Below are 103,989 nucleotides of genomic sequence, written 5' to 3' on the forward strand. Positions count from 1 at the left end.
ATCTATAAAATGGGGACTATTGGGGTTGTCATAGGGGTTCATGAGTAAGTTAGAAATACCCTTGGGTGTTAACTAATGTGGAGTTACCACTTTTTGCATGAGCGTGTGCTGTGGGGCCCTTATTGAGAGGATTTCTAGTGTACATAGGCTTCCCTGACGGCTCAGCGGCTAAAGATGTGGGATGACACAGGAGACTTGGGTCAATCCCTGGGTCAGGAAGACCCCCTGGAGGAGGAAATGGCAACCCACTCCAGTATTGCCCAGAAAATCCCATGGACAGAGGAGCCTGGTGGTCACAAAGAGTTTGACATGACTGAACAGCTAAGCAGTAGCCAATGTACATGGATCAGCTGATATATACAAGGAGTAGTTTAGACACATCCCCCCTTGTTCTGTTATTTTTCCTTGACTATCAGAATGCTGAAAGCCAAAGCTACTTCTAGTTGGAGGTAAGAAGTACTAATTATTTTTCCATTATTCATATCTCAATCTTTTGATAATCAGTTCATTTGAAATGAGGTTTCTAGTACTTGATACGAGTGGAGGAAATTGTGAAACAGTTATTGGTGGAAAGAATTCTAGATCTTTGGTACAGAGAAAGGGGGATTCACTGCATCTGTATTTTAAGGCAGGGGGAAATTTACAAGCATCACGGAAATGAATTGGGGGATTTATGGCAGGAATCTACAGCTTGTAGAAGGAAAATAGAAGAAAAAGGTAGGATATACATTTAAAAATAGAAATACAGAGGAATGGGGGGGAAGTTTAAGAACATAGTTCTAAATTTAAAAAGTGCAGATTAAGCAGAACATACTTCCATCTTAAAGGGCTAAATTGTCAGCAGATACTGCTTCCCTGTGCAAAATTATTAGTGTTCTAATAGGATTAACAAACTACCAGTTCAGTCGCTTAGTCATGTCTGACTCCTTGCAACCCCAGGGACTGCAGCACACCTGGCATGCTGTCCATCACCAACTCCTGGAGCTTATTCAAACTCATGTCCATCGAGTCAGTGATGCCATCCAGCCACCTCATCCTCTGTCGTCCCCTTCTCCCGCCTGCAATCTTTCACAGCATCAGGGTCTTTTCCAATGAGTCAGTTCTTCACATCAGGTGGCCAAAGTATTGGAGTTTCAGCATCAGTCCTTCCAATGAATATTCAGGATTGATTTCCTTTAGGATTAACTGGTTGAATATGTTTGCAGTCCACAGGACTCTCAAGAATCTTCTCCAAAACCACAGGTCAAAGGCATCAATTCTTCGGCGCTGAACTTTCTTTATAGTCCAACTCTCACATCCATACAAGACTACTGGAAAACCATAGCTTTACCAGTCCTTATTTGTGGATTTTTATCTAAAAAGAAAAACTGGAGTGGCATGTTTCCTCCTAGAAAGTTACTAAAAACCAACATTTTCCCTGTTCAACTCCAGGTATCTGAAATAGAAATTGCCCAAACTAGAAATACTCCACCACCCACCCCAACCTGCTCCTCTCGGGCTTCCCCTGAGAAGTCAATGGCAGCTTCATCCTTCCAGGTGTTCACTCAGACCTTGACTTCTTTCTTTCACAATCTACATCCAACCCATCCTGGATCCTGTTGGCTCCATTTCAAAATACAGTTGAAGACTTCCCTGGTGGTCCAATGGCTAAAACACCATACTCCCAATGCAGCAGGCCTGGGTTCAACCCCTGGTCAAGAACTAGATCCCACATGCAACTAAGACCCGGTGCAGCCATCACATATAAATAATGTATAATTGAAATCTGATCATTTCTTAAACCGTAGTCAAGGCATCATCATCACCTCTCACCTCAGTTATTGTAGTAAGTCTCCCTGCCTCTACCTTTGTCTGCGAAATGTTCTTAGCACAACAGTCAGCATGATTGTTAGATCACACCTTTCCTTAAACCCTCATTGGGCCCTAAACTCAGGGTAAAAGCCTAAGTCCTTAGAATGCCTCCAAGGCCCCTATGTGCCTCTGACTTTTCCTTGATCTGGAATGTCCTTTCCCTGAACACCTCCATGGCTTTTCCTCTCATTCCCTTTAGGTTTACTCAAATGCCACCTCAGTAAGGCCTTTTTTAGCTGATTTATCTTTGTCACTTTCCTTCATTTTTTTCAACACCGGCACATCCTAGCATATTCATTTTGCTTTTGTATCTCTTATCTTTCTTCCCCATTAGAATGTAAGCTTCGTGAGAATAGTGGTTTGTCTCCTTTTCACTACTCTCTCCCAATGCCTAGAACTTGCCTTATGCATAGCAGGCCCTCAGATAAGTGTTGAAGTAATAAATCCGTGAATACCATTAGGCTGCCTCAAAGGCCCATGAGTGGAGTGACAAAAATGACCTGAAACCCAGCCAGGTCATTGAGGTTAGTGTGCAGGTTTAGGGATTCTAGCCTGGGATGACTGTTGACCTTGGGTTTGTGTGTGCTAAGTCACTTCAGTCATGTCTGACTCTGTGACCCTATAGACTAGCCTGCCAGGCTCCTCTGTTCATGGGATTCTCCAGGCAAGAATACTGGACTGGGTTGTCATTCCCTTCTCCAGGGGATCTTCCCAACCCAGGGATCGAACCCTCATCTCTTACATCTCCTGTACTGGCAGGCAGGTTCTTTACCACTAGAACCACCTGGGAAGACCTTGAGTTTAATGTGGATTTTTGAAAATGGGTGACAGATTCCCTGGCAGTCCAGTGGTTAAGACAGCATTTTCACTGCCATGGGTCCAGGTTCAGTCCCTCGTTGGGCAACTAAGATCCCACAAGCCTCACAGTGTGGCCAAAATAAGAAGGAAAGATGACATTATGAGGTTAGTAAGTTTGCAGGCTTCCCTGTGAGGTAGTATTTTTATTACACCCACATCTAAGACTAATTTGGGACTGTGGCAAATAGCATCTCTCCATAATGGTTGTACCGACTTGGGCCATAATTCCTCACCCTTTATCTTCCTAGAATAGAAAAGGCCTAAATCAGATGTAAAGAGAAGCAGCCTTTTATTTGGTGCAAGTTCTCTTTATGTTTCTATGGTCAACTGAAAAATTTTCTGCATCCCTTTTGAATTAAAATGTAACCAGAAGATACCAAGTCAATAAACACTGAATGTCATGTGCCAGACACTGAGTTGGAGCTGTGAACGCAGCATTGCATGAACTGAGCAAAAGTGCACATTCTGCAGAGCTTACGTTCTAACAGAGTCTTTGAAACCTGACCACGGACAAGAAAACACGGTAGTAGTACATCCTAAAATGAAAATTTAGGAGGTTGGCATGCTGCCGCTGCTGCTGCTAAATTGCTTCAGTCGTGTCCAACTCTGTGCGACCCCATAGACAGCAGCCCACCTGGGATTCTCCAGGCAAGAACACTGGAGTGGGTTGCCATTTCCTTTTCCAATGCATGAAAGTGAAAGTGAAGTCGCTCAGTCGTGTCCGACCCTTAGCGACCCCATGGACCACAGCCTACCAGGCTCTTCCGTCCATGGGATTTTATAAGGGACTAAAGGCTACTTCATGTAGAGTAAAGCCATCAGAGAGAAAAGTCTTCTGAGAAGCTAACATTTAAACTGAGACCTGGCTGACAAGGAGGCTCCTGCCCTGTGAGGCTTTTAAAATATTTACTTGGCTGCACCAGGTCTCACCTGCAGCTTATGGGGTCTAGTTCCCCAACCAGGGATCAAACGCAGTCCCTGTACTGGGATCGTGGAATCTTAAGCACTGAACCACCAGAGAAGTCCCCAGGTGAGAATCTTGGGTGTATCACATCAGGCTAGGCTAAAGGAACAAAGGCCAGAAATTCTAATAATTTATTACAAACCAAGTTTTAATCTTGCCTGTGCTATCTAGTCCAAACAGGTGTTCCTGGTTGATAGATTTCATCCAGGCAGTGCTCAGGGAATGAGGCTCTTCTCTTGTAAGTCTGACATCCCCTTGGCTTCATCCTCCTTGGTGGAAGAAGAACATGGAGGAGGAAGTGGATCACTTTATTTCTGTTCATATGCCCTGGGAGAGAACTTGATAATATAGTCATGCCTTCCCCAAGGAAGGCTGGGAAATACACTAGCACTGCCTGGCTACAGTGCTGTCACTGTGGAGCAAACAGTTCTGGAAGAACAGCCCGAGGCCTCTGCCACACTGGGGAAGAGCTTTCCCAGCAATGGCCCTGAGATGTGAACACACAAGCTTGTGTAAGAAGCAGAAGGTTGGCGGGGGCTGGCACACACCAGCGGACAGATTGGAGATGAGTCAGAAAGAGAGGCTGAATCAGATCAGCTCTGGCTTTGGAGGCCTGAGAAGAGAATGGATGTTATTGCAAATGCTCTGATGAGAAGCTGTTGGAGGCTCTGAAGCAGGGAGGTTGAATGATATCCCAGTTTTCACCAACCCATCTTACTGGTGGGTCAATAAGGAGGAAGGGACTGAAAGTTTAACTTTTTTTTTTCAGCTCGCACGACCTTAGTTCCCTGCCCCAGGGATTGAACCTGGGTCCACGGTAGTGAAAGTGCTAAGTCCTAACCACTGGACCGCCAGGGACTTCCCAGATGTTCAACATTTTAAAATAAAACCCCCTAGATTTAAAGTTGCCTTGTGTTAGTTTACCCAGGCCTAGAGTTGCAGATTGTCTGCACGCGCAGGTACCAGAATTAAGGTATGGGAACCTGGACCATCGCTGTTTTTTGCAATTATTCCCTTCTCTTTCCTTTGTAGATAGCAACTTCACAAGCCTAATGGCCAAGGAAATATTCACTCCCTCCTTTAGGAATATAAATATATTTGCCTTGAGTTGGGGGGGAGGGAGGAATTGGTCCCTTAAACCATCCTCCACTTTTTTTTTTTAACAGTCTTATCCAATTGTCTTTTAAGGTTACAGTTGCTGGAATTTTTTCTTTTTCCTCTCTCAGGCAGTACACACCTTTGGAAAGAAGAGCAGAGGAGACCTGGTAGTCCAGGTCTGTGGTAGTTCTGTGATCTTGCCTGTCTTCCCAACTTCTTCCTCATCTGACAGTGTTCGGCAGTAGACTTAGGTACAGACAATATTATTAAAACAAACAAAAAAAAGAACAAGATCATTTTTCCTGTGTCACTGGTTTGGAAACTAAGATTTTCCCAGGGCCCTAGAGTGACTCAGTTGAGGTTTTTGACTCTGGATGCCTCAGAGTCTCATGCCCTTTCCACATGATCAGCAGTCTTGTGTAATAAATGAATAAGTTTCAGTTTTGAACTTGAATGACTCCCAATAAGAGAATGGACAGGCACCCTCTGTTTTTTCTTTTCACAGGCAAAAATGGATTTCATATTTGAGCTCTGGTACAAGCATGCCTGCTCAGTTGTGTCCAACTCTTTCCCACCCCATGGACTGTAGACCACCAGGTTCCTCTGTCCGTGGGATTTTGCCGGCAAGAATACTGGTGCGTGCTAAATCGTTTCAGTCATGTCCAACTCTGCAACTCTATGGACTGTAGCCCACCAGGCTCCTCTGTCCATAGGATTCTCCAGGCAAGAATACTGGGGAGGGTTGCTATGCCCTCCTCCAGGAGAGTGGGATGCCATTTTCTCCTTCAGGGGATCTTCCTGACCCAGGGATGAACCTGCATCTCCTGCTTTGGCAGGCAGATTCTTTACCACTGAGCCACCTGGGCCTAGGCCAGTTATCTGCATGTGGACACACACACTGGACTCCCTCCCTTTCCCTGCAAGAAGTCTTGAGAGACTAAAATCTACCTCACTTCTCCCATCCATTCACATACCTATACAAACCTAAGGAATTTGCTAGGTAGTAAGGCTGTCAGTTTCTCCTGAATGTTGTAAAAAATGGAATCTGACCATTCCCCTATGCGTGAAGATAGAAACAACATGCCAGAAATGCCACCGCCTCCATCAGACCTGTTAATAACAAGTGATAATAACACCTTTTGAAGCTGCCATGTGCCCAAGCCATGAGTAAACTTCATAGGAAGGTGGCACCCAGCAGAAAATGCTGCCCGGATGGTGGCTTGTTATTATTAAAAGGAGGGAGGAATCTCAAGGCTAGCTCATTTCTTGCTGTGGGCTGAAGAGATTCTCAGAAGCTGGAGTTCCATCGGACAAGTTGGGGCCTGTAGGCACCCAGTCTGGGTGGAGCGGGAAGGCAGTGCAGCAAAGCTATTAGACCGACGGGTCTCCTACTTGCCACCAACACCTCTGGACACCAAGTTGTTTTCTCCAGATTCAAAGTAATGCTTCCTCTGCCTTCGGGCTTTTCTTCACCTGTCCAGTGACTGCAGCTTCAGTCACCTTCTGTCATTCTGCCCTCTTCTACGCTCCACAGAGGCTGTTATCTCCTGTTTTCCTGAACTCAGAAAATACCCTGGGTTTAGGGATTTTGCCTCTTTCTCTAACGAGTTATACCAAGTCCCTGTAGGGTTACCTCCTAGAATTGTTGTTCAGCAGCTCAGTTGTGTCTGACTCTGCAAACCCATGGACTGCAGCATGCCAGGCTTTCCTGTCCTTCACTATTTCCCAGAGCTTCCTCAAACTCATGTGCACTGAGTTGGTGATACCATCTATCGCATCCTCTGTCGCCCTCTTCTCCTCCTGCCTTCAATCTTTCCTAGCATCAGTGTCTTTTTCATGAGTCGGCTCTTCTCATCAGGTGGCCAAAGAATTGCAGCTTCAGCATCAGTCCTTCCAATGAATATTCAGGACTGATCTCCTTTAGGATTGACTGACTTCATCTCCTTGCTGTCCAAGGGACTCTCAAGAGTCTTCTCCAGCACCACAGTTCAAAATCATCAATTCTTCAGTGCTCAGCCTTCTTTATGGTCCAACTCTCACGTCCATACATGACTACTGGAAGAAATATAAAGAGATCTTTGGCTCAGAAAAGGGTACAAATGGTTTCTGGGCTCCACCATTTGCTTTATGATTTTAGGCAAATTACCCTTGTCCCGCAATTTCTTCACCTGTACCAGAAATGTTATTCAAGGATTTGTGAGACAAATGTATGGAAAGCACTCAGCTCAGCTCATGGCACACAGTCAGTACTCATCACTTATCATCATCATCATTGTTGGTATTAAGAACTCTTGTCCTTGATCCTGATCCTGCGGTGGTAATAAAACGCAGCAATCTGTTTCTCCCTCCTTTTCCTTGGCACATACTTTTTGCCCCTTTATCCAGTCTCATAAAAACCAAAAAATAACTACTACCATCTTGGATCTCTCCTGGGGAAACTGAGGCATGGAGAGGTATCATTTTTATGTGTATTGGGTGGGGTCCAGCTAGGATAGGCTGTACAATCAGTGTTTCTGATCAGTGCTGGAGTGACTGAGAGGCTGAGGGAGGGGCAGCCTGGAGAGAAGAGGGAAAATCAGAGACGTGTAGCTGAGAACTGGGGTATCTTGAGAGTAAAAAGGGTGCCAATCATCTCACAATATGTACTTACATCCAATCACATCATATACCCGAAACTAATATATGGCATATTTCTCAACTTTTAAAAGTGAAAAAAAAAAAGACTATATATTGACAAAAAAAAAAAAAGAATAGAAAGGAACTAATGAACGTATCAGGAATATACTTATTTGGGAACCAAATGAGTGAGTGAGCCAGGTAGGACTCTACGAACTCTGAAGTGTAAGTGGCTTGCTTCGAAATACGAATTTGGGGAGGCGGGCGTGTGGGGAGAAGGGGAATCGTTACGGTGGGCTTCGGGGCTGAGGCTGTTAGGTCCTCAGGACACGTGGACCAGCTGAAGTGGGGGCTTCGGGACTGAAGATGAAGTTGAAACGAAGAGAGTGTTTGGGGGTCGGGAGGCGCACCGAGCACCGGAGTGGCCTAAAAGTTGGGGACTGGGCGGTGAGGGTGGGGAACCCTGAGCTGGTGAGGGCCAGCCGGCAGGGGTCCGTGGGCAGGCCCGGGAGGGGGCCTCTACGCTGCCCAAAGCCAAGAGGCCCGGGTTTCTGGGCTGAGAGCGGGGGTCTGAGCTTTGAGGGGTCTCGGGGCTAAGGAAGCAAGGGTACGGGTGGCCTCTGGCGGGCGGGGGCGGGGTCTCCAGGTCCCGGGGGTCCGACCGGAGGGTCCTCCCCCGGGGGGACGGCCTGCAGGGTCTCTGAGGAGGGGCCGGGGAGCCTGGGTCTGGAGGCCCAGCGGGTCTCCCAGTCCCCGGTCTCCCCGGCGCGCCGCGGCGCGGGCGTCCCAGCCCGACGGCCGGCCTAGGCGCCGCCCCGCCTGACATCAGTTCCTGCCGCCGCGCCGCCGCGCACAGCCCGCGGCCTCCTTCCCCGCCGGCCGCGCTCCGGAGCCGCCGGGCCGCGGCGGAGCGAGGGGCCGGGCGAGGCGAGGGCCGGGCGGCGGGCGCCGGGCCCCGCGGCCGGCACGACGGAGCCCCCGCACGGCCGGCGGCAGCGGTTGGCGGCGGCCCCGGGGCCCCGGCGCGGGAAGCGGCGGCGGCGGGGCGGCGGCGGCGGCGGCGCCATGGAGCCGCGGGAGGTGAAGGACCGGATTCTGGAGAACATCTCTCTGTCGGTGAAGAAGGTGAGCGCGGCCTGCCCGCCCCGGCCCGGGCCCCGAGGCCAACCCGGCCCGCCCGGCTCGGGCCCTCGACCCCACCCAGCGCCCCGTCCTTTCCTCGGGTCGCTCGCCCGGGGTCCCTCCTGTCACCGGGGCTCCGGACACCGCCCTTCCCCTCCGCGACCCCGGGGACGGGAAGCCGCCGGGAGCCCCGGGACGATGGCGAAGAAGCCGGGGCGGCTCACGTGAGCGCCGCTGCCTCTGAGCTATTTTTACAGAACAAAGTTGAGGTCAGCGTCCTGGGAGCTTCCACATAGCCAGGCCCAGGGGGCCCTGCGTCACTTAGAGGGGCTGCCACTCGCCAGGACCCGCTACTCTGAGCGTAGTGGCATAAAAGCTCTGGGAGGGCCCCACCTGCCGCGCGTCCCTGGGCGGCATCGCTGCATCCTCCATCCGCCCTGTGCCTGCATCTCGGGGAGTCGGCGGTCAGGGTGACGGCCGGTGACAAGCATCTTCCAGTCTTCCCAGTTCAGGGTGACATTGCCTCTGGTCCTGGGAAGTTTCTTGAATAATCTTGCCCAAGGATGGCAGTTGTGAAGAGGCTCACTTCGGAGCTTTGATTGAGAACTGAAGTACCTTGCATTTTGGACAGAGACCTATAGAACTTGGTGACACCACGGTGTATGGTGCTCCCTGCAGGAGAGATCAATGTCCCAGTTCCAAGTAGAGAAAAAAATATGACCTATTAAAGGCATATATTAATAACTATCTGTTATGGGGGAGCCTGGTTGGGTGCCGTCTATGGGGTCACACAGAGTCGGACACGACTGAAGTGACTTAGCAGCAGCAGCAGCAGCATGAAGAAGTCAGCTCATCTGAGAAAGGGTCCCCATGCCAAAAGGTAGGATTCATACTTACTTAAAACCAAACCAGAATTAACAATCACTTGAGGAATATTGTTGCAGTGTTCTCCTAATTTGACTTCCTAGTTCACCCTATAGTCTCAGAAACTGGGGTAGGTCGTGGGGGATGATGTGAGGGGTAAGAGAAGGCTCATCAGATTAATTACTTCCAAAATGAAGAGAATTCATTAAATGAACCATTAAATTTAAATAATCATGTTCCCCTCTTTCCCCACTTAAATTCCTCAAAAGCAACACAGACTAGCAATTTTACTGTTCATAAAGATCGATGTGGCTTGAAAAGGAAATTCAAAATGTGCTCTTACTGTAATGTTCCTCTAAAAGTACAACTAAAAGCAGCATTGTAGACGTCTGACAAAAGTTTTAGTTTTCCTAAGCTTTGCTTATGCAATGGGGCATTGTTTTTGCTTACTCAAGGAGTGTAGGATGAGCAAATACATTGTCTAAAAGCAATCCGTCTTTGGCAATGAAGACAAAAGAAGACAATTGACCTTTCTAGTCTAATCTGGGCTGATTGTGGCTTCAGGTAGGCCACACATTTTGATTTTGAATCTCTAACTTACAAATAAATGGGGGAAATCCGGGTAGAAGGAGGTTGGACATGTGCGACAGCATGAATCTTTTGAGAGCAGGGATCTACTCTGTAAATCAGCCTGCCACTTATGAAAGAGTTGGGTGTGTTGGCCAAGATTCTTATCATCGTATGCGCTTGGACAAGCATGACAAGAAAGTGTGTCACACACTAGAAACTGGAAACTTGTCCCCAGGTACATCACAGCAGGAGGCACGGCGAGTGTCATGTTTAAGAACATGGATGCTGGAGTCTGGGCGGCCTGGGTTCAACCCCGCCCTGCCAGTGAATAACCATGTAACCTTAGGTACGTTCCTTACCCTCTCTGTGCCTTGGTTTCTCATCTATAAAGCAGGGATAAAATCAGGGCTCTTGGGAAGATTTGTTGAGAGTCTGTGTGTAGAGTGTTTAGCGTGGTGCTTAACCCAGTCTTCAAAAGTTGCCTTAGTCTGTTTGGGCTGCTAAAGCAAACCACCGTAGACTGGGTGGCTTATAAAACAACGTAAATTTATTTGTCATGATTCTGGAGGCTGAAAGCCTGAAAATACTGAGTCCCAGCATGGTGAGGTTCTGGATTTCCCTGGTGGCTCAGATGGTAAAAAATCTGCCTGCAATGCAGGAGACCTGGGTTCGATCCCCGGGGTTGGGAAGATCCCCCTGGAGAAGGGAATGGCTACCCACTCCAGTATTCTTGCCTGGAGAATCCCATGGACAGAGGAGCCTGGCAGGAGGAGCCTTTCAGTCCATGGGGGTCACAAGGAGTCTTACACAACAACAAAAAAGTGGTGAGGGCTGTCTTTATGGCTGAAGACTGCTAACTTCTCCCTGTGCCCTCACATGGTTTGAGGGGAGGGAGCTCTTCTGGGTCTCTTATAAGAGGTCTATTCCCATTCTTGGAGGCTCCACCTTCATGACCTAATCACTTCCCAAAGGCCCCACCTCCTAACACCATCGCATTGGTGGTTAGAATTTTAACATCTGAATTTGGGGAGGGGCATACATTTGGGCAGGAGGAGAAGGGGGCGCAACAGAGGATGAGATCATTGAATAGCATCACTGACTCAGTGGACATGAGTTTGAGCAAACTCTGGGAGATAGTGAAGGACAGGGAAGCCTGGTGTGCTGCAGCCCCTAGGGTCACAGAGAGTCAGACAGGACTAAAAAGCAAATGCATTCAGTGTGTAGCATAAGCGGTCTTTTTTTCTGTTTGTTTGTGGTCAGGCAGTTCTTCAGTTCTACAAGGTCTGAAGATGGCTGAAGGCCTTAGCACCTAAATATTGCTATATATCATTTAGACTGTTACACACTTCCTTTGTATGTCATGTTTCAGAAAACTGTTTTGATTCTCACATATGAAGGGCATTTGGTTTTCTGAATCAGAGTATCTGCTTCTAATAGGAATCACTTCAGCTACAGCAGTAGGCTTTGAGGGCTCACAATCTTGGGGTCAGATTTGACCTTGAACATCAGTCTCACCTACATTTTTATATGTCACCATGAGAGTTGCTTTGCCTTTTCTTCCATGCTACCTCTGGTAAGATGGTCTGACCCATCCTTTTTAAGGATGTTTCATGAATAAAATGAGGTATGGGTTTCTGCAAAAAAAAAAAAAAAAAATCCACGTGTGTAAGCTATGTTTACACAGGATATTTGAGAAGTTTTTATTGAAATAGAATATACCTGCACTTCTAAACATACAGTATATGTATGTTTACTGTATCCAGCACCTCCGGCAAGAAACAACTATAGCCATCACCCCAGAAATGATGCCCCCAAGTGCAACCACTCTCTAAGCAGTGTTGGTCAGTCGCTCAGTCATTTCCAACTCTTTGAGACACCATGGACAGCAGTACACCAAGCTTCCCTATCCTTCACTATCTTCCAGAGTTTTCTCAGACTCGTGGCCATTGAGTTGATGATGCCATCTAACCATCTCATCCTCTGTTGCCCTCTTCTCCTCCTGCCCTCAATCTTTCCCAATATCAGAGTCTTTTCCAGTGAGTCAGCTCTTTGTATGAGGTGGCCAAGTTATTGGAGCTTCAGCATCAATCCTTCCAATGAATATTCAGGGTTGATTTCCTTTAGGATTGACTGGTTTGATCTCCTTGCTGTCCAAGGGACTCTCAAAAGCCTTGTTGAGTTCAACTATTCTCACATCAAGATTTTGTGATGCTGAACATGCCCTGTAACACGAGAGATGCAGTAACTGATATGAAGGCAGCATTTGTGGGGGTTGGAGAGAACTAGAGAATTTAATAGTTGGCGTAGGTAAATGACAATGATAACAATGAAAGGCATGTTCCTTATGAAATGTCTCAGGTGCAGATGGTAAAGCTTGTGGTTGCCAATTTGTTAACAGCTAAAGAGAGATATCCAAGGCAAAGGCAGTGTTGGCATTTTGAACTGGCGTGTGGTCTAAGTAGCATCTTCTCCAGGGGAGGGGAGGCTGTGGTTTTCATGAGAGTTCTGTTTTGTTTCTGAGGAGCATGTCTGTTGCATATACTTGGAGTCTGAGCAAAGGCTCTGTGCTGTCGAAGGCAGCCTTTACCCTCCAACAGTTCATATATTGGTTGGAAGAAGAGTCTTAACCAGGTGAAGAATTGATCACCGGGACAAGGAGAAGCTTCAGAGAAGGCGAGCTTGTACAGTCTTGACAAATCAGTAGAATTCAGAGACAGAGAAGAAGTGGGTATTTAAGATAGAAAATAGTGGGCATTTAATGCCCCCAAGGATGAGATGGTTGGATGGCATCATCAACTCAATAAGCAAACTCCAGGAGATAGTGAAGGACAGGGAAGCCTGGAGTGCTGCCCTTCATGGGGTCTCAAAGAGTTGGACATGACTGAGCGACTGAACAGAAACAACAAAGTATTCCAAGGTAGCAGGGATGTTCGGGTGGTCTTCTGAGGACGATGAGGAGACATACCAGTCTCAAGAGTGCTGAGAGTTCCCTTCACTGTGGCTGGAAAGTGCTTTCCATGGAAGCTGTCCAGCATGGTGGCTCGAAGTGCAAGTTTCAGAGCATGCAGACCTCGCTTGGGGTTTGAATTAGATTTGTCACTGACTCTGTTGACCCTAGCAAATTACTGAACCTCATTTAGCCTCAGCAATCAGAACCTACTCACAGTTATAATGAGAATTAAATTACAGGAGATGATACACTCAGAGCAAAATATCTTAGAGCACAGTATCTTGCACATAACAAGGCCTGAATAAGATATTAGCTACCACTAGCACTGGCAAGTGTCTGTGTGAACCCTGCCGTTTTTTTCTCTAGGGTAGTTTTCAAAGTCTTACACTACACTTCTGTTTCTTCACGCTCATGGTTTGTCAGACTTTTTCCTCAAAGGCCAGATGGTGAATATTTTCAGCCCATGTGGTCTTTGTCGAAACTCTTTAGTTCAACTCAAAAGCAACCACAGACAATCCATACATGTATGGGTGTGGCTGTGTTCCCCTAAACCTTTTTTGCATATACAGGTTGCAGGCTGGATTTGGCACAGAGCTACTATTTGTGCACAAAAATAGCCTCTCTAGGGTAGGCTAGGGATCATGTTCAGATAAATTGATGTGATGGCTGGTTCCATATAGTTAATGAAATCTGTATTGTCACTGGATTTTTGTACCATGCCAGGTTTGTGGAACCAATGCAGTCACTCCCGTAAATACTACCATATGTCCATGTAATCCTGACTTTCAAAAACTTTTGCTGATCACCTTCTGTCCTGAGCGCCCTCGGCCCTAAAAGGGTAGAAACGAGCATGGCAGACAAGATCTGTGGATTGGATATCCCAGTAGGAAGGGAGAGGGATACATTAGCAGACAAAGCAATTCAAGGGTTTCCCTGGTGGCTCAGCTGGTAAAGAATCTGCCTGCCAATACAGGAAATACAAGAGATGTAGTTTTGTTCCCTGGGTTGGGAAGATGCCCTGGAGAAGGAAATGGCAACCCACTCCAGTATTTTTGCCTGGGAAAATCTCATGGACAGAGGTGCCTGGCAGGCTACAGTCCGTGGGGTTGCAAAGAGTCGGACCCGACATGGTGTGCATACACACAAACCAATACAAAGACCTTCTGGTTGTGACGTGCCTTGAAGGCCGGGCAGGATAAGGTGGTGAGCAGGAGGGATCTGCTGGAGGGAGTGGGGGTGGTGGTGGGGTGGTCAGGGAAGACTTGCCTCGAGAGGTAACATGGCTTGCAGGAGGGACACTGACTGGGGTGGTTGAGTGAGACCTTAGCCTAGGAAACGAGTAATTGTTTTTTAAAAAAACACACAAGTACCTCGGAAGTGTATAAAATAAAAAGTTAGTGGCCCAGTTCTCTACCTCCTCAGCCTCAATTTGGATCCCCTTAAACAGGGTGAATACATGGATTTGAATGAAGTAACCCCTCTTTGAGAGAGTGCTCCCGGGCTGGGACAGCCTTCTCCTGCAGAGGATGGGCCGAGTCCCCGCGCCCTCACTCTGGGTGGATCGCCCCTCTGGGGTGGGCTCTGAATGGCCTTCTGTTTCTGGCCAGACACACACCCTGTGCAGAGCGGGGGTCTCCCAGTTGGGGTCTGCAGATACTGGTCTTAGAGCTGCAGCTGTTCAACCTCGCTTGGCCATGCAGCTGGCCCCGGTGGTGAGGCTTGTGTCATTCCTGTTTTCCACTCCTCCAGAGAGGTTAGATCTGCTTATACATTAAAAATGAGCTCAAGCATCTCATTCCCAGAGTGGGCCTGGTAGTTAGATCTATGTGGGGATTACACTGACCATTCAGTTTCAATCAATAGTTTTGTTCTCTTGGCTTCATGGAAAAACCCTTAAGAGTTTGAAAATCTTAAGTATTCTGAAAACCCCTAATGACCTGAGTCACCCTGGCAAAGAGCTCAATAAAATAATAAATATCCACACACACATTTTATAAACAGAAATGCTAAGGGCTCCCCGTCCCCTGCCCGAGTCCTGAGGTCACCGGTAGCTGTCTCTCTGCTCCTGTCCTCTCTTCACAGCACAGAGGCTCCCTGAAGAGGGTGGGAGGGGCCCAAGGGCCCTCAAGCAGAAACCACTTAAGTGTACCCCTGACCCCCCAAGTGACCCCACCCAGGCCCAGCATGAGATGCCAATGGAGAATTGGTCACTGCTCTTTCTGAGCCCTGCCTGTTCAGTTCACCATGGTTCTCCTTTTATAAGATGTTGTGACTTAGCAGCAGCAGCAGCAGGGCTCTGTTTGAGGCCTGGTAACATTGTGGTCCTTGCTGCCCCGTCGCAGGCCACCCCGGGCTCTCTCTTTCTTCGTGTCTTGGCTCTAGCATTGGGCTCATCCAAATTGAAAGGCCCTGTGTGATGACTGGAGGCCACATGGAAACAGGTCTCCATCTGGCAACAGCAGCCCCCGTTAGTCAGGGCAGTCCCCAGCCATCTCTGTAGTCACAGTGGACACTCCAAGTGTTGGATGGAGCAGTGGCCATTCCTGTGGGTCCCCCTCAAACTCATCTAGCTGGAGCCCATTGTGAAAAGAAATTCCAGCAAAACTGGAAGGCTGCTGCTGGCTGACGGAAATATTAGGCCTAAAAACTAAGATTGAGTGAGGGTAGAGTGGGTAAGACGTTTCAATGTGGAAAGAAAGGAGCTGATATTCAGGGTTTGAGCATTGTGGGAAGAGCAAGTTGACATTTGTGGGTGCCCGGGGGCTCTTGGGTGGGTCATTCTTACCATTCAGGTCTTCACTGCTCATCTCCTGCATCATGATTTGCCACCGTGGCAAGGAGAGTGTGGTGCCCCTGAGGCTGGGCGTGCCCTTATGTCCTAGGGGAGCAAATGGGGCTTTTCCTCCATAGACAAAAAGCTCTTCTGGGCAACCTCAATGCTGATGGAGCCGGGACTCCCCAGTGAAAGGTTGGAGTGGGCGACCCTGGCCCAGAGCTCTCCTCCCTGGAGTCTGAACTAAGGTGACCGTCCCTTTCCAGCCCTGTCCGCCTCCTCACCATGGCTTGTTTGTGGTGTGAATGTCCTAGAACTTCAGTTTGAAGCAGGAGAATAAGGACAGTTTCTAGGAGCATTCATTTGGCCAGAGCTGAGAGGTCAGGTCCTTGTTACAACCACCCAGGGTCCCGAGAGCTTCTCTGTCTTTTCAGCAAAGCAGCTGGCCCTGCACCACACATTCTCCCATCTTAGGTATTTGTAGTTTATCTTCTTTTCCTTTTGCTTCTAAGTATTCACAAACATGGAAATATCGAAGGAAGAAAGCATTCTTTTCCTAAAGGCTACCCTCCTCCTTGGGTGTCTGTACTTGAGAGCTGGAAGTAGAATATTCTAAGAAACCCAGTAATATGTAAGAACAAGGGAAGAACTAATGTAGACTTGAAATCTGCACATGATTTTTGAAAGTAGTCAACCTCTGTTCACACTTCTACCCTTTGGTGTGTGTGTTTATCTTTTAATATAAAATTTTATTATATATTTATGCTTATACTCTAAAAAATCACTGTAAGTTCTTTGTTTTGGGGGGGTTGCAGACTGCTGAGGTATGAAGTGTCTAGACATGCTGACCTGAAGGGGAGTGAGCAGAGCAGAGGGATCGTTACACTTAATGCAGTCAGCCCCCTGGATGTCCTTTAATAACCATTATGGGTTTGTAATCCATGGAGTTCTCAACACACTTCCTAACCCTATAGTTACACTTTAAACCTCTGAAGTCTCTGACTGTTGGACTTGCCTGGTGGTCCAGTGATTAAAAATCCCCCTGCCAGTGTGGGGGACATGAGTTTGATCCCTGGTCTGGGAAGATTCCACATGTTTCAGGGCAACTAAGCCCTTGAGCCACAACCACTGAGCCCAAGTGCTGCAGCTGCTGAAGCCCCAGCGCCCTAGAGCCAGAGACGCCGCAACGATGAGAAGCCTGTGTACCACAGCTACGGAATAGCCCCTGCTGGCCACAACTAGAGAAAGCCTACACACAGCAATGAAGACCCGGCACGGCCATAAATAAAAAACTAAAATGATTTTTTTTAATAATAATAAATAAAGTCTCTGACTGTATCACACAGACCTTGGGAGGTGGCAGGAGTGTCCTCCAAACCTAAGTCGTGTTTTAGATGGTGACTTGATGGCCATTTTCCTCAGCAACAATCTGGCTGCCCAGGTGGGGGAAGTACTGCTGAGGTCACATTGCAGGTACAGCAGGGGAAAGGGGAAGTGAAAGATGAACCCAGAGCCAGCGAAGGCTCCCAGGCTTTGAAAACAAGGGTTTGAAAAACTCCCTTCCTCCCGCCACCGGTGCCACACACAACCCTGAATGTGAGCACTCAGAAAACAGCAGGGTCTCCACCAACTTCTGCCTCCAGCACAGCAGCACATGGATGGCGGAGAGTCCTGCGCCATGTGTCCTTTCAGGCCCCTGGTTGGCGTCTAGGTCTCTGGTGTTTGCCCAGGGACCTCTTGGGAGGGCCTCTTACATCTTCCTCTCTACTCTGAAGAGGGGCCTTGGCCCCTCCATCGGGGTCAACCCTGTGCTGAGTTCAGAGGCAGAACACGCAGGGTACCCAGGGACACTGGGACACTCCCTTGCCAGCACAGAGGAGCATTTAACTGCTTCTGGAAACATGTTCTGTCAAACTACCCAGGAGATCTGTGCCAAACTAGGCCAGTTCCCAACTGTTGTCACTGTTCCAACACCCCGGTTCAGTTCAGTCACTCTGTTGTGTCCAACTCTTTGCGACCCCATGGAGTGCAGCACGCCAGGCTTCCCTGTCCATCACCAACTCCTGGAGCTTGCTTAAACTTATGCCCATCGAGTCGGAGATGCCATCCAACCATCTCATCCTCTGTCATCCCCTTCTCCTCCTGCCTTCAGTCTTTCCCAGCATCAGGGTCTTTTCCGATGAGTCAGCTCTTCGAATCAGGTGGCCAAAGTATTGGAGCTTCAGCTTAAGCATCAGTCCTTCCAAAGCATATTTAGGATTGATTTCCTTGCAGTCCAAGGGACTCAAGAGTCTTCTGCAACACCACAGTTCAAAAGCATTAATTCTTTGGCATTCAGCTTTAACATCCCGAAAGTGAAAGTCGCTCAGTCAAGTCCGACTCTTTGCCACCCCATGGACTATACAGTCCAAGCAATTCTCCAGGCCAGAATACTGGAGTGGGTAGCCATTCCCTTCTCCAGGAGATCTTCCCAACCCAGGGATTGAACCCAGGTCTCCTGCATTGCAGGTGGATTCTTTACCATCTGAGCTACCAGGGAAGCCCTTTACACCCCAGAGAAAGTACAAAAAATGGAATCCATGGATAATTCAAATACCTGTTTTTTGTGGGGTTTTTTGGCCATGCTGTGTGGCTTGTGGGACCTGAGTTCCCCGACCAGAGATCAAACACAGGCCCCGTGCAGTGGGGCACAGAGTCCCAACCACTGGACCACCAGGGAATTCCCAAGTACCTGCTTTTTTTAAAAAAAATAATTTTATTCACTATTTCTTTTTGGCTGTATTGGGTCTTCATTGCTGCACAGGCTTTTCCCTCCTTGCAGTGCTTGGGCTTCTCATTGTGGTAGCTTCTCTTGTGGAGCACAGGCTCTCGGTGAGCGGGATATAGTAATTCTGTCGCACGGGCTTTGTTGCTCTGCAGCATGTGGGATCTTCCCAGATCAGGGATCAAACCTGTGTGGCAGGCAGATTCTTTACCACTGGACCACCAAGGAATCTCCCCAACTACCTGCTTTTTTCAGCTTTTCCCCTGCATGTCTTTGAACAGAGCTGCCAGTAAAGCAGAGAGCCTGCCAACTCCGGCAAAGGGGCTAATAAGCAGTGATTTGGGAGGTAGGAAACAAAGCTGTATAATTAGGTATATTTAGTGGTAAATGAATGGTTAAGAAGCATTGATTTCACCCAACTTGCTTCAGGAACAATGCAGGCCCGTGGTAAATAAACAGCACACCCTTTATGTAGCCCTACAAGTCGGAGGTGCCAGTCAGTCCCACGATGCCACCAGCCTGGGCACAAGCCTTTCCCAGGAAGGGCTGTTGGCTGCAGGACTGGGTTTTTCATGCCCACTGAGAAACCAGGCCAGCCATTTCTGAATCGCAGGCTTTCTGATTGGTTCTTGTGCAGGGGTGATGTCTGGGTTAATAGTCTACTGTAATTGATTGTCATTTGGAGATGAGCTATTTTCAGGCTAAGGTAGGATGGGATCCCGGGTGAGGGATTAAATGAGGACAATGGTTAGAATCATTGTGGTTGCCCAGGATTGGTGAGCAGTGGACACCAGCGAGCCTTGGCCTCTGTTGACATTATTCTCATGTCTAGGAAGGAAGCAGCTGGGACATTCCCAACATTGTCCCCCCAGCTCCCAGCTCCCATTCCACAGAGCCCTGGGAGTGGCTCAACACCTCCTGCTCTGCTCTCCTTAGTAAGACAGTGGGATGAGCACTTTCAGATGGTGGCAGCAGATGCCCCTGACCTTTGCTTTATCCCTAAGGGAATGGGAGTAGAAGGGGCTTCAGTAATAGCTCCCTCTGTGATGTCCGAGCACACCTGATCAGGACACTGCAGGAAAGCAGGAGGACCACTAAGCAAAGCAAGGAGGTCAGGGCGTGTCCTTACCTCTCTGGACCCCAGCCTCCCTGCCCAGAAGATGAGGGTTCTGGCTGAATGGTTATTTCTCTGATTTTCAGCTCATTCAGTAAAGTTCCGTCACTGAGACCCTCTTCCTTGCTCATTGTAACTCCCCCCACACCCCCATGAATGAGAGGCTCCAGGAAAGGAAGATGCCGTGAGGCCCCCGCTACCCCCAAGAGGTCCCTGGGCAAATACCAGAGACCTGGAAGTCAGCCAGGGGCCTGAAAGAACACACAGCACACACGATTCTGCTCCATCCTGGTGCCGCTGCCATGGGAGCTACCGCATCCCGCTACGATGGGAGCGGGAGCTGGCAGCAGCCAGGTGACTTCTAACGTCTCTCCCACCCTTCGATTCCAAACTTATTCCTCCTGGCCCACACCCAGGCTTGTCTTCAATTCCAGTGGAGCGTCTTTCCAGAAATGCTGTTGGCAGTAGCCTCTCATTGCTTGGATCATGTAAGGCAGGCATTATTGTTCTTAAGAAGCTTTGCTAAGACTTAGAAGACTCTAGCCTGCCTGCCTTATTTGTTTCTCTCTATTTATTTTTGAGAAGGTGGGTGATAAGCCCTGGCCGTCTCTTCAGATCCATGAGAGGAAGTATCTGAAGCCAGTGCAAACTGCTGGTGCAGAATCAGGGTGGGCAGCCACACCAACACTGCTGTTTTGGCGGCCACACCAACACTTCTCCTGCCATCTCTGCCAAGGATGCACCCTCAGGGTCCCTCTCCCTGGGGATGTTCAGGAATCAAAATATGGGGCCATTCTGACCCCAGAAGTAGTAGATGGTATCACACGGCCTGATGTCTGCTTGTCCTCGGAGTGTCTGATTTGGAAAGAAGAGCAAGTGTTCCCAAGGGCCACAGGCATGGTTTGACCCAGCAGGAGACCCTCGTTAGCTAGAATCCCAAAGGCAAGGCAGGTAGAGGCCTCTCACTCCCTGCAGGCCTCGTCCGTCGCCCTCATTGCACCTGGAACCCGTGAGAGGCAGCCCCAGAGATGAAGTGTCCCAGGAGGTCCTGTGGCTCATGGTGGCTCTGAGCCTGGGTTGAGCCTGTGTGACCAAGGCTGCCATCGGCTTAATAGGTAAAAGGTGCTCTGAGGTCAGGTGGCTGCCCACCCTCCCTTCAATTGGGTTCTCTTCTGCTTTTGGATTTCTACTTCCTAGACCTGGACTGAGGAGGCTGCTCTAAACACTGTCATCTAAATACATCTGGTCTCCATGGAGCCACTAGGGTGGCTGCTGTTACCTGGCAACCTCCTCCCTGGGCAGCAGGAGGGACTCCTGCGTTCGTCTGTGTGTGCTGAGTAAGGATGGAGCCCCAAAGTGGTTGGGCGGTTCACGTGAGCATGTCGTCAGCGCTGGGTCTCTCCAGCCTCGCAGACTCTCCTGGCTTTACTGGGGCAGGGGTTTTATTCTGCTCTGAAATACAGGAATGGGATTCCCCCGTGCCCCCCTACCCCCTCCACCCTGTACAGCCTGTGAGTAGCCAGCCGAGCGAAATTCCAGATTCCCTGTCTGTTTGCTGGGCAGCATCACAGCCTCTTTGGTCTTGACTGACCAGGGAGAAAGACAGGAGGACACCTGTAACTGGCTCATTTTCTTCTGGCTGTTTTTAACCTGTCAGAGCCACCCTTAAGTTAGCTATCAGGGACCAATTCTGGAAGGATTTCCTGATACCAACCATAAAACTAAAAATCATTTCATGGCTACACATCTATGAGAGAGGCAAGGCCGAGAGGGCCTGGCTGTTTCAGCTCGGAGCAGAGAGTGGGACTGACCCTAATTAAAATGCTCTGAGTCAGGCATTTCTTGGCTTGCAGGAGTGCACCACCCCCACGTCTCCTTGGCCATGTCTCGTGATTGCCCATCGTCCCAGAGTGCTCAGCAGGGAGCGCCGGCCTCCCAGCCGTGAGGCTCTGGGGTGGGCTAAGCCTGCCTCTTCCTGGCCTCGGTGCCTGAGCACACCAGGAGGACCCAGAGCAGCCTAGCCAGTCCGGGTGTGGTCTGGGAGCAGGAGTTGGAGATGAGGCCTAAGTTCAAGGACTCTCAACAAACCATGGCTTTAAAAACAAAACAGTTACTTTTAAATCTTACTGTTTCTCTCTTCATTCTCAGGGGACCTTGCTTATTTTTATAAATTTTCTTCTCATGAGAATTTTTTCCTCCTCCCACCATCAAGCCCACCTCACCCACCTGGGTTCCCATCTGTGGCCACCCCTCCCCTGGGCTGTGGATCCCACCCCTTCTTTCCTGTTCAAGGACTTGGCTCCTTTACTCCACCCCCATTTTCCGGCCATCCTATTGGCAAAGCTGGTCAACAGAGTTTTCTGTATTGCCATCTCCTCTTTTTGCTTCCTTCTTCTTCCTCTTCTTTTCTCTCTTCAGTTTTTCCTCCATGTCATCATACATCCTGTTTTCAAGGTCCAGTTGCCCCATGGATGTCAATTTACAAATACCTCATTTGCTTGAAACAGGATCCAAAAAAGCTCTGGCTCTCCCTGGTGGACCTCTCCCAGGCTTTTGTCCCTACCTCTTCACTCCTGTTGCTTTTCATCAAGGTTCGAGGCCCTCCCTTTTTGTGGGAACATGACCTGATGGACTGATCACTCCCTCCCTTTGCAAACTGTCTTCACTTGACTTCTGGAGTACACACTGTCCAGACTTCCCACCTGCCTCGTTGGCTGTGCCTTCGCAGTCTAAAGCAGTGATCCTCCACCCTGGCTGGCGTTAGGATTGTCTGGGGAGTATTAAAAACAATTGCTGGCTCCTGGGCCCCGCCCCCAGAGTTTCTGCTCTGGTTGATCTGGGTGGGGGGCGCCTTTGCCTTGTTCTTTTCCTCCATTTCCCCATGAGACCCTGTTGTGCAGACTCGGGAAGGGCCCCCGGTCCGACATTGGAGCGCCTTGGCTCCATGCTCAGATGCTCCTCTTTCTTCATTCCCAAGATGATCTCATCCAATTCCACAGCTTTAAATACCATCCAAAGACTGATGGCGATGACCTCTTTCTGAACTCCAGACCCACTTATACAACTGTCTCCTTGACATGTCCGCTTAGATACCTGATAGGTATCTTTTTATTTTATTAATTAATTAATTTTCATTTTTGGTTATGCTGGGTCTTCATTGCTGCATGAGAGGTTTCTCCAGTTGGGGCGAGCGAGGACTACTCTCGAGTTACAATGTGCAGGCTTTCTGTTGCAGTGGCTTCTGTTATTGCAGAGCACAGGCTCTGGGGTGTGCAAGCTTCAGTAGCTGCGGCTTGCAGGCTGCAGAATACAGACTCAGTAGTTGTGAGTAGTTGCACAGACTTAGTTACCCCTCAGCATGTGGGATCTTGCTGGAGCAGGGGTCAAACCTGTGTTCCCTGCATTGCAAGGCAGATTCTTAATACTGGACCACCAGAGAATACCGCCCACCCTGCCCAACACATGGATATTTGGAACTTACTGTGGCTAATGTGGAGCTCCACCCGATCTGGAAATGGCACTGCCATTTAGTTACTCAGACCAAAAACCTTAGAATCATCCTTGGCATCTTCTTTTCTCTCCTACCCTACATCTAATCTATCAGTAAGTCCCTGGGGCACCACCTGCAGAATAGATGTTAAATCCAACCCTTTATCACGTCCACCACTACAGCCAGCTCCCAGCTTATCCATCCACACTGGGATAGCCTCTCAGCCAGTCTGTCTGCCTCCACCGTGGCTTTCCACAGTTTATATAGACACCATATAGATGCTAGAGCAGCTTTGTATATTGAATTATATTGTTAACATTTCCCTATTTTCAATAACTTCCCATCAAACTAGGAATGAAATGTAAATTTTTTTACAATGGCCTGTATGGCTTCACGTGCTGTGGCCCTTGGCTGTTCTCTAATCTCATTATCACTCACATCCTTGCCATACCAGTTTCTTTACTGTTGCCCCTGCCTCAGGACCTTTGCACCTGCTGTTCTTCTAACTAGGGTACTCTTCCCCTAGTTACCTCTGTTGTCATTTCCTCAGTGAGATCCCATATTTATAGCAGACTCTTTGGCCACCTCATGCGATGAGTTGACTCACTGGAAAAGAGTCTGATGCTAGGAAGGATTGGGGGTGGGAGGAGACGGGGACGACAGAGAATGAGATGGCTGGATGGCATCACCGACTCGATGGACATGAGTTTGGGTGAACTCCGGGAGTTGGTGATGGATATGGAGGCCTGGCGTGCTGTGATTCATGGGGTCGCAAAGAGTCGGACACGACTGAGCGACTGAACTGAACTGAATCCCTGCTTTGTTTCTTATGGCATTGTTAATCCTTGGCACTATATTATATATTTGCATATGATTTACATTATACAAGGGCAAGGACTTCTGTATAAGAATAGCATTTGATGGAAATTACCTGGAGGTCCAGTGGTTAAGACTCCAAACTCACCACTGAGGGCCCAGGTGCAACCCCTGGTCGGGGAACTAAGATCCCACAAGCCACATGACACAGCCAAAAAAAGAACAGCATCTGGTATATACATGGCGGGTGCTCAATAAATCTTTATTGAAACATTTGAATCTTCAAGGCTCAAACCTCCCCTTCTGGCCACTGCTAAACTGAGCACTGGGCAAGAGACATCTCCTGGCCCAGTCTGTGACAGGTGTCATTCCTTGTCACCTCTGCTTGAGGCTCTAGACCAGAGGTCGGGAGACTTTTTCTGTAAAGGGCCAAATAGTAAATATTTTAGGTTCTGAGGGCCACACAGCCTCTGTCGCATCCACTTAGTTGGGCCCTCATAGTGCCAGAGCAGCTGTAGATGATGCAAAGCAAATGAGTGTGGCCATTTTAATAAAACTTTATTTGCAAAAGTAGGCAGACCCACTGGCCATCGCTTGTTGACCCCTGCTATAGACTCCTACTGATTCTGAAATGTTTGGCCTTTTCCCCAAATTTTCATGGGCATAAAAGAAGTACTTGACAATCTGATGGGCGGGATGAATTTTTTCCCAGAAGTGGGGAAAGCTCCTCCTGGAGCAGCTCTGGCTTGTTTAACCAGACCATCCACTTCCTCACTACTGGGAAGATGCCCGTGTGGAGCATGGCGAGAGTATGTGGACTTTCTTCTTAAAGGAGCCACAGCAGCCTTTTCTCCGCCATCCATCTTCCAAAAAGCAGAGCTGCAGAAGGTACTGCACTCATGGGCACTGTGGGCTTTTTACTGCTTGTGACTTAAAGAAAGGAGGGGACTGCATTTCGCTTTCTCGGGTTCTCCTACAACGTACTAGAACAGCATACAGTGTTTGATATGCACCATTCGCTTGGGGATCTTGAAGCTAGGCTGGATGAAAAGACTTGGATTTAAACTCTGCCTCTCCCACTGACTAGCTCTGTGACCTACTTTATAGGGTTGCTGTGATGGTAAAGTTAAGGAGTGTTTGTAAAGTATGTCATCATAGCTGCTAACATTTATTAAGTGCTTTCAAGGCATTGTGCACTTTGATAAATAAATTAAGGTATTATCTGATCCCTCACACAGCCTCTGTTTTTGTAGATCAGGAAACTGAGTTTAGGGAATTACCTGGCAATCCAGTGGTTAGGACCCTTTGCTCCCAATGCAGGGGGCATGGGTTTCATCCCTGGTTGGGAAATTAAGATCCCACATGCCACACGACACAGCTGAGAGAAGAGGAAACAGTTTAGAGAGGTTAAGTCGTTTGCCCAAGGTCACACAATGAATGTGTAGCAGAGCCCACATTTAAATCCAGGTTGTCTGCCACCTTCATAGTGCACATAACAAGCATTCCATAAACAATGGCTCTCGGGACTTCCCTGGTGGCCCAGTGGTTGAGAATCCACCTTGCAATGTGGGGGACGTGGGTTTGATCCCTGTTTGGGGAACTAAGATCCTACATGCCACAGAGCAACTAAGCCCGTGCACTGCAACTGTTGATCCCACATGCCACAACTAGAGAGTCTGTGTGCCACAACAAAAGATTCCACAGAGAAACAATGAAGACCCCATGTGCCACATCTGAGACCCGATGCAGCAAAAAATACATATATATATTTTTAAAAATGATGGCTCTAGTTACAGCCATTGGTAGCTGCTCCAGAAGGTTTTGTGTCTAACTAAGGAGTAATTTTGAATATGATTCGGCAGTCGTGCATCCAGGCAGCGTTGTTTTCATTAGCCCCATTTCACTGATTCTCTTGCCCAGGGACCCTCAAATGAGGCTTCGATATTTGCTCTCCTCCCACTTTCAGAGCCTGTGACCTTCCTGGTGCTATGAGTAGCTCCTGGCAGCTGCCGCTCTGTGGCCAGGGCAGGGGTGGAGAGGGAGGAGACCTTGGTTGTTCACCTTGATGTTGCACTTTCTGAACAGCTTCCAAGGTATGAGCTCAAGCTGTTGACAGAGTACCTAAAATTCTTTCGTCACTGACTCAGAGACATCCCCATCCTCCTTCCTGTTCCCTCTCAAGAACTGTGCTGGGTTATTGCATTGATTGAAGATCTCCTTGTCCCCTGAGATGATGGAAATGTTTTGTCAACCTACTATAGAAGAGTGGTCAAAGGATAGGCTTTGGAACCACCTGCCTAGTGAGCTAGGAATACTAGTTCTTGAGAGCAGAGAGCATTACTGAGTCTTCTTTGGCCCTGAACTTATGTTTGGCTAAGTGCTGCGTCATTGGTGTAACTAAGAATATGGAATGTTCCTTCCATTTATTTATTTGTTTGGAGTATAATTAACTTACTTTATTTGTTTCAGGTGTGCAACATAGTGATTCAATATTTTTATTCACTATAAAAGGATCACCACATTGTCACCATACAAAACTATTATAATATTGACTCTATCCCCTACCCATGAATTGTTTTATAACTGGAAGTTTGTAACTCTTGATCCCTGTCACCTATTTTGCCCATCCATTGCCCCTCACCCCCACCCCAGGAATCACCAGTTTGTTCTCTGTAGCCATAGTCTCTGTTTCCTTACATTTGTTTGTTCTGTTTTGTGGCTGAGTAATATTCCATTGCATATATACCACTTCTTTATCCATTTATCTGTCGACGGACACTGACGTTGCTTCTGTAACTTGGTGACTGTAAATAATGCTACATGAACTATCACTGTGGTTTCATTATTCTTAATAATCTTGGCTAATGCTTATTGAGCATTTTTTGCTTACCATGGTCCATGCTAAGCCTTTTCATGCTTTATATCATTTGATCCCCGAAACCAACAGACCTTTCTGCAATAAAGGAATGTTCTACATCTGCACTGTCCAATACAGTAGTCACTAACCATGTGTGGTTATTGAGCATTTGAAATGGGGCTAGTGCAACTAAAGAACTGCGTTTTTACTTTTGTTTGATTTTAAATTTAATTAAACTCACATAGTCACATGTAGTTAGTGGCTACTGTATTGGACAGCTTAGCTCTAAACAATGTTTTTAACGTCTTTTACAGATGAGAAAAAGTGAGGGTTAGAGGGTTGAGTAATTTGCCAAAGGTACTTTATAGTAGTAGAGCCAGTCTTTGGACCGGTGTTTCCTCTCCAGAGCCCTGGCTCATCACCACCATGCTATACACTCTCTCTATTATACCTTTTGCAGAAGTTGTTTCCTGGTTGCAAACTTTTCCCTAACTCTTCCTACCATGTATACGTATACAGCACCCCCTTGAAATGTACAAGACCTATCCAAAGAAAGTTGGAAAACTTACCAAAGGATATAAAAGAAGACCTATGTAAATGAAAAAGAAAAAAAAATTCCAGGGACGTCCCTGGTGGTCCAGTGGCCAAGACACCACACTTCCAATGCAGGGGGCCCAGTTTGATCCCTGGTAGGGAACTAGACCTTGCATGCCATAACCAAAAGAGTTCCCATGATACAACTAAAGGTCCTGTGGGCCACAACTAAGACCTGGCACAGCCAAATCAATTAATTAAAATAAATTTTTAAAAATATCTCATGTTCCTGGTGGGAAGACCTGGTATTGCAAAAGTACCATTTTTTCCCCCAAATAATCTCTGGACTGAGTATAATTTGCTTCCAAATCCAGAAAGTAATTATAGGGAAATGTTATTCTAAAAAAATATGCCAAGAGAGTCAAAACACTTTTGAAAAAGGATGGTTGCAGATGGAGTGGCCTCATTCTGTTCATAGCAAGATGTCTAGAAAAATGGTTTATTAAATCACAAATCGGTACCAATAAATGTGAAAAATGGGTTATCCATCCAGAAATTAATAAAGCTGAATCCTTACCTCATGCCATACATAAAAATCTATACATTAAAAAAGAAACTAAGAAAGTCCTAAAACTATAGAAGAATAAAGGTATTTTTATAGTATTAGACCAGGGAAAATGGAAAATTATAAAGGAAAAAATAGACTGATTTTACTATACAAAAAATAAGAATTTCTCAATAGGTAAAAAAGCACCATAAGCAAGGTTCAAAGGCCAGTTGAAAAATAAAAGAAAAAAGAAAGGTCAACTCACACTGGGCAAAAAAACAAACAAATACAAAAACACCCCACATAGCAACACACAGGATTAAAACCTTAACTAACAGAGAGTGTTAACAGAGCAATCAGAAAAAAGACAAACAACCAGGAGAAGGTTGGGCAGAGGTGTGCGCAGGCAATTCACAGAAAAAGAAATGCAAATGGCGAATGAGGGTGTTCCACTGCCTTAGTCATCAGAGAAATACAATTCAAAGCAGTCAGATACTGTTTTTCACCCACTGGACAGGCGGAAATTAGACTACTTATCCCCAGTTTTGGCCTGCATGATGGGAATGTAAATAAGTCCAACATTTTAAAACGGCGCACAGCAAGATCCAGCCAAAGTAGTTATGAATGGTCTTCAGCTCTGCGGTTCCACTCTGCACACTGTTCTGTTTTACCATACAGAAAGAGCCACCCAGGCATCCCCAGATGTGCGCTGCAGTATTCTGTGTAATATCAAAGAAGTGAAGACAATAGCTGTATCTAACAATGGTTAAAGCATGGTGCAGCATATTTTAGAACACACTTGTGGCTGTTAAAAAAGAATGGAGTGGATCTCTCTGTAATGATATGGAAGTATACATTTGATATATTAAGAGAAAGCAAGTTTCAGAGCAATGAGTACAGCATGATCCCATTTCACTCTTTTAAGTCTTTGTATGCAGGAAATGTCATGAACCTCCGTCCAGAGTTCATCAGGCACTCTGTCAATTAGATCTAGTCCCTTAAATCTATTTCTCACTTCCACTGTATATTCATAAGGGATTTGATTGAGGTCATATCTGAATGGTCTAGTGGTTTTCCCTACTTTCTTCAATTTAAGTCTGAATTTCGCAATAAGGAGTTCATGATCTGAGCCACAGTCAGCTCCTGGTCTTGTTTTCGCTAACCGTATACAGCTTCTCCATCTTTGGTTGCAAAGAATATAATCAATCTGATTTCGGTGTTGACCATCTGGTGATGTCCATGTGTAGAGTCTTCTCTTGTGTTGTTGGAAGAGGGTGTTTGCTATGACCAGTGCATTCTCTTGACAAAACTCTATTAGCCTTTGCCCTGCTTCATTCCGTGCTCCAAGGCCAAATTTGCCTGTTACTCCAGGTGTTTCCTGACTTCCTACTTTTGCATTCCAGTCCCCTATAATGAAAAGGACATCTTTTTTGGGTGTTAATTCTAACAGGTCTTGTAGGTCTTCATAGAACCGATTAACTTCGGCTTCTTCAGCATTACTGGTTGGGGCATAGGCCTGGATTACTGTAATATTGAATGGTTTGCCTTGGAAACGAACAGAAATCATTCTGTCGTTTTTAAGATTGCATCCAAGTACTGCATTTCGGACTCTTTTGTTGACCATGATGGCTACTCCATTTCTTCTAAGGGATTCCTGCCCACAGTAGTAGATATAATGGTCATCCGAGTTAAATTCACCCATTCCAGTCCATTTTAATTTACTGATTCCTAGAATGTCTATGTTCACTCTTGTCATCTCCTGTTTGACCACTTCCAATTTGCCTTGATTCATTCACCTAACATTCCAGGTTCCTATGCAATACTGCTCTTTACAGCATCGGACCTTGCTTCTATCACTGGTCACATCCACAGCTGGGTATTGGTTTTGCTTTTGCTCCATCCCTTTATTCCTTCTACAGTTAGTTCTCCACTGAGCTCCAGTAGCATACTGGGCACCTACCGACCTGGGGAATTCCTCATTCAGTATCCTATCATTTTGCCCTTTGTTACTGTTCATGGGGTTCTCAAGGCCAGTATACTGAAGTGGTTTGCCATTCCCTTCTCCAGTGGACCACATTCGGCTGTGGTCCATGTGATCAGATCGGCTAGTTTCCTGTGATTATGATTTCAGTGTGTCTGCCCTCTGATGCCCCCTCGCAATACCTACGGCTGGATGGCATCACCGACTCTGTGGACATGAGTTTGAGTGAACTCCGGGAGTTGGTGATGGACAGGGAGGCCTGGCGTGCTGTGATTCATGGGGTCGCGGAGAGTCGGACACGACTGAGCGACTGAACTGAACTGAACTGACTGATGCAGGAAAAGAGTTGGAGGGCACGCATATAAGCTGTTGACAGTGGGAGCAGGAAGAGGAAGTCTTCATATATATATATATATATCTGTGTGTGTGTGTGTGTGTGTGTGTATATATATATATGTATATATATATATAGGGCTTCCCTTGTGGTTCAGCTGGTAAAAAATCTGCCTGCAGTGCAGAAGTCCTGGGTTTGATTCCTGGATTGGGAAGATCCCCTGGAGAAGGGAAAGGCTACCCAGTCCAGTATTCTGACCTGGGGAATTCCATGGACTATAATACAGTCCATGGGGTCGCAAAGAGTAGGACACAACTGAGCGACTTTCACAACAACAACAATGCATACACACACACACTTCCATATGGCTTACACTTTTACGATGAGCAAATAATGCTTTTAGAATATATCTTGTTTTAAGGTATCTTGACCTGAAAAAGGAGTCTGAGTTCCAGCCATGGCTCCCTCACTTAGCTGAAAATCATAGTGAAGAACTTACCCTTCTTGGACTTTAGTCACTTTCTCTGTTTAAAGATAAATAAGTAAAATTTTAAATTTTTCCATATTTTTCAAGTGTTACGGTGGGTGTGGCTCCTTTATATTCAAACAAGTGAGTAGGCCTGTGTTTTCCTTCCTTAATATAGGAGTTGCACTAGATCTCTAAAAATCCTTCCAGTTCTTACATCTAAGAAGCTCTGATCTCAGATTTTCTTGGATTTTGAAATTAAAAAAGAAAGCTGGGGGGGCACTTCCCTGGTGGTCCAGTGGTTAGGACTCCACACTTCCAGTGCAGGGAGCCTGGGGTTTGATCCCTGGTCAGGGCACTAAGCTCCCATATGCCATATGGCATGGCCAAAAAATAAAAACTTAAAAAAAGCTGGACCTGATGTCATGGTTCTCGGTGGGAACCCATGCAAGTGTACCTTCAGCCACTGCAGTTTCTGGAGGCTCTTTGCTGTTTCTTTTAGTTCTAGGAACCTCTGCTCCTGGGGCTTGCCTCTTGGGAGGAGGGGCAGACCCTGCAGGACGGAGGCCTGTCCGAGGCCAGCAGGGCCACTGGGTTTACTCTGGGCCATGGAGAAGAGAAGCTATTTTTGTCGTGGGGCCTGAATGGTTGGCCTCCGGCCAAGAGCGCGTGCTTGCTGGTGTGGCCGATGCGTCTTGCCTGCTGAGGCCGTTTCTGCCACTGCTTCCAGAAAACACTTGAGAGCACGTTCGTCCAGTGCCAGGAGCTTAAACCTGAGATGAGGGTACCGAGATGAGTGTTCTTTTTTGTGTGTCCTTCCCCACTCTGGCCTTTAGAAGGGCAGCAGTAGACCAGAGGGAAGTGGGAAAGACTTTCCTCCCAGAGCTTTGCTCCTTGACAGAGGCCCCCCTCCTCACAGCGGCTGTGGAGGACTCAGTTCTGATCTGGGCTTTCTTGTCCTTATTGGAGCTGAGCAAGCGGCCCTTGCCCCCATCAGTCTCCTGAGGTTACTCCATGCTGCAGCTCATCTCACCTACTGGCCAAATCTATTTTTAATATGAGGTTTGTTGCTGTTCAGTCACTAAGTCATGTCCAACTCCTTGAGACCCCATGGACTGCAGCACACCAGGCTTCCCTGTCATCACTATCTGCCCAGGTTTGCTCAGACTTCGTCCATTGAGTCAGTGATGCCATCCAACCATCTCATCCTCTGTCATCCCCTTCTCCTCCCTTCAATCTTTCCCAGCATCAGGGTCTTTTCCAGTGAGCCAGCTCTTTGCATCAGGTGGCCAAAGGTTTGGAGCTTCAGCTTGAGCATCAGTCCTTCCAGTGAATTTTCAGGGTTGATTTCCTTTAAGACTGACTGGTTTGATCTCCTTGCTGTCCAAGGGACTCTCAAGAGTCTTTTCCAGCACCACAGTTCAGAAGCATCAATTCTTTGACCCTCAGCCTTCTTTATGGTCCAACTCTCACATCCGTACATGACTACTAGAAAAACCATAGCTTTGATTATACAGACCTTTGATGGCAAAGTGACATCTCTGCTTTTTAATACTCTGTCTAGGTTTGTCATAGCTTTTCTTCCAACAAGCAAGCATCTTTTAATATCATGGCTGCATCATCATCTGCAGTTTTGGAGCCCAAGAAAATAAAGTCTGTCACTGCTTCCATTTCTTTCCCCATCTATTTGCCATGAAGTGATGGGACCAGATGCCAAGATCTCAGTTTTCTGAATGTTGTCTTAAGCCAGCTTTTTCAATCTCCTCTTTCACCTTCATCAAGAGGCTCTTTAGTTCCTCTTCAGTTTCTGCCATTAGGGTGTCTGCATATCCAAGGTTATTGATATTTCTCCCAGCAGTATTGTTTCCAGTTTATGATTCATCCAGCCTGGCATTTCACATGATGTACTCTGTATGCATGATATTAGATTATTTCCTTTTTTTAAAAAATTTATCTAGTTAGTTTTGGTTGCACTGGGTCTTTGTTGCTGTGTGCAGACTTCCTCTAGTTGCTGTAAGCGGGGGCTACTCTTCATCGTGGTATGTGAGCTTCTCATTGAGGTGGCTTCTCTTGCTGTGGAGCATGGGATTTAGTTGCTCCGTGGCATGTGGGATCTTCCCAGACCAAGGATTGAACCCACATCCCCTGCACTGGCAGGTGAATTCTTAACCACTAGACCAGGAAAGCCCCCAAATCTTTTTTCAGTCCAGTCTGGGAATGGTGTAATTCTTGGTGTAGGGCTCAACCTAGGCCTGGCGGGTTCCTGGATCCATATCCAGCCAGCTTCCTCAGGTAAACCCAGTGTCCCATGTCAGCCTCTGACAAGAAGGCCATTGGAGTGGGTGCCCACGTCCCTTAGCCCTTGGTTTGTGCAGAGGGGCAGCTTCAGGCAGGCCACCATGTGGCCAACTCCAGGGCGGAGCGAGGGGATTTACTGGGCACTGTGTATTCATTTGTATACATTACTGTAGGTACCCTGGTGGCTCAGATGGTAAAGTGTCTCCCTGCAATGCGGGAGACCTGGGTTCGATCCCTGGGTCAAGAAGATCCCCGGGAGAAGGAAATGGCAACCCACTCCAGTACTCTTGCCTGGAAAATTCCATCGATGGAGGAGCCTGGTGGGCTACAGTCCATGGGGTCGCAAAGAGTCGGACACGACGGAGCAACTTCACTTCAGAGCTCCTAGGGTTATATAGCTTGGTGGCGCAGGCCGGAAGCGTGGTATCACGTGAGAGCCACATGTGGACCGTGACTTCCTCGCCAGCATCAAGCTGTCATTGTGACAAGCACACGGAGTGCCTCTTGGGGATTGGGCTCTAAGTCAGCGTCCCTCCTATGTCCACTGACACCTGTGGTACAGGAAAAGCAGCTGGTGCAGGCAGCTCAGGGTTGATTGTGTCGGTCATCGTGGATACATCCTTTGACTGATGTTCTTAGCTACTTTCTTTTTTCTTTTTAGTTTCATTTCTTTCTTTAGTTTGCCTGCATTGGGTCTTCGTTGTGGCATGTGGGATCTTCTTTGCGGTGAGCGGGCTTAGTTGCACTGTGGTACATGGATCTTAGTTTCCCTACCAGGGACTGAACCCACATCCCCTGCATTGGAAGGCAGGGGATTCTTAACCACTGAACCACCAGGGAAGTCCCTTTAGTTACCTTCTTGATTACAGACCTTCTGTGGCCCTCCTCTTCATCCATTTCTAATCTGGGGGGATTTTGTTTTTCCTTTCAGTTGCAGAGCTACTTTGCCGCCTGTGAAGATGAGACCCCTGCCATCCGCAACCACGACAAAGTCCTGCAGCGTCTGTGTGAGCACTTGGACCACGCTCTGCTCTATGGGTAAGAGGACAGCAGTTTCTGGAGAGGACTATGCGGCTGGACAGGGCAGGACCAAGGCCATGAGTAGCCTCCAGAGGGAAGTCCCTAGCCTTGTCTGCCCTTTATTTCTTCTTTCCTGGCAGAAAGACATTGGTCTCACTCAAGGGGGCTGCAGACTCTCTGAGGTTGTCCCAGTAATCCGTCTCTGAGCAGGCATGAATGATGGGGGAAAGGATTAGCCACAGATGAAATGATGGCATGAAGGCCTGGTGGTAGAGGAGGAGGAGACTTGTGGGTGCCCTGGGAATCCCAGCTTTCAGCCTTGCACTTCCTGCCGACACAGAGGCTGGTGGGCCCGCTGACCACAGCGTCCCAGGGTGGCCCCATCCAGGTCACAGCAGCTCCTGTCCTACTTTCTCAGGCTGCAGGACCTCTCATCTGGCTACTGGGTGCTCGTGGTTCATTTCACCAGGAGAGAGGCCGTCAAGCACATCGAGGTGCTACAGCACGTGGCCACCAACCTGGGGCGCAGTGAGTAGAGCCAGGCTGACTCGGGGAAGCTCCGCCCTCCCTGCAGGTAGCTTGGGGCTCAGGTCAACCTGGGAGGCCAAGTGCCTCGTGGTATCCTGTGGCGGAGGGCTGTTAAAATGCCAGCGCTCTCCACAAGGCCTCGCTTCTCCCCAGCACATGACACCTGGCTGCAGCCTCGTGGCTCTGGGGGAGGAGAGTAAGATGCTAAAGAGAGCTGGGCTCCTCCTGAATCCCAGCCCGAGCATGAGTGAGGGGTCTCGCCTCCCTCCCTGAGCTATGATCAGTGTCAGCTACAGGGTCAGCACAACATCCTTACATTTCTCAACCCATCTGGGGTTTGCAGTCTGTCCTGTCAATCCAAGTTTCCTGGCCAGTTATAGGCTCGAGTCTGATGAGGAAGGTCAAGATTTCAGGGTGTGTCACTCCCACAAGAGAGAAGGCTGTTGGGGTGTTTGTTCTCCTCGGCCACTCCTCCTCCCTCCCCTCCTTGCCAGGCCAAGGAAAGCTGGCACCTGCTGGACCTTCCTCCCACTTAATCCTGCCCTTCATTTGCAGGCCGGGCCTGGCTGTACCTGGCCCTCAACGAAAACTCCCTGGAGAGCTACCTGCGGCTGTTCCAGGAGAACCTGGGTCTCCTACACAAGTACTACGTCAAGTGAGTGTCTGGACGCTGGGTCTCACGCACGCAGCTCTTGCGTGCCCCTGAGCCTCGTCCCAACATCGTATCCATGCACACACCACACTGTGCCCGCCCCCCAGGGGCCTAACCCGGCTGGGCAGCCTGAAGACACACCAGTGATGGCCTGAAAGCCAGTGGAGCTTGCCTGTGACGGCTCTGGCCAGGAGTCCAGGTTCCAGCTGGACTCCATGAGTCATTTGGTGCCTGATTAGCCTTTGCCTGACCTTCCAGCCAGGCCTCAGACCTGACCAAAACACTCAGCCTTTGCTGGCATTCCTGCAGGAAGTATTTAGAGCAGCTGCCGAGATCTGCCACAGGCCCCATATCTGAAGACACGGGCAGTAAAGTGCCTGTGCCTCCAGACCCAGGCAATGGTGCTTGAAGGGGGTGGGCAGAGGCCGCATCCAGCTTGGGGGTGGAGGGAGGATGTCACACATCAAACTTCAACACACCTGGCTTGTTGGGGAGGCAGGGCCATGCTGGAGACCAGGCCCAGAGCCACTGTGAATGACCCAGTCTCATGCCCCGCAGGAATGCCCTGGTCTGCAGCCATGACCACCTGACCCTCTTCCTGACCTTGGTATCCGGGCTGGAGTTCATTCGGTTTGACCTGGACCTGGTGAGACATCCCGGCTCTCACTGCTTGTAGGGGCAGAGGGGTGGGCGGGGTGGGCGAGGTCCCACCCAGGGAGCCTGATGGGCGAGGCTGAGTCTGAGCATCATCCTGTTTGTTCAGGAGAGGGGACGGCTCAGGGGCTACCCCGGAGAATTGAGGTGACTGTCTTGGCCAGAATTCCTGGTTTGGGTGGCTCCTTCCTGTCTCTGTCCCAACCTGGAGAAAATCCACATCACCTAGAGTATTTCAGCACTTAATCCTTCATGTTCAGAGCATGAGTCTGTGAGAGTCGAGGCAGATTCATCCCTGTGCCTCCTGAGATCCTGGAAGCCTCTCAGCTTCCTGCTTCCCAGCCTCCCTCCTGGTCATGGTCACAGTCACTCACTGGAGCCAGTGCAGTGCGGCCCAGGAGCTTCAGAGGCACCTCTGCAGCCTCATCAAGATGCAAGAAACTGCCCCCTCCTAACTGGGTCACCAGCCTAGATCCAGACTCCAATAGCACAGACTTAAAAAGTAGTAGAACCTGGAGAAATGAGTACAAGAAGTTACGGAGGGTCAGGAGGCCCAGTGGGCACTGTCATCCCTGGGCCCCAAGCCCACAGCCTTATGGGCCACAACCATTCACAGTCCTCCTCTCAGCAGTTTATTTCTGGATTTAATACCTTAAGCACATTGATTTCCAAAGAAAAACCAGCCTGGGAGAGTGTGAAGGCAGGTCCGAGGAAGGCCATGTATTTAGCCCCACCATGGCCTGCTGGCACCCCAACCTGCCTCTTCCTCTCTCTCCCCAGGATGCCCCCTATTTAGACCTGGCCCCCTACATGCCCGACTACTACAAGCCCCAGTACCTGCTGGACTTTGAAGACCGCCTCCCCAGCTCGGTCCACGGCTCAGACAGCCTCTCCCTCAACTCCTTCAACTCCGTCACCTCCACCACCCTGGAGTGGGATGACAGCGCCATCGCCCCGTCTAGTGAGGGTGAGTGCCAGGGCGGGAAGGGGCTGGCCTCTGTTGTGAATGGATTGTAAGCCATGTAAGCCTGGCCAGGGGGCATCTTTCTCGGCTGGTCCAGTGGTGGAAATTCAGAGTTAAACCAGGCCAGTCACTTACCGGCTCTTTTCTTTCTCAATGTCCCAGTGGTGGCTCAGAAACTGATTCTGGGGATCAAAAGCCACGATGAGATCTTATGAATGTTAGACCCCTTTTCAGAAGGCTGTAGACACGCACCAGGGCAGTTCTCTATGGTCAGAAGGATCAGGAAGGCAACCTGGAAACTTCCTGACATTGCAGGGGTGAGCACCGCCCACTTTGGGGGGGTGGTCCTACCCTCGATTCTAGGTAGAAAAGGCTAAGCAACCCCTGGAAGGAGGAGGGAGAACCCAATGGGTCTCAAAGTTTAGAGGCAGAATCGCCCCCATTGCCCCTGGTCCATCGATTTCTGAGTCCCTGCTATCCTTGACAGTGTGTCGGAGGCAATCATACACATGGCAGCAAAGGCCAAAAAAGAACATCCTCACATCTGTAGTCATGTGTTGTCTTAGTCCAACAGCTGGTTGGAACAGCCTGGTTTCTTCCAAACCTTTGGCCTCTGTTGATTTGTAAAACTGGCTGTTTCCCCACGTGGTAAACCAGAGCCGTTGATGTACTGCACCCCACCTCATCTCCAGCGAAGGGGCTCCAAGCACCAGTTCAGCCCCAGGGGCACCCAGAATTGCATCAGCGCTGAGACCTTGACCTTCTTTGTTTCTGCCTGTGGTATGGTCCTCTCTCCCAGGGAGGGCAGTTACTTTCAGTCTGGTGTTAGCTAGATTTGTATTGCTCTCATAGGAGCAGGAGATAGCAGCTCAGTCTCCTTGGACTGGGCTCAGGGAGGTCGGCGGGACAGGCCTCAGGGGAGCAGCCAGACTGCCCAGCGACGGAGGTGTCCCTTGAGCCCACCTCATCTTAGCTGCTGGGTTTGGCAGGAAGGAGGGCAAGGGTTAGGAAAGGAGGTTAGGTGCAGGGGAGCCATGTTCTTCCAGGTTTGGAACGGATTGCCCCCAGGTCTTTCTAGGGGTCAGAGGTCACTGGGCCAGTGTCCGAGCTGCGAAGCAGCTGGGATCCTTGTAAGTTCCCCTGAGGTGGTCAGAGAACATATGGAAAGTTGAATTTTTCCTCTCTTGTGTTCTTCCCATGTCTCCCACCCTGTTGCCCCCAACCCTCCCTGTCCTGCCAAACTACCTGTGTTTCTAATCTTCAGTTTTGTCCCTCGTTTTTGTAGATTATGATTTTGGAGATGTGTTTCCAGCAGTGCCGTCTGTACCCAGCACAGACTGGGAAGGTGGGACACAGTCCGCTGTTACCCTCTTTTCCTGTTTTGCAACCTTTCCATACCAAGCTTGCTGCATGATTCAGAATCAGCTTGTTATTTATGATAATGTTAATGATCGTAATAAAGCCAAGTCTGGTGTTCTGACAGATGGAATTCTGCAGTAGAACTTGACCTTGAGGCCTAGGCCAACCCCTTCTCCCAGTGCAAGATTCTTCCCTTTATGCCATGGCCTTGAGTCGCTGAGTGCGTTTTGGGGACACATGGATCACCCATCCCGATTCCAGTGCCAGTCATGCACCAGACGTGTACAGGGGACTACCAGCTGTGGGGCCCTAGTGGAGAGATTGTTTAGGAAAACACTGCCTTTGAACATGGGGGTTGCGAGCTCCTTTAGGTCAGATGCACTTCTGTGTTACAGACATCAGGAGGCAGTGCAGACGGCTTGATCCACTTCTTAACGGCTTCTTTGTGGGTGTCTTTGGAGGAGATTGAAGTCTGAATGAGGGAAATTGCCCTAGCATGGCTGAAACATCCTCTTTGAAATTTTAAGGTCAACTAAAGTGAAATCTGTCAGGCACTTCCCTGTTGGCCCACTGGTTGAGACTTTGAGCTGCCAATGCAGGGGGTATGGGCTTGATCCCTGGTCAGGGAATTAAGATCCCAAATTTCATGCAGCGTGGCCATAAAGATTAAAAGAAATCTGTTCACCCTTGTACCCTGTCCACTAGGTGGCAGCAATGCTTGGGCCTTTTTCTACTGGTGATGCAACTTCTGGGCTTGAGAACAGCCCTGAAGCTATTCTTGGGATTCCCATGACTATTCCAAGCAGAGGACTTCTGAGAAGGTTAATCCTTCCTCCTTAAAGCTGAGGCCAAAACCAGAGCCCCTCTTAATAAACAGCGCTGCCCTGAGGGCCACTTCTGCCCAGGGTGGGTGCGGGGTCAGCCTCTGGAGGAGGTGGTTGCCCTGAGCCAAGGGACGGTGATTCTGCTCAGAGCTGGCCCCTGTGTTGTTACAGCTATCATCTGAGTCACGGATGATGGAGGCTCTTTTCCCAAGTAATGTGAGTGTGCAGTAGCTTTGGTTTGAGGGAAATAAGATATGGCTTTGAGAAAAATAAATTTATGTCATCTGGCCAAGAGAGTAGCATTGAGGAGTCCCCCATTTTAAGTTGAGATTAGCTTGAAATCCAGAATTCCATCATAACATCATTTATCCTTTCTGCCTCTCTTCTTGCAGTTCACATGCTGGGCATTGATCCCCGCCCCACCCCAGGTCTAACAACTAACCCCCTCCTGACCCAGCTACTTTCCTGTTGCAGTCACTTGACAAGCAGGGCCTTACCCTCCTCTGAAGCCCTCCAGAGCTCCCTGTGGCCTGAGAACTAACAGCCCAGTCGCACTGCTTGCTCAGGCTGGGCTGGGCTCCGGGGTGGGGTGAGGTTGTCCCAACAGTGACCACCCACTTTCCTGGTTCCTGGAATGCTGACAATGCCCTGAGCCGGTTTGGCAGCTTCCCTGAGGCGGCTCTGTCTTCTCACACCTGGAGAAGAGCAGGATTTGGAGGCAGCTCCGGTTTGGCAGCTTCCCTGAGGCGGCTCTGTCTTCTCACACCTGGAGAAGAGCAGGATTTGGAGGCAGCTCCGGGCCCTGGGGTGGAGAAGGGGGAGGCCTTTCCAAGAGCCCTGGCTTATGTACAGAACTGGTGGGTATTTATCCCAGCCTGGACCCCACCACGTCCAATGATCTGCTTGCTCCCTTCCTGGGACCCCTCCCCTGGGAAGCCACACCTCTCGGGGTCAAACAGGAACATGTGGACTTAGCAAGAGCCTCCTCTCAGACTGAAGGGCAGGCTTTTCTGCATCTGAGAAACAAGATCTGGGGGTCCCTGGTGATTTGAAGAAAAGCTCCTATTTCACCCGTGTTTCTCTAGCAGAGCTGGCAGCTGCTCTTTGCCCCTCCTTTGGCCTGATATTAAAAGACAGTGTACTTTTGATGCCATGCTGCGTCAGCAGACAGCTGCCCCATGGCTTCCCAGATCCACGAAGCAGGTTGGGCCCTTCCAGATGAGGCTAAGGGTGGGAAACCTGTGCACCACGTCTCCTCTGGCAGATAAGGGCCAGCACGATGTGCGCAGGCTGGCAAATGGGGCATGAACATCCTGTGTCCTTTGCCATCAACCGTCACCGTCACCCAAGCTATCCTGCCAGCCTGGGCGGCCTTCCATCTGCCACTAGATAAACACCAGTTATGCTTCCATGCTGACACTCCCTCCTCTCAGTGTCCCATTCCAGGGACCTGGCATGGACAGCTGGGGGTGGGAGGGCTGTTAAACCAGCTCCTCTCCAGAGGGCCTGTCTCCCTGGGAGAGAGTGCCCAGGGAGGGCCAGCAGGCAGGCTGAGGTTTGAATGCAATGAAGTTCTCAGCACCTACCTCTCAGGGGAGAAGGGCCCCCGAGGCGCCTCTGCGGGGGCAGTGACTCTACACACCTTTCTCCCTGCTCTGCCCTCTCCTCTGTGCTCCAGGCCCTTCCTGCCCTTCCCCCGCTCCTCACCCTTGGACTCCCTGTCCTGGCCTCTCGGCCTGCAGCCCTCATTTTCTCTGATCCTGGTTCTCTTCTCTCCTCCTTTGTCCCTCTGTGTCTTCCACCATGGGGGCCCCTTCAGAGAATTTGGGCATCTCAGTCCTGTCAAGGGCATGTTGCGCTAATGGAGGCGCATGTTAGCCTGCGAGGCATGCGGCCCATCTTCTGAGCCATCAAGGTCACCACCCCACGGGGCTTAAACCTGGAGCCTGCTTAACCTGGAGGCTCTTGACTCAAACTCGGCCAAATTGTTGAGAGCTCTGAGGTGGGGGGCACCCAGAGGGGGTGGCGATGGCATTCCTCCAAGTTGCTCTTGAAGCACAAATCCCACATCCTGCTGGCAGGAGGCTTCCACTCCTGAAACAGGGCCACCCCGGTCAGAATGCCCGGGGAAGAACTCACCTGCCTCCCTCCCGAGATAAGGCATGCTTTGAGGGCCTGGGGTCCCCAGCTGGTGTCTGAAGGGCTGTCTCGTGTTTCCTGTTCTCCCAGACGGAGACCTAACAGACACTGTCAGCGGCCCCCGCTCCACCACCTCAGACCCAACCAGCAGCAAGGCCTCCACCAAGAGTCCCACCCAGCGCCACAACCCCTTCAATGAGGACCAGGCCGAGACTGTGTCCTCCTCCGACACCACGCCTGTGCACACAAGCTCTCAGGAGAAGGGGGAGCCCCACAGCCCGGACCCACCGGACACCTGCACAGAGCTCGAGGTCATCAGGTCAGCGGGGAGGGGCCCGAGAGGCTGGGCGAACGGCCTGGTGTCCCTCCTGTCCACTCCTAGCGTCACTTTTTAGTCCACACAGACTAGGACCCACCCCCTTTCACCCCGAGGACATTCGGCCCTCTTCCTGCAGACCAGGTACCCCTCCCCTGTTCAGTAGTTCTTTGATCAAGAGGAAAAAGAGGGCCCGAGCCTAGAAGATGGGTGGCACAGGCAACAACACGGACGGCTCCAGGGGCCGGGCCCAGGCTGCCGGGGGCATTTGTCCGGTCCATCCAAAAAGTACCTTCAGCCTGGACTTCTTTCCAAGGAAGTTCCTGGACATTAATGCACAAGTTCTGAGATTTGTACCAATTCTAGTTGAGCATGGCTCACTGAAAGAAGAGCGTCTCCATCACATTGATGGGGACGTAAAAGGAAGGAGGAGGTGGATGACAAGGTTGGAAACTCTTGGCCAAGAGCCTCTTCGGCTCCCTGACCACCTCCGGCTCCTGCTCTTGAGTCTCTCCACCTGAATAAGAGGGTTCCCGGCCCAAGGGAGGGGGGCGTTGCTCCCCAGTGATTGGAGCCAGGAGTCCCACTCCCAAAGGCTGGTTCAAATCAGAGCAGCTAGAGAGGTTCAGGCCTAGAGTTGCTTAGCCAGGTCCACTCCAGCCAACTCGGAATCATGGAGCCAGGAATTTGAGCACAAAAGATTTTGAGTCTTTTGTATTATCCATTACAATACCTAATGTAAAGTGAGGTCAGCTCAGGGTCCACTGCCCACCTCGTGCGGGAAGGCTGAGTAGAGGGGTCACTGGTCTGACCAGCCGTGACCTGTTTCCATTCCTGAGAGCACAGCTAGCCCAGTGTGCCACCAGCTAGAACTCACAGGACCCGCTCAGGGGTTCCCCTGTGCCTTCCTCGTGCTGGCCCTGCCTCTGCCAGCAGCGGGAGGTACTCGGCGCCTGAGCGGCTGTTGGCCCCTGGCCCAGGGTCCCATGCCTAGTGCTGCCCAGGACTCCTGAAGCTCTGACCCGCTGAGCTCCTTGCCCAGGTTCACCTGTTCTCACCCAGCCCACCTCGCTGCCCTCAGGACCAGTTGCTCGGCTTTAAACTTCTCCCAATCACTACCATCCAGGGTCACCAAGAAGAAGAAAACAGGCAAGAAGAAGAAGCCCAGATCAGATGAGGAAGCAAGTCCACTCCACCCAGCCTCCACCCAGCACACATGTGCCCGGCAGGGCAATGGCGACGCCGTGATCAGCAGCCCAGGCCCTGGGCGGGGCTCCCCAGACACCACCCTGGCCTCCCCGCCGCAGGAGGGAGAGGGGCCTGGCAGCACAGTGGAGGGCAGCGAGCGCTCAGAGCCCGGCCAGGTGGCCCTGCTTATCCCCGAGATGAAGGACACCTCCATGGAGCGTGTGGGGCAGCCCCTGAGTAAGGTCATCGACCAACTCAATGGGCAGCTGGACCCCGCCACCTGGCACTCCCACATCGAGCCCCCGGACCAGTCCTTTCGGACCGGCTCTCCCGGGGACGCCCCGGAGAGGCCGCCATTTTGCGACTTTAGTGAGGGGCTTCCAGCCCCAATGGACTTCTACCGCTTTACCGTCGAGAGTCCAAGTACTGTTACATCAGGTGGCGGCCACCATGACCCTGCAGGGCCTGGCCAACCGCTGCATGTTCCTGGTAGCCCTGCGGCTGCTGGCCAAGAAGAGGCGGGGGGAGGAGCGAGACCAGGACCGACGCCTCGGCCCTTAGAGGACACCCCGGGGGATGCGCAGAAGCCAGAGGCCGGGGGACTGGACACCCGGCTGCCCCAGGTCAGCGAGGGGCTGGAGCCAGAGCCTGGGACCCAGGAGGCTCTTTGCAGACTCAAGGGAGACCAGCCCAGCCCCTGTCTGAGCAGCGCCGAGGACTCCGGGGTGGAGGAGGGCCAGGGGAGCCCTTCTGAGATGACCCACTCGGCAGAGTTCAGGTGAGCCAGTCTGTGCCACATGTGTGAACCACGCCTCTCCTCGATCAGGGCACGCTGGGCATCTGCCCTCCAAATGGGCCAAGCACAGCTCCTGGAAGCCCTAGCCTGGGCGGGGAGGTAGGAAGGGGTGTGGCCCTCTGGTGTCACCACACCTCCGTGCACGTGTCCTCTCCATGTGCCCATGTGGCCTCTCCCTGCCCCTGCTCCAGCTGACCCCTCGTCCTCCCCACACTTGTCCCCTCACAGGGTAGACAACAATCACCTGCTCCTGCTGATGATCCATGTGTTTCGGGAAAACGAAGAGCAGCTCTTCAGAGTAAGTCCCGGGATCCCAAGAATGAGCAAGAGCCACACAGGGAGGGCACGGCTGGATGGGCCCCGCGCCTGCTCAGAAAGGGGCGCGGGGTGTCCGGGGTGGGGTGTGGGCCTCAGGGTCTGACATCTCTACTCCGGCCCCCTCAGATGATCCGGATGAGCACTGGGCACATGGAGGGCAACCTGCAGCTGCTGTACGTGCTGCTCACAGACTGCTATGTCTACCTGCTCCGGAAAGGTGCCTGCCGCCCCCCGGTCTGGGCCAGGGCACGTGGAGGATGAGACTGACTGCTTCCTCATTCCCTGCACCTGCCACCCCCCACCAAACCCCCCCCGCCCCCCTGCCCCTGAATGTCTCACTGCTGCACGTGGTGATGAACATGCACAGCTGGGAAGGGGCCGTCAGCGTCCCAGGACGTGAGCCTGGGGGCCCCTCCATGAGTCCCCCATGTCATTCTCCTACCCCGTCATTTCAGATCGCAGGGTGAGGGTGGGTCCTCAGAGAAAAGGTCTTAGGAAATGGGGCAGGGGGAGGGCAGAGAGGCCCCCAGGGGTAACAAGCATTGGGGTCTCCTCTCTCAGGGGCCACAGAGAAGCCATACTTAGTGGAAGAGGCTGTTTCTTACAATGAGCTCGACTACGTGTCGGTGAGTTCGGGCTCCGCGGCTGGTGTGTGCTGTCTGCAGGTCTCCGCGGGCCACCCACCCTCAGAGCTGCAGAGCAAGGCCAACCCCTGGCCTCAGTCCCGGGGTGGGTGCCAGTTCTCATCTATCCCCGGGATGCCGAGAATAAAAACCAAGCCCAAGGGTCCCTCTTCCTCCTCTGTACGTCCGACCATCCCTTCCCACTTCATGGTGACCCCAGTCTGTGCTGCTTCCCTCCCCAGCCCGCCCTCTATCTGGCCATGGCTGCCCCTATGGCAGCCACAGCCAAGTTCCGTGTGCATGTGAGGGTGTGGTTTCCGGCAGGTGGGCCTCGACCAGCAGACGGTGAAGCTGGTGTGCACCAACCGCAGGAAGCAGTTTCTGCTGGACACGGCGGACGTGGCCCTGGCCGAGTGAGTGACATGCCCCTTCCGCCGGCCAGGAGACGGAGCATGCGCTACTGGCCTGGCCACACCCCCGGGGGTGGAGGGTGGGAAGTGGGCTACTAAGAAACTAAGCCAATACAAGTTTCGTTTGGAGCCTGCGGCCCAGGCAGAGAAGCAGGGGGCTGACAGACACACTGACCGACTGGTGACCTCAGACCCTCAGTGGCCCCCAGAGAGAAAAAGAGGGCTGGCAGAATCACCCCCACAGGCGAGAAAGCACAGCCCCTGCTTTGGGGCCACGGGTCCACTCCTGCCCCACGTGCTTCCGTGCGAAAACTGTCTATCCTGAAGTCGGGTCTTCATCCGAGTCCTGCTGTGTCACCTCATCCGGGCTTCCCTTGTGGGCAAGACCCAAGGCCCCTTGGCCATCGTGAAGAGTTAGGCTTCCCAGCCCGTTTGATGACCATGGACTGCTGCCACCTCATTGCCCCACCCACCACCTTAGCTCTGGTTCCAGACGGGTCCCTCCCCTCAAACCCTGTGACCCCTTCAGGTCAGACGTCCTCAGGACTAAGCCCTGTGACTGTGAGGGGTGGAGGCCCCAGGCCTCTGACAGCAGACCCCACTCCCCGCACAGGTTCTTCTTGGCGTCTTTGAAGTCAGCCATGATCAAGGGCTGTCGGGAACCCCCCTACCCCAGCATCCTGACTGATGCCACTATGGAGAAGCTGGCTCTGGCCAAATTTGTGGCCCAGGAATCCAGGTGTGAGGTAGGAACCTGGGGAGGAGAAGCTGTTGTCCCCGAGAAGCGAGAAGCGAGCCCTGGTGTTAGGGCCGTGAGGCACAGGCAGCGGTCTCTCATGTCTCTGCATCACCTGCCTGCAACAGGCTCTCCCCTCCTCCCCAGCCTCGCTGCCTCCCCAGCTGGGCTGTGTCCTCACCCTGACAACCGCCCTTCTTGCTTCTGAGCCCGACCTCACCACTCAGTCCCCTGCCCACTCCCTCCCCAGGCGACCGCTGTTACTGTGCATTTCTATGGGCTTGTGCACTGGGAGGACCCCCAGGACGAGTTCCTGGGCCCTGCCCCCTGCCACTGCTCACCCCCCGAGGGCACCACGACCAAAGAAGGCGTGCTGCATTACAAAGCGGGCACCTCCTACCTGGGCAAGGAGCACTGGAAGACCTGCTTCGTGGTGCTCAGGTGAGCACTCTGGCCTGGAGGCTGGGGTGGGGGACAGCACCCTTCTTCCCACGGAGATCCCAGAACTTCTCTGTGGTATCAGCCACGTGGGGCCCAAGGAAGCCCAGGACATCTCAGGTGCAGACTAGGGCTGCTGTCCCCAGGTCTGGGGGTACGCGTTCCCTGCGGTACCTCTGTAGTTTTTCCACCCTCCCAGCTGCCCCAGCCTCCTTGGCCTCTGGGTTTCAAGCCCCAGCTTGTGAGGATCCCCAGGATGTAGGCTCTGCCGGCCCCCAGATCCCAGCCCAGACTCACCCCTGCCCCCGTGTGCCCCTGCAGCAACGGGATCCTCTACCAGTATCCTGACCGCACTGACGTGACACCACTGCTCTCGGTGAACATGGGGTGAGTGTCCTGGGCAGTGCGGTTGCTGGGCAGGTACTGGGGCCGGTGTTGCTGCTGAAGGTCAAGGTCTAGCTGGGCCTGGGTCTCGACTCAGCCCCACCCCCACTCAGTGCCCTGGGGTCTGCTGAGCTCTGGGGGAAGCAAAAGGAGCTCCCTGCCTGGAAAGGATCCAATCTGATGGAGAGGCAGTCCTTTCCCTGGGAAGCGCCTGACCTAAGGGGGAGATGAACACACATACACCTGGAGGGAGCATCAGGCCCACGAGGGGCAGCATGTGCTGATTCTTAGAGGGTGGGGCTGAGAGCTGATTCTCCACCCCTCACCTGGCCCTGTTCAGTATGCAGAAGGACTCTGGTAATCCTGGAGATTAAAAGGGTTACACAGAAGAGAAGTGGGGGCGGGGCTGCCCAGCTGTGGGACTTTGACCACCCTCTGGTGTCCTCCAGCCCCCCAGGCTCTGGGGCAGCCCCAGGTCTCCAGGCCTCGACCAGCCCCAGGAGCTCCCCTTTGCCAGCCCTGCCTCCTCGACCCGTCTCACCCTCCTCCTCTGGCCCAGGGGGGAGCAGTGCGGTGGCTGTCGGAGATCCAACACCACGGATCGGCCCCACGCCTTCCAGGTCATCCTCGCCGACCGGCCCTGCCTGGAGCTGAGCGCCGACAGCGAGGCTGAGATGGCCGACTGGATGCAGCACCTGTGCCAGGCAGTGTCCAAGGGGGTGAGCGCCTTCTCCCCTACCCCCACCCCGGGCCCTCAGGGGCCCTTCCCTAAACCCAGACGCATCATAGAGCAGCCTCCAAGGAGCAAGACAGGACCTCCAAGGACCAGCCCAAGAGTTCACCCTGGAGCTTAGGGCCACCCGTGGCCTGACACTCCCACCATCACCGAGCCAGCCCCTGTACTCCTGAGGTGGGCAGAGTCTGCTTGACCTCTGGAGGGCTGGGCAGAGGGGCTGGCCGGCCCCTGAAGCAGGGTGTCCTGGAGCAGACCAGCCCTGGAGAGCTCCAGCCTGCCCCTCCCTCCCCCTACCCATGCCCCTCAGGTCATCCCCCAGGGGGTAGCTCCCAGTCCTTGCATCCCTTGCTGCCTGGTAATCACCGATGACCGCCTCTTCACGTGCCACGAGGATTGCCAGACCAGCTTCTTCCGCTCCCTGGGTACTGCCAAGCTGGCCGACATCAGTGCTGTGTCCACTGAACTGGGCAAGGAGTACTGCCTCTTGGTGAGCTGGGTGAGGGAGGCAGGCAATGGAGGCAGGCCCTGCCACAGGAGTGCTGGGTCTGCTCACCTGGGGCCCGTGCTCTGCCCAGGAGTTCTCCCAGGACAGCGCACAGCCCCTCCCACCCTGGGTCGTCTACCTGAGCTGCACCCCTGAACTGGACCGATTCCTGTCTGCACTGAACTCGGGGTGGAAAACCATCTACCAGGTACCCAGCTGCCAGAGCCCTGCAGAAGGGAGACCTTTCGTGGGGAAAGGAGCCCTGCACGCCACAGATCAAGGCAGGAGTCAGGGGCCCAGGGAAGCACTGAACTAGGAGCTCCGGAAGAGACATCTGTAGGACCAAAGGGACAGGACACTAACTCCCCGGGAATCTGAGGCTAAAGCTGAGCATCGAGCCCAGGAAACGCCAATCTCGCCCTTTCAGTCCCCATGAAAAAGCAGGAATTAAGGGCTTATGGTGGGGCTAGAACTGTGCACTGTGCACAGTGGGGGCATAGAACTCAGAGCCAGGCTGAGGGGGCCTCATCAAACACCTGGACAGATCCTGGTATGAGCACATGCTCTGCTGCCCCTCAGAAGTTTTGGAGCCACCTTGGGCAGAGCGCACTTCCACAGGGAGACTCCCAGGCACAGAGCCTGGCTCCTGGTGCCACCCCCAGCCCCCACCCCCAAGAGCTGGTGCACCCCTGGAAGCAGGAAGCAGGGAGCATCGCCCAGTGGGCTGGAGCTCTCCTTTCTCAGCAACATGGACATAGTTCCAGGGCAAGATTACACATGGTGCAGAGGGGCCACTCGACTCCCTGAGAGCTCTTGGCACAGCCCTCAGATTCCTGCCATACCCCACACAGGTGGACCTCCCCCACAAGGCCATCCAGGAAGCCTCCAAGAAGAAGTTTGAGGATGCCCTGAGCCTCATCCACAGTGCCTGGCAGCGGAGCGACAGCCTGTGCCGGGGCAGAGCCTCCCGGGACCCCTGGTGCTGAGGCTGAGCTGGCTGGTGTCCCAGGCAGGGCCGGAGACGGGGGGCACGTGGGCGTCACACAGTCATCACTGTGTCACCGAGCTGCTCAGGGCCAGGCCCGCACCCATGTTCCCGGGCAGCCGAACCACCGAGTGGGGCTTGAGACCCGGTCCCCCTCCCAGGGACCCAGAGTGGGTGCACCACACCCTGGGCTTCCTGCCTGGCAGGGGGCAACTGGGAAGTGCTGGGGCAGAGGGTCCGAGCCCTATGGGCTCTGCAGATGCATGGCCTCCTCCCCGGGCCGCTGCTTCAGTCCACGAGGGGGAGCGGAAGGACTGGGAGGGCAGGAGCCCCTTCCTCCCCTGGGTCAGGGGCCCGGGCAGAGGCTTAGGCCGCCCTGGGGGCTCTGAGTGCCCGGCCATCCCTGTTCATGTTTGAACATTGACCCAGCTGGGAGGGAAGCTGGAACACCAAGGTCTCGTGCACGTCTCCTCCTCACTAACTCCATTCCCAAGCACACTGCTGCCTGCCTTCCAGACTCCAGGGTGACGGGGGTGCCGGGGGCCAGGCTGGTCCTCCCTGGCTTCCAGGAGGCTCTGCATGTCCACGGCCCCCTCCCTGACCCCTTCCAACCTGGCAGTGCCTGTGGGATCTGGGAATCAGGCTGTGTCCTTCTGCCAGGAGCACGGCAGGGTGGGGAGGAGGGCTTGGAGAAGAGCAAAGCCCACCAGCCTGTGACGGCTGCTTGGCTGGAGCCAGGTCCTTCCCAAGGGGGGCCCTCTGGGGGAGAGGGTCAGGTGGCCTGGGTTTTGTTTTTTAAAATAAAATAGACATGTTATATTGCCAAAACTTGTCACTGGCCCTTTTTGACCACGGTGGAGGTGAGGGATCTCCATCTCCTCCTCTTAGGCCCCTCGGCCCTCACTTATTGATTCCACAAATGCTCTTCCGTGAGATGCTCTGGGCCCTCCCTGGCAACCACATCACTCTGCGGAGGAGTTCAGGCACTGGGAGCTTCTGGGCCTCACCTTTGCCCTCCCTCCTGTTTCCTGCAGTGGCTGGGTGGGTGGGGCAGCTACCAGCTCCAGTCCCAGGACTTGTCTGCACTCCCAGGGCAGGGCACTCCTCCTCTCCTCCCCAGCTGTGGGTCCTGAGCACCCGCCACTTGAGATAAACCCAGGAGAATCCAAGCTGTCCCCAAGATCTCTTGTTCGCTACTACCCTAGGGCTGGCCAGACAGTGCCCAGCCTGCCCGGTCTGGGAGGAGCTCCTCAGCCCCTCAGCACTGTGGCCTCCAGGGCTTCAGGAGGAAAAGGGTGGACACGTGGAAGAGGCAGGCATGGAGGCCATGGAGGTGGAGTTTTGGGCAGGGTGGCCCTGCCCCTGGTTTTGATTGGAACTTGGTGATGCCGGGTGGCCCCAGCAGGAGAGAGGTCCCCTGGAGCAGAGGTTGAGATGGACAAGGTGGTGCTGGCTCCCACCTGAGCAGCCTGACACCTGACAGCAGTGCCCAGGGATGGGAGGTTCCACCTCACCAGACACAAAGGGCCATTTCCATGCCTGGGCCTCTGCTCCAGAGATCCACAGCCCAGAAGTGGCTCCACCAGGAAGAGGGGCAGGACTACGAGGGCGAGTCCTTACCAGGCAAGCAACCAAAGCCACAAAGTCACTCGGTGAGACACAGTGGCTCTTATTTTTCCATCTCCTACCCACCCAGGGCTATTGGGTGAAGTACTGTGCTAGGCGTTCTTTAGACATCTATAATTCAAGGAACTTCAGCAGTGGGTGTCCATATCCCCACCTTAAAAATGGAGAGACTGAAACTCAAAGAAAGGAAGTACTTGCTTGGGTCACATGTAACAGTGGAGCCTGGGATTCCAGACCAGTTTCACAGGCCTCTGGAGCCCTCTGCTGTCATTTGGCAGTGGGACCATAGGGCATGGGAGCCAGACCAGAAGACCAGGGCCAGGGAAGGGGACATCACACAGTGGCAGGGGTGGGAGGAGCAGTTGCTGAGATGGGGGGAGAAGGTCCCAAGCATCTGTCTCTTGCCCAGGGCCCCGAGCTACAGCACTGGCCAAGCCAAAAGCAGGCACCAGCCCTTTGCCCCAGGGCCAGAGAGAAGGCTGGAGGGCCAGAGGAGCAGGAAGAGGCTTCTTGGTTGATCAGCACTCTCTGCTCACCCCCAGTCTCCCTTGGGGCCCAGGTGACCTTTCCCCCAGATCCCAGGGTCCAGGCCCTCCCCTGCAGGGAGGTGTGGGGGATGGAGGCAGCTGGGATTGGTTTGGAGCTGGCAGGGGCGTGTCCTGGGCTCCAAGGAAGGAGCAGAGCAGGTGGACTCCCTAGATAGACCAGGAACCGCCTGGCAGCCGGCAGCCTCTCTGACCCAGATCTCTGCCCTCAAGACATGGCCCCAGGCTCCCCCGATCCCCAACCCTGTGGCCTTGCGGGGGTGAAAACAGCCTAAGCACCGCCACTCCAGGGCCCGTGCCCACCCCCCCCCGGCCCCTGGCCCTGAGGCCATGGAGACAGTGCCCCCAGCTGTGGACCTGGTGCTGGGTGCTTCGGCCTGTTGCCTGGCCTGTGTCTTCACCAACCCCCTGGAGGTAGTGAAGACGCGGCTGCAGCTTCAGGGGGAGCTGCAGGCACGGGGCACCTACCCTCGGCTCTACCGGGGCTTTGTGGCCTCCGTTGTCGCAGTGGCCCGTGCAGATGGGCTGTGCGGGCTGCAGAAGGGGCTGGCTGCTGGCCTCCTCTACCAGGGCCTCATGAACGGCGTCCGCTTCTACTGCTACAGCCTGGCGTGCCAGGCTGGCCTCAGCCAGCAGCCGGGAGGCACTGTGGTCGCGGGCGCTGTGGCGGGGGCATTGGGAGCCTTCGTGGGGAGCCCTGCTTACCTGGTGAGTGCCACGTCTCCATCTGCCCCCTACCCTGTGACCCAGCTCGCATGGGGGTGGCAGCCTCCTGGGCTGGCCTCTAAGGAGCAGGTGGGGTGGGGCAGGCTGGGTGGGGCAGCTCCCCAGAACATCCCCACCCAGGCTGCCTGGAATCTGCCCCTTGGTCCAGGGCACCAGGGCTTGTCCCTGATCCTCACTCCCCTGGGGGCCCCAGCCCACCAGTCCTGAGCCAGGGGAGGGGGCAGAGGGTGGCAGAAGGTCCCTTGTCTTCCTGTGCAAGGAAGAATAAAGCCTCCCTCTAGTGAGGGCCCCCTGTCCGAGCCTGAATGCTGTCATTGCTCCTGGTTCTCAGAACAGCTTTCTAAGGGTGAGCAGAAAGGTCACGAGAAGGTGAAGTAGCTTGTCCCAGGTCCCACCCTGATGCAGACGCAGGCTGCCTCCAGAGCCTCACCCTCAACCCTGTTCCGCACATCGGGAAGCAACAGGTGTGGGCTCAGGGAGGTCTGGGTGTAAGGCATGCCCTCGACACACACAGCTCCTCCAGGCTCTCCCAAGTTTCCACCCCCAGGCCCTGTGTCACCTCCGCCCTCACAGGTCAAAACGCAGCTGCAGGCCCAGACAGTGGCCGCAATGGCCGTAGGCCACCAACATCATCACCAGGTAGGGACCGGCTCTCTTCAGAGCTCCCTGAGCTGGGTGGGCTGGGTGGACTGCACGGGCTTCTGGACAGGCAGGGGCTGCCCAGTGACCCCGTGCCCTCTCCCCACAGAGCCTCCTGGGCGCCTTGGAGACCATCTGGCGGCAGCAGGGCCTGGCAGGGCTGTGGCGGGGCGTGGGTGGGGCCGTGCCCCGGGTCATGGTCGGCTCAGCCGCTCAGCTGGCCACCTTTGCCTCTGCCAAGGCCTGGGTGCAGGAGCGACAGGTGAGGATCTGGGGACACCTGTGCCCGCCTCCACACACAGGAGTAGGAGGGGCTCCTGCCTTCTTTCTTCCTGACGGTCCAGGTCTGCATCACACCCGCACACCTCCACCTGGACCCTATGCAAGGAAGCCGAGGGCATGGTGACAGACGGGGCACCTTAATAAAGCTGAGGGCCCTGGATCTGCCCTCAGGCCGTGACCCTGGCTTTTGGGTCCAGCAAGAGTGGGGAGTAGGCAGTGAACCCTGAAGCTCAGGGGGGATGGGGTGGGGAGGGGAGTGGCTGGAGGGGCCTCCTCTGCCCCACATTCCCCAGGCCTTCCCGCCTCCAGGTCCTGACAGGGTGGGGGGACACCACGTGGGTGGGTGGAGGGCAGTGACGGGGGTCAGCAACCTGCATGTCCCCACAGTGGCTCCCGGAGGACAGCTGGCTGGTGGCCCTGGCCGGGGGCATGATCAGCAGCATAGCTGTGGTCGCTGTCATGACCCCCTTCGACGTGGTCAGCACGCGGCTGTATAATCAGCCAGTGGACGGAGCCGGCAGGGTAAGCAGGGGACAGAGTGGGGAGGGCTGGGTGCTGGCGAGCACCCCCCCAACACACACCCAGGTCCAGAGACACACGGACATGTGACCTACACGCGCACACATTAATTCGGCTTGTTTGCTGAACACCCATGTCCCAAGCATGTGCTAAAGCATTTTCACGTCCACATTTTAATTCTCTCCTCACAACCACCTTCATTTTCCTGATGAGGAGACTGGGGCTCATCAAGTGACTGGCCCAAGGTCACCCAGCTGGTAAGTGGAGGAACCAGAACTGGAATCCAGGCCTGACCCCACAGCCTCACTGACACACACGAGTCATCATATACACTGGTACAGGATGTGCCCAGCACAAAGGTGCCCTCCACAGGCTGCGTTAGGGATGAAATCCACCTGCATGCCACTAGCCACACTGAGCGCCTGTCTTGGGGCGGGGCTGCCTGGAGGAAGCGGCCCCTTTTGAACTTTCACAGCCCAAAGGGACACCTTTATGTGATTCGCTGAGCTTAGGTGCAGTGCCTTTTCTGATGTACCACAAAGGCCTCACACAGACACACGCCATTGTGCCAGCCAGGGCCCCACAATGCCTGCAGTGATGTCTGCCTTGTGTCTGTCCCCAGGGCAAGCTCTATGGCGGCCTCGCCGACTGCCTGGTGAAGATCTGGCGGCAGGAGGGCCCCCTGGCGCTTTACAAGGGTCTGGGCCCCGTCTACCTGCGCCTGGGCCCCCACACCATCCTCAGCATGCTCTTCTGGGATGAACTCCGGAAACTGGCTGGGCGGGGCCAGCACCAGGGCAACTAGGCAATGTCATTCATCCTGACATGGCCGGCCACTTGGCAGGACGCAATGGGCCGCTGCAGCTGGGAATGGCTGTTCCAGAGCCAGCCCAGGCCCAGGTCCTGCCCCAGGTTCGGGGGGGAGTGTGGTTAGACAGCTGTGGTCAACCCAGCCCCTGGGCCCACCTAGGGCCAGCAGACCCACCTGGAATCACCACCCACTCCGTTCTCCAGAGAGTGTTCATCCTTCTCTGTCCCAGGTTACATTATCCCAGAGCCTTACTTGTCACAATAACCACGCCAAGGTGTGAACAGCGCTGTGAGCTGGGTCACATACAATATCAACTTGCTTACACAGTAGGAGGTAGTAAAATTCTGTTACTGATAAGGAAGTGGAGGCTCAGAAAGGTGAAGTGCTTTGACCAAAGCCACGTAGCTTTGAAGGGTCAGACCTGGAACTGGAACTCACCTCTGCCCACCCCCAACCTGTGTGCCCTTGGTGACAGCCAGGACCATGGAGGCCGGAGTGCCCCTGAGGGATCACTGCATATGTGGGGAGGTCCTGGGGAGTACCATGAGGCATTGGGGTCATCGTCTGTGTTAGCCTGCCAAGGCCACCATCACAGAGCTCCTCGGACTAGGCAGCTTAAACAACAGAATGTTCTTTTCCCACAGTTCTGGAGGCTACATGTCCAGGGGTCGGCAGGTTTGGTTTCCTCTGAAGCCTCCCTTCTTGGCATGTAGACACCTGTCTTCTCCCAGGGTCCCCACAAGGTCTTCCCTCTTTGTGTCTTGGTCCTAATCCCCTCTTAAAAGAATACCACTTATATTGGACTAGGCCTCACACTAATGACCTCATGTTAACTTAATTACTTCCTTAAAGACCCCATCTCCAAATACAGTCACCTTCTAAGGTTAGAACTTCCCTATATGAATCTGGGGTGAGGGAGGGGACACAACACAGTCCCTCAACTAAGGGCTTTTACTGAGGGTCTCCTAGACGCCCAGCACTGTGGGCATTTGCACAGATTCTCAGGACAATTCTGAAAGGTAGCTCTTGATGTGCCCATTATTCAGATGAGCAGACTGAGGTCCCAGGAAAGGAAGTGAATTCCCCAAGGTAGTGAAGCTGGGTATCCCCATCCCAGACCCTTTCCTTTGTCCAAGCCGCAGTCACACTCCCCCCATGGGCGTGTCCCTAAGGCACTGACCTTTGTGCTGCAGAAGTGGGAGCTGAGTGCCTGGAGGGGCAGGACTGGCTGAGGTCAAGTGGCCTGCACTGCCTTCCCCGCCACAGCCACACCCCATGTCTGCAAAGAGCTGCTCCCCAGGCGCAGCCCTACTGCACGCTCCAAACCAATAAAGTTTTCTATTTTGTCTACTTCAACGACTCCGCACTGCTGGCAGCCTCAGTCTCTGGACTCCCGAACCCCAACCCGTGGCTGGCTCTTCGGTCTGGGAAAAGAGGACCCAAATGAACTGGGGCGGCCCCCCTCCCCGCGTCAGGCCAGGCGAGGCCTGCCTGCCGCCTAGTGGGCGCGAGGAGGATCGTCAGGGCGGGCGGCCCTGCGGTGCCGCGGGCGAGGGCCGGGAGCTGGCTCCTGCCCCACCCCACCCCCACACCCCCCACGCCCGGCAGCGGGAGGAGAGACACCCCTTCCAGCCCTTGGGCTGAGAAAGCGCAGCCTTAGGCTGTGGGGGATGGACCTCCTCCCCTTCCAGGCCTCAGGCTGTGCGGGGTGGAAGCCCCCTTCCAGACCTGGGAGGGGCGGGGAACCCCACCCTTCAGGCCGAGAGGGAGAACCCATAAAGGGGCTGAGGAAGGACGGATGAGGACTGGGGCTTCAGGAAGGCGCTGCGGGGCAAGGCCCAGAGGAGGACGAGGAAAGTGGGCGCCAGACTCGAGCAGGGCTGAGACCAGCCCACCCAGAGACGCCCTCCACCCCACGCCGCCCAAATGGCAGGCGCCTGGGCAGCGGGCTCCACTCACAGCCCCGAAAGTCTAAGGCCCTGGCGCTCATCCCCGCCCCTCCCCTGGGCTTTTGACCCCTCCCGGCTCCTCCCCTCGTCTGCATCACCTTTGCCCGGCGGCGGTGACGTTGCGGTCTCTCCGGTGCAGACCTGGCCGGAGGCTGGGCTGGATCCCCGCGGCCATGTTCTCCCCCCTGTCCCCCACCTCCTGTCTCCCCAGCCTCCCCTCCCTCGACTGGGGCTCCGGCCTCCTCGACGCCCTGCTGCAAGGTGAGCACCTCCCCCTTGCCCCTCGGCCCCGCCCCCTGCCGGACACCTGCCCAGCGCCCGGCGACCCCACCCACGTGGAGGATCCCGCCGCCTCGCCTGCCGGCTCCTCTAACCCTGCCACGCCGCCCGCCCTCCCTACTGCCCCCGTCAGGCCTCGTCGGGGCCTGCGCAGTCTCCATCCTGAACGACCTCCTGAAGGTCTACTTCTTCGTGGGCTGTGCCAAGTGAGTGCCCACCTCCCCGCCTTACTCCCTGCGCCCTGAAACCCACACTGAGAAGAGGCCTCAGAGGAGGGCCGGGAGGAAGAGACCGCCCCTCCCTCACCCCAGGGAGTGACTGGGAGCACCGGGACCCCCTCCAGGGACCAGGCTGGTGGTTCTGCACCCTCTGTCTGTCTCCTCTGCCCGCGCCCCTGTCTGTCTCCACAGCCACCCAGAGCTTCGTCTTGAAAAGCAGAGGCTGCAGGCCCGGTGGGCGTCGCTGGAGACCGTGCATCTGGCAGGGCTGGCCCTGATTCTGACCGTTGTGGGGGTTCGGGTGGCTGCCCTCGTAGTGCTCGAGTTCTCCCTCCGGGCTGTCTCCATGCTGCTTTCCCTGGACAAGGTGAGACCACAGGGAGATGGTGGTGAGGATGGCCGGGCCCTGGGCCCTAGTTTTTACCCCGGAATAAAAAAACCGGGCAAAACTGTGATTGCCAAAGCCCAGTCTCCACTCAAAGTGGACACAGCCCTAGGCCAAGAAGATAACACAGCAGCTTGAGGCTGCCTGGAGCTTCCCACCAGCCAGGCACTGTGCTAGATGCTTTGAGTACATCATCTCATCCTCGTAACCACAGTGGGTAAAAGTTTGCTGGGATCCCAGTTTCACACGTGGGAAACAGGCTCAGAGAGGCAGAGTGGCTTATCCATGGTCAACAACCAGCAAGAAGCAGTCAGGTGTTGAACCCAGTTCTTCAAGGCTCTGGGCCTCCACTCTTCGGCCAGCAGACCAGTCCCAAGTAATAACCATGACTGAAATTAAGCTGAAATAAATGATACAGTAGTGAAATTTCCCTGGCAGTCCAGTGGCTAAGACTCTGTGGGTTCGATTCTTGGTCAGGGAACTAAAAATCACACATGCCTGCATGACCTGGCCAAAAAATAAAGTTAAAAAGACAAAAGAGATGATCCCAGTAGGCTTGACCTGAAGATAATATTTCCTCTTTGGGAACGATCCCTGAGGTTCCTTCAGGCTCCAGCCTCCTACAGAGTGGAGCATCGGTACTGTGACATCCTCTTGGTCCCCCCAGGGTGACGAGTGGCCCAAGCCCCCATCATTGTGCTCCCCTCCTCCACCCAGGGCTCCCGGGGCACCGAGAAGCTGCAACTGTACCTACTGTGCCAGTACTCGCTGGGCTGCGGGCTGACCTGCGGCCTGAGCTTCCTGCAGGAGGGCGCCCCGCACTGCACGCTGAACCTGATGCTGGGCCTGGGGCTGGCAGCGCTGCTCAGCACCGGCGCCCGGCACCTCCGCCACCACGTCTGCCGGCTCTACGAGCTGCACAGCAGCCAGAGCTACTGTGGGGTCTGCCTGGGCCTGCTGGCGGGTGCGCACCACCTCCCCCGGCTGCTGGGCCGCACCCTGGCTGTGACCTTTATAGTAGGCAACCTGGCTGCCGTGGCCCTCATCAACCGGGACTTCCTGACCACCTCGGAGGCCGTGCGCTTCTGGACGCCTCTCACCATCTGCTACACCCTGCTGGTCATCTACATGCAGGGTAAGGGCCACGAGCAGCAGCTGACTCACTCGACACAAACACTCTACCGTCTGACCCGGGCCCAGTGCTGTGCTAGGCCTTGGGGAGGACAACGACACTCACATCTGGCCCCTGCCATCCCAGAGCACCCAGGCTGGTAGCAATAGCCATGCAGTGGACAGAGAAGGGTACAGGGTGCAGGGGGAGCCCAGTGAGACAGTACTTGAATTGGCCCTCAAAGGATAAGCAGCAGCCCCTGGGAGAGATCACAACAGAGGGAACCATGTATACCAAAGCCCAGAGGTGATTCAAGGCCTGAAAACAGCAGGGAGGGGACGAGGCTGGCCGGGTTCAAGGGGCCCAATGGAAAGCTGTCATCAGCCAGGTGAGGCAGTCTGTTCAGAAGCCGTTGCAGGGTTTTAAGCAGGGGCCTGTTCAGATCTGGGCCTGAGGAGGAGCCACCTGGTTGCAAGGTAGGGATGGACCAAAGAGACAGGACAAGGAAGGGCAGTCAGGCAAACAGGGCAGAGTTGCAGAGGCCCTGATGTGGGAATGAGCCTAGCATGCTTGATGGACCACAAGAAAACTGGGATGGTTGAAGGTAGCGAGCCTGAGATGAGGTTGGAGAGTGGCCTCCAATCAGATGGGACAGGACCTCCTTGTAAGGTAAGGAGTCTGGAGTTTACTCCAGATGCAGGGGGGACGTCCTAGGAGGATTATAAGCAGAGGAATGATTCCATCTTGTTAGTGTGTTTAGAAGGCTACTGACTGCTGAGTACACGCTGAGTTGTGGGGTCCAGACTAGAAGCCGGGGGCCCAGTGAGGAAGCTGATTTGAGAGATGAAAGCAGAAAGAGCCTGCGGGGCTCACTGATGGATTGGATATGGGAATGCAGGAAAGAGAGGAGTCAGGGCGACTCCAGGGCGAGACCCTGGGTGGGCAGTGAGGCCCGCGAGGAACAAATGCCCGGTGCCCTGTGGTTGCAGAGTGGAGATGGGGCGGAGAGGAAGGGAGGGGGCTGCCTGTGGAGGGAAAGGCTCGCACTGAGGAACGCGGTGGGGGAGCTGGGAGAGCCAGGCCCCAGCTCAGCCGGACCTCAGGGTGGGGCTGCGGGGATGGCGAAGGCGGCCAGTGACAGGGACCCTGTGTTTGTAGAAGAGCAGCGACAGCACCCCGGCATGAAGAGCCATGTCCAGACGGTGCTGGTGCGCATGTGCGGTCTCTTCGTGCTGCTGCTGACTGTGGGCCGCTGGCTGGACCTCCTGAGCATCCTCATCTCCCTGCTGGGCGAGCTCTGGTGCCTGGTGGGCATCCGCACCCTGCTTGATCTTTGCCAGATACAGGTGGGCACCCCCACCCTGAAGGTCCCCCAGACACTGAAGCCCTGCTCCAGACAGCCCCAGGAACCTCACCAAGTCAGGGTTACCTTTTGACCCCTTAGTAGCCCAGGTCACTAGGAATGGGCCGATTGAGGGGCACCCCCACTCCATCCATAGCCCACCCCATCCTGTGCCCCAGAGCCCCAAATGAGAGGAACATCCTGGAAAATTGGAGGCCTGAGTGCCCCCACAGGTTGGGGGGGATTGAGTGGCACCTCCCTCCTTTCCTCCCTGTCTCCCCTCAGGATTTTCCACTCCAGAGGCCTTCGGTGTCAGCTCCAAGCCAGCCCCAGCCCTCAGCCCCTGCCCAGCCTGAGGAGGGGACAGCCACCTCCTGACTGACCTCGGCAAAGACTTGGAGTCTCTCAGGTCTGCTCAGGCTCACCTGGAGGCAGAATGGCAAGGCTGCCCCCCACCTGGAGCACTGGGGATCCACGGGAGAGAGGGGAGGATTTGGGGCTGGGTCCCTCAGAGGGTAGGAGTACCTGGAGGCCGCTGGGTTAACCTTTTTCTCAGGGTGGGGGAACAAATACAGGCCCCCTTGACCTACCTTCCCAGGGGCACTGGGGGGACTTGTACCCCATGACGGCTTCCCCCTTTTCCCACCTCCCTGCCCTTTCCACAAACAATAAAGGTGACTTTCTCAGATTTTCATTAGAATTGTGAACACACTGAGAGGTGAAGAGGTTTGTCTAAGGCTACAGAGCTCTTCTGACTGGGGCAGACTCCTGGGATGTGTGCCTAGCTGGGTCCCTGGGATTCAGGAATTTGATGTGGAGGTCACTGAAGAGGTGATGGGGATGCAGTGGCATGGATGGGCACATGGTCTAGGACCCCCCAGCTGTCTTGCGTGGAGGATGCCCATGTCCTGTCCCATCCCAGGTTGAGAAACCAGTGGAGGGGGTATGATGCTTGGGCCTCTGTTGGTGCCCTTGAGTCCCCCACCTCTGACCCTCACATTGGGGATCCTTCCCATCTCAGCCGTGTTCAGCCTTGTATCCCCTGAAGAGCCCAGCTCATGAAGGCCAGAGTATACAGAAGAAAGGTTCAGTTCAGTTCAGTCGCTCAGTCGTGTCCGACTCTTTGCGACCCCATGAATCACAGCACGCCAGGCATCCCTGTCCATCACCAACTCAACAACTCTGCTTACCTGCTGTGTGGCCTTGGGTAGGCCACTGCCCCTCTCTGAACCTAGCAGAAGAACAAGTATCATCTGTTGGGCACTGTGCTAAGCATCTTTATTATCTCTTCATTTTAACGTCAGACCCAAGAGGCAGGTACTGTTACTGCTTTTTATAGATTCAGAAACCAAGGCTCAGAGAGGTTACGGAAATCACTCAAGGGAACACAGCTAGTTAATGGCAAAGCCAGGATTTGAATTCAGGTAGCCTGACATCCAGAATTCAAGTGCCACGCATACTCCCTGCTCCTCACTTCTTGTAGAAGAATTGGAGCCAGGGAAGTTAACAGAGGTGGGCATAGTAAATATGGCAGGTCCATTCCTGGTAAATTCTGGAATGTGGCTCCCACCACCTTTTGTCCAGGTTAACCTGAGGCTGTACTATACCTATGATCTCCTGGTCCAGGCACCCAGCCCACAGGGCAGTTTGCATCCATGGGGATTGAGGGCCCCAACTCAGGGGTCTTTTTCCAGGAGAGACCCCAGAGGGCAAAGGAGACTCCCAGCCAAGGAACTTCCAAACAGGTTGTGAGGGTCCAGCTGTCTGGGAGAGGCAGGGGAGGCACCTAGGAGGAGGCGGGACCTGGAGAAGGTTCTTGGAGGATTCCAGGTTCTGATGGAACTTCTCAGCAAAGGCCACCATGAGGCCTTTGGTTACCCAAAGATTACTGCTTTGGAGCAGACAGAGTCCGGCCTAGGATTCTACTCCCTGTCCTGGGTACACCTGAGATCCAGGGACCGACTGGCCCCACGGCTGGATGGTGGTTCCAGCTCATTCCTTGAACTCAGAAGCTCGAACCCAACTTCTGACCCCCTGCTCTCCATCCTGCTCCCAGGAGGCATATTAGACTCAGGGTAGCTGAGGGGGTTGAAGTGCCTGTGGATGTCCCTCCCCAGTACAGCACCCAGCCTCCCTCTGCCGGGGAGTGTGCTTGTTCCTTCTGGGCAGGAAACTTGCCCCAGTCTAGGAGGAAATGGGCCAGTCTAGGTGGGCATAGGGCCAGTCTCTCGCCAGACCCAGATTGGACAACTGGGTTCCAACTCGGGCCTAATGTTTTTCCTGGAAGGTTCCCCAGCCTCCCAGTCCCCAACTCTGACTGTGACCTGGTGGGAACAGGGCTGGGAGGAGACTGGGCTTGGCGACCCTTTGCTTTTTATGGGCACAGGGACTGTTTTCCAAACAAAAAGTGAGCCACGTGAGCTGAAAAAGGATTCTTTTCTTATCTATTAAATTATTTTTGCGAAAAGTCTGACAAGGGTATAAAAATCAGATCATTCTACTGAGACATACCAAATAAAGAGAAATAGGCCTGAAGTCTGGAGAGCAGAAGAAATCCAGAAGGTGATCTTGGAACAGGAGCAGGAAGCTAAATTTGTTAGGCCACAGACCATAAGACACCAGATCCTGGGCTCTGACCAGCATCCTCCTGACGAGGTGGGAGAACAGCCCCAGTTTCTGCGAAGAGGGGATGGTTGCCCCTGGACCACCTGGGGTTGGTGTAGGCCTGCCTCCTCGCTCCTAAGCAACAGCCCCCCAACCTGTGGCTTTTCTGAGCTATGGCATTGTCCCTCTGGCTGCCCCTTCATTCCTTCCCCCATTACTGAACATCTGCATGGGGCAAGGCTCTGGGCTGGGAGCAAGATGCACAAGTAGCAATTGCTGCAAAAAAGAAAAAAAAAAAAACTAGTAAGGTGATAGAATAACGGAGGGCTAGGGAAGATATCGGAGAAGGCAATGGCAAGCCACTCCAGTACTCTTGCCTAGAAAATCCCATGGACGGAGGAGCCTGGTAGGCTGCAGTCCATGGGGTCGCTACGAGTCAGACATGACCGAGTAACTTCACTTTCACTTTTCACTTTCACACATTGGAGAAGGAAATGGCAACCCACTCCAGTGTTCTTGCCTGGAGAATCCCAGGGACGGGGGAGCCTGGTGGGCTTCCGTCTATGGGGTCACACAGAGTTGGACACGACTGAAGTGACTTAGCAGCAGGGAAGATATATTTGGTATCAAAAGCCACATAACACCATGACCTCCAAATTTAGCAGCTTAAAAGAACAAACACTGGGACTTCTCTCGTGGGCTATGGCTAAGACTCCATGCTTCCAATACAGGGAACCGGGGTTCAAACCTTGGTAAGGGAACTAGATCCCACATGCCACAAGAGTTTGCACGCCACAACTAAAGACCCCGCACCCCATAACTAAGACCTGGTACAGCCAAATAAATAAATATTTTTTAAAAAATTTTAAAACAACAGACACTTTCAGTTCAGTTCAGTTCAGTCGCTCAGTCGTGTCCGACTCTCCGCGACCCCATGAATCACAGCACGCCAGGCCTCCCTATCCATCACCAACTCCCTGAGTTCACTCAAACTCATGTCCACAGAGTCGGTGATACCATCCAGCCATCTCTCACTTTTTCTGTGGGTTGAGAATCCAGGTGCAGCTTGGCTGAATCTTCTGGCTCAGAGTCTCTCACCGGGCACAGTCCAGGTGTCGGCCAAGGTTGTGGCGTCTCCGGGAGCAGCGTCTACTTCCAGGCTCACCTACTTGGTTGTTGACAGGATTCAGTCTCTCATGGGCTCTCGGGCCGAGAGGCTCAGTTCCCCTCTGATGGTTGGCCAGAGTCTCCCTCTGCCACTTGGGCCTCTCCACAGGGCAGCCTACAGCATGGCAGCCAGCTTCCCTTAGAGCAAGTGAGTGAGGGAAATGGAAGACGGAGCAGGACAGAAGTCACCGCCTTCGTAAACCAGTGTTAAAACCAACATCCCAGTGTTTTCACTGTATTCTGTTGGTTAGAAGTGGCTGTGTTTAGCCCACTCTTGAGAAGAATGGGACATAGCAGAGGATAGGGGTCCTCGGGGGCCATTTTAGAAGCTGCCTTCCACAGAAGGCTTCTTTGAGAAGACCTTCTTTGAGGAGGACTGGCCAAGAAGAAAGCTGAGGGACGAACACCCCAGACTGAGAGAACAACACAGGGAAAGGCCCTGAGGTGGGAACCAGCTGGGAGAATTTAGGAACAGCAGGAAGTTTAGCAGAGCTAGAACACCACAGGGTGCAGTGGCAGGAAGGAGGCCACAGAGGCGGGCAGGCACCAGATGGCTCAGGGCCAAGGCCAGCATTAGGACTTTATTCTTCTGTGACGAGCAGACAATGGAGGGTTTGCACACGGAGGTGACATTACCTGACTTACATTTTTAAAGGATTCCTCTCCATGCTTTTTGTAGAGTAGACCGTATAGAAACAGTCAACCAGTTTTTGAAGCATTTGGAATAACCCAGGTGAGAGGCTGGGGGCTTGGGCCAAGGTGGTAGCCATGGAGGTGGCCAGACTGGTTGGATTCTGAACATGTTTTGAAAAGCTGATAAGATAGTCTGGTCAATTAGATGAGAGCTTGAGAGGAAGCGAGGAGCCCTGGAATTCCTAGATTTTTGGCCTGAACAGTGGGTGAATGAATTAGGGGCCTTTAGGGACAGGGCAAGCTCACCTCATGCAGGTAGGGTCACCATCAGCAGAAGATCCAGTGTTGTGACACGGTCTGAGGTTTGGGGAGGCCCTGCTGAGAAAGAGCCACAGAAACCAAGTCCTGAAGGTTGAGGGGGAGTTTCGAGGCCACAGGGGTAGTGGTGTAGCCCAGGTAGGTCTTAAGACTTCTGAGTGGCTTGCAGGATGGAGGAGGGGTCAGTGTGGCTGGAGCAAAGGGGACAAAGGGCACAGTGTCGGGAGCTGCTGTCACAGAGGCAGGCTGGGGCCAGATCACCAGGACATGGGAGGAGTTTGTCATTTCCCAAAGCATCAGGAGCCACAGAAGGGGTGCGGGCCTGTGATGATCACATGCTGCTTTAGTGAGATGGCCTAGCCTGCTTGGAGAATGGATTGTAAGGAGTAAGAGCAGGGCAAATCTAGGACTTTGGTGGTTCGGTGATGAAGAGTCCACCTTCAACTCAGGGACAAGGGTTCAATTCCTGGTCAGGGAACTAAGATCTCATATGCAACTGAGCCTGGGCGCCACAGCTAAGAATCAACACAGCCAAATGAAATAAAATAAATACGAGCAGGGCTAATTCAATTTTAAGGGTCCCTTTCAGGAAGAAGAGTACAAAATTTGTATGTAAGTGAAAATTGAGATTGAGAAAGAAAAGCAAGATAAATTACTGGAACTGTAGACACTTGGATCAGTTCTCCTGACATCTCTCTGGGCACTTTGGCAGGAACACTTAAAAGGAAGATGTTTCCTGAGTGTAACCTGGCTGCCCTTCCCTCCTGGACCATTTCATAACTCCCAGAGACTGTCAGCCCTCATAGGGGCCATGAGAGTTAGGGAACTGAGCAGAAGTTTGATTAATTTCATAATAAGCCCACCTCTGGGACTCCCTGGTGGCTCAGTGGTAAAGAAGCTGCCTGCCATTGCAGGAGATGTGGGTTTGATCCCTGGATCGGGAAGATCCCCTGGAGAAGGAAATGGTGACCCACTCCAGTATTTTTGCCTGGGAAATCCCAGGGACAGAGGGGCTGGCGGGCTATAGTTCATGGGGTCATAAAGAGACGGACACAACTTAGGAACTAAATAAGAACAACACAAGCCTACCTCCAGGGAAGAGAAAAGTAAGGAGGTCAACTGGGGGCTGTAGCAGGGCCTAGGCCATGTTACACTTCAGTTAGGAGGGGTCTCAGGATTGGGGTCCCCACGGCCAGAGAGAGCGGTAGAGCATTAGACAGATGCTGCCAGGGGTGGGAGCTCAAGGAAGAACCTGCGGTCAGTGGCAAGCAGCCGAGGGATTGGGGAGATTTAGGGAACACTCCCAAGTGAGTGAAACCAGGACTTCCTCCCCTGTAGACAGAAGGGACTCTGACTTTCAAAGCCTGGGTCAAGGAGGGGCCTTTCCCACTAAGACTCAAGCCCTACCATGGCCCACCCTACACTTCCCACCGTCTCTGAAGCCGATGCTGAGCTGCTTAGCGGAGGCCTGGCCGTGGGAACCAGTGGGTCCAGCCAGAGCCAGCTCAGGCCCCTGAACCAGGAGGGGATTAAGAGCCAGACGTTGTTGTCACAGTCAGGTCTGGAGGCTGGGCCTGTGGGAATACGGGCTCAGGGTCGGAGAGTCGGAACTCCATGTAGATATAACTGTGGTTCAATTACTCCCTGTGTGGTTTTTGAACATGTCCTACACACTTTGGAAAAGGAAATGGCAACCCATTCTGGTATTCTTGCCTGGAGAATTCCATGGACAGAGGAGCCTGATGGGCTGCTGTCCATGGGGTCACATAGAGTCGGACACGACTGAGTGACTAACACTGCACACTTGGCCTGTTCACAAAAAGGGCTTGGAGGTGGACTCTGTAGGCTTGAATGAAGCTTCCTAATGGAGATGACCTTGAACAAGTTACTACTCTCTGTGCCTCAACTTCTCCATTTGTTTAGAGGACTGAGTGCAATGAAGGAGGTAGGGCACTCAGACCAGAGCCTGACCTCTGGTGCTGTGCCCCCGCCCCCACGTCGGTCTTGGCGAAGCCCTCTCGATGTGAAGAGTCGATGAGCGCAGCTGAGTAAGAGGACCAGGAAGGAGACACTGGCTCAGGTGGCAAAGGCGGGGACAGATCTCGGGGAGGAAGGAAATGAAGAGGTCTCCTGCCTCCCCCAACCCGTCCACCAGACTGCTCCCCGGGTGGAGAAAGATGATGCATATTTGCATTTTATTTGCAGAGAGCTGCATGAGGAGAGTTGGACATGGCTGAGTGACTTCACTTTCACTTTTCACTTTCATGCATTGGAGAAGGAAATGGCAACGCACTCCAGTGTTCTTGCCTGGAGAATCCCATGGATGGGGGAGCCTGGTGGGCTGCCGTCTATGGGATCGCACAGAGTCGGACACGACTGAAGCAACTTAGCAGCAGCAGCAGCAGCAGCAGCGGTAAAGAACCCGCCTGCCAGTGCAGGTAGATGTAAGAGACATGGGTTCAGTCCCTGGGTTGGGAAGATCCCCTGGAGGAGGGCAGGCCAACCCACTCCAGTGTTCTTGCCTGGAGAATCCCATGGACAGAGGAGCCTGGCGGGCTACAGTCCACAGGATTGCAGAGTCAGACACAACTAAAGTGACCTAGCACGCACACATGAGGATTTATAACCCTGTGCTGCCCATTTTTCTTGCATTATTTTCCCCCAGCCTTCAGGACAACCTTGTGAGGAGTTGATTATTGTCTGTATCTTCTTGGAGAAAACTTAAAGTTCAGAGAAGTTAAATGACTTCCTCAAGGAGGACTTCCCTGGTGGTCCAGTGGTTAAGAATCCATCCACCTTCCAGTGCAGGGGACAAAGGTTTGATCCCTGATCAGGGAAACAAGATCCCACATGCCATGGGAAAACTAAGTCCCCAGCAACTACTGGGCCTGTGCCACAACTAGACAGAAGCCTGCCTGCCACAACTAAGGCCTAATGCAGCCAAAATTAAATACATAATTTTTTAAATTGACTTGCTCAACATTACACAGCTAATAAGTGGCGGAGCCAAGATGCAAATTCAAGTGGGTCTCACTCCAAAGCCCAAATTTTTAATGGCTCACTAACTTTGCATATGCAGCTACTTTAAGACCCCCTCCTCCTATTCATGCATTGTATTCAAATTACTGAGACCCTACAAAGTGACAAGCACTGTGCTGGCTGCTGGAGCCAAAAAGAGTAGTAAGTCACAGCCCTGCTCCCAGTCTGGTGGGTAAAGTGTATTGGTTCCACTCAGAAGCCTTGAGGTGAATCCCTAGGATTGACATGACTCCTGATACCTGGAGCAATCAGAACAGGCTTCTCAAAAGTGCTGAGACTAGTACAGAGTTTGCCAGGAGGAAGGGAGTGATCAAGACTCATGAAGTCTCACCAGTATGTCTTATGACTCTGCTATAAGCAACAGAAATAGTTTTTAACTGGCTGAAGAAAAATCAAGAAAAAAGAGGATGCACTGGTTCCAGAGATCCAGTGGGAGGACTTGCAGGCATGGCTGGATCTAGCAGCTTAAGTGATGAAATCAGTTATTCTCTTTCTCTATCATCTTTGCTCTGCTGTCCTCGGTCTTGATCCAAATGTTGGCAGAAATCATGCCAAGCTGGCACACTGCCAGCCTGGGAAAAATACGTCCTCTTTCTACATACTTCCAACCAGGTGAGGTTTTCCAAACAGAAATTGGGTGCTGTTACCAGAATCTAGGAAAGGGATGCTAGCTGACAGGATCCATGATGTCTGTTAGATTCTTGAGCGGAACCAAGTCTTCCTTATCTTCAGCATTTTGTCCATCTTACTATGATATCCAAACCTCTGTCCTCTATATGATGGGAAGAGGAAAGGAACTCACCTAAACACCTACTAAGCACAAGGCAAATTTATTCACATCCATCCCAACAAATCCTCACAGTGAAGCCACAAGAAGGTACTGCCATCCCAGGATTACAGGAGAAAACTGAGGCTCAGAGAGAAGTGACTTGCCCAAGGTTACAGGCTGGCAGGTGACCGAGCTGGAATCACACATACTGATGTTACCCCTACCTGTGCTTGCCCCTGCTGCAGCCGCCCCTGCTACAGTGTGCAGGAGGCCCCACTTCTCTGCACTGCTGCACCCTGCCAGCCCCTAGCACAGGACCCTACACAGGAACTGACCTGACTTCATGCAGACAGAGTGGAGGATGGAGGGAGGGACAAGGGCAAGAAACCAGGCCTGGGAGGTCCACGGGTTTTCTGAGGCGGTCTGCCAAGTAATAGACAACCCCAACCCCAACCCCGACACATAATTTCATGCAGCTTCACATGTGGGGATCCCCAGCCTGGGGGCTGACAGCTCGGCTCTGACCTGGCCCAGGTCGGTCAAGGAGAAAAGCAATTGAACCAAAGGATGCTTTCCTCCCCTGGGGTCTCTGGCTCCCTGGGGGCTACAGCTCAGCCAGCCTCAGAGGAGAATCAGAGCAGGGAGGACACCTCCATGTCAATCTCCCCAGGCTTGTCACTGTTCTCAGATCTAGCTGCAGAGCCAAAGGACCCTGTGAGCCAAGAGTTCTGGAAACCAGGCAAGTGTGATGTGGGCATAGCCAGTGCTACTACTGGAGGGGCAGCAACTCTGGGCCAGGCCCTGGAATGTCTTGTCCCTAGCAGCTCTGCAAAGGGAAGCATTCATGTCCTGACCCAAGGGTATCCAGTCCAGCTGCCCCATGTTACAGGTGAGGAAACAGGGCCTTGGAGAGGGGAGGAACTTTTCCATGATCACAGCTAGCACCAGAGAGCCGGGAGTTAAGCCTAAGTCTGACCTCAAAGACTGTGCTTTCCTTACCGCCTTCCTCTCCCTGGAATGTCCTCCCCTGTTCCTCTTGTGGCTGATTCCTCCTCATCTCAGCTTAAGTGTCACCCCCCAGAGAGGCCTGGCCTACTCCCACCTACACCCCTTACTCTGTCTTAGCCTCTTGCTCATTCCTGTATAGCACACATCACCACTGGTAATCATCGTCATAATTTTTGTTGGGAATTCCCTGGCAGTCCAGTGCTTAGGACTAGGTGCTTTAACTGCAGTGGCCAGGGTTCAATCCCTTGTCGGGGAACTAAGATCCCGCAAGCTGCGTGGTACAGCCAAAACAAACAAACAAAAAGATTGTCAGGCCCTGCTCTCCCCTGAGGATACTATTCTCTGCTGTGCTTAGTTACTCATTGTGTCCGACTCTTTGTGATCCCATGGACTATAGCTCGCCAGGCTCCTCTGTCCATGGGGATTCTCCAGGCAAGAACACTGGAGTGGGTTGCATGCCCTCCTCCAGGGGATATTCCCAACCCAGGGATCAAACCCAGGTTCCCCACATTGCAGGCAGATTCTTTACCATCTGAGCCACCAGGGAAGCCCCTGTGGATACCAGGGCTGATGACACCTGACTTGATTCTCGTGGGCTCCATGACTCAAGCTGAGCACATTACGTGCTCAACTCCTCTTTGGGTAGGAGGTTCCCCAGCAGACTGGACAGCAGCAAATGTCCCCACTGCCCTAGATCTTACTCTCCAACCTCTCACCCGCCTTCCCTGCCATCCAGGGTCTCAGCTCACTGTTCAGGCTCTCAGTCGTTTTTGATTCTTTGTGACTCCATGGACTGCAGCACACCAGGCTTCCCTGTCCTTCACCATCTCCTAGAGTTTGCTCAGACTCATGTCCGTTGAGTCGGTGATGCCATCCAATCATGTCATCCTCTGTCGTCCCTTCTCCCTTTGCCCTCAGTCTTTCCCAGCGACAGTGTCTTTTCCAATGAGAGCTCTCTGCATCAGGTGGCCAAAGTCCTTCCAATGAATATAATCCTTCTATAGGATCTCGGCTGCTGCAACCCTAACAGGTTGAATCTTTTTGCTCAGTGGCTTAGGAGAAAGCTATTCCAGGCTGGCAGGACAGGAGGAGGGGAGCAGAGCCTCTGAGCTGGCAGACAAAGGGCGTGTGTTCTTATCCAGTGCACTTCCTGGGTTTCCATTGCAGGAAGCCAGGCACCTGCCGAGGTGACACAGACACCAGGGCTGGCGCTGGAGCCCCTTGTCTGGGACGCTCCTCTCCCCCAGGAGCAGCAGCAGAGGTGGGGAAGAGGTGCTGGACAGCTGGTAAGTGGCGGCAGCTGGACCCCACGTTCCCCTTGGACCTGCCCTCTTCCAAGCCAGTCTTAGCTCAGAGCAAGTGTGGGAAGGCTTAGATCCTGCTTGGAGTCAGCGAGACCTTAGCCCCCATCAACCCTTCGGTGCCTCACTGTCCCACCTGGAGGTGTGGAAGGTGCTCAGGGGAGGCATCATGGAGGTGGGGGGGGAAACAACATTTTTATTTGCTTTAAATAAGCTTCTGAGTCACAATGCACTTTAAAAGGGAGTTCTATGGCTAAAGGTGTCTGAAAACCCCTGGATCAAACCTTCTTCCTTAGGGTCCTTCCCATGGCTGGCATCCAGTGGTTTTTTCCTTCCTCCTGGGGAAGATATAGAGATCTTATTCCAAGGGGTGCTTGCAAAGGGAGGTAACCTTGCTAAGCAGGGGAATGACCCCGACCACGGGCTCAGGCAGCCTTGAGTGCGAGTCTCCCTCTGTTGAAAAGAGAGGGAGTCACCTGTCTTTGCATCTTGAAGGGTGGCAGTCTCACCAGCCGCTGGGACTGCAGGGTGGTGTGTGTACCCAGGGGCACCCGCTGCTGTGGGTTGGAATCCAGCCCTGCCATTTGCCTCTTGTGTCAGCTTTGAGCCTCTTTGTGCCTCAGTTTCCTCATCTGTGAAGCAGGCATAATCAGCCTTTTCCCACAGGGCTTTCCCGGGAATTAAATGGAAAGGTCTGCAGGCCGAGCATCAGCTAGGAAGCCCCTACGAACAGCAGCTACTGTTACTACTGTTGTTATTATAGGACTGGCTGTGAGGATGGAAAGAAAAAAGCGATGCAGAGAGTTATGGGAGAGGTGACCAAACACGAGGGATTTAGGAACGCAGGGTGGGGGAGGAAGAGAAGCACAGGACAGGGTGTTCAGCGGCCCCCCGACCAGACCCCAGAAGCATGACCCCCCAAGAAAAGTCCCAGAGCCCTCCGGCCAGCAGCGTGACTGCAGCTTTGGCCCCACAGAGGAGAACCAGACCCTGCCTGGCCTCCCTGCAGATGGCACTGGGTCCAGCACTCCTCTGGCCTCCGCCACTGTGGCTTTAATCAAAAGAACAATCTGTTTGCCTCTGAATCAGACCCAGATTCCTTTTCCCAGCAATGTTCCCTGGGCCTCCAGGGACTCAGGCGGCCCATCCAGGCTCCATCTCCTGCCCCAGAGCCCAGGCTGGGTTTCTCCCTCCCCATTCCAGGTTTGGGGGACGGGGGAGCAGGAGGCTGGACCAGTGGAGGAGTCAGATACCGGGCCCAGCGTGGCAAACCAGGTGACCTGATTGCCAGCGAGGCCCTGTCTACCAGGCTTCCTGGAGGACCCTGTCCCCCAGGACTCTGGGACCCACGTGCAGAAGGCGTTAGGGTCCAGACAGGTCATTAGCCCCATTTTAGAGGCGAAGGAACTGAGGCTCAGGAAGGTGGAGTGACTGCCTAGTGTCACAGGATTAGTGAATGTCCGCGGAATCCAGGTCCCACCTGACCCTTAAGACCTTGGGAGATCCCAGGCCAAACTGGTGGGGCCACCACCCCGGGTGACCTCGGGGAGGGGGTTGGGGGAGGACCACTTTGGGTTCACAAAGGACGAGGAGAGTGGGCACCCGAGGAGGCCGCCCACCCTCCAGGCCTGGGCCAAGGGGAAGGGAGGAGGGGTCGAGGGAACAAAGGGAGCGGGGAGGGGGCGGCGCGGGGCGCGGCCGGGCAGGTTGGGGGGGGGCAGGTAGGGGCCGCTTCCGCCCGGCGGGAATCCCGGGCCCCCGCCCCCAAGCTTCACCTTTTATGGTAAGGCGGCCGGGGCGGCGGGGCGGAGGGAGCCGAGGGGGCGGGGAGGGCGGAGGGCGGGAGGCGCCGCCGCTCCTGGCTCTGCTCGATCGGGTGACCGGCCGGAGCCGCCGGGGGCGCGGGCGGCCCAGGTAAGCGGAGCGGGGTGGGGTGGGGGTCCCGTCCTGCCGTCCGCGCCCCCGGCTGCACACAGGTGACAGCGCGGGCAGCCCCTGGCCGGCGCGCGACCCTGCTCCCCGGCCCGGACCCCAGCTCCGGCGCTCCCGGGGGGCCCGCGGGCCGGGGGCCGGGGTGCGGGTCTCTGTTCCCCGAGCGGAGGGTGGGCAGGTCTGGAGGTAGCGCGGGTGTCCCTGCCCCGGAGCGGCACGCGGGGAGAAGGGATGGAAGCAGGGCGGAAGCTCCCGCACAAAGAGGACAGCGTCCCGCACATGGATCGAATTAAAGTCCCCGCCGGCGCCCCACCGTGACCGGGCCAGCCGCCCCGCCTGGGTGCTGCGGGAGGGCGCCGGGTTTCCGAAGGTCCGGGAAGCTCCGGGCCCCTTTCCCCAGCCGGGGTTAGGCGAGGGGCAGGAGGGGCCGCGGAACTGCCCCTCTCTGGGCCTCATATCCTCTGGGGAGTGGTGCTGGGAAGGGGTGGGACTGAGCTATCCCCGGGGTGTGTGCCTGGGGCACCCTGGCCTGAGTCCTCCTCCAGCCCAGATTCTGAGGACCGCTTGGAGCGACTGGGCAGCGCCCAGATCCCAGTTCTTCACATTGATTGAAGCCAAGTCCTGGTCTTCTCAGGCCCCCCAGGGGTTCCGCCTCTTGCGTGAGGTACTGAATAACCACCCGGCTTTCTCTTGGCACCTACCCAGTACCGAGATCTTGAGCACCCCCTCTGCTTTTATCGTCTCAGCCACCCTTCCAGAAAGACCTCATTATTTCCACTCTGAAATAACAGAGGCCCAGAGAGGTTCAGTGACCTGCTTAGGGTGGCCCAGGAGGAAAGAGGTGGGGTTGGGGATGGACTCAGCCCTGTGGGCCTCCTCCACTTTCCCTGGGGTGGGAGAGAGGGAGAGGCCCTTCTGTCCCAGGCTGCGAGGCCGGGAGAGGGGTCTCAGTTTCACTCCCACTGTCTGCAATTTAACTCCCAACCAAGCCTAGGCTGCTCTCTCGGAGTACTGAAGAGCACAGCTTAGAGGTGGTCCCAGAGGGTTTGGGAGGAGTAGGACCAGGGACAGAGGGCATGGTGGGGGACTACCCCCATCCCTGGAGGCCCTCCAGGTCAGCCAGCCCTGCCCCTGCCCTGGGCTGCAACCTAAAGCCGGGCTGGGTGGGTGGCTGGATCTCAGCCTCCTTCCTTCCTCTTAACAGGAAATGACTTTCCTTCCCTTTGTTTCCACTTTCTCCGCTTACACAACTGGATCTCACTTTGGTCCTCTGGGGGAGGAAGGGTGGCGGCCGAGGGTCCCCTGGGGCTCAGCTGGCTGGGAGGCCACCCCGCAGGGAGCTTTCTCACACACCCTCACTCCAGGGTGACCTGGGGGGCATTGGGACCCAAGGGGAGCCTTGGCTCCCTTTCCTGCTCGGGTCTGACTGACAGGGCTTTGAAAAATCCCTAGCTCGGCCCCTTCTCCTGGGGCCTGAAGTCCCTGTTGGAAGCGCAGGGAAGGAATAGGCCTGGGGATGGGGGGGAGGGCAGCCCAGCTGTGAACATCTGGCTTCAGATGTTCGTCTGGGACGTTCGTCCTGGACATTGTCTGAGAAGTCAGCAGATCTGATTTCCCGGAGGGGTGTGTTGGGGTGGGGTGGGGTTCAGGGCAGGATGGGAGGGAGGCAGAGAAGGCACCCTCTGCAGCCTCCAGGGATGAGCCCAGAGTTTACTGGCCATCTGATAGTTGGTCTGGATTGAGCCATTCTGTGTAAGAACAGGCCTGGAGATTTTGCCTCCCTACCCTGACCCACCCTGAATCATCCAGGGGAGAAAAAATGTGATCTCTCAGGCCCAAGGATACCCCATGGACTTCCTGGTTGGATCCTCAGTTCAGTTCAGTTCAGTCACTCAGTCGTGTCTGACTCTTTGTGACCCCATGAATCACAGCACGCCAGGCCTCCCTGTCCATCACCTACTCCCGGAGTTCACTCAAACTCATGTCCATTGAGTCGGTGATGCCATCCAACCATCTCTTTCTCTGTCGTCCCCGTCTCCTCCCGCCCCCAATCCCTCCCAGCATCAGAGTCTTTTCCAGTGAGTCAACTCGTCGCATGAGGTGGCCAAAGTATTGGAGTTTCAGCTTTAGCATCAGTCCTTCCGGTGAATACACAGGATTGATCTCCTTTAGAATGGACTGGTTGGATCTCCTTGCAGTCCAAGGGACTCTCAAGAGTCTTCTCCAGCACCACAGTTCGAAAGCATCAATTCTTCGGCGATCAGCTTTCTTCACAGTCCAACTCTCACATCCATACATGACCACGGGAAAAACCATAGCCTTGTTGGATCCTGCTCTGTTAGAATTCCAGGTCGCCAACCTCTTGCTTGGGGCCTCACCTGGCCTCATCTATACAGTGGGGGCAGGACTTGCCTGGTGGTCCAGTGGCTAAAACTCCATCCTTTCGATGCTGGGGGCCCGCGGTTCATCCCACACGCCCTGCAACACACCATGCAGGCTGCAACTAAGACTCACTGCAGCCAAATAAATATTTTAAAAAGTGAAGTGGGGGCATAGCAATCTGTGCTAAGAATTAAGTGTCTTTTTAATGTATTGTTTTATAATTATTATTATTTTGGCTGTGCTGTGCAGGAAGGGTGCATGGGATTTTTAGTTCCCCGACCAGGGATTGAATCCACGCCCCCTGCATTGGGAGCATGGAGTCTTAACCACTGGACTGCCAGGGAAGTCCCAAGAATTATGGGACTTTGAAGGCTCAGTAAGCACTGGCTACAGTGCCTGGCACACGGCAAGCACTTTATCAGTGGGTGCCCTTGTTCTTGTATTTAAACCTTAGATGCACTCTGAAACTTGTTTGCAAAAATAGATACTTAAACTTGTAACAAAGTGTGAAACCGAGGACTGCCAACAGAGGTGTATGTACTTCCAAACATCACTTACAAAACAGGATATAGAAGAGAAGTACTTTACAAGCTTTATTCCTAAATTGGTTTCTTTTTCAGAACAGATATTTTATTATCAGAATGAGCTACACGTTTTAATCAAAGATAAAGCAATTTAAAGGGAATTTAGGAGCGTATATTATTACTATTCTCTATCAGTCTCCAGGAGTCCACAGTGGCCGGTGGAGGGAGGCCTTTGAATGGCCACTCAGGCTCCAGGTCATTAGGGTCCCTGTGGGCCGGCCTTTGGGGCTGAGTCAGGGTGGCCCATATGGAGAATAAGGTAGAAAAAGGACAATTCCCTTCCCTGGGCACAAGCCCTGGGTGCCCAGTAAGAACTCTGGAGCTGAGTGTGGACAACTTGCCCCACCCCATGACCCCACCTCATCCCTGGCCCCAGAGCCTACTCTTGGCAGGAAGCACCTGAGAGAAGGAAAGTGCGCTCTCCCTGGCCCCGATGCTGCCCTGCTCCCAGATTCATGCTTTGATGTCTCCTGTGAGCTGGACTTTGGTCATGCAAAGACCACAGACGCAGTTGAAAGCATATGAGGTCACTTCCAGGGAGCGGGCAGACATGATAATGGTGAGCCAGTGTGGCCTGTGATGGGCTGTCATTGCCCTGTGGAGTAGACAACTACCCTCAAGTAGGAAATCAGGGGAGGCTTCAGGGAGGAGGTGATGTTTGTGCTGGGCTTCTAAGGAAAAACTGGAATTTACCCTGCACTGGGCAGGAAAGACAGATGGTAGGAACATGCCAGAGCAAGTAAGGGAGAGTAAGGGTGAGTGGTCTAAGGTGGTCAAAAATTGGTTGAGGCCAGGGGAATTTGGACTTTATTTTAAAGGTAGTACTGAGCCATGGAAGGCTTTTGAGTAGAGAAGAAACAGATTGATGCTCCAGAAAGATCACTCCAGAGGCAGAATTGGAGATGCTTGAGGCACTCACCCCTGTGCCTGAACCAGGGCATGACTTTGGAGATGAGAGCAGGAGAGATTCTGGCCACAGGATCAAGACTTGATTGGATGTGGAGGCAGATGGCCGAGCACAGGATGCTGGTTTGTGAGCTGGGCTGGAAGAGGGCAGAAGAGCTGGGTGGCCAAGAGCATGGACTCCGGATTCAGATCCCAAGTTCCCTGCTGCATGACCCTGAATGAATGACTTCCACTTCTTCCTCTGGGCTTCCTCATCTGTAAGACGGGGATGGTAACAGTGCTTCTCCCGCCGCAGCTGTGGGAGGTGTGTGAGTTAATGGGCGGAAAGTGCTTAGGGCAGGGCTGGCCCAGGATAGGCCTTGGTAAACAGTGGCTCTGATGGTTAATCTGTCCCCTTTGCCTCCTGGAATCCAGCGCTGATGTTCTAACCGTTGATTCACCCTGTCTCCCTCCCCTAGTGGAGCTGGCCTGAACGTTGGGGACCTCAGCTTTCCTAGGAAAATCCAGATCCCAGGTGAGGAAGGTAGTTTGGGGTGCGGCCCTCGCCTGGGCCTGGCAGTCAGTAGTGCCGAGGGTGGGGAGCTGGAGGAGCGGCCCCTCCCTCACGCTCCTTGGAGGAGGGAAATTAATCATTGGTGAGGTGAGCAGGGCAGGGCTGCCCTTTGTTCAACCAGGTGTGTGGGTTGGAGGACGGGCAGTCAGGACTGCTGGGTCCCCTAATGTGGCCAGGTCACCTGGTGGGCACCTGCCCTTCCCTGGGGGACCATCCACCACCCCTTTTGTGACTGGGTGGGATGCTGGCACCGTGGGGTGGCTGCTCCTGTCTTGTTGGGGGAGGGAGGCTCCCTGCCCTGGGGGTGTCTGGTGTCCAGGTAAAGCGCCCCTGCCTTCCACACTCCTGCCATGCCCTAAACCCTGTCCAAGCCTGAGCCCCACTCTGTCCCCAGCCCCACCAGGAGCTGAAACAATGGCCTCCAAGCCTGAGAAGAGGGTCGCCTCGTCTGTCTTTATCACCCTGGTGCCCCCACGTCGAGATGAGGCTGTGGTTGAGGAGGTGAGGCGAGCAGCTTGTGAGGCCCGGCCTGGCCGCCCCTGGGAATCTCCTGCCCCCACGAAGACACCCGGAGCTGGCTCAGTGGGAAAGCTCCGTTCCTGGATGCCCCCTGGCAGGGCTGCAGCCCCAGGGCCAGCTGTTCCACCTCAGCTTTCCAATGGAGGTAAGAGGGTGAGGGCACTGGAGAGGGAGATTTTGGCAGGTCACTTAACCCCTATGTTCCTCAGTTTCTCAATCTGTAAAATGGAAATAATGCTAGTAACCACCTCAAAGGGTCCTCGTGAGGATTAGATGAGTTAACACATGGAAAGTGTTGCTCCCAGGACCTGCCTTGTAGAAAGTGCTGAATACCTGTTTATTATTCGGAGCCAGACACTGGGGATAAAACTTACATCCTAGTGGGGAAACATAGTAAAAACATAAAATATCCTATCAGAAAGACACAAATACTATTTCAGAATTGAACACAGTAAAGAGTTGGGGAGGTGCAACTTTTTATGGGTTAATCAGGATGGCTTCTCCAAGAAGGTAATAGCTCAGCTCAGTTAAGACTTAAAGGACACTATAGACCTAGAAGGGAAATGGGAACAGTTAGTGCAAAGACCCTGAGGCAGGGATGAATTTGGTAATTTGAAGGAACTGAGAGGTAGTTTTGTTCTCTGTTGAGCTCTGCATTCACTTGCTGTGTGATCTTAGGCAAGCTGTTTCCTTCCTTAAACTTCAGTTTCTTCCTCTGGAGGATGGAAATTTGGTCATGTATGTGATGTGAAGGGGCTTCCCTGATGGCTCAGTGGTAGAATCTGCCTGTGAATTCAGGAGACATGGGTTCGATCCCTGGTCTGGGAAGATCCCCTAGAGAAGGAAATGTCGACCTTACTCCAGTATTCTTGCCTGGGAAATCCTGGACAGAGAAGCCTGGCAGGCTACAGTCCATGGGGTCACAAAGAGTCTGACACGACTTAGCAACTGAACAACAAGAGCAAACGTGGTGTGAAGTCTCAGCTATTGGAGAGAAACAAGGAAGGAGGATGACATCGGGGCCCGAGGCAGCTGCTCGTCTGAAGGGCACCAGCTGGAACAAGGAGGCATTGAGATGCTTAGTGTGGGAGTCCTCAGTTGCGTAGTCAGGTGTCCTGCTGTTCCAGAGTGAGGCTAAGGAAGCTTCCTGCATCCATCACCATGGAAACCACCTTAAGGCCAGAAAGTGAAAAAGTAAAAGTGTTAGTTGCCCAGTGGTGACTGACTCTTTGCAACCCCATGAATTGTAGCCCACCAGGCTCCTCTGTCCATGGGATTCTCCAGGCAAGAATACTAGAGTAGGTATCCATTCCCTTCTCCAGGGGATCTTCCTGACCCAGGGTTCAAACCTGGATCTCCTGGGTTGCAGGTGGATTCTTTACCGTCTGGTCACCAGGGAAGCCCCAGAGACCAAAAGGAAATGTCGGTTATAGGAAGCCAGACACAGGAGGGAGAAGGGACCACACGTGGACATACATAAGAGCACATGGCTATTCGTATAACACGCTTCTTCATTATAATACAGCCTCCTAAACTGATCTTCCCTTCCTAATGACACATGCCAAGAACATCCTCCTGCTACTTCTTGTTTTTCTTTTCGACCATACCTCAGCTTGGGGCATCTTAGTTCCCCAACCAGGGGTGGAATCAAAGCCCTGGCAGTGAACGCCCTGAGTCCTAACGACTGGATCACCAGGGAAGTTTCGTATAGAAGAACTTGGACCATGATGACCAAAATTCACACCTCGGAACATTGATCCAATGAAAAAAAAATTATGTTCCTTCTGGGTAGGAGAGGAGGAGCCTAGGAAATAGAGTTTAGATACCAAAATGCCAAAACTTTGGGATGTCTTCATGACTTATCGGAATTATAGGCAGAAGATCCTGGGAGTGTTGTTGTAAAAGCTGACAGACCTTCCTCAGTTGGGGGCTAGACTTACAGTGGCTGGTTAGCCATGTTGCTGACTAACTTGCCAATCTTGGGGCTCAGCTCTGCTTGGACTAAGAAGTTCTAGGTGAGCAGAGGTCATAAATCTGACCACAAAACACAGAGGTGGGCTCTGGGGACCTACCTTCTGCTTAAAGCCAGCTCTACAGCAGGCTGTCATCTGACACCTGACCTATGCTTGTCCCCTCAGGAATGAATGAATGAAAGTCACTCAGTCATGTCTGACTTTTTGCCACCCCATAAACTATATAGTCCATGGAATTCTCCAAGCCAGAATATTGGAGTGGGTAGCCTTTCCCTTCTGCAGAGGATCTTCCCAACTCAGAGATCCAACCCAGGTCTCCCGCATCGCGGGCAAATTCTTTACCAGAGTCACAAGGGAAGCCCTGTCCCCTCAGGAACCCATCAGCATTTCTTGAACCCTTTCATCCTGGCAGAAGTCTCCCCTCTCCCTCTCTTGAATTCCTGCCCTGGCTGGGACCTGCCCGCCCTTCACAGCCAAATGTCGAGAACCTCAGGCATTTGGGAGAGGCCCTGGTGCTTCTGCTGTCTCTCAGTGACCTGGTTCTTGACTCAGTCAGCTCATGGAGCACAGATTCTCATACTTTAGCAGCCTCAGCATCTCCTGGGGGCTTGTTCCAACCCAGCCAGCTGAGCCCCACCCTGGGCCTTCCTGATTCAGCAAGTCTGCGGTGGGGCCCAAGAATTTGTATTCCTTACATGTTTCCAGGTAACTCTGGTGCTCTGGCCTGGGGACCACACTTAGAGAATGAGTATCTGGTCAGCAGGTGAGACTTGCAGATGAGTAGTTCTCAAAGTGTGGCCTTTGAACCTGCAGCATCGGCATCACCTGGGAAATGTAAATCCTAGTGTAAATTCAGTGTCATTTCAAAAATGTTAATTCCCAAAGCTTACTCCAAACCTGCTGAATCTGAAGCGCTGGGGTGGGGCCCATCCTTTGGCTTTTGGGAAAGCCTCTAGGTGATTCTGGGGCCAACTCAGAGGTCTAGAACAAGCTTTTCATCTGTACAGCCCTTGAGAGACAGAGAGGGCTTATCTTTGTCGAATGGGTGGGAAACCTGAAGCCAGAGAGGTGCCTCAGTGAACATGCAGGAAATGGGACCAGAGCCCAGGTCTTCAGGCAGCCGGGCTTCAAACCCTTTCTGTCTGCTTTCCCTAGGTGTTTAGGACAGTCTGATGTAGGGCAGTCTGACCTCGCTGGAGCCTGGCCGACCTCATACCTTCATGATAGGAGGTGGGCGGAGTACCTCCATGCTCTTTCTCCCAGGGCACTGTTAATAGCACTCACCCCGAGTGTGGCAGTGGACACTCCTGCACTGTGGTTTCTCTCCTGACTGCTCCAGTTGGAGTTCCGGGAGGAATCCTAGGGGGCTGGGCAGCCCCTTGTCAGGACAACCTGGAGGGGTGGAGGTTACATTATCATGAGTGTAAGAGTCAGACACAATTTAGTAATTAAACAACAAACAACAGGGAAAACAGTACAGGGAGCCCTGCAAATCCCACATCCGGTTGCAGCAATTACTGAAATTTGGCCACATTTGTTTCACCTGTTCCCTTTTTATTTCCCTCTCGTGAAGTATTTAAGGGAAATGCCAGTAATCAAGTCATTTCAGCCCCACATTCTTACATACAGAAAGAATGGTTGTTTTCTTACATAAACTCAAGTCCGAACAATATATAACAAAATCAACAGGAATGCCGTAGGATTATCTAATGGTCTGTCCATAATTGACATGCTTTCCCTCATCTGCAAAATGAGGGGAATTAAATGAGATGATTAATCCTTTGAAATCAGAACCCAAGTGAGATCCATAGCAGTGCTGGCCAATAAAATATCATGCAAGTCACAGATGCAAACCTCTTCTGTAATTGAAATTTTTCTAGTATCCATGCTGAAAAAAGTAAAAAGATATTACTTTTATCAATGAGATATTTTACATTCTTCTTTTTAGTACTAAGCACATCTCAATAGCCACATGTGGCTGGTGGCTTCTGTACTGGACATCACAGATCTGTACATTATATAAACCTCTTAATTCTAGGGACGTCCCCTCTCTTGATCTCTCCATGCCCTGAATTTCTTGCAGAAACAGTACATTTCTGTAGAATGTCCTGTATGCTGATTGGTTCTTTTGGGTCCCTGTGTGGTTTCATCTAACTTATCCCTCTCCCCCTCACTTTTTTTTTTTTTGGCCACACTGTGCTGCACACAGGATCTTAGCTCCCCAAGCAGGGATTGAACCTGTGTCCCCTGCAGTGGAATCATGGAGCCCTAGCCACTGGCCCTCCAGGGAATTCCTTTGGTTTTTGTGTTTCTTTGGTAAGGACATTTCATCAATGCGGCCCGTCTCTTCTGATACGTGACACAAGTCAGAAGACCACTGATGTCTGCTGGGGGTTATCGGTGGGTTCGGGTGGTGATGGTGATAGTTGAGCAGCTTCTCTGGAAAATTCCCTACCGACTGTCATCCCCTTGATACTTTCAGCACCTGATGGTCGTTACATCCATCTGTTATGTAACTAGGCAGTGGTTCCCAACCTTGAGTGGCGTCAGTGTCACTGGAGGGCTTCCAGAACACCCCATGACCAGGCGCTGCCCCAGAGCGTCTGATTCTGCAGACGCTGATTCTGTGATGGGCTGAGAAGCTGCGTTTCTAACAAGGTCCCAGGTGATGCCACTGCTGCCGGTCCAGGAGTGACACCTTGAGAACCACCGTCTTAGGGGCTGGTTTTGCTTACATTTGAACAAGGCCCTTCTCATGGGGTTTCCAGTGCTCCGGCACCCCGCGGGGGGAAGCTTGTTATAAAAGGCTTTGGCAGCCACTGTTTTCTGAGCCTGGACCAAATGCCAAACGCTTACCTGCATCATTTTACTTAATCCTCATGAACCACCCTAAGCAATTGAGACCCACGTTCCATTTGAACAAACTGAGGCTCAGAGAGATGGTTTCCTGCTTAAGGACACCCAGCACATCAGTGGTGGAGTCAGAGCTGGAACCCAGGTCTGGGTGACACTGGACCTGAGCCCTCAGCCACCATGCTGCCCGGCCTCCTGGGTAAGTGTCACCTCCTCTCTGCGCCTGTGGAGACTCTGGCCAACTGTCAGCTCCCTCTGGTTTCAGGGTGTTCGCTTCCTCCTCCGCCCCTGGACGTTGGCAATGCACTTCCAGACCTGGACCTCCTCCCACCTCCGCCTCCGCCCCCTCCAGCGGACCTGCCCCCTCCTGACGAAGAGCCCCCCTCCGCGATGGGGGCATCACTCATTTCAGACTTAGAGCAGTTGCACCTGCCCCCTCCCCCACCCCCGCCACAGGTATTGCCAACCCCCTGGTACCTGATGGAGCTCCACGGGTCAAAGGAGGGAGGGTTAGGGGGCAGGGGCTTTCAAGATTTTAAGCCTGGAGGTTGTTATTTCCCTTCTACTCGAGGGCAGGCCCTCTTCAAAGCTCTTTCAGACTGGTAAGAGTTGGATGTGTTTTTCAAGATCCCTGGGGAAGGGATGCCACAGCCTTTCCACTCAGTGCTTCCATCAGCTCTGAGGAGGACATTCCCCTGCATCTAATCTAAATCCTTCATCCTGCAGAGGAAACCCATCTCTAATCCTTTGCCCTTGACAGGGGCATTGTAGACATAGGAGGGTTCCAGGCCAAGGGAAACCATGACTCCAGGAGATTCCTTAGAAGCAGAAGGAAGTAGCATTCACTGGGTAAAGGGACCCAGATCTAGGAGATGAGAGAGCAGGCTTCAGTTTAGGCCTCTGTACCAGGGGGTTCATGGGAGGGGGTGCTTTCCTGGTGGCTCAGCAGTGAAGAATCTGCCTGCCAGTGTGTGAGATCCTTGGTTCAGGAGGATCCCACATGCCACAGGACAGCTAAGCCCTGCACCACAGGTATTGGGGCCTTAGAGCCTGGGCTCTGCAGCAGGAGGGGCTGTCACAATGAGAGGCCCACTCACTGCAACTAGAGTAGCCCCCACTCCCTACAGCTAGAGAAAAGCCCAGACAGCAACAGGGACCAGGCACAGCCAAAAATAAAAACTATTAAAGGAGAGGGGGCTAATTGTGCCTGGTGCCACCAGATGAGGGGCAGAACTGTGTGGTGTCCCTATTGGATGACTCTTCTCCCCTCTCCCCACAGGCCCTGGTGGAGGGGCCTCCACTGCAGCCTCGGCCCAGTCATCTCAAGCCCGCAGAGGAGGAGCTGCCGCCCCCTCCCGAAGAGCCTGTGGGCTTCCCTGAGAGAGAGGCCTCCACAGGTATGGCCGGAAAGAGTCTGTGTGGCCCACTGGGGCCCTCATGGGGCCAGCATGGACTTGCAGGGGCAAGGGGGGACAGGGACCAGCTCACAGTGCAGTAATGGGCCTTACAGTTGTGAGGCATTTTTATTTTTACTGCCTTAACCTTTTTTTCCTTTATAACTAAAATCCATTTAAATATTGATCTGCAAAACTTACCATGATGGCAAAAATGCCTTGAATTTTTTCACTATTTTAAGTTTTTGAATACATAACACCGTTAAATAGTACAAAAGAAAAAGCACAAGGAACCTCTCTGGTGGCCCAGGGCCTAAGACGGCATTCCTGATGCAGACAGCCCAGGTTCAGTCTCTGGTCAGGGAACTTGATTGCCTATGCCGGAACTGAGAGTTTGAAAGCTGCAGCTAAAGATCTTGCATGCCACATCTAAGACCCTGCATGGCCAAATAAATAGAGACAAATTTTTTAAAGAATAAATAAAAGGCACAGAAAGGCACATTCCAGATAGACAATCTGTTAATATCTGGTGCATATCCTTTAAGAGGTATCTTATGCATATGCAAGCAGATACAAATATATCCTTCCTCACAAATAGGAGCAAGCTCTGCGCTGCTATGCACTTTGCTTTCTTTTCTTCGTTCAGTCTTAGAACTCATTCAACATCGGAACATAAGGAGTTTTCTTGTTTTTCACAGCTGCATAGTATTCCTTAGCTGGGCCTGACTACATGCATTTAACTGGCTGCCTGTGGACAGGTGCTCAGGTGGCCATGCTGAGTGAATTGCCTTGCACCTAGTCATTTTGCCCATGTGCAAGTTCGTGAGATAAATTCCTGGAAGAGGAGGCACTGTGGTATTTTTGCCAAGTTGTCCTTCTTGGTCATCCCCATCTACACTCCCACCGATGGCGTCAGAGTGCCCATCTGCTCACAGCGTCTCCAGTACTGTTACTCATTTAATAAATGGCTATTAAGTGCCTACCACGTACCAAGGCCTCCTGTAGTCCCAGGTTATAAAGTAATTCTTCTCTGACTTCTTCCAGTGTTCTTACAGTTTCCCTTTCCACATCTGAATCTTTGCTACATTTGGAATTAGCTGGGTGTAAGCTGTCACGATGGAGCTGTCTGTCTTGTGTTGATTTTTTTGCAGATGGCAACTCATTTGTCCTAATACTACCTGTTTGAATTTTAGCTTTTTCTTTTTTTTTGGCCACACTGTGTGGCATGTGAGATCTTAGTTTCCCCACCAGGGGTTGAACCCAAGCCCCAGCATTTGAAGCACAGAGTCTTAACCGCTGTACCGCCAGGGAAGCACCTTGATTTTAGCCTTTGAAAGGCCACTCACCTTCCTTCTTAGTGTTCCTCATGATCCTCCCCATGAGCTGAGGCTGTGCTTACAGCCTCTAGGGGTTCTAGATCGGTCCTGGGTGGTAACTGGGTACAGTTCTCCCAGGCTGGTCGGATCACAGCCTGTGTTTCCTCTACCCTAGACATCTGTGCCTTCTGCCACAAGACTGTGTCCCCCCGAGAGCTGGCCGTAGAGGCCATGAAGAGGCAGTACCATGCCCAGTGCTTCACGTGCCGTGTCTGCCGCCGCCAGCTGGCCGGGCAGAGCTTCTACCAGAAGGATGGGCGGCCCCTCTGTGAACCCTGCTACCAGGTAAGCCCAGGGCTGTTCCCCAGGTGCCAGCATTGAGTATATCTTTTCCCACAACGATCTGCGGAGGTAGGCGCTAGTGACCCATTTTACAGATGAGGAAGCTGAGGCTTGGAGAGGAACTCGGCCAAGGTGTGTGCATTTCCCATGGCTGCTGTAACCAATGACCACAAACTTGGTGACTTCAAACGATACACACTTATTCTCTTATAATTCTGGAGGTCCAAGGTCCAAAACCAGTTTCACTGAGTTAGAATCAGTGTTTTCCTCCCTCCGGAGGCTTTAGGGGATAATTCCATTCTCACCTTTTCCAGCTTCCAAAAGCTGCATTTCTTGGCTCCTTTGTCCATCTTCAAAGTCAGCAGTGTGGCAGCTTGCATCAGTTTCTCTTTTCTCTCTGTGTCAGGTCTCCCTCCGCCTTCCTCTTTTAAAGATCCTCTTGATGACATTTGGGGCCCACCTGCAAAACCCAAGTTGATCTCCCCATCCCAAGATCCTTAGCTCAGTCACACCTGCAAAGTCTCTTCTTTTTTCTTTTAGCTTTTTGTTTTGTATTAGAGTGTAGTCGGTTAACGAAGTTGTGATAGTTTCAGGTGAACAGCAAAGGGACTCAGTTGCACATGTTCATGTATCTGTTCCCCCCAGACCCCCTGGCCATCCAGGCTGCCACATAAACATTGAGCAGCGTTCCCTGTGCTGTATTTGTTGGTTATCCATCTTAAATATGGCAGGTGTGTACATGTCCACCCCAAACTCCCTCCCTAACTGTCCCTTCCCCCCGGGAAACTTAAGTTCATTCTCTAGGGACTTTCCTGGCAATCCATTTATTAAGACTTCGAGCTTCCAATTCGGGGCATGGGTGCAATACCTGGTTGGGGAACTAAGATCCCACATACTGTATGGCATGGCCAAAAAAAAAAAGTTCATTCTCTAAGCCTATGAGTCTCCCCATCCCAAGATCCTTAACTCAATCACACCCGCAAAGTCTTTTTTTTTTTTTTTGGCTGTACTGCACCACATGGGAGTGCTGAGTCCTTACCACTGGACCACCTGGGAATTCCCTGCAAAGTCTCTTTTGCCGTGCCAGGTAGTCACAGGCTCCAGGTCTTAGGACCTAGATACCTTTGGGGCATCATTCAGCCTGTCACACTGTCACACCCTGGTCAGTGGTGGAGCTGGTGACCTGCCCCGGCCCTGGCTGGTTCTGGACCCTGCTTGTGGTCTTGCCAGTCCCTTACCTAGAGCCACGAGGTTCCCATGTGAGCTGTGATGGGACATCTCTGGGTACCACGTGTAGTCTGGAAGCACTAGTTTGGATGCCAAGGTACTGGAATTGCTAGCTCTCCAGTGGCGCGTGGTGGCGTTTCTCTGTGTGGTATACAGACCTGGGGGTGCAGTCAACCTCACCTTGTCCTCAAAGATTGGTGACGCCTGGCATTCTGCATTTTTAACAAGTCTCTCGAGTGATCCTTTTATACACTGAAGTCTGAAAACTACTGATTTGAAGGGTTAGAACATTTGGAGTCGGGACTGTTTAGAAAACCCAGAATGACCTGATCCCAGGCAGTGAGGTGCTATGGGAGGAGAGGAGCCAGGCCGTCCCACCCTGACCCTCTGACTCCACCTGTGTGACTCCTCTGATGTGCTTATGCCCTTCCCCAGGTTGGATCCAGGCAGGGGTGAAGCAGTGGTGGGGAGAAGGGGTGAGGGTGGGGTTTTCGCTGAGAGCAGCCAGGAGGGCCTTCAGCAGCCAGTAACGGGGGGAAGCAGGAAATGCTGCCCTACCTGACACATCTGTCCAGAGGAAATCAAGTTAAGATGAACAGGAGCACAGCCAGGAAGGGGAAGAGACATGCAGGAGAAGAGGTGGGTGAGTTAGCGGGATGCCCTCTGCTCTGCCTCAGTAATACCTACCCCTTTCTGTCTCCTTCTCTCTCCTTTCTCCCTCCGTCATCCCACCTCATTCCAGAAGGGATTTGAGGTAGCTCGTAAGAACGCACATATAGACTTCCCTGGTGGTCCAGTGGCCCAGATTCCATGCTTCCAGTGCAGGAGGCCCAGGTTTGATCTCTGGTTGGGGAACTACATCCCAGATGCTGCAATCACGACCCAGTGCAGCCAAATAAATAAATACTTAAAAAAAAAAAAAAAGAATGCACATAATAACTGTAATCAGTAATAACGTTGTACACTTAAAACTTCATTAAGAGGGTAGATTTCATATTAGGTATTCTTACCACAATAACACAAAAAGATTTTTAAGGACACATATAATACTATGAGAAGGCTTCCCGGGTGGTGCTAGTGGTAAAGTATCCGCCTACCAATGCAGGAGACATAAGAAGGTGAGATCCCTGGATCGGGAAGATCCCCTGGAGGAGAGCCTGGCAACCCACTCCAGTATTCTTGCCTGGAGAATCCCATGGCCGGAGGAGCCTGGCGGGCCACAGTCCTTAGGGTCACAAAGAACCGGACACAACTGAAGCAATTTGACATGCACACATAATACCATGAGATATCAAATAAATTGATAAAACAGAGGAAATCAAGATAGAAAGTAAGGTGAGATCCAAGGAAAGTTAGTACTCCAAAAATATGTGAAAGACCCTTATACTCATTCCTAAAAGTGGAGCATGAAATCAGACTATAAACTTCCAGGTAGCCAAATGGAAAGTGGTAAGTTTCAAGATTTATCATCCATAAGATAAAAAGCATGACAGTTCCTCTGGGAATACCTTTTACTGATTCTGAAGCTTTAGAGAAATTTTTCCTATGGACCCTCGTGGACCCTGTTCTCGAGCATTTCCTGATCACAAAAAAAAGATGCATTCATAGCTTCATGGCAGGGTTTCTCACTGTAAACCAGGGCTACAGGGCCAAACTTGATCCCCTGTAAGCAACGTGGAGGTTTAGGGGTAGCAGTTAGTGTTCCGATTGCATGAATGTGAGCACCTCTCCCATACCCATGCCTCCTGGGCCCCTGTGGGTAGCTGGTCCAGTGCCCCTGGTGGCTTGAAGGGGGCACATCCACGGGCTGGCTCTGAGGCGGTGGCCTTCTGTCCCAGGACACCTTGGAGAAGTGTGGCAAGTGTGGCGAGGTTGTCCGGGAACACATCATCCGGGCCCTAGGCCAGGCCTTCCACCCCTCCTGCTTCACGTGTGTGACCTGCGCCCGGTGCATTGGGGATGAGAGCTTTGCCCTGGACAGTCAGAATGAGGTGTACTGCCTGGACGACTTCTACAGGTATGAGAGGGGACCGCACGCCGGTGGGGCGTGGAGGACTGCATGGGGCTCAGGTGGGATGGCGTTGTGGAGCCTGAGTGCTGGAGGCTGGGTCAGAGCCATCCTGCCATCTCTGGGCCTGCAGAAGCCACCACTGCCCGTTCTACATACCCTGTGTCTGAGTGACCACCTGCTGGCCGCTAACACCTTTTTTTTAAATTGGAGTACCATTGCTATACAGTGTTGTGTTTCTGCTGTACAACAATGTGAATCAGCCATATGTATATATACACCCCTCCCTCTGAAGTCTCCCTCCCACCACCGCATCCCACCCCGCGAGGTCATCGCAGCGCCCCAAGCCGAGCTCCCTGTGCGATGCCCTAGCGTCCCCTCCAGCTGGCCGTGTTACACGTGGCAGTGTCTGTATGGCAGTGTTCCTCTTGCGATTCACCCCACCCTCTCCTTCCTCCGCTGTGTCCACAATTCCGTTCTCTACATCTGCGTCTCTCTTCCTGCCCTGCAGACAGGTCCATCTGTACCACTTTTCTAGATTCCGTATATATTTGTTAATACACGCTACTTGTTTTTCCCTTTCCGACCCACTTCACTCTGTGTGGCAGACTCTAGGTTCATCCACATCACTACAGATGACCCACTTCTGTTCCTTTTTATGTAGCTAACTCTTTGAGCAACTCCACTTGGGTCAGGCCATTTAATCTCAAAACTGTTAGTACAGGCAGGCACTATTAAAGGTTCTGTTTTGGCAAATGTGGAAACTGAGACACGCAGTGCATAGGTACAGTGAGTCTCCTACATACGAACCTTCAAAGATGCGGACGTGCATCTGATTCCAGCAAGGCCCCAGACCCTGTGCGTCGTCAGGGAGGAGTGAAACTGCAGCCTGCGCTCCGCCTCCTGTTGCTGACGGTCCTTCAGCTCTACCACCCCTGCCTCTTCTCCCTCCTCTGTTCAGTAACTCTTTTTGCCTCTTCACTTGATGCCAGCCCCTGCAGGCCAGCTGTTGTATGTACTACTGTACTTTTCAAGGTGCTGTGCCATAAGATTAAAAAATGTTTTCCCTATTTTTGTGTTTGTTTTTAAGGTACATATTTGTGTGAAAAGTATTATAAACCTATTATAATATTCTATAACTGACTGTGTTAGTTGGATAACTTTGTTGGAGTTACGAACTCACTCTTGGAACAGAAATCATTTGTATGTAGGGGACTCACTGTACCTAAGTCTCCCTGATAGTAAGTACGGAAGCTGCTTCAAACCCCGTCCAACTGACTTCAGGGCCTTGCTGTCTATCCGCAGACCGCAGTGCCTCCCCTCGTAGCTAGACCCGTATGGAGCAATGGTGACACACATGTCCAAGAGGCCTTGTCCATCATTGCCCAACGGGAGAGACAGAAGCTCCTAGCAGAAAAGGAAAGAAGAAAAAGCAGTGATCTGTGATACAAGACCAGTGAAATGGGTTGACCCAAAACACACACATGAGATTTCTCTGCTTCCCAGTTACTTCCTTCCCTTGGGCTAATTATACCCTGGGAAGCTGGGTCTAATTACCCAGGTCTCTCCATTTGCTCCTGCCAGGAAGAAATAGGCGTTTGTGGTTGTAGCTCCAGGTGTAGTCACATAGCAACAAATCCAAATAGCTCTGGGAGGTGAACCAGAGCCAGCCCAGGTTCCAACAGTGAATTTCTGCAGTCGTGGGTGTGAACCAGAGCCAGCCTGGGTTCTGACAGCTCATTTCTGCGGTCGTGGGTGTGACCGCCTCCTGAGCTTGGGTTTCTTTCTCTAGGAAGTTCGCCCCGGTGTGCAGCATCTGTGAGAATCCCATCATCCCCCGAGATGGGAAGGATGCCTTCAAAATTGAGTGCATGGGAAGAAACTTCCATGAGAATTGCTACCGGTGTGAGGTGAGTGGAACAGTGCTGATTTAATTAGATGTAGCTGGGCCAGTCCGATCACCACATGAGCCCTGTTGAGAGCCTGCTGTGTGCCAGACCCTGGGCAGAGACAAGTCCAGGTGAGGGCTCTGATCTCAAATTGCTCACCATCCAAGACTTCCCTGGCGGTCCTGTGATTAAGACGCTGAGCTTCCAACGCAAGTGGTGCAGGTTCGATCCCTGGTTGGGGAACTAAGACCCCACTTGCTACACGGTGCGGCCAAAAAGAAGAAAATCGTTAGCCCAAGCTGTCTAATAGCAGAGACAAATGAGAATGGAAATAACTACAAGTGTAGTCTTTGAGTTAATGATAGAAACCAAACTCACCCTGCTTTCTACAAGAAAGGAGATCTTAACAGGAAGGTTCTTGGTGGTGATGTCATTGATGACATCAAAGGATATAGGGCTTTTTCTCCATCTCTTGGTTCTGCCTTTCTGCAAGTGTTTGCTTCATTTTCTCTCGCTGTGTCCTGGCATTCTCTGTGGGGCAGGAGATGCACGGTTGGCTCAGGTTTACATCCTTCCAACTTAGAAACCCCATCCAGTGATCCCATACAGTCCCAAGACCTCTGATTCACCCAACTTGGATCACATGGCCCATTCTGGATCAATCAGTGGCCAGGGGCTCTTATTGATAATCTCTGGGGCCAGGGAGGCAGCACTGTATGAAACCATGGGGATTGATTTTGTACATGCTCAGTCACTCAGTCATGTCTAACTCTCTTCAAATCCATGGACTGTTGCTCGCCAGATTCCAGAGAATTTTCCAGGCAAGAATACAGAAGTAGGTATCCATTTCCTCCTCCTAGGGGATCTTCCCAACCCAGGGATCAAACCTGCATCTCCTGTGTCTCCTGCATTGGCAGGAGGATTCTTCACCACTGAGCCAACTGAAAGCCCCCTGAGCGCCAGGGAAGCCGTGATACAACCATAGGAAGGACAAAAGGAATGCTGGGCAGACCCACACCACTGATGTCCTTTTAAGGTGCTATGAAAGAGCATGTATAAACCTGCTTTGTGGCAAAGAAGGCAGTAAATTAAGTCAAGTGATCAAGATTGGTACAGTCAAGCACTCTTACTTAATTTTACTGACTAAATTATTTTCGTCTCTGCTGGGTCTTCCTGGCTGCACAGGTTTTCCTCTAGTTGTGGAAGTGGGGGCTACTCTCCATTTGCGGTGCACGGGCTTCTCATTGCAGCGGCTTCTCTAGTTGGATATTCTAGGCTGTGTGGGCTCAGTACTTTCAGTTCCCCAGCTCTAGAGCACAGGCTCAGTAGTTGTGGCTCAGTTGCTCTGAGGCATGTGGGATCTTCCCAGATCAAGGCTCGAACCCATGTCTCCTGCATTGGCAGGCAGATTCTTTACCTCTGAGCCACCAGAGAAGCCCTCAAAGGCACTTGTAGAGGAGGCCGTGCTTAACCTGGGTTTTGCAGGATGAGTAGAAGTTTGCTGCATAGTCCAAGGGGGAAAGGAAGTCCAGAAAGAGGCAAGGGCCTGTGAAATCCTACAAACGGCCTGAAGAATTGGAGGAAGTAAAAGTTTCTAGGTGTGTCTGGAGTGTAGACTGCTGGATATAGAGTGAGGCCAGAGAGAAGAAAAGGGCCCCAGGTGCCAAGCTAAGGAGTCAGCCTCAGGCTGCATGCAGGGAGTAGGGAGGCTGAGGTGGGGAGGCTGGTTAGAAGCTGGTACAGCAGTTCCAGCAAGAAATGCCTGGAGAGCCGCACAGGCCTCACACTCAGAAGGATCCTCTGTTTGCTTTGAAGCTCTGCTGTCATTTTTTTTAATTCTTCATTTTTGAATAAGGGACTCTGCGTTTTCATTTTGCCCCAAACTCTGCAAATTATATAGTCAGTCCTGCCGGGCAGGCTCTAAGAATCCACCCTTATCTCTTCCTGTCTTCCTCATGTCACTGATGTTTTGGTGATGATGACAAAGGTATCTCCTAAGTGGGGACTCAAAAAGCAAATCTCTTTCTTTTTTTTTTTAATTTTAATTGATGTATAGTTGATTTATAGTGCTGTGTTAGTTTCTGGTGTACAGCAAAGTGATTCAGTTATACATATGTATATTCTTTTTCATTGTTTTGCCTAGAAATTCCGTGGATGGAGGAGCCTGGTAGGCTACAGTCCATGGGGTCTCAAAGAGTTGGACACGACTGAGTGACTTCACTTTCACTTTTCACTTTCCTTTATGGTTTATCACAGAATGTTGAATATAGTTCTCTGTGCTGTACAATAGACCATGTTGATCCATCCTATATGTAATAGTTTGTAACAGAGCAAATCTCATAATCAGCCAGTGAGATTCCAAACATTTATTCACTCACATTTAAGCAGAGGTCTGGAGCCAAGAAGCCATTTTCACTGAGAGTGACCTGAGAGTTTAATCAAGAAGTTGACACACTGCTTCATAATTATGTTGACATGTTGGTTATAGTTCAAAGTTCGGCTGATAACACATCTTGAAAGAACAGCGGTGAAATTCAGATGCTGTTATCCCTGCCATAGCCCACATTAGGTCCAGTGGCGACTGGCATTTCCGTGGGCCTAGATGGTGAGCAATAAACCCTCCCTGCTTCTTGGTCAGCTTATTGGGAACATTGCCCAGGCTACTGCCGTGAGTCAGAGTTTGGACTCATTTCAGAAATTAAGGCTTCAACCGCAGTGGCCTGAGCAGATGTGGGTACAGTTTCTCTAGGAAGGGAAGTGGGTTTCAAGGTGCCGTCCACACTCTTCTCACCATTCCTGCCCTTTTTTTTGGCTGCACTGTGCTGCCTATGATCTTTGTTCCTGGACCAGGGATCAAACCCACACCCCCTGCAGTGGAAGCTCAGAATCTTCACCAATGGACTGCCAGGGCATTCCCCGTCCCTGCCTACTTTGTGGTCCATGTTATTTCTTAAAATTGCCAGAAGAGTAACAGTGCTTTCATACCCAGCTAGTATTTTTCAATATAAAATGCTTTCATACACATCACCTTGAAAAGTAGAAATGTTGCACAGTCATGTCGACTGTGCAACATCATGGGCTGTAGCCCACCAGGCTTCTCTGTCCTTGGAATTTTCCAGGCAAGAATACTGGAGTCGATAGTCATTCCCTTCTCCAGGGGATCTTCCTAACCCAGGGATCTAATCCTGGCCTCCTGCATTGCTGCAGATTCTTTCCCGTCTGAGCCACCAGAGAAGCCCCTTATTTAATCCTAATGATGAGCTTTTGATATGGGAGTTATTGTCTTCATTTAAGATGAGGAAACTGACGGTGAGCAAAGTGGTTTTCCCCTGAGTTCTGGACTGGGTCTGACAGCTTTCTGCCACCTGACAAGCTCCTTCTCAGGCTCTGTGACTTGGTCATAGTTGAGGTGTTTCTTCATTCGATTCTAATTTAGAAGAGGTTACATGTGCCCCTTTGGGACTTTAGGTTTGGCGCTTGGTGCTGTCAGAATGCCAAACAAGAGGCTGTTGGGAATAGCACAGATCCTGGCATTAAATAGCCCAGAGTCACCTTGAGAGACTCAAGGTGCAATTCCAGGGAAGAGACACATGAGGGCGCTCTCCCCGGCTGGCGGAGCTGGATCAGGATGGCTGGGACTCCTGAGTTGTCTCTAAGATCAGCCTTTCTGGTCTCATCCGTGTGGCTCTAGGGAACACCAGCCGTGCCCCGAGCGGGTCTCTGGATGTTCATCATTCTTGTTATTTCCTGCATGTGCCCAGGTGAGCCCCAGATGAGGTGCAGGCTTGTGGCAAAATGGTAAATTTAGCAAAGTCTGGGCCCCAAGTCCCCATCCTCATTCTAAAATCTTTTGGGGATTTAAAAGTTGGAAAAATGAAGGTTTGTGCCAGTGTTGAAGCTGTATTAACAGTGGAACCAGAAAAAGACCCCTGGACTCTGAGCCTGAAAACCCAGTCCTGTCCTAGCTGTGGAACCAGCTGTGACCTGAAGTGGATGCCATCCCTCACTTGATCTCAGAGAGGGCTTTTAAGACCCTTCCAGCCTTTTCCATGATACCTTAGGGGGCTTCTCCACCAAAGGGTCCCCTCTTCTCCCAGTGTCCTGGATTCTTCTCTTGGGTGATTCCGTTAATTTCCTCCATGGATGCTGGCAAGTCCCACCTGCTTGGGCTCCGCGCTGCAGGGCTCAGGCCTAGGGTCTCAGGCTCCACGCTGCAGGGCTCGGGCCTGGGTCCATCCACATGTGTCTTGTTCCCACAGGACTGCAGGGTCCTCCTGTCTGTGGAGCCCACGGATCAGGGCTGCTACCCACTGAACAACCGTCTCTTCTGCAAGCCATGCCACGTGAAGCGGAGTGCTGCGGGGTGCTGCTGAGGGCACCCTCAGGCCCGGGGCTGCGGCTGCACACTAGCCCTGCTTGTCGGGGCCCCTTCCCTAATTTGTGTCCCTTCCCGACCTGTTCTGGCATGCTTTCCTTCCAAGCCACACAAAGGGACCAGCTTGCAGCTCCGCCCATCACTTCGGCCGCTGAGCCCTGGCCTCCTCCCAGCTCAGAGCACCCTTCAGACTCTCAGCGATTCCTTTTCTCCTCTGGGCACCAGAAGGTTTTCGTACTGTGAACGTCATGCCCGGGAGTCCCACCTCCACTGCTCTGGCCTCTCTTGAGCACTGGCCTCGACCTCCATTTCCAGGGGTCAGTTGGGTGAGTCTCCAGCGGGCACCCTGTGTCTATAGCAGTGATCCATGTGCTCTGAGGGTGCTGAGCTATTAGAGTACAACCCCAGAGTCCTTTAAAAAGCACTAATTTTAACATTTGAAGGTTAAATGATGAGAAACATACTTTGGATTTTGGGGGAAGGTGGGGAAATACCTTCCATTGTTTATAAATATAGGTAAGTGACCCTCCTGGTGGCACGGACTTCCCACCTTGGGGCCGTGTTGACATGGGGCTCAGGCCCAGGCATGAACCTGCACAGCAGCGGCAGGAGCAAAGGGTGACACGCTGACACCCAAGGACGATGTCAGCAACTCCTCCACCTGCCTTCTGGCACCTCCTCCCGTGTGATTCTGCAGATACAGATTAAGTGCCTGTTGTTTGCCAGGGAGTGGAGCACAGGAGCCCTTGGTTGTTCCTCCTGCAGCCTTGATGGGGGCTGTGCTCACACACACACACACACACACACTCCTCCAAGACAGTATCAGGGGTGTCCCCCATCCCCTGCTTGGGCCCTTCAGCCCAGGCTGCCCTGTGACCACTGCCCACTCAAAGCCACACCTCTAAGATTTTTTTCCCTTTTAAGAAAAAATCACTTGCTGCTTTGTAACTTCTAAGATATTTTGTAGGGCATGAACACATGAAGCAAAAGGTGCTTTCCTCCCTAGGGTCGTCTCAATGTACCACATGCTCTTAGGATTCTCGGAGCTCCAGGTATCTGGAGGGTTTCTGTGTAGGGCCCCTTAACGGCTTCAGACCAGAGCAGAGCTTCTTGCCCGAAGCTTAGAGCAGTGAGTCCCAAACTCCAGGCATTCCCATAACCTCCACAATTTTTATCATATGAGGACCTCCTGTTCTTTCACTTCCTTAATATTTTCTTTAACTCAACGTCCTTTTTCTTTTTACTCACTTACCGACTAAGCAGTATATCCACACAGTCACATGTTGATGTGCTAGTTATACATGAAAATAAATGCATAACTATTCAAACTTTGTCTGTGTTTCAAATAAGATCTCACCTCGTAAATGCTGGCCTTTGCTTAATAACATCAGAAAAATCTCAGGACATCTGCTCTGTGTGCATGTGTGTGTGTGTGCTCAGTTGTGTCTGACTCTGCAACCCCCTGCACTGTAGCTCTCCAGGCATTTCTGTCCATGGAATTTTCCAGACAAGAATACTGGTGCAGGTTGCCATTTCCATCTCCAGGGGAATCTTCCCAACCCAGGCATCAAACCTGCATCTCTTGAGTCTCCTGCATTGGCAGGCAAGTTCTTTACCAACTGAGGCACCAGGGAAGTCCCCAGTGTGACATGAATGGCCACCAAGTACCTGTACCCTCTGTCCCAAACTGGGGCTCTTCTCAGCAGGTAAAGGGACTCCTGTCCCTCCTGATGGCCAGCGATGCAGACTTACACCAGCCAGCACACAGGTACAGCTGTTCTTGGACATGCCACTGGCAGTGAAGCAGCTGCTGGGTGACCAGGGTGCGGAAGCCCTCCAAGGCCACCAGGTCCTTTAGCAGAGTCAACACCACCCAGCGAAGTGCTCTGCACACGGGCCACACTCCCTGTGAGCTTGCTCACCGCCAGGGCTTGGTGAGCGCAACTCCAGAGAAGCATGTGGGACGTGCTCTTGATTCACAAAGCTGAGTTTATTATGCTGGCTGCAGCAGGGTGGCGGGGGGCTGCACTGTATGAGGAATGGCAGGGCATCTTAGTGAGTGTTAGGGGGCTGGTAGGACGTAGCCAGGTATTGAGGGGTTTGGGGAGGACTTAAGGATACCAAGGTTTGCTCCGGATGTGTGCTGTCAGGAAGCAGCAGGCGTTCTATGGTTGAGAAGCTCGATTCATTGCTCTCCTGAATGAAACGCTGCAGCTGTGGTTGGTAGGGGAGCAGTAGCGGCTCACAGGGTGGAGGGTATTGGCGATTCTGCATCTGGCCTGGAGGCGCTGGGCTCCAGGACCTGCCTCCAGTGCGCTGTGAGGTTGGCACTCACCAAGGCTCAGAGGTGAGAGCCAGGCTAGCGGCTCCCCAGGCTGTCAGGGGCACTTCTCTCCTAGTTTGGTTTGTTGTCATTTTTCCTGTCATTGTCGTCTTGTGCTGTAATAACACATGTTGCAACCTGTTTCTTCTTAGTTGTATTTGGAAGGGTGGTGTCTGGATGAAATTCTGGGAGATGCCTGTGTCTTCTGGGCCACTCGTTTATAAATCACTCATAAAGGGGTGCTTTCCCGGTGGTTCAGCTGGTAAAGAAACTGCCTGGCAATGCAGGAGACACAAAAGATGCAGGTTCCATCCCTGGATCAGGAATATCCCCTGGAGGAGGAAATGGCAACCCACTCCAGTATTCTTGCTGGGAGAATTCCACAGAAAGAGGACCCTGGCGGGCTACAGTCCATGGCGTTGCAAAGAGTCAGATACAACTGAGCATGCATGCACACACACACTCACACCATTTGTTGGTTGCTAAGTCATGTCCAACTCTTTGCAACCCCATGGACTGCAGCACTCCAGGCTTCCCCATCCTTCAGTATCTCCTGGAGTTTGCTCAAACTCTTGCCTATTGAGTCGGTGATGCCGTCCAACCATGTCATCCTCTAGGGAGATTTCAGCAATGTAAAGTAAGTTAGTCACGAAAAAACAAGTACTGTATGAGTCCACATATGTGAGACCTTAGAATAGGCAAATTAATAGGATGGTGGGGTAGGGGTTTGGGGTAGTGGTACACAGAGTTGTTTAGTGAGTACCAAGTGTGAGTTTGCACAAAGAAAAGTGGTCTGGAGATAACAGTGTGAATGTAGTTAATGCCACTGAGCTGTACACTTAAAATGGTTATGTATGTATTTTAAAATTTTCTTTTGTATTATTATTTATTATTTTTGGCTGTGCTGGGTCTTCATTGCTGCACGTGGTCTTCTCTAGTTGTGCAATGGCTTCTTTCTGCGTTGGCTTCTTTTGTGGAGCACAGGCTGTAGGCACACAGGCTCCAGTTGTCGTGGCTCACGGGCTCAGTTGTCCACAGCATGTGGAATCTACCTGGACCCGGGTTCGAACCCGTGTCCCCTGCATTGGCAGGCAGATTCTTCCCTGAACCTCCAGGGAAGTCCTATGATTGGTAATTTTATTTTATGTACATTTTACCACAGTTAAATAATATACATAATTTAAGGCTTGGAGACTGGGAGAGGAGCTGATAAAAGTGACATAGGAGTCCTGAGCTGGGGGACGTACCATGCCTGCCATTGGCATCCTATGGAGGGTTTCCATTGTGTACAAATCCAGTGAGATGCTGCTGGCAGATCTGGGCTTCCTGAAATCTGACCTGGCCTTCCTGAAGTGCCTTGCATGGCCACTAGAGGGCAGCATCAGCTAGTGAGCTGGGCACTGAGCCCTGGGGCACCCAACTCTCAAGCCTCTCACAGGGGTCCTCAGCTTCCCTAGATGCAAAATGGGAATCATTCTTGCCTGCCAACTGCACGTGGTTGCATAAGTAAACAGTGTGGCTATGGAATTGCTGCAAGCAGACCACACCATCTTGGAGGGAGACTGAATTCCTCATATGCCCAAACTCCTACCTAATAGGAGGGCCCCCGCTGGCAGTTCCCACGCTTCCACCACTGCAAGTCCCTATCTGAAAACCTGGGTTCAATAAACACAGAATCGGGACAAAGGACAGCATGAGGTTGCTAGGGAACCCCGAGCCTTCCTGTTTGTCACCCTGTCCCCAGAGTCCTTCCTACCCGAGGCTACACCCAGCACATGCCATCTCCTGCAGGTCAACCAAAAGCTGCCCCCTACTCTGCAAGGGACACAAATGGTAGAAATGAGCGATTAAATGAGAGCAGAAAGGGATCAGGATAGGGGAGAGAAGAGAAGGCTGGGCTGATAAAGAAGAATCTCAGAGACCACAGTACATTTTCAGAGAAATGGTTTTATTAAGTTACAATGCTGATACTGTGGACACCTACTGGTAAAAAACAATATAAAGTAGCTACTGTTAATATCCCGGTTCAAAGACAAGCTGCACGTCATGGGAACTTCCCTGGTGGTCCAGTAGTTAAGATTCCATGCTTCCACTGCAGGGGGTGCCAAGTTCGATCCATGGTCAGGGAACTAAGATCCTGCATGCTACACGGTGGGAAAAATAAGCAAACACCAACTGCACGTCAGAGAATCAGAGAGATGGTTGTGACTGCCTAGGACTGCACAGTAGAGTTAGGACCAGAGTCCAGTAAAAACCTCAAACCAGTGTTATAGACCCACAAGATATTCAAGAATGTTCCAGAGCCCATCATATAACACAGATGCCCAAATCTAGCTGAAAACAATCTTAAATGTCTTGAGGCCTTCATTTTAAAGAGATGTTGATTTTAGGCTGTGGGCTTCTGCAAGTGAGGTGTACTTTCCCCAGTGCATTCAGAAAGGCTCTTGCATTCATGGTGTGTGAGTCACACTAATCTCATGAATGATCATCAGCTCAGAGACCTTGGAGTCTGCCCTAGCCATGACCTTCCTTTTACAGAGAAAAAAAAAAAAATGTTCTCTTCAGTGGAAAACTACAGACTGTCTACATGCAGCATGTCTTCTGAGTTAGTGGATTCTAGCTTTTCATCATCTTTGAGCTGTTTTACAGCCTTGTAAATTGAAGTAACCGATAAATTTATCCTGTCTTAGAGATTTCCCCTATCCCCTTGTAGAAGTTTCACCTCCTTCTGCCCATGCCTTTCAATATTCCTGACCTTTGAATGTGAGTGTTCTTCTCTTGTTGGTTATAACATCTGCCTGGTTCCCTTATAAATTAAAATGTTTAACATATATTCATCTTTTTATCTGTATGGAATCATCTCTTCTTTGAAAATGATCTTTTAATGAGGGCTCCCCAGGTGGCTCAGTGGTAAAGAATCTGCCGGCCAATGCAGGAGACATGGGTTCGATCTCTGGGTTGGGAAGGTCCCCTGGAGTAGAAGATGGCAACCCGCTCCAGTATTCTTGTCCTATTCTTGTTCTATTTCCCATTGTCCATACCATGGACAGAGGAGCCTGGGGGGCTACAGTCCATGGGGTCGCAAAGAGTTGGACACGACTGAGCACACAGGCACGCCCGATCTTTCAACATCTCCTCCATCAGATGTTTTGGACACTCCTTTCAGTTAGGAGAGATGCTGAGTGGCTTGTGACCTTCCTCACTGACCGGTTATGAAGCAGCAGGCATGAGACTTCCCTGGCGGTCCGGTGGCTAAGATTCTGCCCTCCCCGTGCAAAGGGCCTGGGTTCGATCTCTCTTTCAGGGAACTAGATCCTACATGCCGCAACTAAGACCCGGAGCAGCCAAATAAATAAAAAAGAAGAACAAGTAGCAGCAGGCAGGTGGCAGCTGCCTCCCGGAGCTGCAGCTGAATGGGGGGTGGGGTGGGGAGGGAGGGCTCTGCTCAGGTGCAGGGGATGAGATCTTAGCCAGACCTGGCTCTCCCTCTGGTTAAGCCTCTAACCAGCTACTTTCCCTGAAGACACAGTCTCTTTAGGCCTGAGGATAACGAACAGCAGAGGGAGCTGACTTTCTGAGCTCTTGTTTGAGGCAAGGCTTGAGAGATGGGGTGATTAATTACCCCTGACAGGGTTTCAACAGGGGTAGGAAGCAGACAGAGGGAGACCTGGAATGGGCACTGGACCTGCCTAACCAGGAGCCCTAGGCTGTGAGTGCCTGGGGGGGAGCCAGGACTACTTGGGGGGCCAGGAATGGCCCACACTAACAGATGCTGGGGGCTGGCCCCCGCTCCATGGAGTCCTCCCCGCACCTCCTCACATCTCCACCTTAAAAGAAATCCTTAAAAGGATTTCTCTCAGTCTTTAAAGTCTGGCCAAAGCAAGGTCAGGAGTGCCTGTGTCTTCCCTGGTAAAGGGGCCCAGAGAATGAGGGGCTCCGCCTTCTCTAGACATAACCCTTAACAAGAACTTGGAGTTGAAGAAATCTGGGTGCCTCAGTAATGATGACATGGACAGCTCTAACAACAACAGCTGCCATTTCAGGGGCAGGAGGTGTCTATACCCGTGGTCTCTTTTAGTCCTGACTCCTGCCGTGAAGTAATTACCTATGATCCCGGCCTTCAGACAAGGAAACTGAAGCTTGTGTTACACTGCTCCAGTGGCCTTGGCCTGCAATGGCTTGGACTGAGCCTGGGGTTCCCAGCCAGGGACTGGGCTGGGTCGCAGCAGTGAAAGCACCTGATCCTAGCCCCTAGACCAGTGGTCAATGACAAGGGCCCTGGCCCTTGGGCTTTGCAGAAAAGAATTCCCACAAAGACAGAAAGTAGTGAAGCAAGTAAAGTGTTTATTAGGAGGAAAAAGAGCACAGTACGTGTGAACAGACACACGGGCAGACTCAGAGGGAGAGTCCCTGAGTTGCTGAGTCATGCCCTCCTGGTAGTTGGAATTACTTTCATGGGGTATTTATTCTGGGTTTTCTTTGGCCAATCAGTTTGGCTTGCCTGGCTGACAGTCCATATCTGGTATATCCCAGGATCCTCCCAGGTGTGCGCACGTCTCTCTTAGCCAAAATGGATCCTACCGAAAAGGCCTCTGGGGTAATACATCCCTTGACATCCTCTTTGACCTCCAAGGAGCCTTTTCTGCACATGTGTGGTCGGGGAGGTCACCTGACTTGAGGAGCGAGAAATATGTGGTCTGTGCAGGGTCCAGCCTCCTCCCTTAAATGACCTACTGTTCTTGGAGTTTTGGTCACTAGAGAATGAATCTCTAATTGCTTCATCCTGGGGGGCGGGGAGGCGGCCCATTTGCTTGCTGCCTCAACACCAGGGGTGGATTCTAGCTCCAAATGTCAGGACCTAATCCCTTTCCGCCACTGCTTTCACCTCCTAGCTAGTCACTCGGTCCTCCCATCTCTTATTCCTTCATCTGTGAAGAAACTGAATATTTCCTGTAAACAAGGATGTCACAGCCATCAGTGACTGCAGCCCTCCAACATGAGCCAAGGGCTGCCCTGATAGCTCAGTTGGTAAAGAATCCGCCTGCAATGCAGGAGAGCCCGGTTCAATTCCTGGTTTGGGAAGATCTGCTGGAGAAGGGATAGGCTACCCACTCTAGAATTCTTGGGCTTCCCTGGTGGCTCAGTCGGTAAAGAATCTGACTGCAATGCGGGGGACCTGGGTTCCATCTCTGGGTTGGGAAGATCCCCTGGAGAAGGGAAAGGCTATCCACTCCAGTATTCTGGCCTGGAGAATTCCATGGACTGTATAATCCATGGGGTCGCAAAGAGTCGGACACGACTGAGCCACTTTCACTTCACTAAGTGTGAGCCAGTGAGTCCTGAGGAAATTCAAGAAGGAAAGAATACCTGCCAGCTATTAGCCATCAGACTGCAGCCATTCCCCACATTGAGCCCCAAGGAAATTCATGATGTGAAAACACAGGATACTGGCCCCAGACAGCGGAGGTGTGTATAAAGGGAATGCTTTCAGTGAGCCCACACACTTGCATCTTCCCATACACAGAGAAGTGCTAACTTTCTTAATTTGGGATATCTGGTTTTCTTCAATTAATAATAATCTTTTTTTTTTAATCCATAAATTTTATTTTTTAATTTTTGACTACTCTGGGTCTCCACTGCTATGCGTGGGCTTACTCTTCATTGAGATCCATGGGCTTCTCATTGCAGTGGGTTCTTTTGTTGCAGAGCACAGACTCTAGGGCATACAGGCTCAGTAGTTGCAATGAACAGGCTTAGTTGCCCCACGGCATGTGGAATCTTCCTGGACCAGGGATAGAACCCATGTCCCTTGTGTTGGCAGGTGGTTTCTTAACCACTAGACCACCAGGGAAGTCCCAACAATAATCTGTTGATGTTCATACTATCTGCCCTTTGTCACAAGATTTCTGTGTAACCTAACCCTCCCCCCTACACACACACACACACACACACACACACACACACCTCACCTTGCCTCTGTGGAGCAGTTCTCCCAGAGTTACTTGAGATGCTGCCTCTTGGGCTTAAATCCTAAAAATTTCCACTGAATAAAACATAACTCTTGACTTTTAGGTTGTGAATATTTTTTAAGCCTACATCTGTAAAACAGAGATAATTATACTTTCCTCATCACAAATAGCATATGACTAAACGCAATGTGGTTCTCTGGACTGGATCCTGGAATGGGAAAAGGATATTTAGTGGAAAAACTGGTGAAATCGGATGAAGTTTGGAGTTTAGTGCATAGTTTTGTACCAATGTTGGTTTCCTCATTTGAACAAATGTGCCATAGTTATGTAAGATGTTATCAAAAAGGAAGTTGGTGAAGGGTGTAAGGTAACTAACTCTCTCTGTGTTCTTTTTAACATTTCTGGAAATCTAAAATTATTCCAAAATTAAAAGTTTATAATTTTAAAAAGTAACTGGACAAAAGAGAAGGCTGCAAGCTCTGGGAGGCACTGCCCATTAGTGACAGGAAAACACAAGGACCAGAGGAGATCATCAGATGCTTTTCTGCAGATGGGCCTGTTTTGCTGGGAGGAAGGGACAATATGGAAAAGGGAGGGGGACCCACTGATGAAGGAGAGGGCAGGGAAGGCGAGGTGGGGGACCCAACCCAATTTATGTGGATTTCTGTTCTTGATTGTTCCCAGGATCAGAGCAAGACCCCAGTGGGGTGGCCCCAGATGGGTTCTGGCCAGGCAAGCAGAGTAAACAAAGCTTTGGGGCTGTCATTCCCCTCCCCATGTGGCCTGGGAGTCCTGGGGTGAGGTGGGGGAAGTGCTGGGGCTCCCTCCACCCCAGCAACCAGAAGACAGATGCCAAATGAGAAGTGGGGGATGAGGGGTCTCAGAAAACCAGGGTGACCGTTAGCTAGCGTGGGTGGCAGTTTTTTTCTTTTTTCCTTTCCGTAAACAGAGCAATTCCTCCAGGAAAGAAAATACAACACAGCCCAGGAATCTTGAGCTGTTTCTTTAAAACCAGCGGAGCTCTTGCAAAGTTCAGGTTCACAGGGAGAGACTGGCTGGAGCAGGAGAGAAACCTGAGAGGCATTAGCCCGAGGCCTGATCAGAAGGCAGATCCAGGAAGGCCAAGGAGGGTTATGAAAGCTCTGTTTGGGGCCTGTGAGTCATCAGCCAGTCATCTTGGGGCTGTGGCCTCACTGAGCCCAGCTGGAACCTCCCTTGAAAATCTACACCCCTCCATCAGCACCCCACCCCCACCTCTGGGGCGGGCAGAGCCCTGGGGTGGCCTACAGCCTGCCTGGAGCTTCCACTTCATTCATTCATTAGTTCATTCATTCAAATATTCTTGGACCCCTTCAGTATACAGGCCACTGCCCTTGGCACAGAACTCAGTTTAATGAGACAGAAAACAGAATAGCCTCTGCTGGTGGACACACACAGCTGGAAGGTCGGGAGAGGAAAGCTGGAGAGAGCATGGCACCCACTCAGGAGTGGGGGTCAGCCAGCGAGCTGCCATTTCAGAGCACTCCAGGGGCTTGCTCCCGGAGCGGGGAAGCTGCGTGTGGATGGGAGTGTGGGAAGGAGCAAGCATGAGGTCTAGCCAAGGGCAGGACCAAACCAGCAAGGGCCTCTTGGACTGTGGATGAGGGTGGGACTTTATTCCTGAGGGCCTGGGATGCAGGCACTCAGGTGCAGGCACCTTGAACCCTGGTAGAATTCCAGAGACTGGGAACCAGAGGACATGGAGACCAGCTA

The 103,989-nt window shown here is 52.2% G+C and overlaps 4 protein-coding genes across 7 annotated transcripts; all 4 read left to right on the forward strand.

Annotated features, from left to right (window-relative positions):
- Positions 1-8,246: 8,246 nt before the first annotated feature.
- PLEKHM2 (pleckstrin homology and RUN domain containing M2) lies at positions 8,247-49,264 on the forward strand. Of its 2 annotated transcripts, XM_055419280.2 has the most exons (20): positions 8,253-8,512; positions 33,799-33,905; positions 34,306-34,415; positions 34,971-35,070; positions 35,626-35,713; positions 36,502-36,688; positions 37,971-38,030; positions 41,098-41,326; positions 42,450-43,289; positions 43,536-43,605; positions 43,752-43,842; positions 44,187-44,251; positions 44,573-44,661; positions 45,272-45,404; positions 45,645-45,835; positions 46,154-46,219; positions 46,776-46,935; positions 47,260-47,439; positions 47,528-47,644; positions 48,288-49,263. In XM_055419280.2, exons 1-20 carry the CDS (start codon positions 8,453-8,455, stop codon positions 48,420-48,422), a joined length of 3,078 nt encoding a protein of 1,025 aa, XP_055275255.2. In that variant the 5' UTR covers positions 8,253-8,452; the 3' UTR covers positions 48,423-49,263. The 2 variants fall into 2 exon arrangements, with proteins under 2 accessions (XP_055275256.2, XP_055275255.2); XM_055419281.2 differs by lacking the exon at positions 37,971-38,030 and having other exon boundaries at positions 8,247-8,512; positions 48,288-49,264.
- A 1,463-nt stretch (positions 49,265-50,727) lies between these two features.
- Positions 50,728-54,926, forward strand: SLC25A34 (solute carrier family 25 member 34). The gene is made up of 5 exons (XM_055419284.2): positions 50,728-51,300; positions 51,892-51,957; positions 52,067-52,219; positions 52,627-52,761; positions 53,381-54,926. Exons 1-5 carry the CDS (start codon positions 50,923-50,925, stop codon positions 53,561-53,563), a joined length of 915 nt encoding a protein of 304 aa, XP_055275259.1. The 5' UTR covers positions 50,728-50,922; the 3' UTR covers positions 53,564-54,926.
- A 224-nt stretch (positions 54,927-55,150) lies between these two features.
- On the forward strand, positions 55,151-59,535 carry TMEM82 (transmembrane protein 82). 2 transcript variants are annotated; one of them, XM_055419283.2, is made up of 6 exons: positions 55,558-55,779; positions 55,931-56,003; positions 56,208-56,382; positions 57,118-57,535; positions 58,670-58,857; positions 59,139-59,535. In XM_055419283.2, the coding sequence occupies exons 1-6, from the start codon at positions 55,692-55,694 to the stop codon at positions 59,229-59,231; spliced, it is 1,035 nt and encodes a 344-aa protein (XP_055275258.2). In that variant the 5' UTR covers positions 55,558-55,691; the 3' UTR covers positions 59,232-59,535. The 2 variants fall into 2 exon arrangements, with proteins under 2 accessions (XP_055275257.2, XP_055275258.2); XM_055419282.2 differs by lacking the exon at positions 55,931-56,003 and having other exon boundaries at positions 55,151-55,779.
- An 11,994-nt stretch (positions 59,536-71,529) lies between these two features.
- Positions 71,530-95,280, forward strand: FBLIM1 (filamin binding LIM protein 1). Of its 2 annotated transcripts, XM_055419293.2 has the most exons (10): positions 71,554-71,606; positions 73,686-73,974; positions 75,955-76,010; positions 76,444-76,713; positions 81,660-81,850; positions 82,674-82,791; positions 84,280-84,449; positions 87,512-87,690; positions 89,474-89,591; positions 93,830-95,280. In XM_055419293.2, exons 4-10 carry the CDS (start codon positions 76,464-76,466, stop codon positions 93,941-93,943), a joined length of 1,140 nt encoding a protein of 379 aa, XP_055275268.1. In that variant the 5' UTR covers positions 71,554-71,606; positions 73,686-73,974; positions 75,955-76,010; positions 76,444-76,463; the 3' UTR covers positions 93,944-95,280. The 2 variants fall into 2 exon arrangements, with proteins under 2 accessions (XP_055275266.1, XP_055275268.1); XM_055419291.2 differs by lacking the exon at positions 73,686-73,974 and having other exon boundaries at positions 71,530-71,606.
- The last annotated feature ends 8,709 nt before the right edge of the window (positions 95,281-103,989 follow it).

This window comes from Moschus berezovskii, chromosome 17 (genome assembly GCF_049115385.1).
Source record: "Moschus berezovskii isolate FMDL1 chromosome 17, NW_MosBer_1.0, whole genome shotgun sequence".
Classification (NCBI taxonomy): Eukaryota; Metazoa; Chordata; class Mammalia; order Artiodactyla; family Moschidae; genus Moschus; species Moschus berezovskii.

What these genes read in the sequence shown, in the direction of transcription:
- SLC25A34 (XM_055419284.2), top strand. Translation starts at nt 50,923, where the DNA reads ATGGAGACAGTGCCCCCAGCTGTGGACCTGGTGCTGGGTGCTTCGGCC. An exon ending in GCCACCAACATCATCACCAG is followed by an intron (nt 51,958 to 52,066) that starts GTAGGGACCGGC and finishes CTCTCCCCACAG; the next exon opens with AGCCTCCTGGGCGCCTTGGA. An exon ending in CCTGGGTGCAGGAGCGACAG is followed by an intron (nt 52,220 to 52,626) that starts GTGAGGATCTGG and finishes ATGTCCCCACAG; the next exon opens with TGGCTCCCGGAGGACAGCTG.
- TMEM82 (XM_055419282.2), top strand. Translation starts at nt 55,496, where the DNA reads ATGGCAGGCGCCTGGGCAGCGGGCTCCACTCACAGCCCCGAAAGTCTA. An exon ending in TGCTGCTTTCCCTGGACAAG is followed by an intron (nt 56,383 to 57,117) that starts GTGAGACCACAG and finishes TCCTCCACCCAG; the next exon opens with GGCTCCCGGGGCACCGAGAA. An exon ending in TTGATCTTTGCCAGATACAG is followed by an intron (nt 58,858 to 59,138) that starts GTGGGCACCCCC and finishes GTCTCCCCTCAG; the next exon opens with GATTTTCCACTCCAGAGGCC.
- FBLIM1 (XM_055419291.2), top strand. Translation starts at nt 76,464, where the DNA reads ATGGCCTCCAAGCCTGAGAAGAGGGTCGCCTCGTCTGTCTTTATCACC. An exon ending in CTCCCCCACCCCCGCCACAG is followed by an intron (nt 81,851 to 82,673) that starts GTATTGCCAACC and finishes CTCTCCCCACAG; the next exon opens with GCCCTGGTGGAGGGGCCTCC. An exon ending in TGAGAGAGAGGCCTCCACAG is followed by an intron (nt 82,792 to 84,279) that starts GTATGGCCGGAA and finishes CCTCTACCCTAG; the next exon opens with ACATCTGTGCCTTCTGCCAC.
- PLEKHM2 (XM_055419280.2), top strand. Translation starts at nt 8,453, where the DNA reads ATGGAGCCGCGGGAGGTGAAGGACCGGATTCTGGAGAACATCTCTCTG. An exon ending in CCCAGGAATCCAGGTGTGAG is followed by an intron (nt 45,405 to 45,644) that starts GTAGGAACCTGG and finishes CTCCCTCCCCAG; the next exon opens with GCGACCGCTGTTACTGTGCA. An exon ending in GCCAGGCAGTGTCCAAGGGG is followed by an intron (nt 46,936 to 47,259) that starts GTGAGCGCCTTC and finishes CATGCCCCTCAG; the next exon opens with GTCATCCCCCAGGGGGTAGC.